The 142,500-nt window shown below is 40.4% G+C and overlaps 9 protein-coding genes and 1 long non-coding RNA gene across 18 annotated transcripts in view; 4 read left to right on the top strand and 6 right to left on the bottom strand.

Moving 5' to 3' along the window:
• Nucleotides 1-2,889: 2,889 nt before the first annotated feature.
• On the bottom strand, nucleotides 2,890-7,825 carry hmx2 (H6 family homeobox 2). Its single transcript, XM_088421721.1, has 2 exons — nucleotides 7,322-7,825; nucleotides 2,890-4,340 (listed from the first exon to the last, which is right to left on the bottom strand). Exons 1-2 carry the CDS (start codon nucleotides 7,623-7,625, stop codon nucleotides 3,799-3,801), a joined length of 846 nt encoding a protein of 281 aa, XP_088277847.1. The 5' UTR covers nucleotides 7,626-7,825; the 3' UTR covers nucleotides 2,890-3,798.
• Nucleotides 7,826-13,252: 5,427 nt separating this feature from the next.
• On the bottom strand, nucleotides 13,253-17,058 carry hmx3a (H6 family homeobox 3a). Its single transcript, XM_088421676.1, has 2 exons — nucleotides 16,531-17,058; nucleotides 13,253-15,401 (listed from the first exon to the last, which is right to left on the bottom strand). The coding sequence occupies exons 1-2, from the start codon at nucleotides 16,844-16,846 to the stop codon at nucleotides 14,722-14,724; spliced, it is 996 nt and encodes a 331-aa protein (XP_088277802.1). The 5' UTR covers nucleotides 16,847-17,058; the 3' UTR covers nucleotides 13,253-14,721.
• A 20,877-nt stretch (nucleotides 17,059-37,935) lies between these two features.
• ikzf5 (IKAROS family zinc finger 5) lies at nucleotides 37,936-43,885 on the top strand. 2 transcript variants are annotated; one of them, XM_088421473.1, is made up of 5 exons: nucleotides 37,936-38,246; nucleotides 38,558-38,718; nucleotides 38,945-39,118; nucleotides 39,757-40,531; nucleotides 43,605-43,885. In XM_088421473.1, exons 1-5 carry the CDS (start codon nucleotides 38,185-38,187, stop codon nucleotides 43,630-43,632), a joined length of 1,200 nt encoding a protein of 399 aa, XP_088277599.1. In that variant the 5' UTR covers nucleotides 37,936-38,184; the 3' UTR covers nucleotides 43,633-43,885. The 2 variants fall into 2 exon arrangements, with proteins under 2 accessions (XP_088277599.1, XP_088277598.1); XM_088421472.1 differs by lacking the exon at nucleotides 43,605-43,885 and having other exon boundaries at nucleotides 39,757-41,571.
• Nucleotides 43,499-48,983, bottom strand: LOC148419851 (scavenger receptor cysteine-rich domain-containing protein DMBT1-like). Of its 2 annotated transcripts, XM_088421468.1 has the most exons (13): nucleotides 48,535-48,983; nucleotides 48,416-48,454; nucleotides 48,233-48,331; nucleotides 48,115-48,153; nucleotides 47,932-48,030; nucleotides 47,816-47,851; nucleotides 47,598-47,742; nucleotides 46,414-46,637; nucleotides 46,101-46,276; nucleotides 45,798-46,028; nucleotides 45,554-45,717; nucleotides 43,703-43,944; nucleotides 43,499-43,628 (listed from the first exon to the last, which is right to left on the bottom strand). In XM_088421468.1, exons 3-13 carry the CDS (start codon nucleotides 48,327-48,329, stop codon nucleotides 43,582-43,584), a joined length of 1,500 nt encoding a protein of 499 aa, XP_088277594.1. In that variant the 5' UTR covers nucleotides 48,330-48,331; nucleotides 48,416-48,454; nucleotides 48,535-48,983; the 3' UTR covers nucleotides 43,499-43,581. The 2 variants fall into 2 exon arrangements, with proteins under 2 accessions (XP_088277594.1, XP_088277595.1); XM_088421469.1 differs by lacking the exons at nucleotides 48,115-48,153; nucleotides 48,233-48,331.
• Nucleotides 48,984-52,347: 3,364 nt separating this feature from the next.
• Nucleotides 52,348-56,981, top strand: agt (angiotensinogen). Its single transcript, XM_088421470.1, has 7 exons — nucleotides 52,348-52,496; nucleotides 53,471-53,903; nucleotides 53,976-54,330; nucleotides 54,727-54,851; nucleotides 54,937-55,085; nucleotides 55,230-55,386; nucleotides 56,124-56,981. Exons 2-7 carry the CDS (start codon nucleotides 53,487-53,489, stop codon nucleotides 56,304-56,306), a joined length of 1,386 nt encoding a protein of 461 aa, XP_088277596.1. The 5' UTR covers nucleotides 52,348-52,496; nucleotides 53,471-53,486; the 3' UTR covers nucleotides 56,307-56,981.
• A 337-nt stretch (nucleotides 56,982-57,318) lies between these two features.
• On the bottom strand, nucleotides 57,319-82,807 carry map3k21 (mitogen-activated protein kinase kinase kinase 21). Of its 5 annotated transcripts, none has more exons than XM_088421467.1 (11): nucleotides 80,028-82,807; nucleotides 67,000-67,180; nucleotides 66,761-66,909; nucleotides 66,508-66,683; nucleotides 64,892-65,132; nucleotides 64,601-64,723; nucleotides 63,154-63,234; nucleotides 62,711-62,888; nucleotides 62,549-62,643; nucleotides 61,259-62,026; nucleotides 57,319-60,754 (listed from the first exon to the last, which is right to left on the bottom strand). In XM_088421467.1, the coding sequence occupies exons 1-11, from the start codon at nucleotides 80,821-80,823 to the stop codon at nucleotides 60,471-60,473; spliced, it is 3,072 nt and encodes a 1,023-aa protein (XP_088277593.1). In that variant the 5' UTR covers nucleotides 80,824-82,807; the 3' UTR covers nucleotides 57,319-60,470. The 5 variants fall into 5 exon arrangements, with proteins under 5 accessions (XP_088277593.1, XP_088277589.1, XP_088277590.1 ...); XM_088421463.1 differs by having other exon boundaries at nucleotides 62,711-62,861; XM_088421464.1 differs by having other exon boundaries at nucleotides 61,259-62,023; nucleotides 62,711-62,861.
• Nucleotides 82,808-82,888: 81 nt separating this feature from the next.
• Nucleotides 82,889-103,188, top strand: pcnx2 (pecanex 2). 2 transcript variants are annotated; one of them, XM_088421462.1, is made up of 40 exons: nucleotides 82,889-83,332; nucleotides 84,581-84,786; nucleotides 84,897-85,014; nucleotides 85,628-85,664; nucleotides 85,752-86,128; nucleotides 87,026-87,238; nucleotides 87,303-87,449; nucleotides 87,844-88,027; nucleotides 89,062-89,203; nucleotides 89,605-89,741; nucleotides 89,811-89,889; nucleotides 89,970-90,105; nucleotides 90,910-91,052; nucleotides 91,127-91,280; nucleotides 91,821-91,853; nucleotides 91,925-92,096; nucleotides 92,183-92,293; nucleotides 93,015-93,106; nucleotides 93,173-93,282; nucleotides 93,720-93,828; nucleotides 93,938-94,030; nucleotides 94,169-94,319; nucleotides 95,236-95,377; nucleotides 95,445-95,622; nucleotides 95,981-96,089; nucleotides 96,174-96,303; nucleotides 96,826-96,884; nucleotides 96,963-97,178; nucleotides 97,830-98,083; nucleotides 98,150-98,383; nucleotides 98,757-98,860; nucleotides 99,412-99,556; nucleotides 99,628-99,858; nucleotides 99,956-100,113; nucleotides 100,181-100,297; nucleotides 100,770-100,951; nucleotides 101,079-101,245; nucleotides 101,320-101,394; nucleotides 102,136-102,312; nucleotides 102,873-103,188. In XM_088421462.1, the coding sequence occupies exons 1-40, from the start codon at nucleotides 83,180-83,182 to the stop codon at nucleotides 103,014-103,016; spliced, it is 5,919 nt and encodes a 1,972-aa protein (XP_088277588.1). In that variant the 5' UTR covers nucleotides 82,889-83,179; the 3' UTR covers nucleotides 103,017-103,188. The 2 variants fall into 2 exon arrangements, with proteins under 2 accessions (XP_088277588.1, XP_088277587.1); XM_088421461.1 differs by having other exon boundaries at nucleotides 87,303-87,770.
• Nucleotides 84,158-89,723, bottom strand: LOC148419848 (uncharacterized). Its single transcript, XR_015866395.1, has 4 exons — nucleotides 89,582-89,723; nucleotides 87,056-88,000; nucleotides 84,884-84,991; nucleotides 84,158-84,774 (listed from the first exon to the last, which is right to left on the bottom strand). It is a non-coding gene; the product is annotated as an uncharacterized LOC148419848 (long non-coding RNA).
• Nucleotides 103,189-107,807: 4,619 nt separating the features above from the next.
• Nucleotides 107,808-123,260, bottom strand: rgs17 (regulator of G protein signaling 17). Of its 2 annotated transcripts, none has more exons than XM_088421489.1 (6): nucleotides 123,112-123,260; nucleotides 118,668-118,985; nucleotides 115,635-115,765; nucleotides 112,615-112,689; nucleotides 112,295-112,547; nucleotides 107,808-111,415 (listed from the first exon to the last, which is right to left on the bottom strand). In XM_088421489.1, the coding sequence occupies exons 2-6, from the start codon at nucleotides 118,668-118,670 to the stop codon at nucleotides 111,227-111,229; spliced, it is 651 nt and encodes a 216-aa protein (XP_088277615.1). In that variant the 5' UTR covers nucleotides 118,671-118,985; nucleotides 123,112-123,260; the 3' UTR covers nucleotides 107,808-111,226. The 2 variants fall into 2 exon arrangements, with proteins under 2 accessions (XP_088277615.1, XP_088277616.1); XM_088421490.1 differs by having other exon boundaries at nucleotides 112,295-112,526.
• Nucleotides 123,261-141,631: 18,371 nt separating this feature from the next.
• Nucleotides 141,632-142,500, top strand: part of oprm1 (opioid receptor, mu 1) — a 22,964-nt gene continuing 22,095 nt past the window's right edge. Inside the window, exon 1 of the mRNA XM_088421816.1 lies at nucleotides 141,632-141,928. Within this exon, the coding sequence (XP_088277942.1) occupies nucleotides 141,666-141,928 (263 nt within the window). The 5' untranslated portion in view covers nucleotides 141,632-141,665. The remainder of the gene's footprint in view (nucleotides 141,929-142,500) is intronic.

Raw genomic sequence — 142,500 nt, 5'->3', positions numbered from 1 at the left:
GCATTTCTTGAACGGCCCCATTTTTAAAGTGGCCCCAGCTCGTCGGTCCAATATGCATCCGACTATTTGGAGGTGACGCTACCTGAAGAGAAGCGAGCGCTATTACTGGCCAGATAAGTCCATTAGCATTACCTTTGACACAATAATGGATGGGAGATACAATTTTAGGCTCTCCATTTTGTATTTCTAAGGATAATAGGGGGATTATCTGCAAGGCCTTCTGCCGCCGCACTCAAGAGCGAGACCGCGGCGAGGACAGAGAGCCCCGGCAACAGTTGTTTTCGCTCGCCAAGACCCTCTCGCAAGATAAAGCATGTCATTATTCTATTAAAGGCCTACAATTTTTGTAATGGCCGTGGCAGCGGTCGGCAGAAGTGCACGAGGCCTCTTCAATATCCTGGACATTATTTGCTCGTTTAGTTAAATGATCTTTCTAATTACTCCTAATGAGGCTGTCTCCCTCGCTTCTGATGCGGCCGCGTCTTAATACGCCCTGGCATTCTTCTATTTTTTTTTCTTTCGGGGGGGGGGTAATGACCTCTCAGGAGGCTCGGCAGCGCTCCGCGCACGTGGCCGATTGCCTTGTTTCCTGCCGTCTTGCCTTCCTGCAAATTGCTAAATTGAGTTGGAGGGGCCGGAGCATTAGAACGCTTAAGTTTGCTTTCTCGGCTTCTCACGATGATTGGCTCGGCTCGGCTCTTGCTTATTTGCAGAGTGAATGTGTGACGTTGTTCCTTGTGCTACCGACGTTACATGAATTCCGTCCTTGTGAAGTATTTTGACCATTTTTGGGTCATTTTCTTCCATGTGGTTTTCTTAGTATTTTAGTCAAAGGATGGAACGCAAATGGTCAAGATGTTGAATTTGGACGTGTTGTTGCCATCTGGGTGTGATTTCAGCTCCCTCGTGTCTTCTTTCGATGCTTTCCCTTTGGTGTGAAAAAGGATCAAAGGATAGGACACTTGTGCAGGATTTTGACCATTTTGGGTCATTTTCTTCCACGTGTTTTTCTCAGTATTTTAGCCAAGGGATGGAACACAAATGGTCAAGATATTGAATTTGGACATGTAGTCACCATCTGGGTGAAATTTCAGCTCCCTAGTGTCTTCTTTCGATGCTTTCTTTTTGATGTGAAAAACCTTTGATGTAAAGATCAAAGGATAGGACCCTTGTGCAGGATTTTGACCATTTTGGGTCATTTTCTTCCACATCGTTCTCATGGCATTTTAGCCAATGGCTGTCACACTCCTGATCATGTGATAAGTGATCATGCCATGTTGAACTTTGATTTGTTATCATCATCTGGGTGAAATTTCAGCTCCCTAGTGTCTTCTTTCAATGCTTTCCCTTTGATATGAAAAACCTTTGATGTAAAGATCAAAGGATAGGACCCTTGTGCAGCATTTTGACCATTTTGGGTCGTTTTCTTCCACATCATTCTCACAGCATTTTAGCCAATGGGAACAAATTACTATTTTTGCAAACGTTCTCAGAACATTATTGCGAGTGTTTCTAAATCAAAATGATGAGTATTTGATTTCTTCTTCAGACATGACAATATTGACGTTGTACACGATAGAAAATCGACGTTGCTAGAAAGCTCAAGTGTCCCTAATATTTTGACCTGAGCGCGGCAAGCCAGGCTCTCGGTCCCCGCCCACACACGCACTTCCGTTACCGATCGTAAATTACACGGCGGCGTGACTTGCACTTGAAAATAAAAAGGCACGACGCGTCATCTCGACAAATCTTCATCGGCGCGCCACGTCCGGCTGTCTCTTTGCACTTTCAACCACTTCAAATCATTTTCATGGCACCCGCTATTAAAATGTGGCACCTCCGACCGATTCATCTTTTTTGAGGGGGGGGGCACACTTTTGCAATCTGTCATCCGCGGCATCTCCACACGGGCGCGGCCGTAAATCACGCCGGCCGTGCGTGCTTCATGCAGATTTCCCCGTGAGCGTAGGTCCCGTCACGGCTGATGACATAACGAGCACTTTGGAAGCTCGTAAACAGCTTCATTCAAGCAAACCTGCGCCGCTTTTTTTCATAAGCTCACTTCCTGTGTCACAAAATCATTTCTCCTCGTCTTGTCAGCCATTGGTCGTAAATCGCCTCTGCTTTCTCGCGAGGCGCTTGCCGCTTCTATAATTGGCTCAGGTGTCATCTGCGAGGCCGATAGAGATTGGCTATTATCTTGATTGGGCTAGCTAGCCAGCTAGCTAGCGCACCTCCCAGAAAAGAGAAAACATATTGCGTCCCTCCACTCGTCTTGGTGACTATAAATAGTCATAAGTGATAAAAATTAGGTAAGAATGCCTAAAAGTGGATCCTTTTTAATATTAACAAAAGAAAAAGTGTACTTATATATAAAAAACAACTTTTAACATATGTTTACCTCTTACAGAGATTATCCGGGTTACTAGTCTGAAACTAGAAAAAAATGTCACTGTGTCACTCCTTATTTAAACTAGAAACATTTTGGACCAACTGAACCGTTAGATGTTTTTATCCAGATTGAGCTAGCTAGCTAGCTAGCTAACCCAATTGGGACAACTCGCTATCAGGATAGCTGTGAACTTTACTGCTGAAAATAACTAAATAAGTGGACTAGACCTTTAAATTGTATTCTGTCCTACCTCTACTTGATATTTATTTTTCTTCACTTATGTGTCGATGGGTGGTATCAGCAGCTTTTACGAGTACCCAATACCTTGAAATACAGCGCATATTTGATCCAATACTGTATTGGTATTTGATTTGAGAGGTTTTACCTATTAAAACCGTTTTTTTTTGTTTGTTTGTTTGTTTTATGTGTCCAAAAAATTCACAAAATATAAAAAACAAGCACAACAATTTGGACTGATATAGAAAATTTATTGAATGAGGTTTTTCCGGAGCAATAAATGACAATTAAAAAACAGTGACATTTGTGTTCCGTGAATGGAAGAATTGCGTGTTTTAATTGTTAAAAATAACATTATGAAGAGGAAATAAATAAAATTTGTTTTGTGTGGTGTGAAGGCTAAACTGGGGGGGGGGGTCAAATCAAAATAAAAGGTAGAAAATGATTATAATTAATAATACACATGGTGTATTTAATACATCTAGGGAAGCTTGGTTGCCTTCTTGTGAGACTTTATGCATATGAATGCCTCCTCATACAATCAATACACAGGTTAGAAGCAGGGGTGTCCAAACTGCGTCCCCGGGGACATTTGCATCCTTTTTTTTTTCCATTTCAACATGCTGCATACATATATTAAAAATAACATTTAACATGATCTGGATTGATATCCGTAGAAAAAAAATACAAGGTGACAACGCAAAGTGGACAAAGTCAAATCCAACTATGAATAAAATGACAAATAATGTCTTATAATATAATTTTATATTCCAGATAGTCCGATTTGGCGGACACACACACAAAAAAATTAACTGAAAGAATTATAAAAAGTTTCCTAAACAGTAAATAAAAAATAAATCCTCATTGAAATGAATGGAAACATTGAAGTCAAAAGATATAGACCAAAAACAAACGTCCACTACAGTGGACACAAATGAGTAGACAGGCTTTCTTTCAGAAGTGGGGGGGGGCAAATATAAATGAGAATCTGCGACCCAACGTCATTGATGACTTTAATCCATTTTGACGCTTTCTTCAAGCCATACAAAATGTAATAAAGTACCCGGGATTGAATGGCGAAAAACGTGAAAATACGTCTTTGGGATGAAACGAGTGCAAAGTTTGGACACCCCCGCGGGACTACGGGAACGAGAAGGCGCGCGTCCGCATCAGTAGTCGACCTTATTGTACAGGTTGTATAAAGGCAGAGCGGGCAGATTGCTCCCGGGGTAGTAGAGCGGCGTGGGGAAGGCGATGGAGCGCGGCACGGGGACGCGCAGCAAGGAGTTCTCGCGGAAAACCAGCGGCATGCCCACCAGAGTCTGCGCCGAGGCGTGCGCCATGTTGGCCGCCTCCAGCTCGGCCGAGAGCTGCCGCTTCCATTTGTTCCTGCGGTTCTGAAACCACGTCTTGACCTGGGTCTCGGTCAGCTGCAGGCTGGACGCCAGGCAGGCCCGCTCGGAGCTGCTCAGGTAGCGCTTCATGTCGAAGGTGGACTCCAGCTGGTACACCTGGCTGCGCGAGAAGACGGTGCGCGTCTTCTTCTTGGCCGACGAGCCCTGCGGGTGCTTGTCGGACGCGTCCGACTGACGCTCCTCCGACAGCGGGGACAGCGGGGCCCGCTCTTGCTCCTCCTCCTTGTTGTAGTCGTGCAGGAGGGGGGGTCGCCTCGTCAAGGCCTCGTTGGCCGACAGGAGCCCCTTGGCGGCACCTGCGGGACCACCGGCGAACGTTAGGGGTATTGACGCGACTCCTTCGGTGCCGTGGACGAGAATTCTCTTTTAAAACAGTAATAACAATAATAAATCAGAACATTCTAGTCAAATATGTTTGCTTTTTTTATGGAGAGGAGCTGACACCCTTGACTGATGCTCAATTGAGCACCGTAGTGCTAACTGTGACCATTGGATGGCAGTGTTTCCACATTTTCAACACAGCTGTTACCTAGATGCAAGTGTAACTGAAGAATGGAAGTCAATCTTTCATTTTTACATAGACGTAGCACTGCAGTGCTAACTGTGACCACTGGGTGGCAGTGTTTCCACACTTACGACACAGCTGTTACCTACATGCAAGTGTAACTGAAGAATGGAAGTCAACATTTCATTTAAAATAGTAATGATAATAATAAATCATAAAATTCTGGTTAAATACATTTTTTTATGGAGAAGAGCTGACACCCTTGACTGATGCTTAATTGAGCACCGTAGTGCTAACTGTGACCACTGGATGGCAGTGTTTCCATATTTACAACGCAGCTGTTACCTACATGCAAGTGTAACTGAAGAATGGAAGTCAATCTTTGATTTTTACATATACACACATTATTCTGTTGGTCTCGAAACGTGAGTGGGAATGCTAAAAATACTAGAGGTTTCCTTTTTCATTTATGCTCGGCATTGAAAGAGTTAAAGGAAAGTTAAGGGGAAAAAATCTTGGATCTTGAATCTTCAAACTTTGAAAATTCTGAGAGTAGGCAAAATTCTGTCTTGAAAAGAAGACTTTCAGAATTTTGACTTCATGGTCTGAACTCTGACAGTGCTCAGAATTCTGACTTTCAAGTCTGAGTTTCTAACGTTTTCTCTTTTTTTTATCTTATTTAAATCACTCAAAAGCCTTTAAAAGAGTAGTAGGCTTTGCTCAGAATTTTCTCACGTTAGTCAGACTTCTGACTTTATTCTCAACATTATGTCACACTCCTTTTTATTTTCTTTTCATTTAAAAAAGAATCAAAATTACATAAGAAACAGTATTCTCAAGATATTCAAAGCATTTCAACCTTCACAAATTGCATTTTAAATCAATTAATTCCTCCTTTCATACAGCATTACAGCATGCAAACTAATTTACTGGCATAAATGGCCCCATTTTTCTTTTTTTATTTTCTCTGACTCCCGCTTAATATTTTCCAAAGCTGCATGTTAAAGCAAAATGAAATGAAAACAAATCAACGCAATTTAAGTTAAGTTAATAGGGCGCTCGAATTGCTGTCAATAAAGTGTCTTCCGATATTTGGGAGCAAGAGCAACCCGAGCAGTGACGTCATTGGTTTCACGTACAACCCTTTTGATTTTTAAATGAACGTGGGGGGCGTTATTATGACGCATTTTACGTAGAGCATCATTAACGTCATTTTACGCCTTTTAGCACGTAATTGCTTGAACTTGCCGGAAGTGATTGGAGTGTGCTCTCTTGCGGGAAATCCAATGTGACTTTTTTTTAAATCAACAATTCTCACCCTGTCTGGATTCATCTGCCCTCACACACTCACCACACACGCACTCACTAACACACACTCACACACAGCTTGCGCGCGCCCATTTAACGCCCAATTGAGGACGCACGCAGCAAACACGTCCCATCAATTAGCCGCCTCAATTACATTTGAAATAAGAGCGACCGAGTGCAAGTCATTATTTTCACCATGCAGGCTGAGGATGAGACGAGGGCTGCACTAGTGTCACCCATAAAATTCAATTAGAGCCCAATGCAATTAAAAGCCTGACATGTTTTATTTGGATTTCATCATATATATATATATATATATATATATATATATATATATATATATATATATATATATATATATATATATATATATATATATATATATATATATACATATATATATATGTCTGTGTGTGTTTGTGCGCAACAATGTTTTTTTTTATGTCAGCACAAACATATTAAAAAGACCTTATAATAACTGTCAGCCAATAAGAAATAGGATTATTTAGTATTTTGGTTGTCTTATTAGCGTATTATTCATTCTTTAATAAGATTTTTCAAGGTATTTGTACGTAATTTTAACAATTAGATATGCTACAGTATACTGCTGTAACACACACACACACATATGTACTTTATATATATATATATATATATATATATATATATATATATATATATATATATTATATATATATATATGTATACACACACACACACACACACATACACACACGCGAGCCTGATCATCGTGTAGGCAGGATTTCTCAAAGTGTGTTGTACACAAAATCTAAAGTGAGCATCGGAATTTCCAATAAAATAAATAAAGCGACCAAAAATATCCCAGAAATAGTCACCCTTTAATTAAACACTAATAAACTAAATTAACAGGAGCATCAAAACGGAGTATTATTGTGTTTGTAAATACACCTTTTTTTTTTTACAGCTTTTGTATTGGATCGCTCGTGTCACAATGCTGTTATGATAAATATAAATACCGGTATTTATTTGTTTATTTATTTGATTGTTTATTTTACGAAATAGTATCAAAATCGAAGCATTTTATTGAGGGATTGAGCTCTCACCAAAATTCACCCAAATAATAGCCAAAATACTAATTAATTAACATCCGTGAATTAATAGCACGAGAGATAAGCGTTGTTTGTAAATGCAAATTTACCAATAAAGCTCTGGATTGTGCAGGTGTCTTTAATAAATGGCATCTTAAACGGGCTGCCCAAAAACGTCCAGTCAAAACTCGTAATGATTAAACCTGACTCCAAAATAATAACCCAAAATAATCGTTCAAACCAAAATGCTAAATTTCTTGGATGGATCATTTTTTAATCGTGCAGGTGTACCAAGTAACGCGCAGGCTCGCTTTTGTCATCAAAACAATCCAAAACACAACCGTATGGACTTCAAAAAAAAAGAAGAAGAAGAAGAACGTGAGCGTATATTCACCTAAGCAGGCGAAAGCGTTCTGTTGCCGGTGCCGTCCGCACGCGTGTCCGCGGGCCGGTTCGGAGCAGAAGCAGTCCGCCGAATCCTCCCCGCCGCTGCACTCCTCCTCGGAGGACACGGACAGCGTCCTCCTCCGCGCCGCCACTAGTCCCTTGGCCAGCTCCTTGGCGCCTTGGTGCTGGGCCGGGGGCGGATGCTGATGCTGGGGCGCCTCGGCCGGCGGCGTGCCGAGGATGGAGCGGATGGTGAAGCTGGAAACGGGCCCGCTCGAGCCCTTGCTCCCGCTGTCTTCTGCGCTACTCATGCTCGCCTCATAACACTTATGGACCGGGAGCGCTCCTCTGTCGCGTTATTCCGTCCGAATGACAACAACGGGGAGGGGAGGGGAGGGGGGGGGGCAAAAAAAAGAAATAAAATCAAACCGAAAGCACACTCTCGTGCACGCCGCTTCTTTGGTCCGCTTTTACATTTAAGTTGAGTTGGAGATGTTTTTGGCTCCGTGCGGCGTCGGGGAACGTGAGAGTGCATTGGCGGGCTCTCGTCCTCCTCCTCCTCCCTCCTCCTCTTCCTCGGAGGCGCCGAGCTCATTTGCATAAAGGTAAACTCCTCCTGGGCCAATCGCTGCAGCCGTTCCTGGCCCGCAAATTTTGAATCGGAGAGAGAGGAAATACACTTTTTTTTTTTTTTTTTGCCGGGGCAAAATGTATATTTTTTCATAATAAAACGTTCATGATAGCCCCGCCCCCATTATAACTCCGCCCCCAGTTGTAAAATCACTGAAGTAAAGAACACGTCTAGTTAAAAAAAGACGCATTTACCATCTGTAAGTAGTTCATGCAGATGTGCACTTACATTTTTAGAGATATGTGCTCACCCCCCCCCCCCCCACTCTCCTCATGCACTCCCACCCAGCCCCCACCCACTCCAACAATTATTCATACAATTTCCTGTCCATTTTTGGCTTTTAAGACAGTAGTTCTGTAATGAATCCTATCCTTACCAGCAAATCTGTAAGATGCTTTTTCACTGCTATGACGGGTTTAGTACATTTTCAAATTAAAAGCAAATCAATTGGAACGTGATTTTTTTTTTTTGTTGTTGTTGATTTTTTTTTTTTTTTTTTTTTACTAAGTTGTGTTAGGTACTGTAAAAGCAGTCCAGTTGTGCTACTAGGTCAGGTCTTGTTTTGACACAAATATGGGTTACTTTAAAGATAAAAATAGAAAAAAGTAAAACAAATCCTATCCTCACCCTAAGCAGGCGAGTGAAACTAGCACAAACGTTGCGGAAATGATCTATTTCTCATGGATTCAAATTGAACGCAAACGGTGCAGCAGCACATGTAGCCAAACACAATAACAATGCTAACCGGCATAAATATTTTAAAATTACTGTAAATTATAAATTGTTGATTTTCTTATTAGCAAAACTGTTTGATCTCTATACTTGATATTTGTATGTACTATGTAGTATATTTCACTAGCCACCTGACCTCTTGCAAAATGTATGCTACGTATGCTAGCTTGTGTCACATGACTCATTATCAGCATTTAAGAATTCATTTGCTCATTAACAAGCTAATCTGCTTTGAAGTGAAGCACGCTGGTTAATTGATTCATTGATTGGCAGAAGGGGGGGGGCCTGTGGCTGTCTTTGTTTGTGTGTGTGTGTGTGGGGGGGCACGGGACAGCTGCAGGGCAGGAGTGGTCACATGATGCCACTTTGACTTCTTTCTAAAGGAGTATCCAGACACATTACAAATGGCGCCCTTTCATCATGGTGTCAGCAAACTTTACTTGCATCAGGACCCGCTAGAGGGCGTGTGGGGGGCGGAGCCTGATGTCGCGAAAGATCGATTTTGACAGCTGCCATGATGATCTGGATTAAGACTTGACAAGCGTATGATAGCAATGCCAAAATCTGACGCCAACTCCCCCGACAATTTTGCAATTGCCAAAACATACCACAAGATGGCAGCACTGAAGATTTAAATGAAGCTCCACACAACCCAATTTGGGTCGAACTAACCCAAACATTGGCTCGGTCCTTTATGGACCCAACCGTGTCAAACTAACCCAAATATTGGGCTGGTCCTTTTTGACCTAAAATGGGATTATATTTTTAACAAAACTGTTTTAGCAGTATATAACCTGTTAATTGGGCCATGTTTGACCCAACATTTTTTATATTATAGTTTATGATAACACACTCCTAACCCTGAGTATGAATCGTTCATGCAGAGGATAAAGACTATATGTCAATGAGTTTTGTGCTATTGTCTGTCTATGCTTGTTGCCTCACCATTTGTGTTCAAATCACCGTTGTTTCAGGGGTCGCAACTAAGCTCAACAATGACATTTTCCATTATCGGTTAGCATGAAGCTAATAGGAGTATTTTTCAATTGGATTGTTTTGTAGAGATCAAGGATTTCATGCGATTGAATCGCAACCTGCGCTAATTTTAACAGCGTAAAACGAGTGCGATTTCTTGAAACGATTCTCAAACCGATTGTCACTTAGCAAAGTGAGATGAGTTCATCACGGAGATATGTGGTAAGCTCTCATGCTGGCCATGTTTCACAAGGGGTGGGGGCAAACGTTAGAGACCATGCAGAACCCCCCCCCCCCCCCCCCCCCCCACACACACACACACACACACACACGCGGCACTTTCTCTATCACGATGATGGGTGATGTTTGACTCACTTTTAGCAACCGCAACAAGCGAACAAGACTATCCTTATTTGGAGGGGGGGGGGGGGGGGGGGGGTGAAGTTATGGCTGGCTTTGATGTGGAAATCAAGCCTCGATAAATATTAAACAACACGCCTAGGATTATGATCTATGGCGTGTCCGGCGTCTAGAATAAGGAAATTACCCGAGAAAATGATATCGATAAATTTTCTAAGTATAAACGTTGATTATGTTTCGATTTTCATTCAAGAAAGAAAGGGGCCTTGCTCTTTTCCTTTTCACCTCCCCCCCTCCCTTCCCCTTATTCTTGTGTGGGTGTGAGAGAGTTGTAAATGCGCGAGGAGCCCCGGAGGTGCACCATTTATGTAATGCGAGTGTGGAAATGAACTGGGGTAATTTATTGGAAAACACAAAATCGGGAAGATTGGATCGGCACCGCCTATCCGAGGGCTCCTATCCATCAAGATCCAATTAACAAGCTAACCATTGACTTTTAATGGCTTTCCAATCTACTGCCCTGATAGACTCATCAATTCCTCGGGGAGAAATTAAGAAAATCGACCGCCAAGCGCCCCCCCCCCCCCCTCCGTCCTCCACGCCCCCCTCCCCGTGGCGCGCCTGTGTCATTCTTCACGGCAACTATATGTCAAATTAAAAACACAATTAAAATTTAAACTGTTCCAATCAGACGCGGCCTCGCAACCTATGTTTCACTTAATGGAACCTTGATGAAAATCGGATGCTCGCTCGCCTTGCCAGCACGTCATCAGTTTGTTACAAACAAACCTGCGCATGCGTGCTAGAATTTTTTGGGGGAGAGATGTCCTGTAAAATACACACTGTTTAAAATACACGACTTTTTATTTTATTTATTACTTTCTGGCGGTCTAATTTTGTTATGTTTACGACAATAATAATTAGCACAACAAAACAAGCTAGCTTTTAACTGTACAAAACAATATGCTGAGATTTTTTATAAGGGAAATCAAACCCCCAAATTTTATTTTACCATGCAAGCCTTTCAGTCAAAATTGTGTTTCTGGAATATGTACTATGATTGTTTTGGGCGGCCATTTTGCCATTTCTTTGCGACTGAAAATGACATCACAGCTGCTCAGGTATAAGGACCAATCGTGGTTCAACTTCCGATTGTCACATGACAAACTCAGAAAGCAGGTGCCAGCTAGTGGCAAAAAGTTTGCCCTAACAGATGGCTCAAAACAAGAGTATTTTGCTGCTTAATTCATATTCCACTATCACAATAATCGGAATCCTAATTTAAAACGTTATTACTATTATTATTATTATTATTATTAGCATTATGTCTGCGTTTATTTTAATGTCCTATTTTATAGAATTTGATCACATGAGTTTTCCATTGTTTGTCGCGTCATTGTGACGTCACCGAGAGACGTTTTGGTTATTAAACTTATTAGCAAAACTTCCATGAGGCAGTTCGTCTTTTTATTTATTTATTTATTTATTTATTTATTTATTTATTCATCATTTCGTTTATAGATTCATTTTCCATTTCTTTAAAACGTTGGCGATATAACGTGTAACTTTAACGCAAGCATCTCTTCAACGAAAGATTTGTGTGACCTAAAAAAAATGATCAATATGGATTTAAATCATGCCCAAATGCCTGATCATGTAATAGGATTTTTGTTTTGTTTTTTTTATATTTTTTTTTGGGGGGGGGGGGGCGCAATGGAAATTATCGAGTGGTTTAATTTAATTTCCAATCTATTAGCCCACATCAAGGTCATCATCCAACGAATTTGCGTGGATTTAACGCCCGCAATGTGCACGCATGCATGCATGCATGCATGCAGACGTGGCCCGGTCGATACAATTTGCCCCCCCCCCCCCCCCCCCCCCCCCTTTTGTGTGTGTGTGTTTGAGTGTGAGTGTGTGCGTGAAGGGAATAATGCAGGCCCTTAAATCTATTCATTTGTGGTAATGGAGTGACGCGCACGCGCGCACGTCGATGACGATGATGATGATGATGATGAGGATGATCGAAGGGAACATATTGTCTCGTGATGAGGTCATCACTGAACCGTTTCGAGCGTTATTACGGTTTCTCTTTAATAGCGGTTGCGGTCTACAGATGTCCGCGCCAAATCGACGGTACTTGAGTTGAAGTGTGACGTCATTAAAAACCGGCGAGATTTCTTAAGTCACGTCAATTCAAAACGGGATTCAGAACGAATTACCTGTGTGGTCACGTGACATTGGCCATTTCCCCAGTCAAGTTATATATATATATATATATATATATATATATATATATATATATATATATATATATATATATATATATATATATATATATATATATATATATGTATATATATATATATATATATATATATATATATATATATATATATATATATATATATATATATATATATATATATAAAACATACTGCCATTGTGATGGAAACAATATTGTGTTTCTGACACGAATTTTAAAAATAAAACCTACTCCTTCATGAATGCTAACTGTAATCAAAAACATCGTCACGTTTATTTAAATAAAATAGCCTATTTTAAATTGCAGTGGGAAAAAAAAGCTTCTCATTGTTTTTTTTTCTTTCCTTTGGTCCTGAATTCCACACGAACACACAAAAAGTTCGTTGGCTGTTCGGTGGCATCAAGTGTCCTATGACACTTGTAGGATCGTGTGTGTTACAAAGTAGCAACTCAATAATTTATTTCTGAAACCTCATACATGCACGTCAACATTTCAGCGCTTCAAATGCTATACAAAATGTGCTTATTTTTATATATATATATATATATATATATATATATATATATATATATATATATATATATATATATATATATATATATTCAAACATTAAATTGTTCATTTTTACCCGTTTTATCATTGAGAATTTTAAAAAATCACTTAATGAAATTATTCAAATAACATCCACTTCGTGAAACGACAAAGAATTACACACACACACACGCACACACACACACACACACACACACACACACACGGTAATGCCCTCTTGTGACTACATTACAGATGATTATTTTGACAAGATGGTGGCAATTACGCATCTAATTGAAGAGGTTATTTGTATGCTAAATGTAATTTCTAATGCACCTGCCCATTAAAAAAAATGGTGGAGAAATTAAATAAAACATCTCTAGTGCAGCGGAAAATACAATAATATTAAAAGTAATAAAAATAATAATAAAAAATAGGCAATAGTCTCCATTTATTTCACCACGCGATTCATCAATACAATATCAAAAGAAACGATGTTTTTTCCTGTACAAAGAAACAAAAAAAAAATCTCCTGGCTCCTTGTAGATCAACTGTATACATTTACAGAACTTTATACAGCAGTTGAGTCGAAATCGAAAGTAAAAGTGATGACACAAAAAGCAACATTATCACAGTCATGTACAGTAGAGAGTGTCTTGATTGTCACCCGAGCTCTTTGTCAACAAATCAAACGTACAACTGATTATTGTTTTGGGTGATGGATTGCACATAATGGGTAAAAAAAAAAAAAAAAAAAAAAATGCGTTTCATGCAGTGGAACTCATTTCGGATTGTAAACAAGAACTTCAAATAAATTCCAAGACTTAAAAAAATAGACACTCTTTAGGCAGTGTAAGCAGGTAGACTCCTGAGATGATAATTAATCATAATAATAATGAAAATAATAATAATAATGTGGTTGAATTGTCGGATCACATGTAAACCCTACAAGGTCCCTGCTGCAGGCCTTTAAAAAGAGTTGGGTCAAAACTAACCCAATTTGGGTCAAAAACGGACTAGTAGACTACTTGGGTCAGTTTGGCACAACTTTCTGATTTGTACAAAGAAAAAACGTTTTGGGACCGAGTATGTTATTTTGATTAAAAATGTTTTTTTAGGGTTTTTTTTTTTGCGAATCAACCCCAAAAAGTTGGGTCAGTTTGACGAATGTGGGCTGAATTTTTGCAACGAAAACAATATTACAATCGTGGATCAAATAGTACCGGCCCAATATTTGGGTCCATGCAACCCAACATTTTGGGTTGTTTTCCACAAAACATACCCCCCCCCCCCCCAAAAAAAAAAATTGATTTTGTGGAAGATTTTTTTTTTTAAATAAAATGACCCAAAAACTTGGGTTGAGTTGACCCAAATATCGGGTCGCTCCTTTTTGGCCCCATGATTGTCTTTTTTTTTTGTTGTAACCCAGCTGTTTTTAGAGTGCAGTTGCATTCAAATAAACTTTTAGAAAATTGTCGACTTTTTGCCCGTCAAAAACAACCGAAATGGACCCAAATATTGGGTCAGTCCTTCTTTGACCAATAATTGGGTTATTTTTCTACCCCCAATAGGTTTTAATGCGTAATAACAACTGGGTCTAATTTGACCCACAAATGGTTCTTTTCTATCCAACTGATGTGTAATAAGAATTGTGTTGAAAATAAATTGTTAAAAAGTTGGGTCACTAACACAAATTGGCCCATGTTGTGGACTGGTCCGTTTTTCACTCAGATTGGGTCCCCAATTTTTTTTTTTCGATTGTTGGGTCTAATTGCCCCAATTAGGGGGTCTGTCTCTTTCGCACTCGGTTCGGGTTCTTTTTGGACCCAGCAGTTTTTCGAGCGCAGCTGTTCTTCCTTGTTTCTCAGCAAATACAAAAATAGGAAGTCTTTTTTTGTTTGTTTGTTTGGTTTCAAACGGGTCTGAGCAGCGGCACGGAGGTGACGATGGGGTGCGAGTAGTAGACGCCCGCCGGGTGCGGGAAGGTGAGCAGCGGCTGGCTGGCCGGGGGCAGGCCGGGGGGGGCGGCGCCCCCGGCGCCCCCGGCCGCTCCCTCCGCCGCCGAGTTCTCGTGGTAGAGGATGGGCACCCGGACGATCCTCTGCGCGGCGGCGTGGCTGAGGTTGGCCGCCTCCAGCTCGGCGGCCAGCTGCCGCTTCCACTTGTTGCGTCGGTTCTGGAACCAGATCTTCACTTGGGTCTCGGTCAGGTGCAGCGAGGCGGCCAGGCCGGCCCGCTCCGAACTGCTCAGGTAGCGCTTCATGTCGAACGTGGACTCCAGCTGGAAGACTTGGCTGCGGGAGAACACGGTGCGGGTCTTCTTCTTGCGGCACGGCTTCTTCTGCTCGTCGTCGGTACCGGTGCCGCCGTCGCGCTTTTTCCACGCGTCGTCGTGCAGCTCGTCCTTCTTGGCCTGATCCGAGTCGCTCTCCTCCAGGATGATCTCGTCGCCGCTTTTGCTGGCCGCGCGCTCGTCGTCGTCGTCGTCGTCGTCTTTGGCGTCAGGTTCCGATTTGAGAAGCAGCTCCGGAGAGTCCCGATCCGTGCCCGACGTGGGGGACGAGTCGCGGCAGGCTGTCAGCTTTTCGGCCGCTGCCAAGGACAGTTTTTTTTTTAATTATTTTTATTTGTTTTAGTTTTCATTTGTAATGCAGCTTAATTGTCACGTGACGTAAAAAATGGGAGCCAGCGCAAGCTTTCAAAATACACAGATTGCAATAATGATTTTATTTTAACAATAATTAGTGTTAACGATTATTTTAAAGGCCTGACAAAATGCATTTGGAGACTATAACCTCAACACAGTTTCGATTTCAAATATTAGAAAAAACATTCTGTATGTCGCCCAAACAGACTCATTTTTTTCATCGTTATATATTTGTTTTGACGTCTGCTGGCCTGTCAGTCTTTCTGATATGACTATAATGAATATTTGCCATATAATAATAAGCAATGCGGATAGGTGTCCACAAATTTTCTTTACAATTCACAAATGACTTTTGCAACACGTATAAAAACAAAACAAAAAACATCCATCGCATTGAATTTACTCTTATTTCACGAGAGATACACATCTGAAACGATGTATTTTCTATAAGAAGGATATAAAATATATTTTGATCCACGTGATTGTTTTGTGTACAATCACCGGACAAAAAAAAGGAGGATTTGTTTTTTTTCATTTTGAAATCAAGTACCGCTAGTAATACGGGAAAATATGAAGAAAAATATATTACAAACAACAGCAGACCACTTGCTACTCAAATGTTACATTTAATTAATAATAGAGAGCCATTTTCCCACCTTTTCATTTTTGGTTATGTACTAAAACATTTTTGTTACAACGTACTGGAATCGTTTTAATTCAGCATGACTATTTCTTTCAGCGTTCTGTAGTGTTTACTATTTTTTATGTTATTAATCTCCCATTTATCCCCCTTGACTATTTTTTACTCCGTGTCCAGCATTTTGCATCAAATAATTGTTGATTACAACTTAAAAAAATTAATTTAATTTAATTTAAATCGGCGTTCGCGAATTTCTATCTATCTATCTATCTATCTATCTATCTATCTATCTATCTATCTATCTATCTATCTATCTATCTATCTATCTATCTATCTATCTATCTATCTATCTATCTATCTATCTATCTATCTATCTATCTATCTATCTATCTATGTATCGTACCGATATCCAATCCATCGTATCGATATCTTACCTTCGCTCGCGTGTATGTGCGCGGAGGAATTGAGCGCGTAGGGATACCACCAGGCCGAAGTGCGTTCCAAGTAGTGCGCGGGCAGAGTGAATCGCTGCGCGGGCAACTCGAAGCGCGGAAAGCCGAAGTCGGCCACCTGCGACAGGGAGAAGCCTCCGGCGGCCTCCAGGGCCGCCCGCTGGGCCGCCAGCGCCGGGAGAGCCGTCGGTACCGGCGGCTTGGGCTTGCTGGCCGTCTTGCTGTCGCAGTTGAGCAGGTTCTTGATGAAGAACGGCGAGTCCTTGGCCGGAGCCTCCTGCGTGGTGGTCTCGGGCATTTTTTTTTTTTCTCTCTTTGACTTTTTTAGCTTGCTAGGATTGAAACTAAAGAAAAAGCGGAAGGAAGTGTCGGCGAAGCGGCTGCGTACGCAAGCGTGCCAGATGGATCATCCCGGGGGCTCGAACGCCGAACCGCGAGCCGCCGTGCAGGCGCTTGATGGCTAATGAGCAAATAAAAATGTCATCCAAGTTAAATGCGGAAAGTACAGGCGATTGCGCTCGCACAATGGCAAATGGGATTAAGGCTGAGACTTTGAGGAGGGACGAGAGAGAACCAAAGAGAGAGAGAGAGAGAGAGAGAGAGGGGACATCCTCCCTCTCTTTGGCTGCGGGGCACGAGAGCGTGCGTGCACGCGCGCGCGCGTGGCCCCCTCTGTTATTGCGCTCGTAAAATCCCGTTAGGCAGCAAATGAGCAGCAGGCTGTTAACGCCAAAAGGAAGAAGCTTTGCGCCTCGACGCCACATATAACACACACACACACTCGGTGGACACTTCTTTAGGTACACTTGCACCGCAGAAAAATGAATAATAACCAGTTTGCGATGTGTTAACAGTATTTTTATTGATAAGGCGGTAGATTTGACGGAAATAGCAACAACCATAATATCAGGATTCTCTTTTTTTGTTTGTTTTTAGATTTTTGGTTATTTTAAGACGGTGGTGCTCAAATGGGAGCACATGAAATTTATTCCGTTTTTAGTAAATCTCATGCTTTTCAATCCAGTGACAGGGACAGTACATTGCTTTTCAAATTAAGAGCGAATATATAAAAATATATAAACGGGAACTCTTTCTAGCATTTTGGTTACCTTGAGAGAGTGGTTTTCAAATGGGGGTACGTGAGATTTATTCAGGTATCATCTAATTTCATATTTTTCGAACCCATGACAGGAACAGTATGTGCAGTACAGGAACAGTACATTTCTTTTCAAATTAAGAGCAATATTATAAGATTACGAACTCTTGATATCATTTTGTTTACCTTAAAACAGTTGTTTTCAAACGGGGGTACTGAGAGTTATTCAGGTGTCTGCAAACCGAATGGAATATTCTTCAAATCATGACAGGAACAGGATAGAAAGTATGGTACAGGAACATTACGTTTCTTTTCAAATTAAGAGCAATATTATAATGTATTGAGAGGTCTTGGGTTACTTTAAGACTTTTTTCTCAAATGGGGTACGTGAGATTTATTCATTAACCAGGTAATTTAATTTAATGCTTTTCAAACTAAGAGCAAATTGATTGGAAGATGAAGCAGCTCAGGGCTAAGTAGTGTTTAAGTGACTGCTACGGCTACTAGGTGTTGTAATCTTATTTTGTTAAGTTTTCTATGGATGTGCATTGTCATTAGTGCCGCAATTTTCTGGCAGATGAGCCAGAAATATAATGGTAGTTACTCTATCATCTGCAGTTGCTGTATAAAATATTCAAAATATTCATCAACAAATATACTTCCAAAGTTTAACGAATCAGACACGGAACACAGCACCCTGTTTTCAGTGGGTTTTTTTTTTTTTTTAATGCAACAATTATTGTTGACAATCAGTGTCTTCAGATGGTCAAAATCAATTAAAAACACACTCAAATGAAAAAGAGACAAAACAAAGACATTACAAAGAAATATTTCTTTGATTATCGTTATTATTATTGAGACTGGATCTTCTTAATTGAAGTGTTCCTAATATTTTGGTTGGCGAGTGGACGTATAATTCCCATCCTCATAATGGACCTTTTTTTTTCATTAACAAGTAAAACAATGAGTTACTAATAAGCTAAAAGACAATTAATTAAAACCGCTGGAAAAAAAAAAACACTTACATGTGACCACCCACTCTTTACGGCGTTGCAACAAAAGCCGATTAGATTCATATTTCTAATCCATTGATTTTTTTTTTTTTTTTTTTAAATAGAGTGAGGACCACTTCCAAGGTTACACTGTCATTTATTCCTCTTCAATCGATGTGCTTAATTCATCCGTCGGATTGGGGCTCGTGGTTGTAGATGTGTCATGAATATTCGCTCATTGATATTAATTGACTTAAAAAAAAAAAAAAAAAAGCACGAGTGGACGAGGTGGACGTGAAGAGCGGCGAGACAGCGCCCTCTGTGGGCCAAGAGGAGGAAACGTGAACTGTGAGCCTGGAGTTGGGACATGGAGTTTATAGTTTAATAATACATTTATAATAATACATTAATAATATTAATAGATGAATAGTACTGTCAATATATATATAAATTAATTATGCGAGTGTTTGAAGTGTCTGAATGCGTTTGAAAGTATTGTTAGCTTCATGCTAACTATGAGAAAGTCCACAAATGGGCTAAGCAATAGCATTGGTGTCACAGGCTTATAAAATGGGTATATAAAGGTGGCGCAACACTTGTAGACAGACAATATACCAATACTCACATGGGTGTGTTCAGAATGAGTTGTGGTTGTATAAAACGCTTAAAAGACTCAAAGTAAAAATGTTTGGTAATTTAACAACTCTACTTCAAGTATAGATAAAATGTCATTCATGTTTATTCTTGGTTTATTTGCCTTTATTTGAACATAAACCGAATTTATAAGAACAAATCATTTATGTGTATCATAAATATATGAACACAAATGGCGGCGCAACACTTGTAGACAGACAAAATAACAAGTCTCACATGAGTGTATTCTTTATCCACTGCAAAGCATGAGTTGCGGTCATGAATGCTTTAAAAGAATGCAAGGAAAATCTTTAATTAAGTTAACAGACCTAATTGAAGTGTCGATAAAATGTCTGTCATGTTATTTCATGGTTCATTCGCCTATTATTTTAACATAAACCTCATCCATAAGACCAAATCAGTTATTTATATCATAAATATGTGAAAACAAACGGTGGAGCAACACTTGAAGACAGACGATATAACGATTCTCACATGAGCGTATTCTTTATCCTCTGCAAAGAATGAGTTGTGGTAGTGAATGCTTAAATAATGCAAAGGAAAACCTTTAGTAAATTATTAAACATAATTGAAGTATAGATAAAACGTTATTTTGATTTATGGTAATCCATAAAACCAAAACATATATGAACACAAACAGTGTAGCAACACTTGTAGACAGACAATATAACCATACTCACATGTGTTTTGGGTCATGTTAGTTTGTGGTTCTTTTGCATTTTTTTTTTGCATAAACCTAATCTATAAAAGCATAATATGATATAAAAGCACACAAACGGTGGAGCAACACTTACAAACAGACATGTGATTTTCATGCTACGCTTTAAAGCAAAATTCATCAAAAATACATGAATAGAGGACCCTGAAAGAAGACCGTTAAATCGTATTTCCGAAAAAAAAAAAGCGTAATAGTTCAAATCGTTGCGCGAACGGTCTTAAATAATTCTAGCCTCTATCAAGACGCATTGATTAGCAAGGCGCTAGCCGCACGGGCGTCCAAGTGCGCGCCGGCCTCCGGCTGCAGCTCCATAAGTCTATTTTTGTTGCTCCTCGGGTAGGTTAGCGTGACTTTTGATTTTATTTATTTCAAAGCGGCCAGATATTGATTATTTCACAGAGAGGTGGGGAGGGAAAAAAAATGACAAATGGCGGCGGCGAATGACACGGTCAGCAGGTTCTATTAGAGAAATGATAGTGTTGCCGGCGCTTTGTTAAAAGCCCCAGTTTAGATACTTTATAGGTTTACATCCATCACGCTCTAATGACCTGTTTGATGAAAAACACGCGCTTGGCTGACAACGGCCGCGTGCAGCCAACTTTGCGGTGTAATTGCCCCCATATTAAATATAGATTTTTGTTTTGATATCTTGTGAGAATTCCTTCTGTGGGTGATGGGTGGGGAAAAGTTAGGAGAGCGTCAGGAGAAAGACGGGGAGTATGATGTTGGTATAAAGGAACGGGAGCGGTGCAGTGCTTTAAAATTAGAGCAGAAAGTATTCAGGTGCATAAAAAAAAATGATAAATGAATTTTGTTTGGAAGAAAATTAAAAATTGTAGTCTCCTTAGGTCTACAAAAAACATTAAGTTAAATACAACAGAATGCAGAAGGTTGAAAACGTCTGATATTGGCGTAATTTTTCATCAACGGGAAATCAGTGAAAGGTGACACCAGGGAGCTGAAATTTCACCCAGATGGTGACAACATGTTAAAATTTGAAAACTTAGCCTCCAGGAATACTTTTTTCGTTCTAAAATACTGAGAATGTTTCAGAGTTTGTCCAAAAAATGGAAACAATACTACATAAGGGCTAAAAAAAAAAAAAAAAAAAGATACCGGGTATCGATAGGGTGCCGATACCAGTCTTATTTCAAGGTATGGGTCGTTGAGACGACAGCCAAAATAAAAAAAGTGTAATATAACAGTATCAATAACATTTAAGACTTCTGATCTTGACATCAGGAAATTATCAAAGGAAGACACCAGGGAGCTGAAATTTCACCCAGATGGTGACAACATGTCAAAGTCTCTTGAGAACATCTCTTGGCTAAAATTCTGCGAGTAGACTACGAAAGACTTTGACCAAAAATGGACACAATACTGCACAAGGGTTTAATAAAAAAAAAAAAGGTTTTAATATCGGTGCCGATACCAGTGATACAGAAACAAAGTGATGTAAAACTGCAATAGATATGGTCAAAAATAAAACAAGTGTAATACTATGTATCAGATTTAAAAAGTCTGTTCTTGGCATCATTTTTCATCCAAGGGAAACCTAATCTTTAAGACCAAAACATTTATGTACGTCATAAGTATTTATGAACACAAACAGTGGAGCAACGCTTGTAGACAGACAATATAACATAACTCAAATGAGTGTATTCTTAAATGAGTGTGTCATATTAATTCATGATTCATTGGCCTATATTTTAGCATCGGTTTATGCTAAAATAAGACCAAAATACGTTATACACGCACACAAACGGTGGAGCAACACTCGCAGACAGACAATAGGTGTGCAGTGTGATTTTTATGCCACGTTTTAAAGCAAATCCCACATTCCCAAAAGACAAGCTTGTCCGTCTCCAATCAGAAAAGTTCAGCAAAATGGCCGCCTCCACGGTGGCTGCAACATCGATCGCCAAACGCCACGCGCCCCTTTGTCCTTGTTGCACTTTTAACTGGGCCACTCCTGTCGGGACGAGCCATTAAACCCGTGAAGGCCACGCGGAGATTGCTTCGATTTAAGCATTGCATTTAACTTGTAAAGGAATCGGCGGCCCTCCGCTGACCCGCCGCGCTTTAATTGGGATTTTGCGGCTATCGATCGCAGAGTGGCCGAGCGGATCTTGAATTACGGCCCGATTAGCTTCTACCGCGCCATCTCGCTCCGAGGGGCTCTCGGAGGGCGAAAATGTTTCGGCGCCACTGCGGGAAATCCCAGCGGAAACGACGAAAGGTGGATTGAAATCGTTCCGATGGATTCGTTGATCGGTATCGTCGTGACGCGGTTGAAAAATGCAGAGGCGCTTTTAATTCAATCGGCATTTAATTTCGGCGCGGCAAAATTGTTGAAATTGACCGTCGTCAAACATACGGCCCGTGGGCCGGTTCTGGGCCGTAAACGGGTTGAATCCGGCCCGCGAGACGATTTTGTAAAGAATAAAGATGAGCATTTTAATTAATGAAAGGATTTTAAGATGTGAAAATGTGTTTCTTTCATCTATACTTAACTCATTCAATCCCAAAGACGTATTTCTCCATTTTTACGCGTCCAATAAATGAATTAAGTACTAAAGTAATCAATTTGTGTGTACATTAAAAAAATATCATCACTTTTTAGTACTTATTAACTGTACTTTAGTTTAGGTACTAAAGTAATTACTTACTTTAGTACCTAAAGTAACTATTTCAGTACCTAAAGTTATTGATTACTTTAGTATTTCAGCCAGTAATGACTTGAATCTAGTAAATTTAATACTTTAGCACCTAAGGTAATCAATACTTTAGTATTTTAGCTACTACAAGTACTTAAGTAATCGATTAGTACCCAAGTTATCGATTACTTTAGCACTTTAGTGCTTGAAGTACTTGATTACTTTAGTTTAGGTACTTAAGTAAGCAAGTAATTGGTTACTTGAGTGCTTTAGTACCTACAGTAGCTATTTCACTACCTAAAGTTATTGATTACTTTAGTATTGAAGTCAGTAATTACTTGATTCTAGTAAATTTCATACTTTAGTACCTAAGGTAATCAATACTTTAGTATTTTACTGACTAAAAGTACTAAAGTAATTGATTAGTACCCAAAGTTATTAATTACTTTAGCACTTTAGTGCCTGAAATACTTGATTACTTTACCACTTTATTATCTTATTTAATTACTTAAGTACTATTGGTACCTATAGTTATATAAGTTATATAAGTTATTGATTACTTTTGTAATTAAATAACTAATTACTTAAATCTAGTAAATTTAGTGCTTTAGAACGTAGGCTAATCAATTACTCAAGTACTTTTAGTACCTAAAGTAGGAACTTTTGTACCTAAAGTAATGGATTACTACTTTTAATCCACAAAAGTAATGGATTATTTTAGGTACTTAATTCACTTATTTTTTTAAATCTTAGATCACCATCCATATTTGGCCACATACTTAAAAAAAATGGAAATCAGTTCCTGGAATTGAACATCTGGAATCTGCAAAGACGTAAAAATGCGTCTTTGGCATTGAATGAGTTCATTCATATTTGTTATTAATAGTAAACAAGAGTAGCATATGTAGATTAAAAGGAGCTGTGTAGAATCTGATTATATAAAGCAACTTTTCGGTTTCGCTTTTTTTGAAGCATCTCTCTTTCGCCGTTGTCATGACGATAAAGAAACTGCAGATGGGCGCCGGACGGAGATATCATCAACTTCCAGTCAAACGGGTGGCGCGCCATCAATAAGGCAATTTCTGGTGTCATAACTGCGCCACAGTTCCCCAAGCGAACCTTCCCCAAACTTTTCCCACTGCAAAATGCCCCCCCCCCCCCCCCTCGCCATTAGAGGCGCGCCTTGTGAATTTAATGGATTCTGTACAAATAATATTCCGCCATAATGGAAAAGGTTGAAGTCAGCCAAGACAGATGAAGCCATAAACACGTATAATTGAGAATCAAAGACCGATAAATTTTCAAGCTCTCTCTCTTTTTTTTTTAGACGATGATCTATGTCGCGGCGGCGGCGGGGAAAATGGAAGAGATTACGGGGGGAAATTATAACGATAAATTTTCTAAACATACACCTTGATTATGCTTCGATTTTTTTTTTTTCGGGGGGGGGGAAGCAAGGTAAAATGGCGCCATAAAACAAGCCGGCTGCTCTTTTTTTTTTTTGCATTCGGAGCGTCGGCACGCCTGGAGGTGCACCCCCCCCCTTTGCCTCCTAAATGGGGGGAAATGAATTGTGTAATTTATGGCAAACGTGCACACGGTGAGATTAGATCAGCATATCCCATCAGAGGAACAACAATCAATCAGCTTCTAGTTAACAGCTTGAAACGCATAAAGCAGGCCACCTAATGGCTTTCCAATTGAACAGATTGATAGACTTATCCGCTCCTAAGGGATGAATTAAGAAAATCGAGTACCCTCACGCAAGTTAATGGCACTTTTGACAGGATCTTTTCACCCTTTTTTCCGATACCTTTACCGCTTTATGCTAGGCTAATCCGAAAATTGCGTTTTACTTTTCTTTTTTTTTTTGAAGAGGCGATTTGCGATTCAGATGAGGCGCATGTGCGGCGAGAAACGGGTCGGGTTTTAATGACCTGATTATCGCGGGTCATTTGGAAAGTGTGAAATCGAGGGAGCTATTGAAAGGCACTTAACAATATCAAAATGTGAGCTGGGGTGAAGCGGCGGAGCGAAAAATAAAAAGCGGGAGCGGGGCGCGAGTGGATGAACTTGTTGGTTTAGTGTCACTTGAAACGCGGAGTTGATTTCAAACGAAACAGGCGGCTCACGATTTTGAATTTGGGTTTTTCGAAGACCGGTATTCTGTTTTGGGTTTTACGGGTACGTACGGAAGAGGGTGAAGGGGGAAGAAGGTGGATAGAACTGTGACTTGGATCTAAGAATTCTGACTTTAAAGTGAGGATTATGAGAATGAAGTCAGAATTCTGACTTTGTTCACAGAATTCTCATTTTACATTAGGAATTATGTTTTCTCAGAATTAAGGCAGAATTTTGACTATTCTCAGCATTATCAGAATCTAAATTTGTTCTGAGTTTCAAGTCAGAATTCCCACTTTGTTTTGAGTATTCTGACTAAAGTGTAAATTCTGTTAAATTCTGACTTTTTTTCTCAGAAGTCTGAATTCTGCCTTTAAGGTGCAAACTTTGACTCTTCTTTAAATGTAGTCAGTTCTTTTCTGAATTCTTACTTAAAAGTCAAAATTCTAAGTACTTGAAGAATTCTGACTTCATTCCCAGAATTCTCATTTTACTGTAGGAATTATGTTTTCTCAGAATTAAGGCAGAATTTTGACTATTCTCAGCAATATCAGAATCTAAATTTGTTCTGAGTTTCAAGTCAGAATTCCCACTTTGTTTTGAGAATTCTGACTAAAGTGTAAATTCTGTTAAATTCTGACTTTTTTTCTCAAAAGTCTGAATTCTGCCTTTGACTCTTCTTTAAATGTAGTCAGTTATGTTCTGAATTCTTACTTTAAAGTCAAAATTCTAAGTACTCGAAGAATTCTGACTTCATTCCCAGACTGTATTTTTTGGTGAAGTCTTATTTTACACTAAAAATTCTGACCTTAGTGAAATTTTAAATTTATTATATGAGTAAAGTCAGTGATTCCTGCTTGTAATTTAAAGGCAGAATTCTGAATTTGTTCACAGAATTCTCATTTTTAAGTCCAAATTATGTTTTTATTCTCAGAATTCTGGAACAATTTTGACTATTCTCAGAATCTAAATTTATTCTGACTTTAAAGTCAGAATTCCCATTTTGTTCTGAGAATTCTGACTGTAAATAATAGAATAGCTTTTTTTCTCAGAAGTCAGAATTTTGCCTTTAAAGTGAAGTTTCATTATTCTTTAGCCAGTTATTTTCTGAATTCTTACTTTAGTCAAAATTCTGACTACTCAAATAATTCTGACTTCATTCCCAGGCTTTTTTTTAACAGAATTCTGACTTTACTCCCAAAATTCTGACCTTAAAGTGAAAATCTTGACTTTATTCTAACATTCTTTCACTTTCAAGTCCTGAATGTGAATTTCTGCCTTATTCTCACAAGTCAGAATTCTGACTTTTAAGTGAAAATCCTGACTTTTAAGTCATATTTCTTAGAATAAAGTTTTTAGTCAGAATCCTTACTTTCTTCTCAGAAGTCAGAACTCTGACTTTATTCTAATTCTTATAATTAACGCGATTATTCTTCAGCATATTAGCAGGCTTAGCTATTATTTCTGCATATCTTCTCAACAAAGATTTTTTTCTGGAATAACAACAAAACCTTCAAATCAACGAGAGTCCCACCTTGTCAATGACGCCACAGATCCACTTTCCATCCAACGCGAATGTCTTCCTTGCGAGCCGATTGCTTTGGTCGGCAGGTGTCAAGCGTCTTCACCGCGACAGCCAGTAATTGGCGTTTGTTTACCGCGTTATCTCCATCTGTTTGGTCGCGGTACGGCGCGTCTCCCGACCCCGGCAGCTGTCAGAGGCAAACTGGGCCTCGGGCAATAGAGACCAAAGCACGCACTCAATTACGCAGATGTAAATATGACAATAAGCTAGCTAGCTAGCTTGCGTGCTTGTTTATTCTTTTGTTGAATGTGTCTTTAAATTTTGGGGCGTTTTTTAAAAGCTATTTTAGTAATTCTGTTATGTGAAACATTGCAGTTTTCGCCTAACTTATCTATTTTTATCAATAAGAAACCTGCTAATCTTTAAGCTAGCACTATGGAGTTTCCTCATTTACGCTTACATTCTATTGAAGTTTATGCGGTGCTTTCCAATTCAAAATTCAAATTAGTTTGTGAAACAACACTGAGAGCGAAAGAACCGAGTTGGGAAATGTTTAAAAAACAAATTAGGGATAGCAGTATTTGGGCTAAAATCGAAAGGGTTCTCGCAAAACTGCTTTTCTAATAAATCAAGCCTGGCTCGCCTAGCCGTGACAATTCTATCTTCCTCATGTCGTAATGTCCTCAAAGACCCGGAGGGCATGCAGGAAAATTAACCATTTAATAGCAATAAATAACCGATTCCGACCCAAGGGGACTTTACATCAGTCTGAGGCGCTCGTATAAATAATCAAACAGCAGATGTAACACCAAAGGACCCAATCAAATGTTATATGACATTTTAGACGTTTTCCATCTATTAGTTCAACAAACAACTTTAAACATAAAAAAAGGAGACTCTTGGACAGCATTATCATTTTTAGCTAGTTTGCTCAATGTATGTATGTATTTTTTTTTTATTATTTAGTGCTGTCAAAGATTTAAAAATGCTTCAATAATCAGAAAATAACATTAAAATAAAACATCATCCCTCATGTTAGTTGCAGGGTGTTTGTAAGTTTAGTTTGGCAAAGGACTATTCTGTTGCTGGCTACATTAGCATCTTTGTTGCTAAGCTAAACTTGAGTTGCTTATGTGGTAAGCAACCTCCTTACAAAGAAAGCAGCCATTTACATGTTTTTTGTTGGCGCATATTCAGGTTTTTTTTTTTCCAGACTTGAGCAGTGCCTTCTGTTTGGGGCATGGCTAAAGACTCTTTTTTTTTCTCCTCCATCACACTCCCATATTACCTTATCTCTACTAAGATCTCAGAGGGTGCGGTGTTCGCGAATTTCTATCTATCTATCTATCTATCTATCTATCTATCTATCTATCTATCTATCTATCTATCTATCTATCTATCTATCTATCTATCTATCTATCTGCTAGCTAGCTAAGCATCTAGCTAAGCAACTAGCTAGCTAGCTAAGCATCTATTTAGCTAAACTTCTATCTGTCTCTTGTGCAATTGAGGAGTTGTTAAAAAAATTAAATTCACCATTCATCGTACTTACAAAGCTCACATGCTCTTCCATTTTCCCGTCTTCCTTCTGCCCGCCCACTCACAACAGGAGCCTATCAGGTTGTGCCAAGCACAATTACAGCCAATCAACCCTCAGCAACTCGAGAAAAAGGACGCAAATACATAAAAATAGTTCTTGTCAGCGTACAAAAGTTAGAGATTAAAAATTAGTTAAACGCATTAACTATGTGATTAATTGATGGCAATTAATCTGTCATTTTGACTCAAATTTTTGGTGTATATGTGATTTTTACTTTTCTATCATGCTATCATGTAAGCGCCAATGTTCAATACTATCAATTGTCCCTTTAATACTAAAACCCAGAATCTTGTCCGTTCTACCTTACCTCCTACGATTGATCTTTTCCATCAATGCCACTCTCATTAACGCCTCTCACTTCATTCCTCTTTTTCCAACGACATATTCGATAGCTTGTATTCATCAAAAAGCAGCATTGATTATTTGCAGAAACATAAGTGCAAATCAAACCAATTCTGCTCGCCGACGGATGTGCTACTACCTGTACGCGCGAAAGGAACGGGGGCAATTATTGACCAATCGACTTGAAGCGAAGAAGGGGCATACTTCTCGGTAAAGACCGGCAACGCTAGGCTAGCAATCACCCAGCTACGCTAGCTCTAATACCCACCTCTATCACCGCTCAACCGACCGGCGCGCCGAAGTCTTCCGTCAGCACCGTATTTTCTATTTTCCTCGGGTAGGGGCGAAACCCGTAACATACGCCTTTACGCGCCCCCCGGCACCATTAGAAAGCCTGCTGTCATGTGGCTTATTTATGAAAAACTATTTCCCGCTTACTGGCGTCGGCTCCTTATTTCTTCCCCCGTGACCCGCCGCTGTAGATCCATTCCCGAAAGCCTTAAAGCTAAAGACGTATTCTCAGCGTCCACAGGTCAGCCTTCGCAATTGAGCCTAGATTGAATGCCAGTCTGGAGCGGGAAATGCATGCTTTGGCCTTTATTGCGTTGGGAGAGGAGGCGCGTAGGAAGAGGTGCTCGGAAAGCCCGCTAGAAAGGTTCATTTCAGGGTGATAAAGACTCCCGCCGATATAAGAAGTGATGCCGGCTGTTAAGAACTGAGGTCCGGCCAAGAATGAGTCAGCAAATTGGCCCCGAAAGCAACAACACAGAACCTGAGGTATCTCAAATAGTTCATATTTGTTCCACAAACATGTCAAATACAATTGCCTGTAGGCTTTAGCGCCAGGCTTTCCTGGGTGTTATATCGTGGGGATACTTCGACGTAGTCCGAAGAATCCATACAATCCGTTTTTTGTCAGGACAATTTTTCTAAAAAGAAACTTGATAGTGCCTACACCAATTTTGGGTTATCATTATCAACCGTAGCCGGGTAGTCGGATTCAGACCTGTATCAAACTAGTATTGTAGTTTTTAAGATCGATCTTGGACTCAAGACCGCTAAGAGCGTCGCTTTTGTCTCTGAATCGAAGGCATTTTTACACAGACTCGTCTTGGCCTTGGACGGTGCGGATTTTGATTTTCTTTTTTCAAGACCAGTCAAGACTACTACAATTACTAAAAAAGATACTGGTCATTCTGTTCATTTTTTTCTGAGGTTGGTCTCAATCTCCAAAAGTCTTGGATTTGTGTCTGTCTCCACCTCCAAAAGTCTAGATCTTGTCTTGGTCTAGGTCTTGGCTTGAGCTTGGACTTCAAAAGTCCTAGTATTATCTCAGTCTCAACCTCTAAAAGTCATGGTCTTGTCTCGGTCTCAAGCTCCACAAGTCTTGGTATTGTCTCGGTCTCAACCTCCAAAAGACTAGGTCTTTTCTTGATCTCGAGCCCAAAAGTCTTGATTCTGTCTCAGTCATAACCTCCAAAAGTCTTGTTTTGCTCTTGAGCTCCAAGTCTTTGCCTTTTCTTGATCTTGAGCTCCAAAAGTCATGGTCTTGTCTCGGTCTCAACCCCCAAAAGTCTAGGACTTTTCTCTATTTCGAGCCCAAAAAGTCTTGGTTCTGTTCAGTCTTAACCTCCAAAAGTCTTTGTCTCGAGTTCCAAGTCTTTGCCTTTTCTTGATCTTGAGCTCCAAAAGTCTTGGTCATGTCTCTGTCTCATCCTTCAAAAGTCTTTGTCTTGTCTTGATCTCGAGCCCAAAAAAGTCTTTATATTGTCTCCATCTCAACCTCCAATATCTTCGTCTTGTCTTGGTCTGGAGCTCCAAGTCTTGGCCTTGTCTTTTGTCTCAACTTCCAAACGTGTAGGTCTTGTCTCGGACTTTAAAAGTCTTAGTACTGTCTCAATCTCAACCTCCAAAAGTCTAGGTCTTGTCTCGGTCTCAACCCCCAAAAGTCTAGGTCTTGTCTTAATCTCAAGCCCAAGAAGTCTTGATCTTGTCTCGATCCCAACGCTGTTATGTCGTTTTTTTCTCACCCCAGAAATTGGAAGCTATGGATTTTTAGAAGCAGTTTTGATCCAGGACTTGTACAAAGAGCCTAATAAAGTACGGCGTGGCCAAGCAAGTTTGTCACTGTCACAGGTAAATGATGTAATTAATGAGTGTGTAGCCGTCTGGACGTGCAACGGGGCGTTCGCTCTTAAACACCTCTCCAGCTGACTGGCTTTGCGGAGGCCCAGCTGGACACGGCCAGCGGATCGATGGTGGGAGGTCAAGGGTCAGTCAAGCCTTCCATTATGCCCCAAGTAGCTCCCATCATCATCTGCTAACGATGCCTGCAGGAGGACCAGACGCGGAGCCGGGAACCGCGGCTAGTTTGAGGTTATTAATTGGCTGTAAGCAAGCTTATTTGATGTCGCTGAGGAAATGTATGTTTTCCTCTTGAAAAAAAATGATTTTACTTTCAATTTAAGATGAGAACCTAAACAAGACCTCCAAAGCATCTCAGGAACGACCCAAGTGACTCGTCAATTTGATGCCACGGACTCAATAACTGCTTAAACAGAAGCACACAGAGAACAAAGCTCATTTTCCAGCCTTACACCGTGATTGCTCCAAGGACATGGGAGCATTTTTGTCTCATGATGTTGATGCATTGCTAATATTACGGCAGGGGAAGCCTGGGAAATCATTCCCGCTCAGATTGTGTTTGATCAATAATCTCGGGAGAACGGAGGCCTCATTAATCTCAAACTTTAACTCACATTAGCCCCACTGTGGATTTTTGTTCGATACGTTCAAAATCTTTGCGCGGTAATTAGGGGCATTCATCTCATATGAAATGAAATACTCAACGGAGTATGTGAAATATTTGAATTTAATCAAATGCTAAGCACTGTATGTGATATCAAATGTGCTGGTGCTGTGTTGTGGTGCACAACACTTAAATTGACTGAATGCATTTCTAGCCGGGGTAAATGTCAGACTGGCTCAAACGCGGGGTGTTTTCGAGTTGCGTTTGGCTGAGAGTTTGTTATGGCGTGCTACGTTAGTATCTTTGTTGCTACAGTAGCATTTGCTGTGGCTGCATTTGCAGCTGGGTGCTTTGCATTTATGTGGTAGGCTAAACTTCAGTTGCTTCTGTCGTAACCAAAGTCCTTGCTATCGTTAGCTCTTGCTGTGATCACAGCTTGGAGCTTTGCATTGATGCGGTAGGGTAAATTTAAACCGCCTCTGTCGTAAGTAAGCTCCTTGCTATTGTTAGCTGTTTTGCTCATAGCTTGGTGCTTTGCATTTATGCGGTAGGCTGAATTTAAATTGCTTCTGTAGTAAGCACGCTCTTTCCTATAGCTGTTGCATTCACAGCTTGGTGCTTTGCATTTATGCAGTAGGCTAAATTTAAACTGCTTCTGTAGTAAGCAAGCTCTTTGCTATCGTTAGCTGTTGCAATCACAGCTTGGTGCTTTGCATTTATGCGGTAGGCTGAATTTGAAAGCTCCTGACAAACAACGCACGTCTCTCTACTTTGATCAAAGATGTCGTCGGGGAGTTTTTTTAAAGTTAAATTTGGCATTCATCGGACCAAATCTACTTTTCTTTATTATGCATTTAAATGCCTTATATTCTTCAGTTTTTTTTTATCTTATGTATTTTAACAATGTGAAGCACATAGAGTTATGTTGTGTAAAAAATATTTGATATCCTCCTGCGATTGGACCTATCCATTGGTGTCCACAGCAGTGGACATTTGGTTTTGGTCTATATATCGTTTGACTCATTGGAGCTACGCTTTTAAGTCCTAGTGTGCTCATTCAAGGACATCCCGGCCTTCCCAGTCACGTCTCATGTGCTTCGGTGGGATGCAAATAACTCAAGACAAAATGGACACAACAGTGGACACAAATAGGAGAGGATATAAATAACACTGACTTGCCTCGATGCTTAAATATTCAAAGGCCAAAAATCACATAGTAAGTAATCACCGATGACTCAAACGGGAAACAATGTCCATTTTTGTTTGCTTTGGTGGAAAAGAAGACGAAGTGACCCACGTGACCGCAAGCCACTGGCGTGTGAACACGGGTTAGTGGACGCCGTATATTATCATCAGGACGGCAGGCTCATCCATTTGGGGCCCTGTTGAGGGTACGAGCGAAACGCCGGTATTAGGGCAACTGTGCGTTCACATGCATCAGTCAGGACAATGAGCTACGGCTACAGAGTGACAAGCGTTAAGAGGGCCGGTAGTGTGTGGTGAGGGGCCAGCGAAAAATGACGCCACTTTTGCGGCCGTACAAATGACATTTGACCGCGATAACTCACCGCCGGACACTTCATTTCGAGTCGCTGAGCGGTCAATAGCGACGATGCCATCTTCTTTATTTGTAGCCGCCGCTTTTGCTTGCCGGGGCATCGAATAAATACTCCTAAAATGCCATCTAGGTAAAAAACATCAGCCAATTTTTTTTTTTTTTTTTTTTTTCGGGGGGAGGTATGACTGCCTCCGGATGGCAACCAGCTTCCACAGTCAGGCAGTCACAAAAAGGACATATCAGTCAATCCTTGTGCAGCGAGTGCAGTGTATACCGTATTTTACGCACTATAAGGCGCACCTAAAAGCCTTAATTTTTTTTAAAAAGCTGATGGTGCGCCTTATAATCAGGTGCGCCTTATATATGGATGAATATTGAGATTGGGATTCGTAGATGGGGAATGAACCAATGAAGTAAGCTTTACTTTTTCTTTTGTGTTAACAGTTGAACAAGGTTGCTCATATTGACATTGAGTTAGTTATGCTATTGAGAGTTTGGAGTTATTATTTGAGTTATTATTGTTATTACTTTGAGTATTACTTACTAAATATGTCATTACTTGAGGGTGTGCCTTATAATCTGGTGCGCCTTATATATGGAAATTTTTTTAAAATGTCATTAATTGAGGGAAAATACGGTATATATATATATATATATATATATATATATATATATATATATATATATATATATATATATATATATATATATATATATATATATATATATATATATATATATATATATGTGTGTGTGTGTGTGTGTGTGTGTGTGTGTGCGTGTGGCGATGTTTAGCAGATTTGCTTCACAGTTCAGGGACCCGATTTCAAATCCACTTGGCTCCTACCTTACTATTTGGAGTTTGCATGTTCTCCCCGTGCCTGTGTGTGTTCTCTCCAGGCACTCCGACTTCCCGCCACACTCCAAAAATATGTGGTAGGTGTATTGGACATAGTAAATTGTCCTTAGGTGTGATTGCGTGCGTGATTGGTTGTTTGTCTCTGTGTGTCCTGCAATTGGCTGGCGACCAGTTTCTAATGCCCAAAGACTGCTGGGATAGGCACCAGCAAGCCTGCGAAACTTGTGAGGATAAGCGGCTATAGAAAATGGATAATTTTGCAGCCATGGCTCCAGCTTGTGTGTGTGTTTGTTTGTCTAGAAAATGGATAATTTTGCAGCCATGGCTCCAGCTTGTGTGAGTGTTTGTTTGTCAAGTGGTGCTTGAAAAGTGGAATAAGGCAGCGAGAAGAAGAGTTCCCGGTTGACGGCGGTTTTATCGCGCAATGCCTCATAAAGTCCCATCATATCTATTCACCGCCGCCATAATCAAATGGCTGTTTAGCGCTCTTATGTCTTTGTGTTCGCCAGTCACTCAGTCAACGTCGCGGCGCAGAGGAAACGCAGAGAGTCGCCGTTCGTCCTCGATTTTGTCCGAGGAAAAATACGCCCGTCGCTTTGCTCAAGTGGAACATTTCTCTCCCGGCCGTCTTCGGGACCGGACCGCTGTGGTCAAACTAAGGTCAATAAAATGTCCATCTGTCCATTCAGTCGCCGCATCCGTCAAGAGATAAAAGTTTGCCTTTCAGGGAAAGGGGAGGGGGGTGTCCTCCTCTGCGAGACACTCAGGAAATTAATCAAGGAAATTGGGTTTTTGCTGCGCCGAGATCACATCTAATCTGTCCCTTTGTCCACGCGTGGCAGGCTCCGAGGCCCGCCAATCAAGAGAGACACGCCGGCTTTATGAAAAGCCACTTGTTCCCTGCATAATTGGCGAAGACGAGAGGTTGGGGGGGGGGGGGGGGCGGAGTTAAATGAGAGGTGGAGGTGGACGGAGGGGGCAGTCTTGTTTGCCCATGTAAAGTGCGATCCGGATAATAGCCTGCTCATCAAAGGCGGCAATTACATTCATGACAAAGCGGCCAGGCGCGCCCGCGAGGAAATTAAGTGGTGAGAGGAAAGAAAAGCTTGGTATATACCGCCTTTATGATGGCGCGCGCACACATTCGGTTCTTTTTCAAACGCTCCACGTGGAGACTCCCGAGAAGAAACAGTCTCCCGTGTAATCCCCTCTTCACCTTTTGCGCCTGTCCGCCGTTACTATGGCTGCACTTGTGTGGGATTAAAAAGCTTTTACGCGTGGATAATCTTCCAATGGGCCCGACAACAAAAAAAAAGACGCCGAGCTTTAAGGAGGCCGCTTCTACAAATTTAATTCCAATTTGAGGTGTAAATCAAGGAGGCGCAGTTAAAACAAATGGACGTCGTATTGGTTGTTTATCGTATTACACGTTAGTTTTGTGTTTGTATTTGGTAAAAAAAAATAATAAATTGGACCTTGAAAAAATAATTGCATATTAGATCACAATCTTATGAACTGTGGAGGTGCCAATTTGGAGCAAAGGCGGAGCTAAGTGGTAGACGGGGTGGCACGCTTGGCCACGCCCACATCTAAGGGAACATTTTTGATGTGTGATTTTCCTGTCATTTTTACATTCGTAATATTCTTAGACCTTTTGATACTTGCTATTTTATTTTTAAATAAGGCCCGAACACAACAGTCCCAGCTCCATTTTAAATTTTCATTTTTTTATTATATTTTCATTTATCATAAATGTATTTTTTATTTTATTAAAATTCATATTTAGATATATACGTTTTTATTGTATTTATTATTTATTATTAGATTTTAACATAAATGTTCATTTTTAAAACATTTTCATTTACTCTTAGGCCTCTTGATACTAGCCAGCTAATTATATTAACTGCATATTTACTTTTTTACTCACATCAGTTTCAGCTTCATTTTAAATGTTCATTTTGTTTTATATTTTTATTTATTTTCAGTTTATTTTTTATTTGATGATATTCATAATTATATATTTAGAATTTTTCATATATATTTTCATTCATTATTTTATTTTATATTTTTTTTCTAATTTGTAAGGACTCTAAAATTACACACATACCGTGTAAAACAATATTCATGTGTACTGTACACATCATGGCAACATAGTTCAAAACAGCGGGAGTAAACACAGCCAGTAGCGGAATATAGAAATGTTTTAGGCTGCTTGGTTTAAACCATTGCTTGTTTCACTAGCCATATAAAAGGTGCTGTATTTTTCTTTTAATAAAAAATAAATAACAAATTAATTTCAATCCACTTATTCTGTCCTCCATACATTGCCGAGATATCAAATGTTGTCTTAAAAATAACCCAATTGTCGGTCATAAAAGGGCAGACACATTATTTGTGTCGATATCACTCAATTTTCTAGGTTGTTCTTAGCTTTTCTTGTACAAAACTAGAGTTTTTTAGTTTGTTTTTGTTTTTTGTTTTTTTGTTTTTTTTACAAAGAACCTTTAAAGTTGGGTCTATTTAACCCAACTATCCGCTTTTTCCTTTTTTGACCCAAAATTGGGTTGTTTTTAACCCAACTGTCTTTAGAGTGTATTTGCAAGTTTGTTCAAATGTGTTTGCAATATTTTTTAAACGTACTTGTAGCCATAATGCTAAAAATATAGCATTTCTTCAATTATGGCATTGTGTATTTCAACATACTCTGTTGCATAATGGGAAAAAAATGCAGGGACTGGCTTAATAAAATCATATAAAATGACTAATAAAGATTGTTTACTGACTAAATTTCCTAACGTATTTGTATCATGTAGGCCAAATGCTAAAGAAAAAGTGTGTGTTTTTTTCTTTTTTTTTTTCTTGCGCAAGCACAAGTTAATAAATTCTTAACTTGCAATACAGCATGCAGCAGTACAGCATAGATTGCATATTGAACCAAATTAGAGCATGTTCCTTCTCTTCTCTCTAACAACTCATTTTGTCTGCGTGTAAATTATTCAACAGGATCCGGCACCCGCTGGAAAGCCGTGCATAATTAAATCGCAATAAAATAACATAAGTGCGGACAGGCTGTTGGGAGCTGATGCTAATTGTCTGCTAAGATGTCTCCCACGAGCACGCGAATGTGCATGCTGGCGCAGATTGTAATATCACTGATCAATATTGATCATGTTGAGCTACCTTTTGCTCATCAGGGACGGGTCCGCTTTTTCAGATTTTACTATTGAGACATGAGCACCATCTTGTGTTCACTTGTTGGAACTACAAGTAGAGAAGACGCTTTTTTAAATCGTCTACAAGTAGAGAAGACGCTTTTTTTTAAATCGTAAGACATGATGTACTATGCGTTCTCTACTCATGTTACACAGTTGATTGGTGGCAGTTTTGCATTACCGTAATGTACTGCTGTTGTACCACAGTAAATGGATCCAGTGCTCTTACTGCACTTGTGTCCATTTGTCATCTTCTTTTCGACATGTTTTCCTCTAACTTTGACATTAACAGAGCAACGCGATCTTCTTCTTATTCTTCTGCGTCTAAATTATTGACGGCGATGAAACATGGATGAGGCGATAGCTGTTTTGAAAGTGTTGCGCCTCATTTGCCACTTGCGCCTAATTACAAGCGATATGTGTCCAAAGTGTCTCGTGTCATGGTGGATGTCAATGGGTCACTTAGCTAATTAGGCGGAAGCAGGTTTCACATAGGAAGTAGGTTGAAATCAACAGTAAGTAAAAGATTTCTAATAATAGATCGGGTCTTGTTGAAGTTACATAAAAATATTAAAATTTCTCTTATTGGTCATTTAAAAACATAAACACCATCTCTGATGTGACGATTTTTGCTCACGTGTGCTTTGGGAAGCATACAATTAAAAAAAAACGTTCAAAATGCCAAAAGTGTCGTTTTTAAAGCAATTGGGTATTTGCAATTTTGCGCCCTAATCGTTTAGTCGTATCTGCTCCAACGACAAAAAAGTATTTATGGAAAGCACACCAGCATCATTTGTTCTTTGAAAGTGATTTTTTTTCCAAATCAGAAGAACTCATGCGCAAAACAAAAAAAATGGAATTGATTTGCCGAATGTGTCGAAAAAGAGCTTTAAATGTTTCTCTTCCTACATAACACAATTCTTATATAACTACATTCAAACTTTGACTTTTTTTATTTTAACCTGAACGATTGAGTATGTGTACCTCGTAAATATTTTAAAGCGAACGTTTACAATTCACTGTTGCCGTAGCATTTGCCAGCAGAGGTCGCTGTAAGCGATGCTTCGATAAAAGGTCACTTTTCAAAACAATCGGTCCAAATGGCTACTTTTCCACATGATTTTTCCTCTTAACAAAAACGTGTCGGCACTTTTATGTATTTCCAAGATAAGCGTGAATAGTATTTGTGGATTGAGATTTTAATAAGCGTGTCTGTTTTCGTAGACGGAACCTTTCTTCAATCACCCTTTGTGTGTTGGTCGGAGGGTTTTCTCCATAGCACATTTCGGTGACATTTAACCCGTGCAACCTGCCTTATTGTTTTGATTTAGCATCGCAGACTTTTTTTCTCTGTGGGACCAGACGCAAATACACTCGACAGCGGGAATATTTTCACAGAATTCCCCAGTACGCGAGAATGAAGGGCAACAATTTGTTACCGGAAAGAAACCGGCGCTCCGGCTGACAAAAAGACGCTTGATTTAGTAGCCTGATGCTAACGTTAGCCTTCAGCGTAGTTTATTTACCTGAGCGGTCAACATGACACAAATTGCATGTCTTCACATTTTGTTTTTATCACTGGCCTGGATTTCCCAAACAAGAAAATAAAACTGATGTAAGTATATAAAACATTCACGAGCTTTATCAAGCATTCTTTATAAATGATTCAATGTAATTGTTTATAATAATCTGCCTAGGTGCAAGTGACAACAGATATTTTTTTTATATATTTATAGGGAGCAATGAGGTAGGATTAGATACTAGAAAATATTATGTTTTTTGGTTAGTGGATGGAATTTGTGTTTACATGTTCAACAATGAATAAACGTTGTTTTGTCCACATTTTCAGCCACTTACTTTCCTGCCAACTGGAAGTAAACTACTGTTGATGAACAAAAACTGATTTATCCTTTTGAAATATTGCAGTGTTGGATATTTCCGTTCCTTGCTTTCAATGGGCGAAGAAAAGCCCGACACGCTGGACTTCGTAAAGGATTTCCAGGAGTATTTGAGCCAGCAAACCCAGCATGTCAACATGATATCGGGCTCGGTCAGCGGCGTCAAGGTGGCAGATGAACTACCTGCTGGTAATGTTTTTTCTTTTCCTACTTCATGATTGTGATGAGTTATCATTTAACAGTAAGCACTTGTAATTCTTTAGGGTTTAGGTCCAAAAACAGTGAATATTAGCACAGAATACTGCCACTGTTTTGCTACATTGTGTCAGAGCTATAAGTATTATCAGTGAGTAGTAAGAAGTCATAATTAATAAGGTCATCTTGTGAATTGTTGACTGTCTCCATCCGCGCGCAGACTGCAGTCAGAACGGGCTGGACCACCCTGCGGTGGACATGTCCATGGAGGACAACTCGGGGATGTTGGTGGACGGTTTTGAGCGAACCTTCGATGGCAAACTCAAGTGCCTGTACTGTAACTACGCCACCCGAGGCACGGCCAGGCTTGTTGAGCACATTCGAATGCATACAGGTATAGCGTTACAATTTAATTACATGCCGTATTATATTTAGGTTACGAAGAATTATAAGTGCCATTTTGCCACTTGGTTTTGACTGAAAATGACCATGTGCTAAGTGCTTAGATAACAACCAATCACAGCTCAGCTCATGATTGTCACATGACCAAAAGAGGAGCCATGACTCCACTTGTGCTTTTAATGGACTGAAAAAAAAAGTTATCAAAACCCTTCTAAATAGATGACGTTGAATAGAATAGAGAAGAATAGAATGTTTTTATCATTGTACAACAGGTATACCTGCTCCGATTGGTGCACATTAAATAAGTATGAACAATTAATAGAGTACAATAGAAATAATAGTTTCACAGGAGTGAATGCAATCAATAATGATATTTTCACAATTTTCTTGTTTTGTTGTTATTTAGAGCCTTAATTGCTCTTTGGAAAAAGCTATCCCTAAGTCTGTTTGTCCCAATTTTATGAGCACTGTAGCGCCGACTGGAGGGCAATACTTTGAAAGCTTGACGGACTTGAAATGTTTGCGCTCATTCGCTGCCATTGACGCTTCTAGACGTCAAAGATCCATTTTAAGTGAACGTCACGTTACTCTTGTTACTCATTGTGATCCTGCGGTCCGTCCGCCCTTCAGGAGAGAAACCCCACCGCTGCCACCTGTGCCCATTCGCCTCAGCCTACGAGCGCCATCTGGAGGCCCACATGCGCTCTCACACGGGCGAGAAACCGTACAAGTGCGAGCTGTGCTCCTTCCGCTGCAGCGACCGCAGCAACCTGTCGCATCACCGCCGCCGGCGCCATAAACTGGTCCCCAAGAAAGACGCCCGCACTCTGTCGCACAAGAAGATGCTAAGCGCGCTCCAGAAGAAAAGCGGCTCGCTCAGCTACGGCCGCCGCCTCCTCATATCCTCGTGTTCAACCTCCGCGACGACGCCCAGGCCTCCCGATGCGGACGGCCGCTCCCATGAGATCGGCGAGGACGAGACCCAAACCCGCCTTGGTTCCAACCTGATCATGGAGAACCCCCTGAACCAGCTCTCTGCCCTGGCAGGCCAGCGCGCCGGTCTCCCAGCCTCGTCCCCCGGGGCCGAAACCGCCGCCGACGAGAAACCCCTCCTGGTCCAGCGCCCGAACACGCCCTCCTTACCGAACACCCCCGAGCCCCGAGCCCCGCCCCAGTTGAGCGACTGCAGCCCGGCGGGGGGATCCTGCAGCGGGCGCACCAGCGCCACCGACAGCCGGCCCGGCACGCCGGCGCCCCCCCAGCGGTCCCCGCAACACACGCTGCACCGCTGCCAGCACTGCGACGTCTACTTCCCCGACAACGTCCTCTACACCATCCACATGGGTTGCCACGGCTACGAGAACCCGTTCCAGTGCAACATCTGCGGCCACAAGTGCCGGAGCAAGTACGACTTTGCCTGCCACTTCGCTCGCGGCCAGCACAAGTGAACAGGTTCTCATTCGCGACTCCGCGGGAGTTTTATTTCTTGATTGCGGCCTTGATGTAGCATTTAGCCTTCCGGGATGATTCCAGCATTGTAACGGATCCCTTGTCTACGATGAAAAGAATCGGAGAAGTCCTAATTCAATGAGGGAGTCATCAGGGCGGATTTTTTGGGGGAACACACTTATAAGTATTTGTAGTGATGGTGGAAATGCTAGCCTCATGAAGCGTTTACTCGATCGAGGTTCTCGAACTTTTTGGAGTCAGGGACCCCTTTTAAGAAGCAAAACAAAACCAGAAATCATTTAAGCAGAACATCAGTGCCCTTTGTATTCATCAACAGATTCAATTTGATGACAAGTTTGTTACTTTTTAGCCATTCTGAAGGTTACAACATAAAAAAATCGGGTCAATCATTTAGTCAAAAACAGCATTATAAAATAAAATGGAGATTTAGCTTTGCAGGCTTCATCGCCAGCAATTGTAGACACAAAACACATTGTGAAAAAAATTCTAAATTATCATTGTATTTTTTACTATTTTAGAGTTTATTATTTTATTTTTTAATATATTAAACTGGTTGAATTGATGCCTTTTTTGAAAAGTCATGAATATTTTCACAATTTAATGTAAAATAAAACAACAATTGTTTTACGGACCCCCTGCATTCAAACCACGGACCCCCGGAGGTCCACGGACCCCACTTTGAGAACCACTGCTCTAGATGTTGACCTTGACTTAAAGAAAAAGGCAAGTGCACTGGGAATTTATTACATCTTGCATCTTTAAAGCAAGTGTGCCACCTAGAGGAGTTCAAAAGTATCGCAAGTTGTTCACGAGGCTTCATTTTCCCATCACTCATGGTTTGTCATGTGTTTTCAAAATTTCATAAGAGTAACGCTGTCGTTTTATTCGGGAAAAAATAGCTGCAATATTACGACTTTCAGCACAGAAATATTAATTTTGCATATATATATATATATATATGTATATGTGTGTGTGTGTGTGTGTGTGTATATATATATATATATATATATATATATATATATATATATATATATATATATATATATATATATATATATATATATATATATATTCTCAAGCCCTCGGAAACTAAACTTTTCAGGTTACCTGGCTAGCACGTTTAACACATTCCCTGCCAGCCCAGTTGAAATGGTTTTTTTTATTGTCAGTATTTACAGTGCCTCCGAGAAAGTTGACTTTTGAGAGTGTCATATCAAAGAATTTAAAGTATCTCCTTAATTTTTTCGCCAAAATCCTTCTTCATGAATGCTGCTATGACCTTTTAGAGTCAGTTCCAGCCGCACCGCCAGACGATAAACACAGACCACTGTGACGATTTTTATTGCCGGCCGCTCAGGTGTAAACTGGATTTCAATCAACTGTGTTGACATTTTGCGTACGGTCGTTCTCAAACGCCTCACCGGGGACCAGCAGGAACCTGAACTTCCTTTTAGTAACATAACACACGGAGCTTCTTTATTATTATTATTATCTGAAGTCACTTTAAGAACTGTATCCCCATGGCCTTACAACCTTGGTGATAAGAGTCCCAAAATGTATTTGGGCTTTTTTTTTTTTCTTGAATGGTTACTACATATTGTATTCGAAGTGGTTGATATGTTTGGTGTATTCAAAAAAATATTTAAAATGATAATTAGCGCGGGGTGGATACATACCGACTTCTAACATCGCAACTGATTTTTAAAAATATAACCTGCTAGTGTATTTTTTTTTCAATGGAATCAGTTATAAAATGTAGGCAACTGGGCCTTTCTGGTTTGTTGATGTTTCTTTCGACTCGAATCCAGTTCTACACTTTTTTCCTCTATTTAAGCCTCCATTGGATATTACCTGTTGTTAGCAACACCTAGCAAGAAATCAAACTAAATTTAGAAAAAAAGAATCACTTTCTATGAAAGGTGTATTGTCTTTAACAGCAAAGAAGACTCCAGTTGCCTACATTCAACTTTTACAGAGTAGAAGTCAAAACAGGAAATAGAAACTAACTTAGCTAGTTTAGTTATCAGCTTGTCAGCTAATTACTTTTTCATAGTAAACACTCGTTTTGTTTTTTTGTTCAGTCGTTTTTGCGAAATTTGTGAAATCTATAAATAAATAATTGTTTAGTTTAGTTAATAATAGTATCTAATTAATTAAATCGAAGAAACCGAGTCAGCTGCCAGCGTGTTAGTTATTGTCTGTTTGGGCTAACTACTTTGTGGTAGCAAACACTTTGTCTTTCCACAGTTGTAATGTGGAAAAAAAAAAAAAACTCGTTGCCTCCATTCAACTTTTGAGAAATAGAAGTCAAAAGAGAAGAAACTAAGCTAGCTAGTCAGCTAACTACATTGCCATAGCAGCTACCTATTTTTTCTCTTCCAAAGGCGTAACGTCAATTACAGCAAAAAAAAATAGTTGTTTCAATTCAGCATTTGTGGAGTAAAAGTCAAGAAAAAAAGCTAGCTTTTAGCTTGTTAGTATCTTTTCAGCTAACTACTTTACCCTTGCTAGCAAGTGTTTTTTTTTTTTTTTTTTCCAGAAATGATGCGTGCGACATCACAATTATTTGTTGCGTTACAATCGACGACTACAGAAGTTTTCGGTACGGATTTACCCCGCTGAAGGGTCCTACATTAGCAAGTTTGTCCAGTGTGTCGGGTACTGTTGTATGTTGCTAAGCAACGCGTGTCCAGTCGTGTCTTGCCTCTGTGCCAAGTTGTACAAGGACGGAATGATGCCTTATGTCGTCGCAGTGTTGTCACCTTTTTTTCCTCCCCGAGAGCCCTTTCATCCTTCCGGATGCTAACTTGTTGAGATTATTTATGAGTAAAAGTGTTTTTTTTCTAAACGAGGTCTCATTTTATGAGCGCAAATGTAGCGGGAAAAAAAACAAAAACAGGTGGTCTTTCTTGCTGCTTTTAATTAAAGGTGAGTAAATTCCAGTTGCATTAATAATCATGGCGAAGCAAAACGGAGATGATCTCGTTAAACTGCATCCTCTTTTGCAGATCCGTTTTGTTGTTTCTCAGCTTCTAAGGACAAGAAGGACAAGCATGGATTATGTCAAGACATTAATCATGATGTATCAACTTCAAAAGCTACGCACCGATAAGCTGGATAGGACCCAAGACTAGAGTCCGGCTCTGGTGTTTGTCGCCAACATCTCTGGTCCTGCGCTTGAGGCAGCCGCGGCGGCACCGCGAGTTGTACCTGTCCTCACAAATGAGGATTTTGCACCGGATGTACACCTGCTCAGCGCGCCTCAGAAACTGGAAGGCCTTGAAGGAAAACCGAGCGTAGCGGTTGCTGCCGCTGGTGTACGACTGGTAGGTGTTATCGACAGGACACCTGTGCGGGGACGCAGATCATGTGACAACTGAATCCAATGACAAAAGTGTTACATTTATCAATGTTCATCCTGCGGACGCACTGATGCAGAAGGTATGATGGCCTCAACCCTTCGAAATCTTAACATTACTGTAAAATTTTCTCGGGATCCTTTGCCCGATTCTTTTGTCTTTACAGCTCCAGGGGTCGATAATCTAAAATTTTGAAAGCGCCTCAATAAAATAAAATAAAAATAATTCAAAATTAAATAATTATAATTACATTAATTACATAAAAAAAAAAAAAAAATCTGTCTGGAGCAGTCCAAAAAAAATGAAAGCCTAATGTAAGCCTTATAATGAAGGCAAGACAACGGTTTTAATAATCGAGTTATCGTTTAGACCAGGAGTTGACAATTAAATTAAATTAAAAATAAATAAAAATCTGTCTGGAGCAGCCCAAAAAAAAACAAAGCCTAATATAAGCCTTTTAATGATGCGACACAACGATTTCAATAATCGAGTTATCGTTTAGACAAGGAGTCGACAACCCAAAAATGTTGAACGTGCTGCAAAAATCAATAAATGCATCTGGAAAAAAAATAGAAGCCTTACAATGAAGGAAACACGTCATAAGCATTGTTATGAAATCGTATATAATCGTTTAAACCAGGTGTCGGCAACCTAAAATGTTGAGTCATTTTAAAACAAACAAAAAAAGCCATAGAGACATATAAATACAAAAAAATATCTAGAGCCATATAAAAAAAATACAGTATACGCCTTATAATGAAGGAAACACGTCATAAGTATGAAATCGTATAAAATCGTTTAAACCAGGTGTCAGCAACCCAAAATATTGAGTCTTTAAAAAAAGCCTTAAAAGAGCCATAAAAAAGTACAGTATACACCTTATAATTAAGCCAACACATCCTGTATATGTTTTAATGAGCTATATTGAACTACACAACGATTTTAATAATCGAGTTATCGTTTAGACCAGGAGTCAATAACCCCAAAATGTTGAAAGTACTGCAAAAATAATGCAAAACCTCTGCAAAACCGCATAGGTATCAGAGGAAAAAAACAAAAAGAAACCAAAAAACAGATTTTTTTCATTACATTTGCAACTAAAGCGAATTTATTATGTAGTTTTTCAAACAGCACAATGAAATCAATCTTAAATCTAAGTAAACATCCGATTGTTGTCGTACTGACCTGGTCTTGACTGATATTGATCAACTATCGCTTTTCCACCTTGTTTGATACAGAGGCAAGTCTTGAGTAAAATCCTGCGATTCTGAGACCGAGACTCTTAAAAAAATTGTCTCAGGACCAAGACAGGTTCCACTAACTCCAACACTCGGTCTTTTCACCTTATCCAACCCAAACCCCAACCCTCCCTAATTCTACCACTTCCTATCCCCGTCGTCACATCCAAAATTCTGATTCTAATCTTGAATTCATCTAAAAATGTTATTGAAGTTTTTATAACCGAGCTCTAAAGCAATCAGTCTCTTTCCTCCATCTTGGAAGCAGTAGGATGGAAGTTTTGATTTTTAGTCTCGACTAAACATGGGACCCGTGCTCTCAAGTTTCTACGTGGTTGAGCCTAAGGGGGCCGGTCTTACCCATTGCGACTCAGATAGTAGATTGTTGAGTGGAAATCGTTTGGGGACGGCGAGGCAACACAGGTATCAATGAAAATATCCAGATAGTTTCCACTGCTGCTCATCAGGTTGGCCTGGACGTAGAGGTCCTGGTTGAGGGACACTTTGTATGGGGACTCAGTCACCTGGTGTTGGAGAACGGAAAGAAAACATGGTGATAGCCTGCGTATAATCAAAGTCCCGTTAAAGTCCGAGGTCTTTTTACCTTGTAGTAGAAGCTGCTGCTGGTGTAGAAGTCCATGGAGGTGTTGAAGGTTCCTGTGCCCGTGATGCTGCTGTTATCGTGATTCTGTGCCAGGTACATAATCTGCGCCACCGAGTATTGATCCATTCGGCATACCACGTTGATTTTTAAGTTAGCCTTGCGAGTGATGTCGCCGTAGCTGGACGTGTAGCCCCGCACCGCGTTGGTGTACACCAGTCTGCCGTTCTCAAACTGAGACGGGAATTTGTGTGTTTTAAAATGCGGATTTTTCATGCTCGCTCAACTCCCAGGTCTGCCGTTTACCTTTTGACTGGTGCCGCAGCTGTTGACGTGGAAATTGAATACCACCTCTTTGTTATAAACTTCGGGTCTGCAGTACTGGCTGTTGAGGTTGAGATCGTGGCCGTCGTAGCCCAGAGAGTTCAGGTACTCCCGTCCGATTACAATGTTCATGTGATCCGAGGAGCAGTTGACTTGACCTGATGAGACCGTGTGGTTGATTAGGTTACGGGATAGATATCAAAATTTCCAAAAACATGGACAAAAATGTTTTCAGAACTACTCCATTATCGCCCCCCCCAAATTCCAGGTGTACATCATCTACTCTTATTTTTACCTGAGTCTTGCCGTAGGGCGCTTGTGAACTCCGCACGGAATCCACCCGCCACCACTGAGCTGTCGCTCCGAAAAACCACGGTCATTTGGTCGGAGGTGGAATAGAAGAATGTCAAAGTGTCGTTGCTGTTGTAGTTGTCTTGGCACACTTTTGCCAATAATCGTGAGTTCTCGGATGGCCCGTCGTAGACTAAAATGTAGTCGCAGTTGCAGCAGCGCTCCAATCTGCTCACAAGCAACTCAATCAGTCCCAGCAATATTTTCTTGAGGTGTTTATCAAACAAGTCAGAGCTGAGACTCTACTGCTTATGATTTTTCATTTTTGCATCTTTCAACTTTGATTGGTCGATCTCGAGCAAGATCCATTTGATATTGAGCTTGTGCCCTCTTCAAGTCATTGACCTCTTTCCAAGCATGGACTTCAAAGTTTTAATGATAGCCACTACTACAGTAATAAGCAAATAAGTTGAGAAATGTGAACGTGTCATCTGTACCAATTAGGTCTCATATTTCAGTGATTGAGCCCCTATGTAAACCCTAATCCTAAAGCCTAACCCCCAAACCCCCTGAATCCCAACACAAACCCAAAGCTAAACCTCCATAAACCCTCATGCTCTACATTCCTAACCTCAACTACAAAAAAGTAACCCTCTGAACCTCTAAACCTATCCAAAATGTCGCCATACCGCCTAACCCCGCTTCCTCCAGAGTTGTGTATCTCCTGTTTTTTGATATCTCCCACTTGCAAACTACCTGATTCAAATACTCGGCCAATCCTGATGATTTGAATGAGGCTTTCAATGCACTGTAGTTTGCTAACCCTGCCCTAACCCAAACCCAACCATCCTTAAGTCTATCTAATGCAACTCAACTCCTTATAGTCCTTGTGCTACTCACAACCCTGAGCAATATTAAAACCTACTAAGTCTTTCAAATAATGACAGTTACAGTTTCTGAAACTCCACCTAAATCCGAACTCTACCCTCAAACACGATCCCTAACCCTACTCGAATACAAACCACACGTTGCCTCTAAATGTCATTTTATTGCTTTGTGTTAGACAATAACCATGTCATTTTTGGATACATCTGACCCATGTAGCTTGCTAGCAAACCTCGAAGGCTTTTCAACTGACTTTCGTCTAGTTTAGCCATAAATCAAACCATAATCCAAATATTCACTCACTGCAGGAATGAGAACTCCAGCAAGACTCTTTGGCCATGCAAAGATCTGAGGTGCCACACACAGTAGGCCTTGTTGGTGTAGTTGCCAGGGTGATTGGGACTGGAGAAGGCACCAGACCCAAACATGGAATCTCCGCAAGGCTCCACTGAAAGTCAACACGTTTATATCCATCCCTCTTGTTAGGTTAACAATGTTGACATTCATAACGCAGAACCTACCCGTGGTTGGCTTGTAAGTTGTAGAGTAGCAGTAATCTGAAAGAAAGGATGGTTTTACCAGTTTTTCCCTGGAATGGCACCACTGAAGATGTCCCTAAGCGTTGTCTGGTACTCACGGCTGTAGTCGCGGCAACAGTTGCCATAGTACCGGCACGAGCTGGAGCAGGAACAGCTTCCCATGTGACTTCCGCAGTTGTAGCGACATGAAGGCATTTCTGTACAATTGGACGAATGCCGCAAAATGACAAAAAGTATCTTGGTTTAACGGGTGATTTGGTATAAATATGTCAGCGGAGTACCTGTGGTCCATGGTTGTTGAGTGGCCCTATCGCAGTAATCTAAAGAAAGGATGGTTTTACCCGTTTTCCCCAGGAATGGCACCACTGAAGATGTCCCTAAGCGTTGTCTGGTACTCACAGTGGTAGTCGCGGCAACAGTTGCCATAGTACCGGCACGAGCTGGAGCAGGAACAGCTTCCCATGTGACTACCGCAGTTGTAGCGACATGAAGGCATTTCTGTACAATTGGACAAATGCCGCAAAATTACAAAGAATATCTTGGTTTAACAGATGATTTGTTTTAAACATGTCAACAGAGTACCTGTGATCCATGGTTGTTGAGTGGTCCTATCGCAGTAATCTAAAAGAAAGGATGGTTTTACCCGTTTTTCCCAGGAATGGTACCACTGAAGATGCCCCTAAGCGTTGTCTGGTACTCACAGTTGTAGTCGCGGCAACAGTTGCCATAGTACCGGCACGAGCTGGAGCAGGAACAGCTTCCCAAGTGACCGCCGCAGTTGTAGCGACACGAGGGCTGAGCTGGAAGAATCCCAGCTTGTTAGATCCTAATTTTTTTTGAAAACCTAGATTTTGATTAGGCATGGGCTGATAACTGGTTTGATGTCTTACCGTGGTGTGTTAAAAAGTCAATGGTTCAATAACCGCAAATACGGTCCACCGCCGGTAATGAGCACTTTTATTTTATCAGCTGAAGCAAAATTTTCTTTAGGTATTTGTCAAAAAAGTCAGAGACCTCAAGACCTCCTTGATCTTGATCTTGTACCCTTTTCAAGTCATTAACCTCTTTCCAAGCAAGAACTCATACCCGTTGCTACAGGAATAGGCAAATCAGGTGAGAAATGAAAAAATGTCATCTGTACCAATCAGGTCTCAAGTCTACCCAAACTATAACCCAAAAACCCAACCCCTACACCCCATGAATCCTAACACAAAACCAAAGCTAAACCGAATCTTGATGATGTCAAAAATTCCGGGAAATGATTGCATGAAACTTTACCAGTCAAAATCAAGTCACGACGCTTAGTACGCCCTCCGCTTTTTTGATCTTACGAGATGGCTCTCAAAACATGACTACAAAAAAGCTTATGTGCTCCTTTTTGATCAAAAACACATTATGCTCATGGTAGTCAAAACAAACTTATTTTCTCACCATTATTTTACAGGATTTTTTCAAAGTCTGCTTTTCCTCAAAGTAGAAATTAGTGGAAATGTGACATAGTTTGGCAATAATAGGACTAGTGATACGGTATCAATAGTGCTTGCAGAGTGGAAAAATTTTCAGCTTTTTTTGTACATTTTTGGTATGCAAATTCCCAATGGCCACTGTCTTGAAACGTCACTAGAAAGTCAAATAATTGTAACTTTTGTGTAAGGTTATTTACCTGTAGTTCTGTACAACCGAGAATCATTGAGATCGCCATCACCTGGTTATGATTTAAGAAATGTAATAAGAAATCCATCAGCTCAAATTTAGCACAAAACACTTTCAAAAGAACAAACAATACCTTGCACCCCGAGCAGAATACCGAGGACACAAACCAAGAAGGTCCACATGGTTTCTTGGTTAGTTCACTCTTCCAACGTGCCTCAGCGGAACCACAAGACGGTTTATATATAATAATGGAAGCGCCTCCTTTTGCCAACCATAAATTAGTTTGATTATTAGCTTGATTGTTCCGTGAGAAACACACACTTGTGCCGGTCATAAAATGGCAGCACCAGTTTGTTTTAAGCTATTTGCTTATCCGCTTTAACAACGTGAGATTTTTTGGGAAGTGCAATTAATCATATTAACTCTGACACGCCGAAGATTACAACACACACCCAAACGGAAAATTGTTACTATAGCATTCAAACATTTTCCCATGTGTGTTTGGGATATTATTATTTTTTTCCGTAATCAATATGCTAAAGCGACAGTTAAGTAGAGTATGGGTAGAATTTTTGTCGCATACTTGAAAATCTGAATTGGATTTTGGGGTAACTAAAGGCAATTTACTCGTGAACCTTATTTATTTATTTTTATTTATATGATACTCTAGATTATGGGTGTCATACTCGTTTTCGCTTGTGCATAAAGGAAAATCTTTTCCCAAGTGGGCCGGGCCAAAAAAATCACGGTCATGGTATATATTTATATGACTTTAAAACATCAACTTCAGATGTATTATTCTTTTTTAATACTGTCAAAAATAGTACAAGCACAACATGACTTGATCATATAACTTTAATATTCATCATAAAACATCTTAAGTTTTTCATTTATTGAAAAAAAACAGCTAATTTTTATACTTTATACTCCTCTCGCCGGCAGTCTCGGTCGTGTCACAAGTGAGGCTTCACGAGGCTTCGTTTTCCCATCGGTAATGGCAGGCGTCCTATTTAAGGTGAATTTAAACGTGTTTGGTTATTTCTCAACACACAGCCAAATGCCAAAAAGGATGTGTCCGCATTGGCAACCACATTATATATTTTTTTAAATTGAGTTATGTAAAAAGTTGGCAAAATATTTTCTGTTTCAATGTATAACTTATATATAAATATTACTAATTAAACTTTATGAAGGGTATTAATTTAGGCTGTTCCAGCTGCTGCTGTCAAATCTTGACTCAGCCCATAAAAATATGATATGTTCAATTTATGATAAGAGTAAAAGTATAATGAGTGGGTTGTGTGAAGGATTTACCTTACGGATGTCTGCCGTTTCATATTTGATGCGAAAGAGTGATACAGTAAAGCAACACGTGTTCATCATTTGCTCTTTTCTCAAGACAATTGATGTGTCAATATTTCTTCATATTTTTTATGGACTCTTTGCAATCTCGAATGAACTTTGTTTCGCTCGGTTAGGTTTGGCGGATGTGCGGGGACTCTTTCTGCTGACTCGGCCACATGCGGCGTGCGCCCGGGACTGGTCGCCACTCAATCACAGGGTACAAACAACTTTTCACATACGAATACAAAATATGCGCTTACAAAAAATTGTATTGCCGTCTTCATAAGACTTAGATTTTTTTTCGGCTCCCGGTTGATTAGTTTGTTTGTTTTTTGCTTCAATATGACCCTTTCGACATTCTGAGTCGTCGATTCCTGGTTGAAATTATAACTGGATTGTTAAAATCTTTGTGTGGTTCGATACAGCTAATTGAAACACGTACAGCATGTGTTGCCTTAATGTGTTTACTGTATTTTTTTTTATGGCTCCTGACAGATTTTTTTGTTTTTGTATGTCTCAATATGACTTTTTTTATTGTTTTAAAACGACTCAACATTTCGGGTTGCTGACACCTGGTTTAAACGATTATATACGATTTCATAACAATACTTATGACAGGTGTTCTCTTCATTACAAGGCTTATACATATTTTTTTTCAGATGTATTTATTTATTTTTGCAGCACTTTCAACATTTTTGGGTTGTCGACTCCTGGTCCAAACGATAACTCGATTATTAAAATCGTTGTGTTGCCTTCATTATGAGGCTTATATTAGGCTTTCAGTTTTTTTGGGCTGCTCCAGACAGATTATTTATTTATTTATTTATTCTTAATGTAATTTATTTGTTTATTTATTTATTTATACTTAATATAATTAATTTAATGTAGTTATAAATATTCAATTTTCAATTTAATTATTTGTAATTTTTATCGAGGCGCTTTCAAAATTTCAGGTTATCGACCCCCGGTCAAAACGATGACTTGATTATTAAAATATTCGTATACTTCTATATAGGTGCAGTAATATAAACACGACATGCATTGCTTTCATTTTAAGGCTTATATTAGGCTTTCATTTTTCTTTTTTCACGGTTCTTTCAAACCCTAACCCTGGGATAGATATTACTTGATTATTACTCCATTAGTAAAATATGCACCGTAGACACAACATTTTAAATATTGTATTCTTTTGGGGGGGGGGGGGGCAGTGTCGGCCTTGGACTTCCTGTCAAAACGACGTCAATCATCCAATCCGGAAAAGAACAACAAACACGGAGAGAATACGGCGTTTTGCTAGCATTTAACGGGTACTTTTCCATTTCCTCCCACGCTAGTGATTCATGTTTGTTTTGGAATCTTGTTTACCCGTTTGGGGAAGGCTTTTCCCACGTCACCACTGGACGCGTGTGCTCCATATTGCTGAATGGACCCTTCTTCTTATTGTGCAGCGGGACGCTCTTACATCATCAAGTCAACAAGTCCGGGTGAAGGGGGAGGCAACGCGGGGAGGGCCTCTTGTCTGTCCCGGCCGTAATTGATCGCCGCGGGGTTGTGAGTCAGCCGGGGGGGGCGGGGGTTAATCAGTAATGGACCGGGCGGTCGGCTTTTAAAGTCGGGGGGCAGAGCAGCTGCGGATTCATTCGCCGGCGGCCCCAACACACGCACGGTAAGAGGCGCTTTCGCTGCCTTTTTTTCTTTGTGCAAAGGATGGGAAAAGATAAGCGTCTTTGTGTCATTTTATGCCTGGGGAATATTTGTAGTTTTTTTGTGCTGAAGACACGGGCGGGCGTCAAAGTGCATCGATCGGGGACCAAGGCCATGTCCTGCGCCCCGTCCCCCAGAGGATTGTTTGCTCAGCTCACACACTCAGTGGGGGTAAAGTCCCGCTCGTACGTGCACTGAATAGCGTGCCTCCATTCCTTTTTGCAGATTCACCCCCCCAAAAAAACAGCGCTCGGTCGGTGAGGTTTATTTTATTATTGTATTGTTTTTTTTTAATGGGGGCTTTTGTTGTCGGATGAGCGGGCTAGAAATATAATATAGAGCTGTGCCGTTTTTTGGTGTTTTGATGATCATCGGCATCGGGCTTTTAAAAAAAAATCTGATGGCTGATAATAAATCTATTTTAAAATGTCAACTTCACGTCAACGTTTTATTCAATTTTTCTGTCCAAAGGAGGGAAGTTTTATTTTGAAATTTTGCTAAAACTGAAATGTATGTACCAATTTACTGCAAAAAAAACCTTTTCACCTGTTCAAGTTGTCAATGAAACAAACACACGTATATATATATATATATATATATATATATATATATATATATATATATATATATATATATATAAAGCATTAATTTAAGTTTTAAAAAGAGTTTTAAAAGTTTTCAAGTTTTAAAAATGATCTCAGTTGTGTTTAGATTGTGACGATCTAACATGGCAACCAAACTTAAAGGAGACGCTGACAGACCAACATGTTTATACTGAAAAAGTTGTGCAGTGACTCATTTAGAAATTAAAAAAAAAACAATGCACACACTGCAAAGCCAAGTTCAAACACACAAATTACCAGTTTTTGAAAAAAAATGTATACAGTGTATATAATATATAAAAAAACAAAGTTTTGCTGCCTTCTCTCCGCCAAGGATTCTTACCGGAAAAATGTCAAGTCTCCGCCCACCCCTCGCGGTCCTGCTGCTGTGGTGCTGCCTCCCGGGAGGCGGAGCCAACCGCGTGTACATCCACCCCTTCCACCTGTTCGCCGCCGACAACGTGAGCTGCGAGACCCTGCAGCCCCAGCCCGACGCGTCCCTGCAGACCCTTCCCGTGGAGCGGCTGGACATGGCGGTCCTGACGCCGGACGCGCGGGACCCGTCGGAGCGGGACGCCCCCTGGCGGAACGCCACGCAGAGGACGGCCGTGCTGGCCGAGCTGCTCAACTCCTTGGGCCTGAGGATGTACCAGGCGCTGAGCGCCAAGAGCGCCGGCGCCAACGCCGTCCTGTCGCCCGTCGGCACCTACGGATCGCTGGTCACCTTCTACCTGGGGGCCTCCAAGAAGACCGCCGGCTCCTTCCAGGTCGGGACCGCCGCCGTCCTGTCGCCGGGAGGAAGGAAAAAGACCGAATAAGGAGGTTTGCCTTCTTTCCAGCTTCTGCTGGGTCTGAGCAGCGGGACGGACCGGGACGACTGCGTGTCCCTGGTGGACGGCCACAAAGTCCTGAAGACCCTGCGCGCCATCAACTCCCTGCTGGACGACGGCCCCGAAGACGAGAGCAGCACGCGGGTGTGGCTCTTCACCCCACCGCACGTCTTGCTGTCGGCCGACGTGGTCCAAGGAACCCGCGACTTCTCCGACTCGTCCTACATCCGCGGCGCCGACTTCTCCCGGCCGGACCTGATCAACGCCTTCGTGGAGAAGACGTCCGGCGGGAAAGTCAAGGACGCCTTCGCCGACGTGGACGCCAACTCCGACCTTCTCTTTCTTACTTTCTTCCACTTCCAAGGTTTGTGGCCGCGGTGCCTTCGCTTGACCTGAAAAAAATCGGATTTTATCCAAGCAGATTTCTGACTTGAAAGTTTGCTCTTTTGACTTTAGAATATATTCTTTTAGTTTGTTTTGACTTTTGACTTCATTCTCAGAATTGACTCGTTCGATCCCAAAGACATATTTTTACGTTTTTAAGAGTTCAATCAATCCCAGCTACGTATTTAAATCTTTTACTATATTTTTTTAGCTCAAGAAGTGTGTAAACCCACTAACAGTACTACCAAAGTGCTAAAGTAATCGATTACTTTGGTAGTAAGGTACTAAAGTCAACAACCACTTTATCCACGAAAGTAAATGGATCACTTTGAATACTTAACTAACCGATTCCTTTTTTCTTCGTCGCTTTGTCCAGGCAACTGGAAGACGTCTTTCCAAGCGGACACGACGTCCTTGCAGGAGTTTTACGTGAACGAGAGCACCGCGGTGATGGCGCCGCTGATGACCCGCACGGCTCTCTTCCACTACTTCAACGACAAAGTACGAAAAAAAACTCGCGCCGTACATGCAACACGAGCCAAAAAATGTCCTCCCCGGAAGTCATCAACGTGTGTCCTTTGCGTAGATGAGAAAGTGCACGGTGGTGAAACTGCCGCTCAGCAAGCGCTCCTACATGTTACTGGTGCTGCCGCACGAGGGCGCCAGATTGCAGGACATCGAATCCAAGCTACGCACTGACGTCATGTCCTCGTGGTGCCGCAGCCTCCAGGAGGGGTCCGTCCATTTTTATGTGATGTTCAATAGATAAATTCGATGAATCATAGATTATTTAATTATTCTGAAGGACAAGTGTCTTGAAATGATGTTTTGTCCTCCTAAAAATGAAACGATGGTATAAATTGGTATTCTCGCACGCAGGTTGCTGGAGCTGTCGCTGCCAAAATTTTCGTTGTCCTCCGCCAACGATCTGCGAGAACTTCTGCGCAACATGGACCCGGAAGTTGAGGCCAAACTGTTGGGGTCCCAGGCCCAATTCAGCCGACTGGGCAACACCGACCAGTTCACAATTAACAAGGTAAGACCAAAGCGTAAGTGCACCCATTGGCCACCAGGGGGCTCCCCAGGCTCAGTTAACACTCAAACGGACGATGACTTTTTTTTTTTTTCCTCCACATTATTTTGTCATTCAACTGATTCAAACCATTCGAATTTCCACTTGTTCCAAAAAATTCCCACTTCCCAAGCTATTGTTTTTCTCATTTGTAACTTTCACAGTTTTCCCACAATTCAACAATTTTCAACCCAAAAGTGTTCATTTAAGGCGAATTAAAAAATGTGCCCCCATTTGGAATTACCGATGGTGAGGTTGGACCTTGTGTGGTCAAATTTTCAGCATTTGTAGCCACTTATGTAGCCAAAATTCCATCATATTTGCACATTTTTCACAATATCATTTTTATCGATTTTTGTCCTTCCACTACGTATACAATTTTTGTCGTATTCAAACCGTTCCAACTTCAAAATGTTGCAAAAAATCACGCTTCGCATGCTATTATTTTTCTCATTTGTAACCATTTTTCTTACTCTAACTTTTAAGTTTTTCAAGCGATTCCAACTTTAAACCCTTCAGCTAACTCCCTACCACAATTTTTCCTAATTTCAAGATAAAATTATATATTATCTGCACATATCTATAATATAATAATAGATATTACACACACAAGTGTTATATTATAGTCCATAATTTTTTATTCAGCTTTCAGCATTCACACGCAATTTTCCCATAATCCCGTGTGGTTTTCTCGTGGGCAGGCCATCAACAAAGTTTCGTTGGAGATGTCGGAGGAAGACGCGGCGACGATCCAGGACAAGGCGGAGGAGGAGGCGGGCGTGGCCCTGAAGGTGGCGCTCAACCGGCCCTTTTTCTTCTCGGTGGTGGAGGGAGAGTCCAACGCCATCCTCATGCTGGGCAAAATCAGCAACCCCACGCTGTGAAACGTGACCCATCCTCCTGACAACTATTTATCTCAATGTGATTGTTCACTTTCATCTTTTTTTTTCTTTATGTTACAACAAATACCTAGAGAGTATTTTACATTTGTTACAATTCCTTGTTTGATACTAAAGACTTTATTTTAACTAAAGACTTTATTTTTGTTCGATAGCCGGAATAAAACGTTTGTTTAATCAGTCAAATTGAATCGTGTTTATTTCGCTATTTGTTTTGTTTCGTTTTTTTAAATTGGATGTTGAGACCTCAAGCCACGATCAGTGTTTAGTTGCTATAATTTTGCAAAAAAAAAAAAAATAGCCTTTTATGTAAAGTTTTTAATTAAAAATTAAAAAAAAGCCTCACTATAATGTTTTTGTTTTTTTTGCAAAAAAAAAAGCCTTACTATGGCCCATTTTGTGCAAAAAAAGAGAAAGCCTTCTCATTCATGATCTTGTTTTTGTGAAAAAAAACACCTTATTAAATATGGTTGTTTTTCATGATTTAAAAAAACAAAAACAAAACAAAAACCTTACTATTCATCGTGTTTTTTGGAGGGGGGAGCCTTACTTTACATGATCTTTTTTGTGCGTGAAAAAAAGCTTTACTATACATTTGAAAAAAAATAAAACTTATTAAACAGTTGTTTTTCACAAATAAAAGCCTTACTATACATGGTCCATTTTGTGCAAAAATGTGTTTTTTTTTTGTGAAAAAACTTATTAAACATGGTCGTTTTCTTGATAAAAACAAACCTTACTATACATAGTGTTTTTGTTTTTTGGGAAAAAAAGGCTTACTATACATGGTCTTTTTGTGTGTGGAAAAAAAAGCCTTACTAAACATTTTTTTTGCAAAAAAAAAAGAAAAAGGCTGCTTTTTGCAAATTTTTTTTTTAAAACCCTTACTATACATGGTCTTTTTTGTGTGTGAAAAAAAAGCCTTACCATACATGTTAGAAGCCTTATTATAGATGGTCGGCGATTCGAATTTCGAAAAAGAAACAGAAAGCAGTCATCAAGTCTTGAATTTCCACTTTATTGAAAAATGTTCTTGATCAATTAGGCAAAGAAATACTGTAATAACAATAATAATAATAACAATAAGAATGATTAAAAAAAAAAATAAAAAGAAAGGTCACTGAAAGGCACAGCGGGCAGCGCGCGGTACTCGGTGCAGTTTGTCTCGTCCAATCAGAGGCGGCGATAGCCCCACGTCACTCGGAGTCTTTTTCCACTACACGGAAAGTACGCAAAGTAACAAAGAGCAGCGGCGTCCGCCGCAAAAACGTCCTTCGATGATGTCCTTTCTATTCGCCTTCATTTTGGTCCACTTGGCAGAAGCGCTGACCAATCAAAAACAACGGAATGTATCGGATGGCCCCGCCCACACACACGCACAATTCATACGTTTGGGGGATTGGTGGCATTTATTAGAGAAAGGGGAGGGGTTTGTGTCAACCAATTAAAATGGGGTTTGAGGTTAGGTGCTGCTGTTTTGGTTAGCAAATGCGCACGGTTACAACAGCGTCCGAACGGAAGACGTTACCGTCGTTTATTTGAGGAAGGCCATCATCTTAAGCGGCACTTTGAAAACTAGTCGGTGCTGCTGTTTTGGCTAGCGACATGGTTCAAATGGGCTTCTGAATAACAGCATCTTCAAATAGTCGACTTCATTTGCATTTTCAAGGAGAGTTTTTTTCCTCCGTTTCCCAGTAATTTATTCGAGAAATGGCTTTCTTTTAGGGCAATGAATTCCGTCACAGTTGGTGCTGCCGTTTCGGTTAGCAAAATACAAATGGCTATTTTTTTTAATTTTTTTTGTGAGAGCGGGTATTTATTGCATTGACAACTAGGGCTGGGCAACATGGGCAAGAAACTAAAATCTCGATTTTCACCAGTTGTTCCGGAAAAACGACTGGAATTTCTCGGGTACGGTTTTGACTGAAATACTGCACAAAAAAATGTCATTAAATGTTTGATGACCCCAGGAAAAAGGCTTTGTTTTCGTCATATAAAGCGTAATTGAAATAAAATAAGAATTTATCACTTTTTTTTTCTTCAGGCACTTTGATGTGATGCTTTTTTTCAGTTTTAGACTAAGCTGTAACCCTTTGTAAAAAATAACAGTTGAAAGTAGATTTTTATTGATTTTTTGTTAATATTAAAAAGCATACTGATCATAGATAATAATCTTATTTAAAATCAGCGCTTCGAGTGTGTGTGAGGGAAGGGGGGTGCACGAAAAGTTCTCTCTTTCCTGGGGGGCCTTGGCAAAATATAATAGAAGCACTAATTTCGAGGGACTGCCTGGATTTGAAAACATTTCCAGCCAAGTCAGTCTTACGGCAGTGTGTTGCTGGGAGGGGCTTCATATTTTTCAATCCATCAGGTCAAAGTGATTTCCATATAAAAAATTACATTGACACATTTTCAAAGCATAGTCTGTCATTGTGAGGGTGTGGGGGCATCGGAAAATAGAAAAGCCCTTTAGGAGATCCTGACAAAGCTGCTACGATCGATTCCATGTTAAAAAGCAAAAAAAAAAAGCCCTCATCTGGGCTTGTTTGTGTGTTGAAAGGCAAAAATGGAGAGCAGGTCACATGATGCGCCGCACCGTGACGCCACAAAATCATCGGGACCGCGTGGGAAAAGTCCTCATCATCTTTCCAAAGAAAGATTCAAAAAACGGACACTGGCTTTCCTCGGGTTTCCTTCATTGGACTGGTGCTACTTTTTTTTTTTTTTTCAACCTGCGCTTCCTTTAAGGGCCTGCAGATGGCGCCAGAGATGCCACCCGGCAGGCTGTCCTCAACACCAGGAAGCCCCACCCAAATAAAGACGTCAGCTCTGTACAGTACGTTTTTTTGTTCCGCTATTAAATTACTGACAACCAATAAGATATATAAATACAAAGATGTGTTATGAACGCTGCAGCGGCGGTCAACGTTTCGCTGCACCCACCAACCTTCGGAATTATTATTAAAAAAAAAAAAAGAATAGAAAAGCTTTCCAGAGCACAGGTGTCAAAGTGGTCAAGTGCAAGTTTCCTTCACATGTGGCTCAAAATAGTTAGCGTAAAATATGGTGATAATTCAATGTCAGGGCAGTTATGGAAATAACTAGCTAACTAGCTAGCTAGCAGAGTATAGTCAAAGGCAACAAGGTCTCATTTGATAGGCAAGTTTGATTGAAGGATGAGAAGCAACATTTTTTTTCAATGTTTACATTTTTTTTATATGCTTACAAAACCCACAAAGCCAAAAAGCTGCTCAATTCAGGGCTGTCACTATCAAATGTTTTTATAATCAATTATGGCATTGATAAATCAAATATTTTATTTTGCATAATTTTTTTATACCTGTTTATTTACCAACTATTGGCGCACGTTTGATACTGTTTTGTGTTTAAAAAAAATATATAATTGCAACGTGACCTTTTTCGAATGATTCAGTTCCTGGTTCAGACATCCATTTCAAAATAAAAGCATGTTTGCAAACGTCTTATTTTGATTGAACAAAAGAGAATTGATCTGTTTTTATGGAAGACTGTTGAAAGTCTGAAATGGGAGGGTAATGTTTTTGTTAGTTTACTGTTAGTTTACAGCAAGTTCGACTCCAAATTTGAAAATGTTCCAATCTTCTCGCAAGAGTCCCGAGCGCTTTGATAGTTCTTCTATTGATGTAAGATGGAGGCCATCTTCTCATTTTTTTAAGCATAATACACAGATTTACAAAAATCTTTAAAAGGCCTAGACGTCTTTTTAGGCGTTTTGTGCATTAAAAAAGGACATTTTATCGCCAAGTGAAGTATTTTTCACCAACATATTTTTCCACTTGCCGTCAACCGAAAGTGACGTCAACCGCGCCGACCAATCGCAGCTCAGCTAGTGAACGGCGCATGACCAAGAGGCGAGCCGCGATTGGCGGTAAGCCGGGAGCGCAGGTGACGTCACATTCAGTCGACGGCTGATAGAAAATGTTTTTCAAGGTACGAAACGTATTCAAGACGAAATATGAACTCTTTAACGATTGAAAATAGCTAAAACTAAAATGATTTGTTTTTGAATTTTGAGCCCTGTCTTTCGCACGCTGAACTACAACACCACAGTTTGGTCCACGATGACAAATTTGACACCCGCGTTCCGGACTAACCTGTTCTAACGCGGCGCTAGGAGAGGAACTCTTTCTCCAGCTCGTAGACGCTGGGCCGGGCCGGCGAGCTCTGGATGCGGCAAAGCGGCACGGTGCAGTCGCGGTTCTGGCCCTCGGCGTCCATGTCCAGCAGCGAGCAGGCCTGCGCCGTTTTCTCGCCCGAGTAGTGGCCCAGCGAGTAGCTCTTGCCCAGGCGGGCCACCAGGCTCCGAGCGTGCGGCCTGGCCCAGAAGGAGACGGGCCGCGTGTCCCTGGTCTTCTTGGGCGCGGCCGGGGGCGGCGGGCTTGGGAGGCCGTTGGCTGAGCACACAGAGAAGGGATCCATTACATTGTGGCTACCTTGGAAGCAGACATGGGGAAATGAAGCTTCGTGAAGCCCCTGTGCTATTTTTTTTATTCCTCTACATGGGTGGTTCTCATTTATTCATAAATAGTTGTCCACAAAAAATGATCAACGTAAAGAGTCAGGCCCGTTCTCAAAAAGAAACAATTTATAAATAATTATTTGTCCGCAGAAAAATATTCAACTTTTGGGATCAAAGTAGACACGCGTTCACAAAAACTTGACAGGTAACGAGTGGTGGCACATGACAAGTTGGGTCCAAACATTCCCATATGGGGGAGAATCTTGCTTTTTACAATGATGGAATTGAATAACCTACTGAACATAAAATTTGTTTGAGGAACTTATATTGTCCTGAAATATTATTTCAATATTTTTTTTTTAAACACTTATGAAAAGGAAATGTAATGGGGGGGCAAAGTCGGCAATCCCCCATTTTGTGTCGAGGTTGTTTTACTCACCATCGTGGTTGTTGTATTTTTTCCTGCGGAGGCGCGTCCCCGTGTTGTGGTTCATGACCTCCGGCGGTTGACTTTGGGTTAGCGGCGGCGGCAGCGGCGTGTGTTTTTTCTCAGCAGGCGGAGGCAGCGACGGAGCGTAGCGAGGAGCGTCGGCGAGGTCGGCCTTGGCGGGGGCGCAGCTCGCCACCTCCGCCTCCGACTGCAGCAGACACCTGGTGGACTGGCACTCGGCGATGGCCGACATGGAGACCAGGTTGGCGTGCGGGTTGGGGGCGTGGCTCGGCGAGACCTCGTCCTTGCGGGGGCGGCCGCCGGGCGGGGAGGTGCTGCGGCGGAAGCGCGTGGCGCGCTGGAACAGGCCCTCTTTCTTCTTCTTCTCCTCCCGCGGCGGCTCGCCGTCCTCTTGGGCGTTCTTGAGCGCCTCGCGGATGTCGTAGCCGAGCGCCACGGAGGCCAGCAGCGAGCCGCAGCCGTACAGCGCCGAATCCGTCTTGCGGCGGGCCGACGTCCTTTTCAAGCTGTTGGTGGGCGTGAGCTGCGGGGTGGTGGAGGCGGAGGAGGTGGACGTGGTGGTGTAGGGGTCCTCCGAAGTCTCGGCCGGGGCGCCCTGAGCGGCGGGTCCGGCCCCGCCCTCCCCGCAGACGCACGGAGGCTGCTGGTCGTCCCGCCACAGAGGTAGATCCAGGTACACCTGGTTGGGGAACTTGAGCTGCTTTGGTTTGGAGCTGCTGTCCGGACACTCCTGAGGGTCGTCTTTACCGCCTCCTGCTGGACGTAAGGAGGAATACAACCAAAAGGTCCATCATTTAAAGCTGCTTTGACCAGTCTCCCCTTGCTTGTGGTTTGGTCATTGCGGCTTCACTCTATCGTGGATTTTTATTTATGACGCTAACTTTTTCTACTGTAGGTTTATGCCGCTATTTTTCTTGCAATTTCTCTTCCTTTTATTTTCGGGTTAAAAAGAAGTCATACGGAGACATCTTTTCGGTGGAAGGTACACAACAGCATCCCCTGTCAAAGCTCCCAGAAGGGAAAAACTCAAAAACCCCAATTTGGGGAAAATCAGAAACCTTCAGAAGGGACCACAGGTGGGAGGAGCCCCCTTCCAGGCCCACAGGTTCAAGTGGATGCTGCATGTACTTAAGTTAACTGAAAACCTAAATAATTATTCCCTGGGATTAGCACAATTTTAAAGTGATTCTTTAAACGATCTGATGCCACTATACACCAAAATGGAAAATAGGGTCTTTATTAGATAGCTTTCGCGAATGATAGAAAGAAAAAAAGCACCTTGTTCAGCAAAGAGTGCGGCGAGGGGGACTGGCTTTTGTGACTTCATCAGACTGGTGGACCAAGGATTACTGCCGTCTGAGAGGGGGCGTACTCTGCAAGAGAATACACACACCTGTAAGGAACCCCCCCGAAAAATGAAGACCGGCTAAAAGATTTGACCTCTCTGTGGCGGCGGGTCTCTCCTTGCTTTGCACAGAACTGGGGCCCCAGGTTCTCCCCTTCTTCTTGTAGCCTCTCTTAACGTCGTCAAAATCCTCCGGCCTTGAGGGGGCGCTGCGACCCCATGTGCGGTTGCTCTCGTCCTGCGTGACTGAGTTCACACGCCACATATTAAACCCTGGAAAACCGAGCGCTCCCAACAAGTAGATTGTTATTGGTTGGTTAATCCCGCTTTGTTGTGAGCTGCGCCCGTCAAAGAAAAAGCCAGAAAAGTCGCCATTAATTAAAGCCTCCGGCGTTACGCGTCCTTCGGGCCGATGAATCGAATGAACGAATCACATTAGTGCAAGCGATGGCACCGTTTTGAAGTTAAAGCCACCCCAGAAAGCCAAGTCCCGATTGAGCGTTTAGTTAGCTTCCGCCGCACGCGGTTTTGCCCTCACCGGCGAATACCGAGCACTCGCTGGTCAGATCCACATCCTGCTGGTAAACAAACAAACTGTGCCTCCGCACGGAGCCCGCCACTGAGGAGGGAAACAATTCCGTTATGAAAGACTGGCAAAAGCGCTGGTCGTTTTTATTTATTTTTTTATTTTTACTTACTGTCGGTTTTGGCACTGATGCTGCCATTTTGTTGGATTTTAGTGTACAAGAGGCTTATACGGAAATTTAAAGAATAAAATGCAATCGGTCAACAGCGTCAGTCAGGGATATGCTCCGTCTCTGATGTCAACCCCAACAAAATGTGTTTATTTATAATAATTTCTTTTTGAGAACAGGTCTGACACTTTATGTTGGCTATGTTTTGTGGAGGAATACTTATTAATAATTAAGTTAATGACTTTTTGCGAAAAGATCTCAAATGTAAGCTCAAAATAGATTTATGTTTCGAATTTTTCTGTGGAATATTTATTCGTGATTATTTCTTTTTGAGAACAGGTCTGACACTGTATGTTGATTATTTTTTGTGGACAAATACTTAATAATAATTAGGTTCATGTTTGGTTTTTGTAAACAGATCTCTACTGTAATCCAGAAAGATGACGCTTTATATTTAATATTTTTCTGTGGACAAATATTTATATTATTGCTTTTTGATGATTATTTTTTGTGGACAAATATTTATTAATAATTAGGTTTAGGATTTATTTTTGTAAACAGATCTCTCCTGTAATCCCAAAAGATGACGCTTTATTGTTTAATATTTTTTAATATTTTATTTATTCATAATTATTTCTTTTTGATGACGGATCTCTTCTATGATCTAAAAGAGGACACTTTATGTTGATCATTTTTTGTGGACAATTACAATAAAAGTTTGGAGTTCTATAGTTGAATGACAATCACTGATGGCATGTTCTTTTTGTTTGTTTGTTTGTTTTTTATCCCAAAACCCCAAAAGTCATTTCGCTGCTTGCATCCATCCTGGGTCTGTTTTGCATCGGTGCATCTTAACAGCAGCCGATCACATGAAATAACACGGCGCTTTAAAAATCTTAAAAGCGCTCGCCGATTGGTCTAACACGAACAGGCGGGTACAGTTGGCGCTGCGCTGTTTTGCTGAACGGCGATCCAAATCTGGCCACGTCCACCAAAGGATAATCTGGACGCTCTGTGCGCACGTCAGAGCCGATAAGTAGCGGTCAAGCGGAATTTGTTCCAGTTGTTGCACGACTGTTGGTGCGTGACTAACAACGTTAGCAAACTGTTCAAACAACTGGCCCGGCCCGCTTTTGTTCACATGCGCCTTGTCACCGCCAATGTTCCCCTCTTGCGTTTCCCCTTGGCTGCCAGTTGACGGGCGGCCGCGCACTACGTGCGGGTAGGACGCTCGCTCTGATTTAGACCTGGCTGGGAAAAGGGAAGAAAAAAAACGGAGGAAAAACTCACGCTGAATAGCTCGTAGGCGGGGGATGAGTGTGGGACTGCTGGGAGGGGAGGAGCTGGTGCTGTGAAGGCTCCGCCTCTTGTCCATGGAGGGCGACGCCTGCACCGTGATCTTATGCTGGAAGTCTACCAGGAATGCGCGGAGGAGGAGAGGGGGGGGGGGGGGGGGGGGGGGGGCGCTCGTTACAATGTCAAGAGGTCCGCAAAGTCAAGTTACACATTAACGTTGGTCAAGCAACTCTTGAAAGAGCTCCGATGAACGCGGGCGGTGGAAAAGTTTGCGTTTAGCCCAACCTGAAGGCAAGCTGATGCGGTTGCCGTCCTTGAGCTTGAGACGGGAGCGCTTGAACTTGCCCTTGCGCTTCTTGACGTTGGGCTTGTCCTTGTTGAGCTGGAAGATGAGGATGTTGAGCTCCCGCTCCAGCACGTTGATCTCCCGCTCGGCCAGCTCCTGCTCGCGCCGCTTCAGGTGCTCCTCCTGGGACTTCTGCTGCAGGGCGGCCCGGGTCAGCTCCTCTTCGCGGGAACGTAGCTCCTGCAAGCAAAATGCTCCCGTAAATCGTTGAGGCCTACTACATTTATGTTTGAACATTGGTGTTACTGTCGGTTGAAATCCAGAGTCATTTTGCCCATAGTTATGGTACAGATTTGATGTAGTGATACTTGTATGCAGCTGCAAAAGTTAAAAACAGTCAGCAAATATCAGCCAATTATTTTTGGACAGTGTTTAAAGGGTCATAATCCACCAATTTAATCAGCCGTTCATTTAATCGTCAGACCTTTGTCATTTTATTGGAGTGTTTTATTGATGCTCTTTTCCATATGTCCATTTTCCCCTGAATGGCTCCACGATGAGTAATAATTATAATCCTTCCCGGATGACTCGTAGAAAGCTGCTTAGTGGAAAAGCCCTTGTAGCCCTCTACCAACTACAGCCCAGATTACTTGAGGATGCATGTGGGGAAAGCGCTGATGTTGCAGCTAATTCGGGCAATCATCCGACTGACTTACCACCAGAACGTGTTCGTGCACCAATTTGATGACGTAATGACATACAGTTGTACTTCTACTTCCGAAATTATTTTGTTCCGCAAGTAGTTTTGTAACATGAATCTTTCATAAGTAGAGCTGCTTTTTACATGTAAAGAGCCTAATCTGTTCCAAGCCCCCGAAAATGCTCCTTTAAATGAATATTATTTAATTAGAAAAACGCATCAAAAATGGTAACAAACGCATATTATAATTATATTAGTGAGTAATAATCCAAATAAATCATGTAAAGAAAACTAAAAAATGCTCCTAAATCCTTTTAAATTAATCATATTAATTGTAGCATTTGACAATTTGAATGCAGTTCACTTGTTTGCCTTGAGATGGTGCTGGTGCGTTTGTAGGACCCCTTTGTAGGACGTGCACGTTTTTATTTTACATTTCCAGTGATCCAGGTATCATTTATAAGACCACAGGTGCAATAATACTTATTTTTTTGTTTACTTAGGTTAGTTTGGAGTCATGCAAAGTGTTTCCTGTGTGATTTCATTGTTAAAGTGCTAACGACGTGGTAACAACGCAACCGTCAGACGCGACAGCCCGAAGTGGTATGTTACATATGTGTTTTTATGTGAATATGTACAATGTTAGCTGTAGCTAATGTCAATTTTATGTTTGTTAACACTACGGTGTATATTCTTGGTGGGAAGTGTGGATGAAATGAGTAAAAATGAAAAGTGGAAGACCGTAGTAAACACCAATGAAAAAAACTATTGTCTCGTTTGTGGACAAGTCGGCCACTGAATCAATTAAAAAAATGCATCACAAACTGTATCAAATAGGGTAAACATCACGGTTGGCAAGAGGCGTTTGCAAGTAGAGGTACCACTGTACGAGATATTCTGTGATTTTCTCCATACCTTCTCTTTGGTCCTGAGCTCATCAAACATCTCCTGGATCTCCACGCGCCAGTCGTCCTGCATGATGTGGAAAGAGTCCTGCGGCATGGTGGCCATCACCGCCTCCTCGATGGCCGACAGCTGCTCCAAGATGCAGGAGAAGGAGGGGCGAACATGAGGGTTCTGGTCCCAACACTCTGCAGAATAATAGACAAACGGATGTAGTTAATAATCCCGCTGAATGAGCATAAATCCCTTTGGATTTGTAATTGACCTTCCATGAGCCTGGCGAAGGGTTCGGGGCAGGTGGATGGGATCGGTAGTGTTAATTTATTGACAGCCACACCATAAGCGACAGCCAGGCCGTCAATTCCTCTGTAAGGCACCTCTCCTGTTAACAACTCCCACAGCAAGATTCCATAGCTGGGGAAACAAGAATCGCGTTCAAGAAAGGAGAACATGCTTCAAACCGGTTGAAATCAAAGATTAATATAGCAGCGAAAAAAGTCCTACCTCCAAACATCGCTGCCTTTGGAAAATAGAGACATCCTGATGACTTCGGGGGCCATCCAGGAGTAGGTTCCCGCCGCCGACATCTTGGTGGTCTTGTGCCATTCCCGGGCCAGGCCGAAGTCCGTGATCTTCAACGTCTTCCTACCGATGTCGTCGTTCTCGATCGTTTCAAGTAATAGAACTAAAAGCGGAGGGACAGAATAAAGAGCTTCATTCACAAATTCATTTCTTTTGTTTCTTGTGCAGTATGCCACTAAAAATGTAACAAATCAAACTAAACCATAGCTGCTGAAATATAGTAGTAATGTGGTACAGTAAGATTTTTGGGACTGTGACGATTATTCGAATAAACAGAGCAATTCATTACCTCAAATTTAAAACGCTCATTATTACTTGACGTTGAACCCAAAGTGTCTTGGTGAAAGACATGTGCGTGTTTGCAATGTTGGCGAGAGTAAAAAGACGCGGCGCGGGTAAGGAAATGATAGGTGATATTCGACGTGGCCAAGAGCGCTGTGCGGGTCATTTGTTACCGTAAAAGCAGAGACCTGACAGCGCCACAATACATCTGTCCCCGGGCCCGAAAACTGTTAAAACACATTAAAGTCGGAGGGAACCCTGAAAACCCGGCTGGAACTCGACACCTGGCCTTGCGTGAGAAGGACAGACTAGGACGACGCGACCAACACAGGCAACTTGAGGGGACAAGTTTCCCTTTGTCAGTCCAGGACTCAAAAGTTAAAAAAAAAAAAAAAAAAAGACATGCCAAGCTGAACTATGAGTGGCTGTTCGATGTATTCCTGGTCACCATAGATGAGCACTGGATAGTTCGTAATTAACTTATTGCCAAGACAATATTTCACCGGAAAAATGAATTCAGGAGTGATTACGAACCAAAAATGAACAGTTTACCTCAGGGGTGCTCAATGTGTTCCTCACGGTTGACAAAAACACCCAAAAAAACAACAACAAAATACAGGCACAAACAATGGGGCTGCTAACTCAAATGCAAATATGTAACACGTGTTTTCTATTCATTTAATTAAAAGTGTTTAAGATTTGGATTAGGAATCTTTCTTGTGTGTTATTTATACCTGATATGGTGTGAGTATTAGATTAGAACAGTGTGTCGCTATTGTCATGTGAGCTGTAATTGCAATAAAATAAGAGATTTCAGGGTTTTTTTATTTCAGGCACTTTAATGCACTTTTTTCTGCTTTAGACTAGGCTGTAACCCATACAAACGCTCTAACAAATAATAAACAGTTGTTCAAGGTTGTTTTTTCTTTTGTTAATGTTAAAAAGGATACAGGTTTAGGTATACAATTATTAGAGATAATAATCTTATTTATAGTCAGCACTTCAAGTCGGGGGGGGGGGGGGGGGGGGGGACTTTTCTCTTTCCAAAGGGGTGAGCTTGGCAAAATAGAATTGAGGAGCACTGCATTAGACGAATGTGTGGTGACGTCCTGGTGCATTTGCATGCGTGGACGGTTCTCGCACCCGATATGGCCAAGATAAGATGTTTACGTTGCTCTTCCTGTAATCTCAATGATTAAAGCTGTCAACACTCAATGACGGTAATTGGTTGGTGCAATATTAATGGATCCGTTGTAAAGATATCTTGCGTAGGTTGTGGGCTCGTAACTAGACGTCGAAAGATGTAATATTGATTTACACAGATTAGCATGCGTTCGGTTTACTTGTAGTGTTGAATTGCGTCGGAAGTCCGACACGCAGACAAAAAAAAGGTCGAGCGAAGGAAGGGAGTTAAGTGCTTGTAAAGTAGATCTTGGGTCACTCCCGGTTTACACAAATAACCACACAATCACATGGCCCGTGTGTGTATCAAAGAATTCTTGGGAAGAAGGAAGTCCAAGATGAGTCAGTGCAAGATAACGCTGAAAAACGTGCCCACGCACACACCTTTCTACCGTTGGAAAAAAAAAATCCCGCACAACCAGGGTTGTACAAATAAAAAGGTAAACAAAAAGACATTTTAGAACCCCCCCCCCAAAAAAAAACACTATCATTTTCACAATTGAATTTCACAATTTGTCAGTATGACACTGCAAGCGTTAGCCGTGTGTTCTTTCTGCGTCTGGCTACAAACTGAAAGACGCACTGACAACAACCGCTACCGAGGGTTTGCTTTTGTTATCACTGCAAACTTTAAGGGCGCGGATATGATGCTGAAATTGCCAGGTCAGGTGTTACTCAACACGTACGAGCGAGCGTGTCAACAAGCTCGTGATTATGTCAAAGGTGAGGCTTGTGCAAAGACAATTCTATTGCTTCCGAGGGCCAGTAAAATGTAGCAATCGTGCAACTTGTGCGGAAATGCTTACTTGATCGATTACGACACGAATACTATGTGAGCTCAGTTCACGCCAAATCTGTAGAGTACCGCATTTCCCGCACTATAAGGCGCACCTAAAAGCCTTATATTTTTTAAAAAGCTGATGGTGCGCCTTATAATCCGGTGCGCCTTATATATGGATCAATATTGAGATTCGTAGATGGGGAATGAAGTGATAAAGTAAGCTTTACCTGTTTCTTTTGTGTGTTTACATTTGAACAAGGTTGCTCATATTGACATTGAGTTATCATGCTATTGAGAGTTTAGAGTTATTATTTGAGTTATTATTGTATTACTTTGAGTATTAATATATTGTGATTGAAAACTTTTTAAAATATGTCATTAATTGAGGGTGCGCCTTATATATGAAAAAGTTTTAAAAAATATCATTAATTGAGGGTGCGCCTTATAATGCGGAAAATACGGTATTTTTTTATTGCCATGCATTTTTTTTTGATAGAAAAACTTTGGAAATGATTGGTTAGAACTGGAAGGTGTCAGTATATTTCCACGATCGGGATTTTGGGGCCGAACACGATCGCCAGTATGTAAGCTTAAAAAAGTGCGATTCAAGCCGATCAGGTGGGCGCAAAGCCTGGATGCCGCCAAGCTGCAAACAATCAATGTTGGAGAGGTGTTTTGGTGCTTTTTCTTTTGGATCTAACGAGGGTATTGGTACCATTACCTGCCTGGGGCACGGTAAGGATTCTCTCCCCACACGGCCAACAAAGGGAATTTCATTACAAACTGGTTTCACTGGAGCCATGCTGTATAGCTACTTCCTGTTTTCAAGTTCCCATCCATCCGACAGGTTGTGTAGGTCCAAATGACTTATGACGGCTTAGTTACACAAGCAAGGAAAGGAGCCTATAGAATACTTCCTTTGTCACATGTCAGGTCTCCTTGCTAGTACACATATCTTAATACTGACGTTAACCTTGAACTGGAAGTCCATATAGCAACGTTTCTGTGGAATAAACAGAAACTTGCGACTAGCCAAGGCTCGGGCTGAAAAACTAGTGCAAAGTGTCCCCACTGGCAGAGCTAACTGTGTCAGGATCCTCTAATTGCTATTTATAATGGTGTGGGCCTCTGACACTCCAAAAAGCCTCGAAAACACTCACTGAGATGTTAATAAACCAATGCTGATACAGTGCAAGTAGATAAATGAATACATAAAATAATCATAATAATAAATTCGCCACAGGTTTTTTCCTCTCACTACTGGCCAGCTGAGCCACCCTTGATTTTTATGTATCCAAGCAACCGGATGTAAACGCAGAGTGAGGGAAAAGCAAATACACGTTAGCTCTTGACTAGTAGTCAATTTGCCAACCACCATAAAACATTTTAAAAAGCAGAAAACAAAACAGAGCAAAGTTCAGATGTCCGATGGACCAAACAGCAGTTGCCTCAGTGACTTTATATGCATTGACAACACACCAAAAACGTGTTTTAATTACTCTATAAAAGTAGTCCTGGTAAGCTTCCAAGTTCCCCTGACAATGGTACGCAAAAGCCTTTACACCCGCTAAAATATTTTAACGAAGAAAACAAGTTCCAAGTCAATATTTTCTCAGCCTTTTGGATTTTTTTTTTTTTTTGGAAGCAGACAAGGGTGAAGGCAACTGGAGATGGACATGCCTCGGAGGCGAACCCCACCCTCTGACCCACACCTCCGTATAATTCCCCCTTCCAACGGGGATCTTCAGGCACGGCAATCTTTCATGGTGGGATAGTGGAAGGATCAGAAGCAAGAGATGCTGCCTTCAAAGGAGCTCCCACGCTTCTTCCTATTGCTTCACCCCCTCAAGGTAAAAAACAAAAAAAGGGGGGTGTGCTCTTTTGGGCTAAACATGGACAGTTCTTCTAAGAAAACATCATTTGCACCTTCCTTTTACGTTATTAGCAACTTTAAGAAACCATCAATAAGTTCATCTATTTCTTTAGGGCTGCGACTAATGGTTAAATAGTCGATTCATCTGTCAATTACTTTAACTCTCTAAATATAAGTCACACTTTTTTTTATGAAAAATGAAGGCCACCCTATGAACGGTAACTTTTTCTTTTATTCGACACCATTCACAGAAGATTGATGGGTCAGCCACATACGCAGTTTTGACACACAGATTTGCAGGCGGAAATCTCATGTTAGCTGAGGTTGTTACGGAATTATTTTCAACAAAAGAAGCGAGCGGCCTGAACCAACGTCTGAGTCCATTCTTGTTCACACACAGGAATATTACAGAAACGAAGAGGATCATGTAAAGGTTATGATGTCACCGATTGATTTATTTAAGTGTGGCCAAGTATGGACCCTGTGTGCACAGGTAAGAACACGAAAAGGTATTCCATTTGACTCGTTTATTTATTAAAAATGTTAAATGTTCGTCTTACATTTGGGGAATCACGGTAATCAATTAATCTGATTTTTTTTTTTTTAAACAACTGAATTTCCGTTTGTTGTTCGTGCTTCAGAAAGTAAATTTAATAGCAGCTAGCTGGTTGTAATCTTTTCTTGGTTTTCAGCAAACGTTCACCTCCGATTGACCCGTAGCCATTTACTTACGTTTTCAATCCCATGACAAGCACGTTTCTCATGTTGTCATAAGTAGAACAATAAAAAAAAATATTCTATTCGGGCACGACCATCTCTTAGCGCCCAGCACGACCCGCAAAGGCTTCTTGTGTTTTTAGCGACATTGCCGAGCACTGAGGCAACGCGGGCCCTGTAAAAACTCAGACTGCCGCCCGCTAACTTGCCGCGGCGGTATTTTGCTAACTGCGCCAACAGACTTCAGCTTGAGTGCACGGGGCTTCCTGTGGTAAGCAGAGATAAGTTCTGCTGAACATTCCCCGACCGGACGTTCCGGCCGCCTAAATCCATCCCATCACGGTCACTTGCGATTCTTCCGACATCTCGAGCCCCAACCGGCTCGCTTGCGTTATCAATCGCAAAGGAACCTGTAATTGGGCTAAATATAGCCTAACGAACCTAAGGGGTGCTATGAGGCTGGTACCTTTTGGATTTATATCTGTTTGTCTGGAAAGGGGGTGTGTGTGCGGTGGTGATTGGTTGTTTGGGAGGGCAGGCCATGTCAGCTGTGGGCCCTTTTCCTTTTCACCCTGCACGGCAACAATAGGTGCAGTCAGGGAGAGGTCGTAAAAGACAGAGTGAAAGCATCTCCACTCCTCCTCTCTCCCCTCTGCCCCATTCTCTTGTCACAGAAAAGACAGACAGTAACTGTGTCACCGGGGGAGTTGTGGGAAAAATTGCCCTTCAACACCTAGCACCCCCTTCCCTAACTTTCCCACTGAGGCTGTGTCCACGCCGCACGTATGCAGGTATTTGAAAGAAGGAAAAATAAAGCAATAAATGAACCTTTCCGTTTGTGGAGTTATGCCTGAATATCAATCACATAAAAACATGAGTTTAAAAAAAAATAATAAATAAAAAATACAACGCTCTGGTTGGAGTGAGCCTTTTTCCAAATGCTTCTTTTACACTGTTAAAAAAAGCCAAAATATTCTCAAATATGAGAATACATGATTTTTTAATATTTCCATGACAACGCACGTAACCACCAGGGGGAAATCGAGCACATCATTCTCAAATGAAGCAGTTTCACAATTGAGAGACTGTTAATACTAGGAATTTGAGCTGTTTTTCTCTGAAGATAATAGATGCCGGATAATTGCTATATTGTATGTCTACATGTGATGCTGCACCATTTGTTCAATTATCAACAGCTTAGAGCAGAGGTCCTCAGTTACCGGTGTGATCAATTGGTACTGGGAATAAATAATGAACTATTTCCGTTTTATGTATTATTCGAGTCTAAAAGCCATTTTATTTTGAAAAACCTTTTATTTTGAAAACTGGCCGGGTTCTCTTGGATTCATTTTGATCTTTTAGGCTCGGGCGGAAAAGGCCCTGACAAGAGACAGGTGACGAGCCTACAACTTTGAGGAAAAAGAACACTTTTAATAGGCAACACCAGGAGGCCTACTTGAAATAATGACTTATTGAGGAAAAGACTTTGAAGGCTACTTTGTCCAGAATGAACCCACAATATAAAAATTAATATAAACTATAACTATAAAATTAGCATGTTTTTACCTGGGGTTTTGCACGCGTTAGGTTTCTATTGCCCGCCATACGCCAACTCTGGAACAGATTAATTTCATATGGCAGGAGTCCCCTGTACAGCTAAAAAGGAACTCCCAAAGATAAAGTTTCCATGAATCTAACAAGCACCTTTTGATGGAGATAAAATGCTATAAGGGATGCACTGATCTGAACTTCCACGCTTATTATCTTCAAAACATACCCGCATTCATATTTTGCTTCCTCATACCCCACCTCTTAAAACATATGTACATCTCGCTACAAGGAAAACATTCCATCGATCCCATCAGATTCAAGCGGGCGGCAATCTGAATTCCGAACTGTCGTCGTCCGACTGATTTATTATCATTTCATCTCGGTTCATAACAAAATAAAGTTGAGTGACACCAATCAAGATGCTCGACTCCAAAGTGAAACTAACCCTTCTGCGCCATGGCTCTTGGCCAAGTTTCAGCCTTTAATTTGTGATTCTTATCTTTCACAACTCAAATACCGGCACTCCTTGCTTGCCACTGATGAGCACGCAGGCATGCGGAAGGTAAGAAACACCTGCAGAGTTCTGGATCATGCTGGAGCTCAGCTCAGCGAGCATCAAGGGATTATCTCTGGTTTTCTTGCCTGTATTGGTCACTCTTGTTCCGATTTAAAAAAAAAGCCTGCCATATCAGTCCCATTTTGCGTACTAAAACACATTTTTTTACATGTTTAACTCATTTGCACGTTTTCATGAGTCGTGTGTAAATGTACTTGTCGCCGCTTCTTATGTAATTAAAATGCTGGCAGGCTGTTCAGCTGCCAATCATTTTTTCCTATAGGCAGACACGAAAGGCATGCGTCGAAAACGAAAGGGAATGTATTTTCTCTACGGCGTTATGAAATGGCTGACGAAGTCAATTGACGCTGTTTTAGAAAGTTTTAACACACACTAAATGTGCATGTTTGTGATTATTTATTCTGTTTTGGTTGTTCTGTAACATAGGATTTGAGAGGAACAATTGATGGGTGATTAAATTGATTAATTGATTAATCTTTTCGAGTCCTAAAACTGCACAAATCATCATAATTTCAGCTTTGACAGTCAATATTCTTTTTATGGTTTTAAAAAGGACACTTTCTAACACTCGTGTTCAATCAAAATGAGATTAACCATTGGGGGAGGTCAAATATTATATTTAGAGATGGTCGAGTATTGATAACAGTATCAGTATCGGGCTGATATCTGGCTTTATTTCAAGGAATCGGTGATCGCAATGGCAGACGACATTAGTTCTGGCCATTTTCTTAGAGCAGTTTTAAGATCGTGACTTAGAAATTTGTTACTGAAGAAAAGTGTCATTATTTTCCTGCTTTTTTGAGCGCATAAACAAGGGGCGGAGCTACGGGGCGGCAAATACTTGAGTACGGAGATTATGTAAAAAGGGAACATACAAAAAAATCAACTGTCCATTTTCTAGTTTAAAATCCAATTTTCCCCTAATAACAGCAAAAGTAGAAATGAAACATCTTTTATGATGATGACAGTTAGGTGTGAAACTTAATCCCCAACATTCTCATTTACTGGCGGACATTTTACACTCAAATATGCAAATTCTTCCAATTTCACATTCAATGGCATCTTTGCAAGCAAATCAGTTTCAAGATTGCGTTGGGAGCACATTTTATTCTGCAGAAAGCAAGAGAAAAGTTTCAACGTCTTAATCAAGAGCCAGAAAACAGACCAAGGAAAATACTAAAGAGTGTAAAGGGGAAGGGAGGAATGGCGAGGGAAGGAGAAAATCAGCAAAGGAGGCTAACCCCCTCGAGTTTGCCGCAATAAAAGAGTAGCGCTGCTCTCTGGGAGATTAAATATGAACGGAACAAAACAAAACGAGGGCTTTGGGACCCTCCGAGTCCTCGCCATTCTTTGGGCCGCAGTAGCCTAGCAACCGCTGCTTGACCAGTCCATTGTGCAAACGTATGTTAAGCTTTTATCCCTCATTAGCAACATTCCTCCCAGCGGGCCGGGATTTTACAGATTAGCTGGGAAAACACAAAAGGAGATTGGGCAAATCTCGCTGACTTCCAACATATTACTTTACAGGCTAATCATTGATCAAATAGTGGCATGTTTGTCCGGCGTGCAGATGTATACACTGCCAGTTGATCAAATGACGGGCCGAGCGGAGGGGTGGAGGCGGGTCTTTCCAAGCGGCCCGTCCGCACTCAAAATAAGAGCAAACAATGCGGCCCAGGAACTTGTCCAAGTCCAACTATTCCCGCTTTTTTTTTTTTTTTTGCTGGGAAAATCACCCGTCGCACCGCAGGGGTGCGCTTGTGTGGCTAGAAGACAACCTTGCTTTGAACTCCGCTCGGCCTCAAAACAAAACACAATTTTGAAGTCATATAGTGACTACAAAAATGTTTTGGGGGGGGCTACAAGTCAATGGAAGTTTAAAATGACAAAACAGGGATGTTCCATACCATTTTTCTCAGACTGGTACCAGTATGAGTGAGTACTCAACTCTTGAGTACTCACCAGTACCGACAGCACTGAATAGCGTTGCACAATTATGGCCACAAACAGAATCACAATTTTTTTGGTCAATATTGAAATCCCAATTATTAATCGCGATTATTCATCATGTTTGGGTCAAACGTGTCTATTTATTGCCTTTTTTTTTTTAAACAAGCAGTATGTAAACAAGGCTTCAAGGATTGATAGTTACAAATAATAATAATGAACTACAATAATTAAAGTAAATAATAATTAAAACATTCACGCAAGACATGGCAAAAACTTGGCACACAGGTAACACAGCGAACTCACTTGCTGAGTGTAAACAAATGAAATAAAATGAAGGTTACTTTGAACCAGGCACAATATTTATTTTTAAGCAACTTTTAATCAATTACCAGTCAAAACGTCATTTTCTGTCATTTCAAACTGAATTTATTCCTGATTTTTCAAAATGGGCTTTAATCGACAGCTAGCACTTTATATATTAGGAATCGGGTGAGAAACTCAATGCCCTTTCATACTGGTAAATAATATATTATGGTGAGCAAAGTAGAAGCTTTTGTCATGCAAACATGTGGGAAAAATTTCCCCGTGGTGGTAGGATGACAGTACTTGATTTGACATCTAGGGTTAGGGTTAAATCAGGCATTTTAAATTTTAATATTGTCGAGGATCATTTCAATTAATGGTGGCAGCCAATATTGTGATCACGATTCAAATTCATGTGGCCTTACCACTTTTGATTGAGAACACAAGACCCACAGGATATTATTATTATGTTCTCAAAAGTGGTCTAATTTTATAAAGTCATTTAATTCAACGGTCAGAAATGGCTTTGGATTGCATTCCAGCTTGGTTCTTTTAATTTAATGGTCTTTCACTCGATTTTTTTTTTTTTTTTTTGCTGAAAGGTTAACCCCAGAATACACCTGTTATGTGTCGTTACAGGATATAAAACCTTGCAAGGCTCGCAGATCCAAGGACTGAAGTCAGTTAGTTCCGGCCAAAGTCCATACTAAACATGGCGAGGCAGCATTTGAGATGTTATGCTGCAAAAATGGTAGAACAAACTGCCAATTCATCTAGACTGTTTGCTTTTAATCATCTTCATCTAACTACATGATGATATGATTTTTGCCATTTCTTTTTCCGAAACGATTTTAGTGTTAAATAATGCACTGAGTTGTTTAGTGGATAACGTGTGCCATACAATCAAATTTGCCTTGTCTTGTCTTTATTTTAATCACACAATGATACAAGCGGAGTTTCTCAAACCTAAAACAAATTAATCCATTGCAAAATATTTTTTAAAATGTAACAAAGCCGTGTTCACTTTCCACACGCAAACTCGAATGCGTGCAGCTGTTAGTTTGAGCGCGCCGGGCGTGTCTTGGTGGAGGTCGCGCTGAAGTGGCAGGACAAACACATTGACTTGTGTGTTTGCAGCCTGGCGTCCACTCGAGGGGGCGGGGGTTTGTTTATATTCGCCAAACACCCGATTAGCCGCCACAGTTGAAGTCTTTTCAATCCACCTGGCCTCTAATTAACTCACGTCTTTGCCATTTTCAAAAAAAGCTGAACCGAACTGACAATTACATAGTTTGTACATTTATTTGATTTGGACTGCCATAATGCCCACAGGGGTAAAAACAAGTGTATTTATATCATATATGTCAAACAGAGTTGCCTTGAATTTAACTTTAGCTGTCAACTTTAGCTACTTTGATACTTCTGCCCGATTCCTGAGGGAACACATTATTCCTACAAGGGAGAACTGATAACACTGAGTGAAAGAATGTGGGTCACATTGCCCCGGCACTGGCGAGTTATCTTCAAGACAAGACTTTTTCCATGCATACCAAGAAGTTAAAAAGAAAAGAAAAAATCTGCAAGTACCATCTAATTATTCAGCACTTTGTTGAGTCGACTCTGCAAGCATTAGTGATACCGTATCACTAGTCCTATTATCGTCAAACTGCACCACGTTCTCACGAATGTCCTCTGTGAGGCGCACTGTGCTTTGGAAAAAAATTGACTAGCATGAACATAAATACGCGTTTCTGATCAAAAATTAGCACTTAGGTTTCCCCCTTTGAAGTTGCATTTTGAGAGCCATCTTGTAAGAGACAAAAACGCACGGAAAGCATGCTAAGCATGAATGGTTTTAATTTCTCCGATCCTTTCCCAGGCGTGGCAACATCATCGAAATTCATCGGCTTAGACTTGCAAACCTATCATGTCCTGAGACAAAGGAAAAAAAAAAAGAATTGCCATCTAATTATTTTCAAAGACACAGCTTGTTGGGTCAACTCTACAAGCAGCCAATCATATTCCGCCCTGTTTAAACACCTCCTTTATTAGATTAGGCAAAAAGAAAAACGCTCATTTTCACAATGATAGACGGTATTAGTGGTTATCATTATGATCAATCTGAAAGGTGAGTGAAAAACTGAGACCAAATACAAACACATCCAGACTATAAATTGAATTAAAAATGACAAAATGGCGCTCGTATGAAATCACCATTTAGAGTACGAGACCATCATTCATGATACACACGCGCTCAATCTTAATTAATGCTTAAAAATCGAACATTTCTTCAAGAACTTGCGCTACCCGCTTTTCTCATGTGGCACAAACACACGCGTGTTTACATTTGTCCAATCACTGCCTCTATTTGAACAACATTTTCAAGTCGGACTGGGTGGTGGGGGGGGTCTGGGAAGGTGTGCTCGACTGAGTGTGTGTGTTAAGGGATAAGGGTGGGGGGAGCATCCCAGCTGTGCAAACTAACTTCATTTCACATCCTCTCGAGGGCGCACACACAGATTTCAAGTGCATCCACACAAGCGCCTTCCTAATTGGGGAAAGAATGTATATTTTCAAAAGGCCTTTTTCTTTTTTTAATTTTCAATTGGTTTCTCAGACTTCAGATTTCAAAATATGTACATTTTCCATTTGTTGTGTGTATGTAATAATGTGATGATTGAAAGTCACATATACGCAACAGTTAAGTTGAAAATGAGCCACAAGGAGATTTGCAAAGGAGTGGTAAATTCCTGGGAATGCTATAAAGTTTTTTCTATATTTTTGAGAAGGAATTTGCAATGAGGAATTTTGGAAATTTCTAATTTTAAAATTTCAAACAGGGGTTATGATCAGTTAACCCTTGTGCACACACTTTGCAAGCTATACACATTGCATTTTTTTCCTAATTTTGTAAATGCTTTTAAAGGTATAAAGTTGTTTCTATTCAATTCTATTCATAAATATGTAGGTTATATGTATTAATACCCACAAAAAAATTGAAAAATGTAAGGTCTGTCTTTGTAGTGTGTGACGTGACGATGACACTTTTAAGACAAATCCATTAATTGATCCCTACCGCCACCTACTGTCTTGAGGTGAAACACAAGTCAACAAAGAATTTTCTCTGTGCTTCCGTTGACCACCGCTCAACGGAATGTTGCAAAAATCGCAGAAAAATCAATGTCGTAAATCTTATTAATATGCATCTCAAAAATTGTAATTATAATGGTTTTATATGGTCCAAAATTTGGACAATTAATATTTTTGTACACAAAATCTAGCACGTCCAATCGCATAGAACTGTCAGAATCATTGTATTTTGAAATTCGACATGTTTTAAAGTAATCAATCGCCATAGTTACCTGAGGTAATCAATTACTTTAGTACTGTATTACATAAAGTACATTAGTAAATGTACTTCGTAATTAATTACCTGAAGAGGTACAAAAACGAAACATTTTAAGAGTCTTTCAGCCCCCAAACAAATATTTAAAAAAATATTAATACAATAATAGAAATAAATCAAATATGATGGATTAGTTTGCAGATTAATCGATCGTTGCACCTTGCACCAAAAGGTTATTTTTCCCCCAGATACATTTGAGCTCCTACTTGCAAATTCCAGGAGGTTTTCACGCATCACCATGAGACTTTTCATAATGCAAAACATCTGCCTTGACTCCACCAGGGTTGTGAAAGCCTTCACTGACCTTTATGTGCATGTTCTTACTTACTGTTGCTGGACTTGAGGTCTCGATGGATGACCACGGCCTCCTCGTGCAGGTAGTGCATCCCTCGGGCGATCTGCACGGCCCAGTTGACGAGGATGTGCGGCGGGATTCGCCTTCCAGTCAGCGCCCGGTTCAGCGTGCCCCCTCGGGCGTACTCCATGACCAGGCACAGGTTGGGCTCGTCCAAGCACACCCCCTCCAGCTTGATGATGTTGGGGTGCTGCAGCATGGAGAAGAGTTTGGCCTCCTGCTTGACGCTGGCCGCCGTGGCGGTAATGTCCTCGTCTGGGTCCTGCCGGGCCGCCTTCACCGCCACCTCTTGGCCTTTCCATGTGCCGCGGTAGACTTTGCCGAAACCCCCCACGCCGATGATCTCCTCCAGCACCAGCTCGGAGAAGGGGATCTGCACCGGTGAAGCCGGAACCCGCTCCCGCACGCTGGAGACGGGGAGACGATATATGGCTGGCTGGTAGGTGACATAGTTGGAGGGGAAGATCCCGACCCGGTGGTTGATCTTGCCCGTCCACCAGCCCTCGTCGCCGGAGATGGCCGCGTCCTTGGACAGGACCTCCACCACGTCACCTCGGCACAGGCTGAGCTCGTCCTCGCCGCTCGCCTCGTAGTCGTACGCGGCGGTCCACAGCGATCGGGTCGGGCACAGCGGGGCCGAGTGAGCCCACGCGTGCGTGGGGCAATCTGTCCAGGCGTGCTCCCTTCTTCTTCTCCCCCCTCCGCCATCACCGTTGCCGCCGCCCGGCCGCCCTTCACCGTTTGGGAAAGCGGCCTGCGAGACATCCATTTCTCGGTGGCCGTAATGGCACCATAGGGTGCGGGGCTTAAGAGGCTAAATTAGAAAAGCAAAGGGTGACTTTTGCAGCTTTGCATCTTGTTGCGTGTAGCGCTTGAAAAGCTGGGGAATTCCCCGCTTGAGATCTTGACACCGGCCAAAGTCCCTCGGCGAGGAGCGTCCCACACGGGACTGTAACTTTATCCCACTCCGGTCCGTCGACACCCGGCTACAAGCGGCTGGCTTAACGCTCACTTAAAATCGACCGAATGCACCTTACTCTGGTTTTAAAACGTAACAAAGTGCATTCCTTGCGTGAAAAAGTCCAAACGTCGAAGGTGGGGAGGGGGATTTAACTAAGTCCCCCACTTGTGTTCGATGCTAAGCTAAAGTTAGCAGCGCCGACACCGCCGAGTCTTCGTCACAGGTGCCGCGGGGAGGAGGTGCACCTGCCCCCGGGAATGAAGCTGCGGCCGCCGAGCGACGGCTTCCTCTCTCAAAGTCGACGTTTAATGTCACCCAGTCGTCGTCCGGCCATGCTTCGTGGAGGGCTTGCTCTTCTCTTAGTTGGCGAAGTTGCGACGAACTTTCCGCCGCATTCCACTCACACACGCGCGCGCGGCTAACGGGTTAGCACGGTTAGCTTGAGCGGTCAGGAGAGAGGCGGTCGCTGGTCAAAAGTTGCTCCTCTCGGCTTTACTTCTCCCGTTAAGCCCTCCTCGGTGAGCGGTGAGTGGGCTCTCAAAATCCCATTGAACATCCTCGGCGTCACGGTAACAGAAAAAAAATATGGAGAAAACTAAACAAAACTGAAAAAATCGTGAAAGAGGGGGAGTATCAAAACAACCCCCCTGCGGGGAGGTTCGTCACTTGTCGGAGTTTTGTGGACGAAGTGCCGTGGCGTCACGGCGGACCCGAGAGGGACGCCGGAGGGCGGAGCCGACCTGCTTGCAAGCTTCCGATTGGTGGATTTACTACCACCTGATCACCGCAAAAAAGGGGGAGGAGGGGTTGAGCAGCCACAGGAATGTGAGTGAAGCGCGCCGAATTCAGAGAAGCCATGGGAAGAATGGGCCGCATATTTATGTACATTTTCAATGAATTCGCAATTTTTCTGAAACACACGTTCCGAGGACCACGCGTTTGATCCATTATAAACAACTCATCCGTTATAAAAATGAAAATAAATAAATAACATACTAAATAATGTACTCGTCCAGTAACCAAAGAACTATGTAAACAAACACAGTGCGGCAAAGGTTCTGGGTAGCATCGTGTTGGGTGCATTTTAAAATAATTAAAAAAAAGCGGCATACATGCATATTTCTGCAGGATTTACACAAAAATCTATTGATGTTGCCCCCCTCCAAAAAAAAGATTAACTCATTCAATCCTAAATACACATTTTTATGTCGTTTTAAGAGTGCAGACATGAATTCCCTGATACTTATTACATTTCTTTTTTTTTTTTTTTCTTAAATTTTTGGCTAATTGAGGATCTAAAAATGGCTAGTACTAAATGGAGTCCTACAGTAATAAATTATTTTAGGTAATTAAGTACTAAAATAAATGATTACTTTATGTAATTAAGTACTACTGAAATTGATTATTTGAGGTTCTAAAGTCCCAAAGTAATTGGTTATTTGAGGTATTAAATGAGTTGATTACTTGAAGTACTATAATACAAATGTAATTAATTATTTTATTATTTCATGTACTAATTCTAAAGTCATTGATGACTCAGATTTACTAATTTTGTAATTTGCGAATTTGGCTGTTGCGCTGCCACTCTGTATTCCTTGGAATTACATTCATTAGATTTTAGGTATTTCAAAAAAAAACAAAAATGTGAGCGGTTTTGTAAAACAAAGACAGGCTAGCTCGTCCTTCTATATTAAAATATGATATTTTGTATACTGTAAGTGTGCGATATGCAAATAGCTCCATGCAAGCTATTCAGCGCAGATCAACATTGAAGGTGGGAATCACATAATGGGAGAGCGAGGGCGGCGGGGGCGAGAGGGGGGGGGGGGGGGGAGGAAACAAGGGGGGAGGAGGCGGTCAAATCTGCGCATCTGTCGATCCAGCGAGGAAGAGGAGCCAGCGAGGGAGAGAGCGAGGAAGGCGAGGCGGCAGGATGAGGACGTCGGCGCCGATTTACCCGTCGACGCCGGGATGGGAGAGGCCAGGACCGCCGCGAGCCGCAGCCGGCAGCCGTGAGGGAGGAGGCGCGTAGCGCCCGCCGAGGGAGCCAGCCTCTCCGTCGTAGCCGAGCGGCATCATCAGCACCATTCGTCCGACCGACCTGAGCGGGGGGGAAGGGGTGGAGGAGGAGGAGGACGAGGAGGAGGAGGAGGAGGAGGCAGAGATGGGCTCCCACGTCGCCCAGACTCTGCGTCAGGGCGTTTGGGCGTCTCTGACCGGGGGCTGGTACCATGACCCGGAGCAGAAGAAATTCAACAACTCCTGCCACCTCTATTTGTGGATCTTCCTGCTCATGCTGCCCTTGGCTCTCCATCTGGTGAGTCGGGGCCTTTTGGATACATTCCCCACATCCTCCATTGTTGTGCTTTGCATTGTCGCAGTGTGTTGACGCCTGGGCGGATGCGGCGGCGTCTGTCGAGCGCCGCCGTCGCCGCGCGCGCGTGCTCGTTGTGTGCGAGCCGTGTTAATCCTGAGCGGGGATTCGCAATCCGATAGAGCCTGTTTAGAAATTGCAAAATTAATTACCGTACTGTGTTTCTTCAAATAAATGCCTTTCTGAAAGACAGCAAATCTTGCACTGGATTTTCCGCACTATAATGCACACCGGATTATAAGGCGCACCCGTAATGAATGGCCTATTTTAAAACTGTTTTCATGTACAGGGCGTATTATAAGGCGCATAGAATAGAAGCTACAGTAGGGAATGGCGTTATGCATCCACTAGATGGAGCTGCGCTAAAGGGAATGTCAACAAAACAATCAGATGAATCAGTCAAACTTCATTATTAGATAATCAGAAATTAAGAATAAAGATGATTTGTGGACATAAGAATGGCAAAATAAAACTCTTGAGTATGTTAAAAAACGGTTTGGATCAATGTCAGAACAAATTGAGAGTTTAAAAGAATAAAAATTATAATTCCTAAAAACATACTTTTTTTTAATCCAACTGAAACCAAAAACCTGAAAATATATCATTTTGTTAATTGAATACGTTTTATTTTGTATATGCTTTCTTTTACAAAAACTTTTGTTTTGCGCCTTATTCCCATATAAATTGCTTCAATTTTGCAGTATATACAGTATAGCATATAACGTTTAACATATACATTTTAAACAGTATTACAAAAAAACTGATGGAAAAAACTAAATTTATAACTGAAATGCAGAAGTAAAAATTGAAAACTTTACATGATGATGAAGTCATTTTATTTTTTCATGTCCCAAAAAATGAAAACTTGGATTTACGCACTGTTTAAGATGCACCGGATTACAAGGCTTAATGCACTGCCAGCTTTTGAGAAAATTGAAATCTTATAATACAGTATTTGCCTGACAGCTAAAAAAAAAAAAAAAAAAAATCAGTAAATGTAATGATTGCAGATTATTAATCCAATTGTTGACACACCCTTTAACGTCTTTTGCTAACCAAATCAGCATCACCTACAGAAGCATGGCACTACCAACGTGGTGTTAACCTATTTGAACACACTAACAAAAACGTTTGAAAATACTTCACCCATGTGCAGTATTTTGATCATCTTTGGGTCATATTCTTCCAAAGGCCCTGCCTCCGACCACCATGGCCCTGAGCATCTACTGCGCCTCGGTCACCGTCTTCTTCGTGCTGGTCAAGACCGCCAACTACCGGCTGCACGTGCTGTTCGACGAGGGCGAGGCGGTGGTCCGCAGCAGCCTCTCCGACCTCAGCAGGGCCGCCGACAAGAAGAGCAACGCCGCCTCCGACGCCTGCCTCCCCTCCAAAATCAGGTGAGCGTCAACAGAGGTCAAATATACAAACCCTAACCCTAACCCCTAACCCTATATATATATATATATATATATATATATATATATATATATTCACCTTTATCCAATAGGAAGAGCAGCACAGTCCCAGACAGCGTTGCCATGACGATGCTGGCCCGCAAGCGTCCCAGTCAGGTGATCCAGGTGACCGTCAAGCAGACTGAAACTGACGCAGGACTGATTGGGGTGGTAAGAGCGGTCGCCGCACATTCAATGGACGAACACTTGAATTGGTATTGCTGCGATACCGATACTGGGAGCCGATACCGTGTTAAAATGGTGGTATTGGTATCTGCAAGTACTAACAAATGATTTGGCGATGCCGTATCCCCATGCTAATGTATCGAAACTCTCAGATTTTACGAATTCGATTACCCTGTGTTAGTCATTTACACCAAGTAGTCAATAAAAAGCTTCCACTGGACTCACTAAGTTTTTTGTTTTTTTTTCCATTGTGGAGGTTTTTGACCATTTTTGAGTCATTTTCTTCCACATCATTTTTGCAGTATTTTAGCTAAGGCATAGTACACTCCTGGTAGTGTGATAACTAAGTGGTTGTGCCATGTTGAACTTGTCACCATCTTGGTGAATTTTCAGCTCCCTGGTGTTTACTTTAAATAATATGCCTTTGATGTAAAGATCAAAGAATTGGTTAAAATACTGAACAAATTAGAGTTCCTAACCATATCCAAGTGCATATGCAGCTGTTTGGTGTTGCTGCGGTATCAGCACGGTATCGGCCGATACTGCACATGGTATCGGAACAACACCAGTTTTAATGAGGTGTTTCTCCTCCATGCAGGCATGCTCCAAATCAGATGAGGGGAAGACAGTAGAAGGTAACGTTTGGCTGAAGCTCATTTGGAGGATTCACGCTCTAATCTGATCTAAAATGTCCTTCTTCTGCACGATTCCCATAATTTCAGTGGCCTGCAATGCCGAATCCACCACAGACGAGAAGCCAGGCCCGAACCTGAACCCGGAAACCCCCGAAAAGGATGCACCTCTGCTGCAGGTTCAGCAGATACCCCCGTCCCCAAATAAAAGACAGGAGACAGAGTTTGTGGATGTTGACAACAAGGAGGTGCCGGATGTGGAGGGACAAGAGGAGAAAGCCAGTGAGAATGAGGAAGCATGCAGAGAAACCTCTGAAGTTCTTCCTCCCCAAAAAGTAAATGAAGATGGCGGTGTTGAGGAGGAGAGTGAGGCCCACAAGGAGCCATCAGATGCCAACAACAATTCACTGGAGACACCCCGGGAGTGCCCTCACGAACACATTAACATGCCAGACCCAGCTACACAGGTGTAGTCCTGTAACACTCAAAACCAAACCAAAAAAGAGACATGAGTTTTAACTTTTATGGAAATGACCGGCCGACTCACTGACCGACTGATTGACAGGCTAACTTATTTGAACAGCTAATTAACAAACTGAATGAATGACCGACTAACTGGCTACCTGACGGATTAAGCGACTTATTGACCAACTAATAGCTAACTGTCTAGCAAACAGATATATTGACTGATTTATGGACTGCCTAGCTAACTGCTTAGCTAACTGTCTAACTAACCAACAAACTAAATAACTAGGTATAACTCTCCAGACACCGCACTGAATACTAAGTAACAGTAACATCAGTCTTGAGAATTATGCCTAGTTAGTTAACTAAATAACTAGGTATTAATCTCCAGTCACCGCACTGAATACTAAGTAACAGTAACATCTGTCTGGAGAATTATGCCTAGTTAGTCAGTTAGTTTGTTCGCATTGATGAGGTGGAAAAAAAAGAAAGTCTATATATATATTAAAAAAAAAAATCCAAAGTAACCTCATCGAGCATTGTAAACTATCAATCCGTCTTGAAACAATTGACTCTGAAACTAAACCCATAGAAGGAAATTTTACTCAGACTTTCAACTAACTAACTAACTAACTAACTAACTAACTAACTAACTAACTAACTAACTAACTAACTAACTAACTAACCAGGTCAGCTAGTTAGCCAGTCAGCTAACTAAATAACTAACTGGGGGACTAGCTGGCTATTTGACAGTCAGATTCTTTAGCTAACTAGCGAGATAATAATCTAACAGTGTGACTAGCTAGCTAGCTAACCTACCGACTGAATAAACCCAGATATCTTTGTCCGTTTGGGAGATTAGCAGTGTTACTAATAAGTAGCTGTATTTTTGTATCTAGTGTCAGGACGGACAAGGGGAGGAGACGTACTGCTCGGATGAAATCGAAGTGGTCCTCACGGACAGTTCCGCTCCGGCGACTTCGTCTCCTCCTCCTCATCAGCCGGACGGGGACGGCGACGCAGTCAAGATCGTCATCACCATGAGCTGCGACCCTCGCACCGCAGCCCAATTGGAGGAGAGCGTCAAGCACAGCCTGATGGAGAACGCGCAGGTGAGAGAATTGGCGGCGGCCTTGCTCAATTTCCTGGCTGTTGGACGCGCCACATGTGTCTCAGGCCCAAAAGGAAGCTGGCGAATGTCACATCAAGATCCCGGTCATCACTTTCGACTTGCCCGAGGACGACAAGCAGGAAGTAGCAGAAGAAGCGCAGGAAGGAGACGAAGCGGACCCGTCAAAGGACGAGACCTCCCTGGGGGAGATGGTGAGCCAGAGCCAAGAATTCTACTTATGCAGGGACACCGTCGGGTCACACTCGCCCACCTCGGGGTGTCCCCGCCTGGGCGGAGAGCCGGACCGGGCCAGCCCGCCGCAGACCTCCAACACCTCATCCGGAGTGGACGTCCACTCCCACTTCCACCCCGATGACACGGACGCTCCAGTTTCCAGCGCGGACACTCAAGGTTTCCTGCGTCTTCCGCCCGCTTTGGGCCGTTACGGCCCCGGGGGGAGGACGCACTTACGAGGGCTCAGCATGGACAGCGGGAAAGACGCCGTCCTGCTCTCGGACCGCTCCCAAAATATAGTATGTTGTCACTTTGTTTTCTACCTTCACTTTTTTTATACATGCATACATTTTTCTTTCATCTCAATGCCAGACCACCATGACCACCTCCAAGTCAGACCTGGAGGCGAAAGAGGGTCAGATTCCCAACGAGTCCAACTTCTTAGAGTTTGTCTCCTTGTTGGAGTCGCTCAGTGCCCGGGGGAACGCCAAGGAAGAAGAAGCAAAGATCCAGCCGGAAGTAGGAACATCTGTGGACATGGAGAAGCAACGCGGAGGTTTGTTAGCTCTCATACACAAATATGGTCGTCACCAAAAATGCGACCAAATGAGAAAGCTGCTGGGGTGTAGAGTCCTGTCTTTTTCTTTACCCCCAATCTTTTTTTTTTTGAGCACTAAACTGTATTTAGCTATCTTGCTCATTAGAGAACCTGTCGAAGTAAAAGACTTGGGTACTAAACGTGTACTAACTAACTAACTAACTAACTAACTAGTCATGAGTTTTCAGTCAGTAAATCAGTCATTAGTTTTCAAATTTTCCACTTATGTGTCCAGTTTTTTTTTCCTGAGTCCAGTTAGTACTAGTTAACTAGTTAGTTAGTTAGTTTAGTTTTCTACTTTTCCACTTCTGTGTCCAGTTTTTTCCTTGGTCTAGTTAGTACTAACTAACTAACTAACTAACTAACTAACTAGAGTTATTTGCTTGGACAGAAAAACCTAACTAACTAACTAATTTGAGCGACGTACTTGCATAGATTCAGTGACTGGACAGAAAAACAAACAAAACAGAAGAACTAACTAACTAACTAACTAACTAACTAACTAGAGTTATTTGCTTGGACAGAAAAACCTAACTAACTAACTAACTAATTTGAGCGATGTACTTGCATAGATTCAGTGACTGGACAGAAAAACAAACAAAACAGAAGAACTAACTAACTAGAGTTATTAGCTTGAACAGAAAAACCTAATTAACCAACTAACGAACTAACTAACTAATTTGAGCGACGTACTTGCATAGATTCAGTGACTGGACAGAAAAACAAACAAAACAGAAGAACTAACCAACTAACAACCTGACTAACTAAGGAGAAAACAGGACATGGAAGCGGAAAAGTGCAAAGTCTTTATCCATAAAAATCCAAAATAACCTCAGCGAGCATTGGAAAACATTAACTTGTTTTAGAACACTTGACTCGGAAACTAAACCCGCAGAAGGAAATTTAACGCAGATTCGGGAACTAAACTAGCGACTCACTATCTACCCTTTGCTGAGGAAGTACTGGCACCAAAACAGCAAATTGCATTGCAGAGAACGCAAGCGCATCCCCCAGAGCAGATGACCCCAAAGAGAGCCTCACGCACAGCAAAGCGGAGCGACCCAAACCGCCCAGCAGTCTGGCGCCGGACAAGTCCCTTCTGCCTATACACATTCCCATCGTTTCACCAGACAGGTACCAACAAACACCGTTCGTGAAGCTACCAAGCTACATTTTGGGGAGTGGGATTTTTGTTCACACTGCAGAGCTTATTGCTCACTTCCGATTTTTTGGGGTGAAATCGGATTTTTATTCCCCTGGCCCGTTATTTTTGTTTGGGTTTTTTCAACCCGAGGCGGAATCGAAACGTTTCCCTGTCTGTTCCGCGCAAGTCGGATGAATCCGACCTGACCGTTCTGACTGAAGTCTCGTGTCAAAATCGGATACGTATCGGATTTCGTACCACATACCCAAGTGGGTCGCATTTGAAAAAAGGGGCAAAAAGCCTTAAATTCCGATAAGCGATTCATCGTCCGATTATTCAAACAATTATACGTAAAGAAGAATGAGTACCTGTGATTGCGTTTGGCCTCCAGTCCGCAGACGGAAAAAGATCCCGACTACGACTCGCTGCCTTCCCAAACGTCCCAATCGGAAAGCTCCATGCTGCAGGTCATCTGTCGGCCGGAGGCTACGAACAAGGAGGAAGCGTACACCTTTCACACCGTTCACCGTAAGCCAATCGCAGATTGCCATATGCGAATTCTCATTTTTTGTTGACCTTCTAGGTTTGTTATTCCAGGAGAAAGGCCACGGAAGCTGTATGCGGAGCGGGCCCTCAACCTCCCGCTGGGAGCAGAACTGATCACAGGCAACATGTGGTTTGTGATGTTTTGTGAAAAACGCGTCAAATCGAGTCCGTGATGGCTTTTGCGGGTGAACGTTGCTCGTGTGTGCACAGCGACCTGCTGTCCACTTCTTCCAACTCGGAGTGCCAGGACAGCATGGCGGGCGCTCACGTCGACTGCCCTTTCCAGCGCCGCATCGTTCCTTCGCACCGACTTCGTCCCCGCCGGACACACCCCGAGATCTTCCAGGTGCTTGTTTATCAAATCCATCTAAAGTTGCTAGCTTTCACTATACAATGCTATATATATATATATATATATATATATATATATATATATATATATATATATATATATATATATATATATATATATATATATATATATATATATATATATATATATATATAGAGAGAGAGAGAGAGAGAGAGATAATTATCATTATTATTTTTTTTTTTAATGTTCGGTCACATTTTGTTTAATGGCATCGTTTTTTAAGTTTATACAATTTTCCTTCTATGCGTGTGACTGTTTTTTTCTTTTTTTTAAAAATCCATTTTAATCATTGGCCAATTTATCGTGTTGGAAATCGTTTGCTAACTTTCAAAATGCAATGCTAATGACATTTTGGATCGCTGGCCTAGGTCAAACACTCATTGGTCACGAATTTCTTTTTTTTAAATTCTTCTTCTTGTTATTATACTATTGTCAGTCCACATTTAAGTATTTTCTTAAAAAAGATTGACCAGTCTCAAAGTGTGAAAAATCGCTTGCTAAATTTCACAATGCAATGCTATTTTTGGAGTCACGTGAGATAAGTGATGATAAAATAGGAAAAAAAAAACTTTAATAAAAAACGAAATTATATTGTACTTGGCATACCGTAATTTACATTACAAATGTTTCAAATTAAATGTTTTAGAACAAAGTTCTTAAATGCAGCCATATTGTATATTATGGTAAGTTAAATACAACAGAACTGCACTTAACTACCATAATTGATTTAAAAAAAAAAATGTACTTTTGTACGTTGAATTCCAACTTAATGTTCAGGAGGAGGACTCTTTAGACGACTCCTCGGAGACGTCCACTCAGGAGAAGCCCACCCGAAAGATTTACTACAAGCTAAAACTGTTTCCCGGCAAGTGGGTGGACATTTTATACGACCGGCTCACCTTGCTCGCCCTTCTGGACAGGTTAAGTGCGGCTTGATGTCCAATGTCCAAAATATGATGTCATGAGAGTAATCTGAAGGTTTGGGATTGTGTAGGAACCAAGATGTTCTGGAGAACATGGTGGCGGTTTTCATGGCGTTCCTGGTTTCCTTCCTGGGCTTTGTGCTACTAAACGACGGCTGCTTCAAAGACTTTTGGGTTTTCCAGTTCTGTCTGGTCATCGCCAGCTGCCAGTACTCCTTACTGAAGGTACAAAAAGTCATTTTGACCCACAAAGTAGATAAAACTTTCAATGAAATTTTGCTTCTAAAAAGTTGAATAATTTTTTTTCACTAGTGTTTGGAAGATAAATTGCCAGAAATTGGACACCACTGATATATATGTACTAGTGATTACAAAATGAAGCTTCATGAAGCATCTGTGTTCTTATTTCACTACTTTAGATGGCGATCTTGGTTTCAAAATAAACACTAGTGTGGGTTTATGCTGCGCGACACTGAAAATGACTAGCGGGCCGAAAATGGCCCCCGGGCCACAGATTGGACACCGTGATTTATGTTATTTACTACTGATCGAAAAATGAAAAGCTTAATGAAGCACCTGTGATATTTTGTACTCCTCTAGATGGTGGTCATGGTTTAAAAATAAAGATCGTACTAGTACAGTGAAAATATATTAAATTTTCCCCCCGTTTTTGAAGCAAAAGTGACATCTAAAGGAGTCAAACGATACAAGTGTTTCATGAAGCTTCGTGTACAAATGTTCATTTGTCTCCTTGTGCTCTTACAGAGTGTTCAACCAGATGCAGCTTCACCAACACACGTAAGTTAGAGGATTTTATCGTTTTGTTGATCTCGTAGCATACCATGAACTTTTGGGTTGATTATGTGCAGGGTCACAACCAGCTGGTGGCCTACAGCCGCGCGGCCTACTTCTGCATCTTCTGCTCGCTCATCTGGACGCTGGAGCAGCTGCTGCGTCGGAAGGACCTCCCTGTGTCCACCTTGTACGGCGTCACCATCGTGTGTCGCGACGCGCTGTGCGTCGTGCGCAACCTGCTCGTGGGTGCGGACCAAAAATAAGGCCGTATGCTTGAACCTCAAGTCGCTGGTCTTTTGATGGAGATGTCTGGTGATTGATTTCCATCACAGGTTTCACTCACTGCTTCCCCATCACGTTCTTGGTGGGCCTTTTCCCGCAAATCAACACCTTCACCATCTACCTGTTGGAGCAGATTGACATTCATTTTTTCGGCGGGACAGGTCAGTCAGAAAACACACACAAACATATATATATATATATATATATATATATATATATATATATATATATATATATATATATATATATTCCTTTTTTTAATTGGATGGATAGGTAGCTACTTAACTACCCGCTAGTTACTTAAAAAGAAATCAGTTAACTAGTTACTTAGCTAGCTATGTAGCTAGTTACATAGATAGATAATTAGCTAACTACTTAGGCTAACTAAAGATAGCTACTATAAGTAGCTTCTGCTTAGCTCGCTAGTTATGTAGCTTGCTAGTTACATAGATAGATACTTGGCTAAATACTTAGGCTAACTAAAGATAGCTAAATAGCCGCTGCTTAGTTAGCCAGCTACTGTTTGTAGCTTGCTAGTTACATAGATTAATAGGTACTTCTAAGGATTCATTCTATGTGAAAAATTACGTAGTTATTAAATGACCTCATTCAATCCCAAAGGCGTAATTTTACGTTTTTTAGAGTCAGGATATTCAATCTCAGGGATTTATTTAGATTGTTCTTCAAATATTTTCAAGATTTATTGTAAAGGAGTATCTAAAATTGTCTGGCGCTAAAAAAACTTATTTATAGACAAAATATTAACTTGTTTTTACAGCTTTTTTCATGTTAAAATGAAACCTGAAGATGCAGCCTGACAAAAAATAGAAATTTTTGGGAAAACTCTGAAATTTACTTGGGAGTGTTTCCTTGCGTTTCCAGCCGCCACCAGTCTGATCTCGGCGGTGTACAGTATCGTCCGCAGCCTGGCCGCTCTGTCCCTGCTCTACGGCTTCTGCTTCGGCGCCCTCAAGGTAAGCGCATCAAACGTACCTGGAGATGCTTGAAAACGTTTTAACGTGCGTATTTGTTTGGCGCAGGAGCCGTGGGACGAGCAGCACACGCCGGCCTTGTTCTCCGGTTTTTGCGGCCTCCTGGTGGTCTTCTCCTATCACCTCAGTCGGCAGAGCAGCGACCCCTCCGTCGTGATGTGAGCAATATTTAATTGCAAACAAAGGTTATAAAAGTTAGATCTGACATCAAATCAAACCGGAACTTTTATCGCTTTTTATTTATTTAACGTTGTACATTTTTACTGAGCTAAGATGAATTCAAATAAGTGTAACACATTAGCATTTTGTCTTTCCTTTTTTTTTTTTTAAATTGGAATTGCAATTTTTTTATTTCAACTTTGAAATTAATTTAATTTCATAATAAAATGTGTTCATTTTTTAAATGTATTGGTTATTTGTTGTGTTTTATTTAATAATAAAATGTTTGTATTTAATAAATAAATACATTAAGAATTATATACACCCGGGCTTTTATGTCACAAATTTTGATTATTAAATGATATGTAGAAATATGTCTTTGGGTTTGAATGAGTTCAAAAAAAAAAGTATGTTTACTCCTGTGTTTTCCCCGCAGATCGTTAATCAAGTCAAAAGTGATGCCCACGTTGGCCGAGGGTGACGAAAAGGAGAGCCAGGACGCCGACATCGAAGACCCTTTGCCCAAAAAGCTGCAAAATTCGATGGTGAGCAACAACAATTCATTTACCCCCACTGAGCAATTTCTATCATCAAACTGGCCTAATTGCGCTCCCGGCAATCTATGGATTCAAAATGCGGTTAATAATCCCGCAGAAGGAGATTCTTCTTTCGGACGTGATCGTGTGCTCGCTCGCCTACATCCTGACCTTTGCCCTCACCGCCAGCACCGTCTTCCTTTCGCTCAAGGTGAGACAATTCAATGAAGCAAACGCCGTCGCCGCAAAAAGCTCGGGATTCAAACCCGGATCTTCCGACTGCGAGGCGGACACGTTAACCGCTAATTTATATTTTTGCTGTTTTATTTTTTTTCCTGGCTGGCGTCAGCCCTTCGTCACCATCGTGCTGTACGCTCTGGCCGGGACGGTGGGTTTGGTGACACACTACATCATCCCCCAGCTGAGGAAGCATCACCCCTGGCTGTGGATCTCGCACCCGCTGCTCAAGACCAAAGAGTACCACCAGTTTGAGCCCAGAGGTCAGAAATCATCTCAGCCCACTCCGGACAAGAGCTGCTTCAGTTGATTTTTTTTTTTTTTTTATGGGAAATGAAATTTTAATGAAATAATTATTTTATTTAAAATGAATAGTAAAACTAATGGATTATTGCATATTTATTTTAAATGTATTATTATGTAACTAAAATAAAAAATATATGTATTTATCCACACAAAGTGTACAAATATAATTATACATTATATTTATATACTATATATATATATATATATATATATATATATATATAATATATATTTATGGCATATTTATTTTAAATGTATTATTATGTAACTAAAATTTTTTTAATTTAAAATAAAAAAATATGCGTATTTATCCATACTAATTTTACAAATATAATTACATATTATATTTATATAATATACATAATATATATTTATAGCATATTTATTTTAAATGTATTATTATGTAACTAAAATAAAATGTAATTTAAAATGTAAAAAATATATGTATTTATCCATACTAATTTTACAAATATAATGATGTATCTATAATAAATTAAATAACAAATAATTTCCAAAAATTATTGTTTTAGTTTCTGTCATTTTGCTTATATTTTATATTTTTAAAAATGCACTTGAAACCACTGAATATTATTTTGAAACCTTAAAGTTAACAGAAACCCTTTTTCTTTGCATGCAGATTCTTTTTTTCCGATATTATTGTAATTTACATTAATTCTCATTTCAAAACACCAAAAAAGTTTGGAAAAGGCTCCTATTAAAGGCTTAAACATTCTATTTATTTCAGTTTATTTAGTTGGAGGACTTTCATCCTCAACAATTCAGGGCTTCGCACAGGCAACTAATAGCCACAATTATTATTTTTGTTGACAAAAGGCAAACATTTAACATGTGCGTTTTTGTGGCGCCTGAAAGAGGACGCAGTGCTGATGTGGTTCGAGCGTCTGTACGTGTGCCTGCTGTGCCTGGAGAAGTACGTGGTGTACCCCGCCATCGTCCTGAGCGCGCTCACCAACGACGGTTTCGCCCTCAGCCACCGCAAGAGACTGGGCATCCAGTAAGAGCCGCCTTACCTTTGTAGGCCCACAGAGGGCGCTAAATTTAACACTTTTTTTTCCCCCTAGCTGCGACGTCCTGCTGACCACGGTGGCCGGGATGAAGCTCCTGCGCTCGTCCTTCTGCGATCCCAGCTTCCAGTTTGTCACTTTGCTCTTCACGCTGCTCTTCTTCCACTTTGACTGCCCGCGAGCCTCCGAGAGCTTCCTGCTGGACTTCTTTCTCGTCTCCATCCTCTTCCACAAGGTGAGCGCTGTATAATTAAATGATAAATACATGTCGTTTTGTCCAAAAAATAGATAAGCAGCCAAATAAGAGAAGTAATATTAGCAGGGGCGGAGCCACATGGCGGCCAGGGGTGGCCATGACCACCCTATTGGCCCCTCCCACACCTAGGGGAATTGTTGATATTTGATTTTCCTGACATTTTTTTTACATGTATGCAGTATATTTACACCTCTTGACAACTGCCAGTTATTTATATGAATTGCATATTTACATTTTTAGAATAAAATACACATTTAGCCCACCCATTTAAAGTCCGTAGCTGCCGATGTCATTTTTGATCTTGTGTAGCTTATAACGTGTCTTGTTTTGGTTGGAGATGCGCGAGCTCCTGCTGAAGCTTCACTTCATCCTGGTCTACATCGCGCCCTGGCAGATCGCCTGGGGCAGCGCCTTCCACGCCTTCGCCCAACCCTTCGCCGTACCTCGTATCCTTATGCTAGCTTACGCGCGTGTGCGATAACTCACCGTGACAAGCGTAGATTATTTTTTTTTGACTGGTTCCCGATCAGACTCGGCCATGTTGCTGCTGCAGACGCTGATCACCACAGTCTTTTACACCCCGCTGGCTCCCTTCCTGGGAAGCGCCATCTTCATTTCTTCGTACCCGCGACCAATCAAGTTCTGGGAGAGAAACTACAAGTAAGGCAAATAGAGGTTATACACTTCATAATGTAAACTTCACATACTGTGCTTCTCAGTTATATTTTGCAACCCACCCCACTAGCCTCATTGAATATAAATCAGATAAAACTATCATTTTCAACATTGCAAACTACTTTTTTACAGTGTTCATACATGTTACAGGTTAGTCTAAAACTGAAAAAAATAACCAAATTCATCAAACTGCCTGAAATTTAAAAAAAACATAGTAGCCAATCCTTATTTTATTGCAATTACACTTCACATGGCAAAAACAAAGCATTTTCTTTGATGTTCTTAACAAATTAGTGCATTTAGTACCAGCCATTTTAAAATCTTCCTTTAGCCAAATATCCAAACTTTTTAAAAAAATATATAATTACCTTGGGATTGAATGGTTTGTATGTTCCAATACTTCTAAGAATCCAAATATCTAACAAAAATAGAATATACCCTTACAGTCAATACTATGTTGGTCACCTGAAGATGAGATGGTAGTCACGAAAAACTTCTCATCTCCAGCACAAAGCGCATTGACAACTCCAATAGCCGCCTGGTGTCTCAAGTCGATAAAGAGACGGGTGAGTTAAATCTCTTGTAAACAATGTTCCCAAATGACTTTTCCTTTGTCCGCACCGACTGTGCTCGTCTTCCGACAGGTTGCGATGACAACAACCTCAACTCCATCTTCTACGAGTACCTAACACGCTCGCTGCAGCACTCGCTCTGCGGCGACCTCATGTTGGGTCGCTGGGGCAACTACAGCGCCGGAGACTGCTTTATTTTGGCTTCGGATTATCTCAACGCCCTGGTGCACCTTATTGAGATCGGTAACGGCTTGGTTACCTTCCAGCTCCGTGGGTTGGAGTTCAGAGGTACGGAGTTCCCTTGCTATATTGTGATGCTCCAGGATAGAGCCATGGTGTACACCAGTGAACTTGGGGGGCAAGTGATAAGAAACCTGAAAAAATGATGAAATAAGCAGTGAAGGAAAGTGATGGGTTTTTGACCGTCACTGTCTGAACCGACCAATGAGTGACCTGCGAAAAATTTGTCAAAATGCCCCCCTCTGGTGGTTACAGACTGTGGGTAAATTATAACGATAAACAGTCGATGACAGCTGGGTTCCCAGGGTGCGGACAAATTATGATTGAGGGCCAGCAAAAATTTGTAAGATTCCCACACAAGATTCCATGAAAAACAAACTTAATCAAAGATGATGCCAAAGTTAGAACGTTGATAAGAATAGGAGCCTCGCTACACAGCTCTGTGGTACGCCACTAAAAACAGGGAATAAATGAGAACTGGATTATATGTTAATGAAGTGAGTGCTGCTTTGTTTAAACTGGTGTACCACAAGGCTCTATTCAGGGGTCCTTAAATCTTCTATCTACTGTACAATGTAAGAGTGGCCTCAATTTTAAGACCCTATATTTATGGGGATAGCATACTGCTATCTCTTACAGGCCAACTCTTTACAGTAATAACGTCTGATTGACTGAAGTGGTTGTTTTCTTCCTTGCCAGGAACCTACTGCCAACAGCGAGAGGTGGAGGCCATCACAGAGGGCGTGGAGGAGGATGATGCCTGTTGCTGCTGCGAGCCTGGCCACCTACCCCACATGCTGTCCTGCAATGCCGCCTTTAACCTGCGCTGGCTGGCATGGGAGGTGACGGCCACCAAGTACCTGCTGGAGGGTTACAGCATCAGCGAGAACAATGCTGCCACCATGCTGCAGGTCTACGACCTCCGCAAGCTGCTCATCACCTACTACCTGAAGGTACTTGTCCAAATAAGAAGATTGATCTCCTGGAAAATCTTCTCATCGATCCCTTCTTCTTTTCAGAGTGTTATTTACTACCTGGTGCACTCCCCCAAGCTGACAACCTGGCTCAAGGATGCCACCATCCATGAGGCGTTGCAGTCCTACACCAAGTGGCACCACATCGAGCGAGACCCTCAGGTTTTTAGCGTCAAGATAGACGAGGACTACGTGCACTGCCTGCAGGGGGTGACGCGAGCCAGCTTCTGTAACGTGTACCTGGAGTGGATCCAGTACTGCGCTGGCAAGATGGAGACGGTATGGAAGACTTGCGGAGCTCAGAGGGGTTCGCGTTGTAGTAGGTTCAGGTTGAGATGGTAGGCAATGGATTCTTGCTTGTAGAGCACAATTCATACACCAGGCAATCCGCACCAGTTAACAACAGACCCTAAAAGGTGTGTCTTAGGGTTTTGAGTCTTTAGCTCCTTCAGTGTTCGATAAAAGCAATTCAAAAGACACAGGGTCATACCTAGTCTTTCATTAGAGTGACATCGCCAACGACAGCCCTGGGGTGTGCTTTCAGATGTTTTGACATCTGTACACAACACCTTGGAAGATAAATATATTTTTCTTGGGACGATAGTTTGATCAATCATGGCTTTGAAACAGGTTCTTCATCCTGTTTGTCCAGCCTGTCGAAAGCGATGAAGATTCTCCTCTGGTGACTTTATCGTACGCTCTGTCGGTCCTGGGAAGACGATCGCTCGGAACGGCCTCGCACAACATGTCCAACAGGTGGGTAACGTCAATTTTTCTTTCTAAACCTTCGGATGGGGTTATCTGCTCAGTCATCCAGATCATAGGGATCCTGAAAGTAAACTGGGTTGTAGAGAAGGTTTCACCTTAATCCAAAAGTTGTTTTCAGTTCTGAAGAATTAAATCTTGAAGACGTGGAGGGTGTCCCGGTACTGAGTTTGTCGGAGTGCCATTTGCATGCTCTCCCCATGCCTGCATGGGTTTTCTCCAAGTACTCTGGTTTCCTCTCATGTTCCCAAAAAACATGCATGGTAGCTATATTGGACACTCTAAGTTGCCCTTAGGTGTGTGTTGGTATTTGTGTCTCCTGCAATTGTCCGTCAACCATTTCAAGGTTTACCCCGCCTATTGGGACCTTTGAGATAGGCTCCAGCATGCCCACTACTCTTGTGGGGGGATGCGGCTAGGAAAATCGATGTATGAACCTCGAAAGATAACGTGAAGTTCGAAAGCTCCACCACAAGGGGGCATCAGAGACAGCTTGAATTTCATACTTTCTTTTGTCTGTCTTCATTTCCTACCTTGTAAAGCCTGGAATCTTTCCTGTACGGTTTCAACACGCTATTCAAAGGCGACTTCCGCATCGCTACCAAGGACGAATGGGTCTTCGCTGATCTCGACCTCCTGCAGAAGGTTGTGGCTCCTGCCGTCAGAATGAGCCTGAAGCTGCATCAGGTATGCCACCCACAATGCATTGCGGCACGTCCTTCAAGAGAGTAACAGTGAGCTGCTCGTGACCCTCACAGGACCACTTTACGTGTCTGGAGGAAACGGAGGAGGCATCCATCTTATATGAGGCCATCACAAACTACCGCAGCAGCCTGGTCATCTGCCACGAGAGCGACCCCGCTTGGCGCAAGGCGGTACTGTCCAGCCGCGACACGCTACTCACCCTGCGTCACATGGTGGACGACGGCACGGACGAGTACAAGATCATTATGCTCTACAAGCGCCACCTCAGCTTTAAAGTCATCAAGGTAGCAGCTTTAAGAAACCTTCCATGGGATGTTTGTGGACTGTTCCTGTATACCACAAATTTTCACTTATTTGAGTCTTCCTTGATTTTCTTGGTAGATCAACAAGGAGTGCGTGCGAGGTTTGTGGGCGGGCCAGCAGCAAGAACTGATCTTCTTACGAAACCGCAACCCGGAGCGCGGCAGCATCCAGAACTCCAAGCAGGCGCTGAGGAACATGGTCAACTCGTCTTGCGACCAGCCGCTGGGCTATCCCATGTACGCGGGGCCCGAATAAAGCCGAGATGTTCTGGAATCTGGACTTTTGATGCCCGTTTCTTTCCAGGTATGTGTCGCCGCTAACGACGTCATACGCGGGAACGCACAGGACACTTCGTAGCATCGGGGGAGGGGCTTCCAGCTTGGATGCCATTCGTTCCTGGCTGTGCTCCAAATGGCTCAGGTTGGACAGAACTTCCCTCAACCAAAAACATTCACAGGGTGCCCTTGTTTCTTGCGGGGGTTATGTTTTAAAAAAATACCTGGTTGATTTTTTTTTTGTTTAATACAAATCTTTTTCTGTTCATATATATATATATATATATATATATATATATATATATATATATATATATATATATATATTTCTTTTTTTTTTTTTTTGACTAAGTGCACACAGTAATTAATTTTCTAAGACAGGCATGAACGTTTTATCAGATTGTTTTGTTTAATTACTCTTAAATTTAAACCTTGCCGAAAAGAATCAGCGAAACAGCAAGAATGCAAAAAGTGAACAGCGTTAAGGCGAGGGAACACTGTACATCATTAAAAAAGGTTGAGAACCACTGGTCCACATGAACAAATCTGATGTTAGGATTGAGCCAAAACCTACCAGCGAACAACTCATTTCGGTATATTTTGACATGCGGCGATAGAGTACGCAAGGACAACCTGAACAGCTGCAACAGTGGCGTCAACATGGACGACGGCGACTGCGGCGCAGGCGGGTCGTTATCTCTGAGCCACAATCGGCCGTCGTCGGTCACCTCCAACAGTCTGAGCGGTTACCAGCAGAGAGCCCCCCGGACCACGCGAAGCCACCGGCATCATAGCTCCGGTAGGACAAAAACAACAAATGGAAGGGGACTTAGTACAGCACCCAGGAAACGCCTACATTTTTTTTAACTCGATTTACCTGCCAAAAGTTTCATTTTCCTTGTTTTTATTATTTCTATTGTGTGCAGCCAGGAGGGAGTATCGTAGCAGGTCCGTGCAGCCTCAGACCCAGCGGCCTCCGGTAAACAGCCAATCAGGCCCCATCGTGGACTCGGCCTCTAACCACGGCCTGGTCCAGCGTCTGTCCAACAGCCAGCTGTCCTTCAACACTTCCATAGCATCCATTTTTTCACAGGTGAACACAAGCGTGACACGGATTGCTAGCTGTTAGCATTAGCGTTTCGGAAAACCAAGCACCTTCTTCCTCAGGTCCCACGTCTTTCGGGAACCGGCGGGATCAGCTCGCAGCTCCAGGCGGCGCAGAATCAGCAGCGTTCCAGCCAGGTCTGATATTTACCTACAGACTCTTTAATATCGAAGGGATTTTTTTTTCAACTTTAAACACAAACGTTTATGACATAAAGATGAGATTCAATAATTAAACTTCATTCAACACAGCGGTCCCCGGTTTATTATGGAGATAACGTTCCAAAAAAATACATGCGATCCGTGAAGTAGTAGTTGTTTTATTATACTTTTTTTTTTATTTACCCTATATTTTTAGGATTTATTACATGTTTTGTTGATTTAGTATTTTTTGTTTATTGATAGCATATTTTTCATGTTTTTTACGATTTTGTTTATTCTTTATCTTTTTTTCATTTTTGATGCATTTTCACAAAAGCAGGCCTATGTCATGAAGGTATTTTTGATTTTAGATTTCATCGAGGCAAATTTCAAATTGCTATAACTGCAAAAATATTTGACCATTTATTATACATCGTTGTAAAGGGAAATAGGTACAGAATTAGAATATATCAACATATCAATATTCTTTTTCAGTTTGTAATTTTCTCGGACAGGCATTACAATTTTGTCAAGATTTTTCCCGTTTAGTTACGCTCTCAAAATTCAAACCTTAATGCAAAAAAAATCTGCAAAAGTGCGAGACAGCGAAAAGTGAACCATGTTATAGTGGGGGTATACTGTAATGTAAAAACGCCACAAATTATACCTGTAAATCAGCCTTGAAATTTCCTTATGCTCCTTACATGACATCATTAGCGTTTCCGTGCATCTCATTAGGTGTCGTCGTCGTCGTCCACCCTGAGTCTGCTGTTCGGCAAGCGCAGTTTTTCCAGCGGCCTGGTGATCTCGGGACTCTCTGCCGCAGAGGGGGGCAACACCACCGACACTCAGTCGTCCTCCAGCGTCAACATCGCCATGGGACCTTCGCATCGCTCGGGAAGCAGGGCCACGCAGGTACGCCACGAAGGACGCTACAGGATGACAAAAGCGGGGCTTTGCTACCATCTTGTGGCATCTCAGTGCCAGGAAATTAGGTTTAAGTGAGTTGAGGATTTTCGGCTGGACAAAAATAGGTCTTTGTCGCTAAGGAGTTTTATTTTAGCGCAAATAGGATCTTATTTTTTGTTCAAGTAGGTGAAATGAAATGGGTTGAAAAGTTTTAAAGACAAAAATTGAGCTTTACTATCTAAATTATGAGGAACTATGTTGAAGTAATTTGAGGGGTTTGTGTGAGTTTTAGCGCCAAGTACATTGGACCAGTTTTCTTTTTAACTTTATTTTTGAATAATTATTATAACATGTTTTTATTCTCAAACCTTTTCTCGTGTTCACTGTAGTGGACCTTAGTTTCTGGTTTATAAGTTTCATTCTTGAAGCTAGTGGTCTCAGTTTAGGACATCCTGGGTTGAGGGGAGGAGCAAACCGTTAGCTAATGCTACATAAATCTTTTTTGCTAAGCTACACTCACCGCCTAAGTGTGCAGTAATAATTTCCCATCTCTTGCCTTCCATCAGTGGACGTCCGAGCCATACGAGAGCATCGACGAGACCATTCCCGCCGTCGAGCAATCACATGACCGGGGCGACGGCCAGGGACTGGACAAAACCCCCTCGGAGGACTCAACGGCTCCCGATGCGACGGATCAAAAGACTGCGTGAGAAACGCACACGTTGACATTTCCAGAGAGGACAGTGGGATGTATTCACGTCCGATTGCAGAGCGACCTGCCTCCGCCTCACTCAGCATGTGCTCTCACCTTGTTCTCTGAATGTACTGTCAACACCATCATGGATACTGTCAACGGAATTAAAAAAAAAAACATGTTTTTAACACCTTTTTCTGCTGTCGTTACAAAAAGGCAAACAAAAAAAAATATATCATTGATTTTGCTTTAACCATTAGTTTTTTTTTATATGAACATATACACAAATATATCATTGTGTTGCTTTTATATCAACATTATTCTCATTTTATTTTCTGAAACACAAAGATTCACTTTGAGTCATTTTTGAATCGAAAAAAAAAGCAAAAAAAACAAACAAAAAAACAACAACAAAAAAAACGGCACATCAAAAACAATCAAATCTAGCTAGCGCTACATACACACAATCATTGATTATTTCCCAGTCCAAACCCAAGAAAGACACGTTGACATTTGTGAAAAAAATCTAATAAGTATTTATTGTAAGTTGTTACACTCTCTAGCAGCACTATGCAAATGACAAGATATTCAAGGGCAGTTACAACAGATTGGCCTTTTGTCGTAACGCAAAGATGGTGTGTGGTTTTTCGTGTAAACAAAGACAAGACCGAGAAACCGCAGCTCAAAACGAACCGCAGCTTTCACACAGCAGGCGAGGCTCAGAGTGGCCTCTCACCCCCTTTTCAGAGAAATGAGAGAAGCCCCATTTGAAGAATAATTAACAGAATAATAATGAACTTTTTTTTTTGCGGGCGACAAAAATGACAATTTCAGTAGTGACATAATAGCTCTTATTTGTCCGCAATCAACCAACGTTACACATTATCGCCTCTACAAAATCTTCACGAGTGTCGGGTATTACGTGGTGTACTTTAATGCAGACGAACTATAAAAAAAAATCATGACAATTACACATTTTTTGGCACATACAGTAGTTTTTCATTTTTAAATGTGTTGGAATTTTGAAACGATAAAAAAAAAATAAAAAAATCTACATTTCGAAATGGACAGGTCGATGCAAAAGTACCGTTGTTTTGTTACATCCGATTTGAACCGTCATGCAAAGATTTGCCGAAAGCAACACCACTGATTTATCAAAAGTCGATCACAACGTACACGTTTGCCAACGATTTCGTGAGGTACGAACTTACACAGCGAGATGAGGCCGCGGGTCCGCGACAATGTTGGGACGCGCTAGATGCTACACTTGAGGGCTTCCTACATTTTACGGCGCTTTTCGGCCATCGGTCCGATTCCTTACGATAATAACGACGAGACAGCAAGGTTGTTATACCAAACGTTAGTTAACTGGCTGATCTTTCGCTTCCCGAAATCCACAAAACTAGAACGGGACGAAAGAATGACATTATCGACGTCAATAATGTGTCGACTTTAAGAAATTTGTGATAGGGAAGAAGTCTGCGATTACGATAAAAGATCGTTCCGTTAGAGAAGTCGTTTAGTAGTTGGTCTCGCGTTGTCGCCCGTATTCCGACAAAGTCAGAGTTTGTGCGACTTTGTTACAGTCGTCATCGTTAAAGGTGAGGTCTGCCACTTTTCCCTCAGAAATAAACGACGGACGTATACTAGATGAATCGTATTTTCAGCCGCCGATGATTTCAAGTTTCCTTTTTCAGCCTAAAGTCAATTAAACTGACACAAAATGTCCGAAAAAGGATGTTGTGTGAATGCGAAATGTGACGATGCTAGCAAGCGTCTGAGAGGTGCGTTGCTTAGTATGTAACTACTGTAAAGCATTTAATCGGGTCAAGAAAAAAGTTCTGCCTAGCTTTTACTACTTTCCTGGGATTACAGTCGAGACAAAAAGACTTAAAGAGGAAAGAAAATAACGTCACACACCAACTGTGTGTTGCAATGGCCAACTTCAAAATAAACACATCATATAACACATGGAGGACAATGAAATAGCTATAGCAGGCTTTTATTTTGAAGTCGACCCCCGTGGCTATGAAGAGTCCTTGCGGGTGGACACCATCATACCTAAAATATAAATAAATAAATAATTTAATGGCTGATTAAGGACGCTAAGAAATAGCTAATCAATTATGCTCTCATTGTACCAAATCTCCTGTGTTAGCGCTAGCTAATAACTTTAGATGTAGTGCACATGGTGCATTCAAACATAGTCAGACGCTTTTTACTAATCTACAAAAAATCCTTCAAATTATTTTGTTAAAACACTAAATAAGAATAAGATTTAGAATCATAGTAGTAGACGAAGATGAGCGATGACGAAACGGGATGCCCGATGGGAGGAGTTTATTTCTGAATGTTGTGTTTTACGAACATTTCTGAGGAAAAAGGGAGAGACCCATCCTTTGCAGATCTTATTTTCTAATCATTAAGAAGTCGTTGTTGCCGCCGTTCAGACTTCGTCAAAAAAGTCGTGTCATAAAATTATGTATATTCGGCTCTGTCGTCATCAGTAAAAACGTATTTTGTCGTTGTTAACTGTTAAGAAAGTTGTCGTTGGCAAGAATAAAGAATTCGTTGTTGTCGGTAAGAAATCGTTTTGTGCCCGAAAGTCGACGTTAAGAATGATGATTCTTCGAGATCTGTTACATGGTTAAAGTAGTTTTTTCTGTCCAAAGAATTTGTTGTTTGAATTGGTTTTGGCTTGTCGTTAATCCTTCAACCAGTGCACAAACTCATGCTAATGGACCAATCACGTTCGCATAAAGAGGCGCATTGTTATCATGTGACACTCAAGAATCATGTATGCTTCAGAAAAATACGAAGCCCTCAAAAGTTTTTTTTTTTTTAAATTGTCTGCATACTGCAGTACTTAAATACATACTCATACAGTATCGTTTGTAGCAAATAACTGAATTATTTCATTTATTTCGCAAAAAGCATGCTCAATAGAAAAAAAGACATTTCCCCATCAGGTAAATGTTGAAATTTCCGATTTCCGTCTGCGCTTTTTCCGTCATCTCTTGACTTTGAGGCTTAGGCATCGAAATCAATAAAGAGAAAAGTGATCGCCTAAAATCCGTTTATCGCACACCGGCCAAGCGAGGGCGTCAAAACTGTTAACGGCGGAGGAATGTCACCGCCCTGCCCGCGAATGGTGGCATTGCACGTCAATGAGAGAGGAAGCCAGAGCACGAGAAATAAAAGTGACGGATTTTGATGGTTTCAGGAGAAAACAAAAACCGGGCACCGTATACCAACATCAAGAAATCCAATTTATCGCTATAGCCCCAAATTGAGCCTCGTCACAAAAAACGTTTTAAAAAATGGCTCAAACTAGCTATGTGAACGATTCACGTCATTGACAATTTTTAGAGATTTATTGGAATCAAAAAGGGAAGAAAAAACAAAAAAGAAGCCCACTTCCGATGTATGTGCTCCCTCAGCAACGCTACTGCATCGGCACAGTGATTGTGAATGCGGCTACAAAGACGAGACGTTTGAAGGTCGTAAATCTAAGATGACATATTCTTAGTTGAAAGGAAAAAAAAAAAGGCATCACAAGAACTTGACTTTACAAGCTATTTGTTAACACGTTTCAGCCCTTCGAACCTTCCGTGGATGTAATTGTGACTGGGGATGGTTACAAAAAAACTTAATTTTGTTTTTACGAATAAAATCCCTCTGTTAGTAAACCGTACACAAGGCTAGCTATTTTTCTTCGCAAGACGCCAGCGCACTACCACATGTCAGACAACAAACATTTAAACGTTTTTGTAGCATTTGCTTTCCCGATATATTACTTGTCGTGTGTGTGTGCATATATATATATATATATATATATATATATATATATATATATATATATATATATATATATATATATATATATATATATATATATGTATATATATTAGGGTTTCCTCATATATATATGAATATATATATATATATATATATATATATATATATATATATATATATATATATATATATATATATATATATATATATTAGGGTTTCCTCATATATATATATATATATATATATATATATATATATATATATATATAATATATGTGTGTGTGTGTGTGTGTGTGTGTGTGTATAGGAATGTGCCCACCCCCCCAAAAAAACACATAAGAATCAGGATTTTCATTTCAACAATTCAGATTATGATGAAAAAAATAATACCTTAAGCTACATGCGTGTATTCTTAGACAGTAAATGAGACATGTTTTTCAAATCTTTCTAAACCGCTAGAGTCCGAAAGCTGAGAAGTATGAGGTTGGGGGCGGCATGGCTCGGCGGTAGAGTGGTCGTCTTCCAGCCGAGAGGCTGCGGGTTCGACTCCCCGACCATCAAGACCATGTCGAAGTGTCCTTGAGCAAGACACTGAACCCCCAGTTGCTCCTGACGCTGCGTCATCAGTAGCTAAATGACTAATTAGCATAAAGCACCTTGAGTACCCAAGGTAGAAACGCGCTATATAAGTAAAAGTCCATTTACCAGAAGCGCAGCTTTGTTTTGATACCACATATATTACGCTAGCTAGTGTGTGGGGGAGGGGGGTGCGTCGTAGTAACGTCGGGTGACGCAAAGAGGAAATGACGCATTGTTTGCGACATTAACGCAACTCGTGAAATGTTTACGCTAGCTAAACTAATCGTAAAACCAATCGGAATCAAATTATGAGTCAAAGAATTCCGACCCTAATATATATATATATATATATATATATATATATATATATATATATATATATATATATATATATATATATATATATATATATATATATATATAGATATATATATAGATATATAGATATAGATATAGATAGATATATATGTGTATATGTAGAACAAAAAGTAAATATACATTTTTGCTGAGTGAGATTGAAGAACTTCAGCAAAGGGCAATGTAAACCATGGTCCATCTTTTAACGGGAGCGGGCAGAACCTCGCCCTTTCCCAGCAACGCATTTGCATAGGCAAAAATGGGATTAGCCCTTAGACAGTGGTTTCCTGAATTATTTATAGAGATGCAAAAAATTCTAGTTCAAAATCAAAACAGACAAATCAACAACAACAGCAAAAGAATGTCTAGGCTAAGCTCTCTCGCGAACGCACCCCTTTCCCCGCACGCCGGCGCTCTTATACATTTTTATCTGTGCACATTTTGTCGTTTACAGTGTTAGGCTTCAAGTAGATCTACAAAAAACCGAGACGAAACGAAAGAACCCGACAACTAGATGCGAAATAAATTAACCGACATGAGAGGTAGTGAAAAGCCTACAGAGACGCTTGTTTTGTTTTCGTCAAAGGAAAAAATGATCATCGTAATAATAATACACGTGTAAAGTAAGGCCAAAGCTTTGCAAATCTCCTCCTTCTCGTCAAGACACTTCAGCTCGTAAAAAAACTGAAAATGAAGTGAAAATGGCTGAGCGCCGCCCCGCATTGCTTTACATGCTCATTGCTTGTAGAATCCACAGTTATTCAACACAAAACAAGCGCCTTGGCCGCGTAAAAGTCACAATAAGTTAAACGGGGGGCGGGGGGGGGGGGGACGCCGGTTTTCAAAAACTCTCCCAAGTCTTGAACCAAGCAGCCCGGCTCCCGAATGCTTTGAACGCGGCACCGAGCGCAGAAACTCACTTTATTTCAAATGTAAACTTGATTTTAATTGCACCATGTTTTTTTTTTTTTGTCTTTTTTGATCTGCTAAGTGGTGAAACATTCCCGCGCTAAATTGCGTTTCAAAGAAACGGACAAAATCTGTTTTCCTGAACGCAGATTTTTTTTTTTTTAATTCATTTGCATGCACAGCGAAGCGATAACCGACACTAATGTGTCCGCTTGCTTGAATTGTCAAAGGTTAAATATGTTCGAGTTTAGAGAAACCCGGGTGATAAAGAAGATGTTTACATTTGATTCTTGAGAAAAAAAAAGTTTTCTTTTCAATCTCAAAAACCATGTTTTTATTCTATTTGAATATCCAGCGGAACCTCCAAAGGCAAACTCTAATTTTCCAAATCACGCCATTTCTTCCGTGCCCCAAATAATTTTCCGGCTGTGATTTCAGGAACTAGTTGAAATTCCCGCAAAGGGAAGTTAGAACCGCTGTAAAAGACAGCAAAAATAAAGTAAAACTACTCACCCTTTGAAGGCTGACACAGCAGGAAGTTATCTGTAGAGCGCTATCGTCACCTAGGTGTCATGACCTCAAATTTAACAATGTGGTTAATACACACACACACATAAATATATATATATATATATATATATATATATATATATATATATATATATATATATTAGGGTTTCCTCATATATATATATTTCTTCATTTTAGGGAAAAAAAAGTCTCATATTAGGGGAATTACGGTACTTTGACTTAATAGGCAAAATTTGTCATATTTTTGGAAACTCCAATTTGATCCGCTTTTGGAGGTTCCACTTCAATTCACTAAAAAAATTATTTGTAGTCGGGTGAGGCTGGTGCGAAATTAAAAAATCATGTTCAATTCTACTCGCAGCAAGTTTGCCGTGTCGAGAAAGTGAACAACGACGACGTGACGTCAGCTACAAGCACTCAGATCTCCGCTCAATACGACACATGTCACGGAAGCGGGAGTTCACACATTCTCCCGTCCCATGACTGAATATTTTCAAAAGTTAATAAATTTTCAAAGACATTCCCTAATTTGGAATCCTTTCGGCAGTTTAAAATCTAACGTAGCAAGATAGCGACACAGTTGCTAGCTAGGCTAACTACAGTCCATCCAAATGCACTTTTTTTTTTTTTTTTTTTTTTTTGCTAGCCTGCCTTACAACGGCTCTCGACCAAAAATTGGCACGTCAACGTCAGGTAATAATATACACAGGTGGCAACAACGAGTCCTCCCACTTATCAACAAGTAATATCAGTTTTTGCTAACATTTTAGGACCTGATAGGTACGTCATCATCTATCTAGGTGTCAATATAATCAGTTAATTTGACAATAAACAAAAAAATCAATAGCATAATACTTCAGTCATGCACTTTCTACTGCATATCAACAGGCCGGGCAGGCCGAAAAAATTAGTTAGCGGGACGTTTGGCAAGAATCCGCCTCCCCATTTTGTCCCCTAAATTCTTTAGACACATGATCATGCATTTAAAGTTTGATTTTTTTCTTTTTCTTCTCCTTTTTTTTTTTTTTAAGAAAAGTAGACCAAAGAGAGTTACTAGCAAGCGGCTCTAGCGCCCACTGGGGGAGTCTTAGCATTGTTGCCTACTCGAAGTTTGCTGGCTAAAATGAGTTCTCTCCTTCTTAGGCCGTTGACATCATGTTTGGCACCACTTCACCTCACAAACAAACAAAAAAATTAAAGGCCGGAGGGGGCTCTAATCCCAGCGAGTCGGCGCCTGAATGTATGCTGCGTTACTATCACTTTTTATTTTTGACCTGTGCTTGTCAAGCTATGAGTGTACGAGGGGGGGGAAGAAGGCGATGACGGGGATTAACTATGGTTGCTTTTTGAGGGGGGTCGACAGCAGCGCCGCTTGCGCTGCCATTTTGTTTTCTCGTCTTTTCAAAATACGCGTGAAGGCATTGTTGAGTTACATGTAGCTGCCCAACCGCAATTCTAGCCCTTACTTCTCCCACGTAAAGAAGGAAAGTGCTCGGATGGACGGATGGATTGAAAAACGGACGGCTGTTGCTTCTTCCACGTGGACGCCTCCCCGCCAATAAAACTACTTGTTTTCCTTTCTCGGAAAAAAAAACAAAACAAAACAAAAATGGTTGCAGTCGTTGGCATGAGACGGCCTTCTCATTAGCTCAGTGTGATACCGGGGAGGAAAAAAATAGGTTAGGAATTAAAAGTGAGGTGTCAATATTACAGTACAGGGATAGTTGGCGTTTCCATTCGCTTTCTTACTTCCTTGTCCTGAGGAGTCCACAGTCTAACGTGACCATCGAGACATCTGCGCTCGCGAAAACAATCAGCGGCCGGCAAAGGCGGCCTCGTCAAATTTGACCTAAAAGCAAGCGGCGAACTCATGTCGCCGGCTAGAAATTGCTTGAAAAATATAAATAAGAACAAGAACCAGCTATCTCGGATGTCATTCAGTCTTTTTGCGATAAAGGAAAGAGTTTGTTTTTTCCAAACCGGACTTCTGGCACCATAGTTGACGTAGTCGTCTCGATGGAGGGCTTCGAGGGCAAGGTGGGGCGCGGGTCTTTAGGTGTCGAGGCAGGTGCGCCTCCTGTTGGCGAGGAGGTCTCTGTAAACGGTGGAGTTGAGGAAGCGGGGGAAGGAGTCTCGGTGCATCAGCGTGTAGATTTGGAGCTGCGCCTCCTCGTACATCAGGCTGCTGGGCTCGGCCAGGCTCTGGTTGATGCCCTCGCGCACTCGTGAGTCCAAGCTCACCTGCGGCGCAGGAGAAGAAGAAAATGGTTGACCGTGGTTGGGCAAGAAACGTTTAGGGACAGTGAGTGTCTTACTAGCGTCATACGTGGGCTCCCTCTAGTGGTATGCGGAAGAACTACTGCCAGAGTGTTATTACATTACATACATTGTAAGCTTTATTTGGGCCAAAGAAAACATTTGCAAGCGTCTGCTTTTACTTTGATGAGCAATAATCAAGATTTTTGCAGAATTTTTTGACTTGTTACAGACCAAAACAGCAAACGTTTCATAGATAAATAAAAAATTGCAGTGTCAATTTGAAAATGTGTGACTTTTTGATATAGGGATGGAAATTATTAAATGTCTATTACAAAATCAGATTCAGTGATTAATCAACAAAAATGATAGATGAATCGATTATTGAAATAGTAGTTACTTGCAGCCCTATAAATTATGATTTAGAATTGTCCAATATCACTTTTTTCGTATTGATACTAGTACGAGAACCACAAGTACAGATACCACAAGCACTTTTGATTCAGCCCCCCCACACACAAAATTTAAAGATAAGTTTAAAATACTTATTTATTCCAATTTCCAATAAATCATTTTTTCTTAACATTGCATGGAATTAATTACACTTTGTTTTCTTATAATTTGTCATTCCTCATTTGTGATTGTAAAAGTGAACCAAGACAGCAGTTGATACTAGAATCGGCTTCCAAAGTGAGTATTGATACCTTGAAAACCTTTTGGGGGGGCCATATTGCACACCCGTGTGTAATCTGCTGTTTGGTAATCCTAATGCTTATGTATAAAATATAACGAACAAATAAACATTTTCAGGTCAGAGTTCAACCGAATGAGCACCCTTTAACACAGAAATACCAAAGTCCAAACCTCTTTCGGCGACAGTATGGAGACGTAGTCCTCATATATGATCCTGGCCTTCTCGTCCACAACCGAGGGTTCCGTCTCCTTCTTCAGCTCGTCGCAGGCCAACCAAAAGAGGAGGTTGTCCTCGCTGTACTCCGACCTCAGGAATTCCCGGAAGATCTCCCGGCCCTCCAGCGATCGCAGCATCATCTCGAAGCTCCGGGACCACGACAGCACCTCGTCCAGGCTGGGGTGTCTGCGGCGGCGGAGGGACACGCTCCAGATCAAGACAACGCGGCGACGGTGAAGACCCAGAGTCATGGCTGACGTGCCGGAGGACTTACTGTTCTTCTGCAGCTTCAATACTGTCCATCTTGGTGCAGGTCTGGCGTTCGCTTCTCTCCAACCTGTCTTCACTCCTGGACGGGAGGCAAGAGGAAGATTCTTACTCACAGAAATGTTTGAAATTTGGATATGCTCTATATGTTTCAATTTTGAATGGAGTTTTATATAAGTTTAATATTTAGTTGAATCATAGTTCTTTTCTGGGGCGGCTTGGTGGAGCAGTGGTAAGCACGTCCGCCCCACAGGAACCCGAGTTCAAATCTGTCTCGATCCGGCCGTCCTGTGTGGAGTTTGGATGGTCTCCCCAAGCCCATGTGGGTTCTCTCCGGGAAATCTGGAGCCAGCCACTACTGTAGCTTCTATTCTATGAGCCTTATAATGCGGTGCGCTTTATATATGAAAATAGTTTTAAAATAGGCCATTCATTGAAGTTGCACCTCATCATCCGGTGTGTGGTATTGTGTGGAAAATATGGTACGTGAACTAAACGTTTCATAACAAGCAACCTTTGGCAACCTTTCTTTTTGTTTACTCTTGCTTTCTGATTATGTAACAGTTTCTTTCTTATAGGTCTGAGCCATAAATCAAATGAGAAAAATTAGGAAAAAAAAAAAAAAAAAAAAAGAAACACTGAATTGCGCATGCTATGCATAAAGACCAAAGTAATTTAAAACAGTAGATATTTTTGTTTGAACATTTTAATATGATGTGATGGATAAGTTAATAATAAATACATTGTGTTTAGTGCAACAGTTAAAATAATAAACACCCAGGATGTAGCTTTTTGGCCATATCACTCAGCCATAAGTTGTCAGTAATATGTCAACATTAATATGTTTTCTGTCTGAATTTTAATAAGTGGCCTTATTATGGCCTGCTGTCACTAAGAGAAGTACTGCAAATGTTTGACTGAACATATAGTTGTGCAAATGTGCTGAGCCAAGTCAGTCCGTTAGCTTGTGATCAAGGAAAAACAACGCTTGTATTATTTGTTGCCTGCCATTAATGCTAGCGTACAATGCAAGCATTCAGACTTACATTTCATGCTAGTTGAACAAAAAAAAAAGTGAAAAGACAAAGAACTAACCTACTAGCTTGTGTGTGCATTTTGGAGCATTGTGCATGTATTTAACGAAAGAGGTTAGGGTTAGGGGTTAGGGTTTTCTCATTTCATCCTGGTCTTACATTTTTGTTTGGTGATTTTTTTATTTTTTATTTTGGTGTCCATGTGGTGAACTTTTGCATGACATGAATGAAGAGAGGCAGGCTGCACTTCAAATGGTAGGGTTGCGTGTCTATTTTTCTTTTCATAATCTAAGAAAGGAAATACTGTCCAAAGGCTGCCAAAAGTTTTCCCCGCGACACGGAAAAAAAAAAAAACAACGAAAAAAAGCATACTATAATTCTTGGTTTGTATCGTGCGGCTATTAATCAAGCCGGGTGAGATGCGTGTGAGCCTCAAGTGAGCGAGACAATCTCCAGTAAACATTGCCACACATCCAATGAACAATGAGCTCCTGTCAAGGCGCTAAACACACATGCTTGCCTCCCTCCGTCCAGCGCGGCTGTCACACTCGCCCTGGTCCATAATGCAACAGACACTGCGCCGTCTATTTTTGTCCCACCATGGAGGATCTCTGCTTCCTCTCGCCGGCTCTTGTCAAAGTCCCCATTGTGCTGCCTCTAATAGGGTAAGCGGGCCGCAGCCCCCGGGCGCCCTCACAATACGGCTAAATATACAGCCTGTTCTTCACAGCTGTTTTGCATGTGATGAGAGGATGGAAATAGAAGAGGATTGTATGATGGCGAGTGAGGACCCGGTTAGCGAGGAGGGGGCAAGCGAGATGGGGAGGTTTGATAGACAAGGGGGGAAAAAAAAAAGGTGACCATCGGCACAGGGGGAGGAAAAAAAAGATTCACATGGAAGTGGTTGAAATGTCGGCTTGCAGGGAGACTCCTTCCGGGCCTGACTAGCTGCCAGCCTGCCAGCACTTCAGATGGAGTGCCGCGACAGAGGCCGCGCATTCACCATTCACTGGCCCACAACGGACATTCATTCATCGCCGTCTTGGCCAAACGTGCGGCCCTAGTGAGGAAGCTGCAGGAGCCTGCGTGCCGCTGATTGACACGCTTGCTGCCTTGCTAAGGGGAAACCCGATGAGGCGGGTCTTCGTGCTTGCAGGGCTGGGTTTCAATTGATTTTCGGAGGGGTGAGGCTAGGAATGAAATGAGTTCTCGAGTGATGTGAGTACCTTGGTAAAAAAAAAAAACAATGAAAAAAAAAATGTCCGCAAGTGCACTGTCGGGAAGAAACCTTTTGTAAACACCACCCAAAACAATTTTTTTTTTCTCCATTTTTCTACCTACATTCAAAATGAATCTAATGTCTGTATGCTGTGTTGCCCCGTGTGCCAAGTTTTTGCCAGGTCTTGGGTGATTTTTAAAAAAATTATCTTTCTTTTTTTGAGTTTATTATTAATACTTGTAACTATCAAGCCTTGAAGCCTTGTTTATATACTGCTTGTTTAAAAAAAGGGCGACAAATAGACATCACCAAACATGATGAATAATCGTGATCTCAATATTGACCAAAATAATCGTGATTATTATTTTGGCCATAATCGTGCAGCCCTAGTATAGTATATTTGTTACTTTTCAGCAAAAAGTTTAAACAATAAAAATTGCAAATTCATGCCTCATTATAAGAAACGGGTCAATTTCCCCCAAACAGGTTGCTGCCAATTTTTTTAAGAAAAGAGGTTTATATGAGAAAAAAGTTGGGCTGAAACTTGGCCCTACATTGGCGGTGTTTCTTTAGCGGAAGGCTTGTGATTGTCCGCACTTAAGCCTTCGGCAATTTGATGATGTCCTTTCTAACAGCTGCCATTAAAAAGAAACCCCCATCCAAAAGCTTAAATTAGATGCTTGTCTATCTTTCAGGGGGCATGTTGATTTCCACCCAGACAAATGCATTTGTTGTGGGAGGGGACAACCTTGGATGGAGAAGCAAAGGACCTACCATAGACACTTGCAGCAGCCGCACCAGCAGAGGCAGCAGGTGTTGGGTCGGGGCTGTCCGGGGACCTGTGGTGGGGCCTCGATGTGCGCCGCCTGCCTTTTTCTCATCTCCACTCCACTCACACTCCGGGGCTTTGGAGCAAAAGGAAAACACAAAACACACGTTACTCGAGAAAAGTTCAAAATTTGTCATCGATCACTGTAATGCGCCAAATATAAAATGCACCCTTAATTTTGGGGTCAAATTCTGATATTTTCTACGTTATCGTGTACTGTATAAGACGCACCGACACTTTGGCAACAATGTAAAAACTATAGCAAAACGGAACAAATCTCACAATAGATATGACAATAAATCTCTTGAATCTTGAACGGACTCGGCCGTTGGTTCAGTCCGCTCGCTTCTTTTATCAAAAATAATGTCATAACAACCTCAGCTAACACGAGCTGCTGTTAGCTGCAACAGGAACTGATTTATTATTGACCGTCATATTTTTTGTGGGCGAAACAAAAAGAACTGTTGATATTCATGAAAATGTTGAATATCTGCATCAAAAATGGGGTTGATTCTCAGAAATCTAAGGTCTTAATCCAACTCAGATCTGTGAGTTCCGCCATCACTACGTACTTAAGTCAGCCGACCAGATGCTAGTAGCGTTATTCTATGGACTATGCGGAGGCTCGGGAAGTACAACTTAACAACCCTCTGTAGTTAATAAAAGTTGCATGACGGCAACAGCCGAAGCCGCTAACACATTAATGCACTTGACTTGAAAAAAAAAAAAAAAATCACTCGAGTTCAAGCAGAGTTGTCTCTATTTAACGTCCAAGGATGATTTGGGCGCACGCTGTGTTCCACCTTGTAGACGCCTCAGAGCCCTGACCACGGTCGCCTGGGGGTTTCCCCTGACATTTCACATGCTTGGAAAGTGGACGTGAGCGAGGCCTTGGGTTAGAAGTGGGGGCGGGGGGGTAGAGAGACCCACTTGAACATCACACTGCAGCCTTTCTTTCTAGGCCGGATTGCAGCGAGCACTGCGGGCTAATCTAAACAAAATACCTCTCTCTAAGAAGTCATTTCAAGTGCTTCGGACAATAACGCACAGTGCCGATTTGTGATTTCATTTCCGAAGCGCCCGGCGAGCGAGGCGGCCAAGTGGCGGGTTGGCTGCGAGCTAAAGGGACCTGGGAAAGCCTCCTCGAGCTGTTGAGCGAACGGCGCTCTCACAGATCCGGGTTGTTACATCACAATTCCTGCCATTAATCTCACAAAGAAGGTGAAATCTAGCTGAATTTCATCATAATTGCAGCTGATGGGGAAAAAAAAAGAAATAAAGTGCCTACCTGCTAATATTAAACCCGTCATTAACGCTTCAGATATGAAAAAGAGCCTCGCAAATCTATTCTTCGCGGAGCATCTCGTCTCCTTCGTCCCGCTCCAGCTGGTCTGCATCTGGACAACAGACGGACGGGAACCTAAAGCCAAGAGCCGTCTGATATGTAAATGGAATCGCCTTGGAAAGTGCATCGGTTATTCGGCAACCAGGCAACCGGCCCATGTATGTAAAAAAATAAACCCCTGCAAAATAAAACGGCCCGGCTGGATGCAAATGACAGCTTTGTTGTGAGGGTGAAGAGGGGAGGCCGCATTGACGGCACTTGCAAATTCTGCCATGAAAATAAAAACGCCGCAGCAGGAGCATAAAAGCGTCACTTGTGGGAGGTTTCTGCCGCTTCAGGAAGTGCCACTAGCAAGCCACTTGGCCGGAACGATTTCCGGAAAAGATTGAATTCTGGTTTTCCTGGCTTTCGTCGTGTGATATTCGCAAGCCGAACTTAGATTTGTTGTTATCTGGGTAAATGTGATTGCGCTTTCAGTTGACGGTATTTGGCAAAATGTATTCTAAAGGTATTCATTAGGGCCTGAACAATCAATCAGCGGGCTGTTAAAAATCGGTCAATTATGGCCATCCAAACATGGGCAAAAAAATAATTGCACAAATGGCTAATATTTGATTTGACCTTACTGTACTCTCATAATTTCCAGCAGTTGTATACAAGTTATGCTGGTGTCGTTATTTACAACACATAAACCCATATCACATACCGTATTTTCCGCACTATAAGGCACGCCCTCAATTAATGACATATTTTAAAACGTTTTCCACATATAAGGCGCACCGGATTATAAGGCGCACTCTCAATTAATGACATATTTTAAAACTTTTTCAATCACAACATAGTTATACTCAAAGTAATAACGATAATAACTCAAAAAATAACTCTAAACTCTCAATAGCAGAATAAGACAATGTCAATATGAACAACCTTGTTCAACTGTAAACACACAAAAGAAACAGGTAAAGCTTACTTTATCACTTCATTCCCCATCTACCAATCCCAATCTCAATATTGATCCACATATGAGGCGCACCTGATTATAAGGCGCACCATCATCTTTTTTTTAAAAAAAATAAGGCTTTTAGGTGCGCCTTATAGTGTGTAAAATACGGTACTTTTATCATTAAGTATAAATCATGTCCATAACAAAACAACAAACAAACATTTTTATCAAACAATGGCAATATGACTTTAGTAGCAATTACTATTAATGTTAATGTTACTTTATTATTAGATAGATGAGACATCCAGCTGCATTCGAACACATCATATGCCTCATTCCAAGTTAGCAGCTAGCGGAGACTTGTAACATCACTCACTCATTAATTGACTGCAGCCTATAATCAACAGCTCAGTACTTATTCTTTGGCGTTTTAAAAAATAAATCCACAGCATTATATAAAAAAAAAAAATCTTAGCATTTAATACTTGCGCGGTATTTTGGTCATTTTAGTGAAGTGGTTGTGCCATGTTGAGATTTGACATGTCAGTGTTTGGATAAAATTTCAGCTGCCAAAGGTTTTCAATCAATGCTTTCCCTTTGTTGTAAAATACCATCGGTGCGTCAAAATATGACTTCACAACAGCAAAAACCAAAACAAAAACAACATCTGGGTTCACGGCACCACCTTACCATGAATTAGTGAGTTCTTGAAAGCAGGTCAGACAGAATGGTCATGGCGTGAGGTAATCAGTTGCTGGAGCGTCTGATATGGGCTAACGGACCGCCTTTGTCGCTGGTGGGAGGCTCGAGGCAAGGCGAGCTGGTCGTTTTTTTTGTTTTTTTTACCAAGAGCAGCAGCAATAAGTGATTTCACCATCCCTGACCTGAAACGGTCAGCAAAAGCTTCCTGGAGTCACAAGCGCTCCTTGGGATTCCCTGGCCGGCTCGCCCTCTGGGCTCGCTCCGATCTCAGCCAATGGGTCCTTTGTGGACTCGGAAGTACAGCATCTGAGGAGGGGGAAAGGAAAACATGAGCCAGAGCGCATTTGATAACCAATGCTGGCTTATCGGCCGGAGCAATCAAATACGGAATAATCGAGAGACTTGTAACTAGATTTAGGCCAATCTGTTGCACAACCAACGCGGCTCTTTTTGTCATCTGCTTGTTTGTTTAAAAGCAAAAACTCCTCAAGAAATTTCCACAAAATCTTCACTCGCTCTTGATCGCTTTGGTAAGGTGATTTTATACTGATTTCTAAGTTACAAAGTGGTTTAGCGCCGGTCCAATCAGAAAGAAATAAGTGCATTTTTTTCATTTTTAAATGATATTTTCCTTTTATACCATCTCATTTTCGAAGAAACAGAACGTAATTTCATGTTTGGGTGGCGGTAGCCACATAATTGTGACACCAAATTTTCATTGCCTGCAGTTAACCGCTCTGGTCTTTGACCAGTGAAACTAATTACACAGTGTGAATGGAGCGTTGTAAACGCTAACCTTCTGGCAAGTTCATAACGTTTTTTTTTTTCCCATCTTCACAAACTTTCTTCTATTCATAAGTTTTTTTTTAAACCAAGTGGGAGATGGCATTAAAAAAAAACAAAACAAAACTGAGAATGACAGGTGATTTTCGCCAGGACAAACATCAGAATCCACCAAACAAAATTAAGGAGTAAGTCCGGTTTCTTTTCTTTTTTGTTTTGCAAGATATGCTGAAAAATAGCCCGGGCCGCCTTTCGCTGCTTCAGCCGAACACCCAAGCGTGCAGTCAGTAACGACGCCATTTTGCTGCATTTCCTCCCAGGAAAGGAAACTGACCAAGTGTGAAACAGCTACCCCGATGTCTGGATTTCAGAAAATGTGCTTTTCAATGAAATCTGACACAGACTGACAAAGTGAAAAAGATAGATGATTAATCATTTGGGCCCTAATTAATTGTAGATGGACAGATGTTTTTTTTCAGCGACCAAGTCAAGGAGACCGATATTAATTTTGTGTAAGTCGGAAAATATTGGCATGAGAGGAAAAAAAAATCAACGGCAGTTAACTTTTTCGACAAATTTGGACGGTTTTAAATAACCGTGACTTTAGGCATCTCTCGGCTCAAGGGGGTGAATTAGCCGCCGAAATCCACTGCCTTCCACCGTCAAAAATGTCTTCAAGTCAAGCGCGAGCTACACACCAAAATCCTGTGTTATTTTGAAAGCTCTCTCACTTGATAGGTCCAGTGGCCATGCAAAAACATTTTTCTAAACTGGACAACCAAAATGTTGCCACACAGATGATTTCAAAGTAATCTGAGCATCGTGCATTTCTCCTCTTCAAATAATAGCGAATTGCAAACAAAGTTTAGGTGCATACCGCCACCTACTGTATGAGAGTTAGCACTCACTCCTATCCATCAATCTCGATGCACTCCATTACAATTCTGGCTCAAGAAACAGTACCCTCCAAAAAATTGAAAAGAAAATACATCTCGAAATGAATCTTGTGGCATTTGATCTCGTTTGATCTCGTGAGATCTCGTCCCATCCCTAATATATATATATATATATATATATATATATATATATTACACTCACACTCGTGGAAAACACATATTGAGTGTATTTTTGAGCATAATTTTTGTGGAAATGGTCCCGTGACTGTCAGTATATGTGTATTTTTGCTATTATCGTGAATAGTGCGTGTCCACTGCACTTATTTGGCATCATTCATCATTCTGTTCAGTGTGCTTATTTTGCCTTGAAGATGTTTTACGATCCGACCTCGAGGCTCACGAGGCCTTCTACCGTACACACAGATTTGAGTGTGACTTTTAGCGCCACGGGCGTGTGAGCGTTATGCTATTCTTTTCAGGGCGATTGTTTTGATGACGCGAACGTAATTGCTCGCATACTGTAGTAACCTTGAAACAACGGAGTCGAATCATTATGAAACGAAAACGGACGAATAGTAAATACAATTGAAAATCACAACACGCAAAACTTTATGCGAAATTAACCCCTGAGTGTCCATAGGCATTAGGTCAAACTTTGCTATGAAATACAGTAAATCCCATTTGCAAGTATTTGGGAATAAACACATTTGGACCTCTACCTGTTTTGACAATCTATAGTAATTTTTAGCCTCCCTCGATTATGTTTTTTAATGCTTTTCGTGAGATGTATCAATGGCTCAAATCAGGTCAAAATTGACACCAAGGGGATAAAAAAGTTCTCATTTCATGCATTGACTTTCAAATCTTAGCATAGTCATCTTCGTCAAGTCCTTATTTCTGGAGGAGGGCGCGGAGGGCGGCTGCCGTCATATGACACAACATGCCGGCCCGATAATATTCCGACAATACAAGCGCTCCTCAAATATATCCACTGGCTCCAGATTAAACCCAAAAAACACAAGTCTTCCTTGTATGGTAAAACAGGCCATGAAGAAGGATTTTGCACAGCCCGCGTGCAAAGATAAGCTTCTTCTTTTTGTGCGTGGCAAAAGTTCCCAAGAGGAAGACGGGCCACCGAGAGGCTTTAGCGACATGCTTCCTCAAATTAAAAAAAAAAAAAAGGCTGAATGACAGACAGGAACTAAGAAGTTTCACACTGTCAAGTATGGCTTCCCAAATTTAGTGGGTGATTTGGTATGAAGTAATCATACAAGTTCACTTGGATTAAAAAAAGAAAATCCACATAAAAAAAAGCTTTTGTGCCTCCTTTTTTTAGTTTGTTTCTTTTGTCAAAAAAAAAAAGAAAAGACATCAAATTTGAATTTTTTTGTGAGGTCTAACTCAAAAGGAGGAAAAATTGAAAGGTAAACCTTCAACTAACTCATAGCCATAAATACAAATCCACAAAAAGTTTTAATTTGTTTTTTAATTGCTTTTATTCCCTTTTTTTAATTTGTTTCTTTTGTCAAAATAAATAAATACAGAAAATGTATACTTTGTCAGGAAAAATATCGAGAAAAATTGCAAGGTAAACGTGCAACAAAGCTATAGTCATAAATGAAAATTCATAATAAAAAAGTTTTAATTTTAAAATTATTTTTACCTTTTAGTTTGTTTCTTTTGTGAAATTAATACTTTTTTGACAGATCCAACTTAAAAGGAAGAAAAATACAAAAAAAAATATTGTGGGGTAAACCTGGAATAAAGTCATGGTCATAAATGAAAATCCACAAAAAAAAAAAAGATTTTATTTGCTTTTGTTACCGTTTTATGGTTTGTTTCTTTTACCCCAAAATTATATATACAGGAAATTGATATTTTTTTGGTCGGGTCCAACTTAAAAGGAGAAAAAAATATAAAAAAATATTGCAAGGTAAACTTGCAATAAAGTCATGGTCATAAATGAAACTCCAAAAAAGTATTTTTAATTGCTTTTGTTACCTTTTTTTTAGTTTGTTTCTTTTGTAAAAAAAAAAAAAAAAAAACATACAGAATATGTATTATATTTTTTCGTCTGGTCCAACTTAAAATGAGGAAAAATATTAAGAAAAATTGTAAGCTAAACCTGCAATGAAGTTATAAATGAAAATCGACCCCAAAAAATGTTTAAATTATTTTTTTTAATTGCCTTTATTACCGTAGTTTCTCTTGTAAAAATAATAATAAAAAATACAGAAAATGTACACATACAGTAAATATATTTTTTACTGTATCTGTAACCCCCAAGGAAATTGAAAATGAGTGAGTGGAACCAGGAAGTGTGATAAGAACCTGAACCATGGAATAAGGACTCTATTCTGGCCACCCAATTGTGTTAAATAAAAAAAAAAACATGGAGGTTCATTAGGTGCTTTCGGTGGATATGTTCCTTCAACCTCAAGGCCCCCGTTCGCCCCCGGGAAACTCCAACTATTCCGACCACCGTTAGCTCCGCCGGCTAGCCGCCGCCGCGAAGCCATCGGAGCGGAGCCGCCGTCGGAGCCCAAAAGCTGTCAAGCTAGCCGGCGACGGCGCCGTCGTTATCGCTCGCTAGCCGCCCGAGAGCCGCTATCTCGGCGAGGAGGCGGAGGGAGATGAGCGTCGCGAGCTAGCTAGCTATGCTAACCGCCGAAGCTAGCTCCCCCTCCGCCGCCGCCGTCGCCGGTGCGTGTGCCCCCGGATTCGGAGCGCGTCCGAATAAAGCGTCGTCTTACCGCTCGGCGTCCGCGTGTCAGTGTCCCGGGGTGGTGGGTGCGCACACGACGGTGTCCCGACGCCCGTCGGAGGGCATCGTTAATGGGGATTTGGCCGCGGAACGTCCATCGCCGCCGTTTTTGCGTCCATCCGCCCCACTTCAGCATCGAACGCCGCCGAGCCCCTGGATGCACTGCGCATGCGCGCTGCTCTCTGGCTCCGCAGCCCATCATCGTCCCAGATGTTTGGGGCCCGGTACCCCCTGCGCGAAAATAGGACCGAGCTTGGATTGTCCTTGACATTCGTATGTCGAGGCGATACAGTGAACCCCCGCGCACTCGCGGTTAGGCATCCGCGGATTCATCCATTGTCATGTTTTTTTTTTGGTGTAGTACCAGTCAAAAGTTTAGAAACAACCGTTATACCCCCCCTCATTATTTACAACGTGTATTTGTTTGTTTATTTGGTTGTATGGATCTCCATTGGTTGATACCAAGGTAGCAACTTGTCTTCCTGCGTTCAACTACTTCAACATTCGAATACACATGAGTTTATACAATAAAAAGAGAAACTAAAAATCAAACACAACCAGATTAAACAATAGTTGATACCAAGGAAGCAACTAGTCTTCCTAGGGTAAAAATTTAAAAAATATATATACATATTATATATATTTAATATTTATAAATTATAAAAGTAAAAATAAAACCTAAAAATAAAGACACACATGACGGTAAACATAAAAAGTCAAATTAAAAATAAGACGATGAGATTAAACAATAAAGACACAAGAGAATATTGTAGTTTAATAATTAAGCCATCACCCTTATGAATAATATTGATGGTGTTATTTGATTCTTAAAAAAATCAAAATAGTATTTTATTATTTTGATTCTTCAAAACCGGCTCGTTTCACCTTTTGACTCCTTTTGTACATACATTTAAACCGCAAATAAAAATGCACATCACATCAAAATTGTATGTTTTGTTTTCTTAATCATACTGTTCTTCGGTTTCATGCCAGAAATTGACAGAAAAAAGGTTGTCCTCGTTGAACGTCTGTTTAATACTTTGAAATAAATATAAAGTTCCAGTCAAAAGTTTGCAAACACCTTCAAATACAAACGGTCTCACTCAGTGCTCATTGTTATTCTCTACATGACCACAAGAGGGCAATAAAGCCCTGCTTTGTCTATTGCTCTTTTTGAAACACGAAATTAATGCGCACGCTATAAACACAATTGCCATCTCTGATTCGAATGTGCAGTAATCGCCACTTTTACGACCAAAAAAACCCACCTCAAAAAAAGACCTCGCTGATTTCTTTAACTAAATAGTAGATTGACAAAAATGACCTCCAAATCAACATGCACGAGGCCTAGATTTATTTAGCTATTATTTATTCAAGCACAAACGAGAAAAAATAATTTCATGTGGAAAACAAATATTAAAAAAAACGTATCAAAATGATTACAGTATGATACAATATTAACTTTTTACTGGTGAAAAGTTAAAACCTTTAAAACAAACTTTGCCACTTGCTGTCGACTAAAAATGACATCACGTGCTGAAGACTAGGAAACAAGCAATCACAAGTCAGTTTGTCACATGACCACCAGGTGAGGCGTGATTGGTCGCTACCCCAGCCTTGAAAAATAAGGCAAAATATTCACCTTTTATTCCTTAAAATGGCTTAAGTAGTAGTCTATCCCTTTTAAATGACAAAAATTGATTTAAATGAAATGTAATACATCAGTTATCAAAGATTTTCAAATTAAAAAAAACATATAAGTCAGGCTCTGCTTTTAAAACATGTTTCCCTACTGTTATCACACAAGTAACATTTCGCATACATCAAAATCATACACCCTTGAAAATGTTGCAGCAATTTGCACCTCTGGCTACCAAGTCTACTTTTCAAGCCCAGAATAAAAATATATACTGTGCACATTGAATGATCCTTCAGGTCGCCGTAATCGAAAATGTAAATTGAAGCTGAGTAAGCCTTCGGGGATTTATTCGTTCTGACATGCACGTGCGCGGACAAGTAGTTCTTGTTTTTTTTGTTTTTTTCCATGAGTGGCTTTTTCCATCATCATAACACATTCTATGTCTGGCGCCAAGGTGCGTGCGATTGATGCTGATGGCATCAGAGAGGTGAACGACAAATACGACTGACGAATGGACCGGATGGAGCCACTAGTCATCCTTAATGGCGGAGCCGGCGAGATCGCACCGGCGTGAGAACATTCAAGAGGACGTGGCGATCAATAACCATGTGTGGTACGGTTTCTATTCTACAGGTAGTGACAAAAATAAACGATTGATTCATATTGCTGGTGTCCACACCTTGACAGTCTAATAGGCGGGACTAGCGTACGTTAATATTGTTATTTTTATGAATTCTGCCTAGCAACAAGTTATAGAGCCGTTATTTTTTTTTCCAGTTACATTTTTTCCCCTTGACAGGCTTTTAGAAATTATGTTGACCAATTCTTTGATGTTAACATCAAAGGGAAAGCTTTGAAAGAAGATAGTAGAAAAAAAAACCCTTATAAATACGTCTTTGGGATTGAATGAGTCATTTATACTTGTAAATACGTTCAAATTTACTTTGTAATTCATTTAAATGTGCTTGTAAATCAAATTACCTAAAGAAATTAATTACTTAGTACTTTAATACTAAAGTAGCTTAGTACTAAAGTAATTGATTCTTTAGTATTTAGTTACCTAAAGTAAGAGATTATTTTTGATACTTAATTACTTAAAGTAATCAAGTACTTAGTACTTTAATACTAAAGTAGTTTAGTACTAAAGTAATTGATTCTTTAGTATTTAGTTACCTAAAGTAAGAGATCATTTTTGATACTTAATTACTTAAAGTAATCAAGTACTTAGTACTTTAATACCAAAGTAGTTTAGTACTAAAGTAATTGATTCTTTAGTATTTAGTTACCTAAAGTAAGAGATTATTTTTGATACTTAATTACTTAAAGTAATCAAGTACTTAGTGCATTTAGTACCAACCATTGTAGTCAAACGTTTGAATTTTGGGTTAAAAAAAACTAAAAAGAAACATATATATATATATATATACATATATATATATATATATATATATATATATATATATATATATATATATATATATATATATATATATATATATATATTAAAAAAAAAATATATATATAAATTTAAAAAAAAAAATATATATATATATATAAATTAAAAAATATATATATATTTTTTTTTAAATTTATATATATATATATATATATATATATATATATATATATATATATATATATATATATATATATATATATATAAATTAAAAAATGTATAAAAATTTTTTTTTTAATTTAAAAAACGTAAAAATACATCTTTGGTATTGAATGAGTTAAATAGATTTGAATGTATTTACGAGTACAGTACAGGTACATTCAAACATTTTCATATACATTCAAACATACTTGTAAATACGTTCAAACATACTTAGTACTACATTTGAATGCAAGCCAAATGCTAACAAGATAGCATTTTTCCCATAATGCTATGAGGTATCTTTGGCCAAAAGTATTTGCAAATACAGTACGTTGAACTTCTACACTGTTTTGCTTATACAGAGTAAAAGAGTAGAGTAAAAAGTAAAAGATTCAGCCATTCAATCATCAGCAGAATCTACTGAGTGACCAGTGTTCATCGAGCGCTGCAGGTCTCCACAGCAACCGCGTTTGAACCTGGAACGTCCAATCAGAAGCCTCTGGCACAACTTTATTTGAAAAAAAAATAATAAAAATGCTCTGTAAGTGTCACTTAGCTCTTGACTTGGCCTTTGAGATCTTTTCCATGGAAATAGAATGCAATGGTTGGATTCGGATTTTTTTCCGAAGCGAAAGGCTCACACTGTTCGCCGCCAACGCATCACATCACATCCGTGGGAGCGGGGCAGTTTGCATTTATGCAAAGTCTGGGGGCAATTTCAATGTTAACAATACCTGAAGCTCTGGTACATTTTAATGATGTGCCTTTGTTGCGTCTGTGTAAATGCGAGTTATTATTTATGAGCCCAATTATGGATAATTGTGCAATTATGCACTGTTCGAGCTGTGCTGTTTATTTCACAGCGTCACAATAAACTGGTGCACTTACGTCATTTGCATGCATATATATATAAAGACGTACAAAGAAATAAAGAACTGTACTGTCAGAAAAAAAAAACAAAAACACAATGCCTTTACGTTCAGATTCAAGTAAGGACTAGCAAATTGTATTCACGTAAAAATATGAGACACACTTTTGTATTTCATTTGAGTTCTTCTTTTCCCGGAGGACAAGGTGTTCTCAAGATGTGACCACATAATATTCCCCCCTCCCATCCTCATGTTTGTGCGAGATATGTTATTATGTCCTTTCTGTTGCCGCATGTGCAGGGATTTTTTTCCCCAAACTTTAGCCTTCATTTCGGGGCATGGACGAAGACTCGCTTCGGACGTTGGTTCAGTCTGCTCGATTCTTTTATTGAAAATCATGTGGTAACAACCTAAGCTAACCTAAGCTGCAGTTAGCTGCAATAGGCTCTGAATGCTAACAACCAACTGACATCTTTCCCTCGCTTGTCCGTTACGGTAATTTTTGTAAGTAAAAATGCGGCCGATATAAAAATATGTAGACTAGGGCCATCTATGAGTCAAAACTCAGTTTATGTTCGTGATTGGCGTGGGTTGTTAATGTTAAAATGTGCTCCCTTTTGTGTCTCTCAGCACTCATGTGAGTTTGTTGTGCTACTGCTTAGCGCAGGTAAAATCTTTCAATCACGTTGGAAAAATTCATAATGGGAGTCAGTCGACTTTGGTCATGTATGATTATAAACATACAGTGTTGTATTTATTTTTTAATTTAATTACGGCTCTGCACTAAGCACACAACGCTTTATTATTCCCGTGCCACCCAGTGTCTAAAAGGAGACACTGCAGCGCTATTTTACCCTTTCATTTTTTTTTTTTTGCACTTCACTTTACTCCTTGAAAAGTAGTTGTACAACCACATTTTTTTGACTACGGCCTTTTCCTTCCACTGGATATTTGTGTTTCATCGTATTAATTTATTTGTTATATTTTTTTATTTGTTCTTTTATTTTTTTGTTGTTCATTTTATGTGTTGTTTATGTATTTTCTGAACAAATGGAAAACATGATAAAATTTTCATTCATTTCATGCAATTTAAGGACAAATCTTACATTGAAATATCAAGAGGATGAAAAGGAAGTTTTTTTGTTTTTTTTTTTACTTTATCAGTCTGTATTTTTGTAGATACATACTTTTCAACAACATATTTACAGTTGACCGATGCCATTTTCTGGGATTTGGGACCAGGCCGACTCGCATACCAAAAATCCAGATATACTTGACACTAATTGTTACTAAGTTGAATACCACGATTTTTCTCCATGCGTTAACACGCGTTTACACACTGTATTACCTGCATTGTTATTTGTCTACAAAGCACGTACAAATCAGAAATGAAAAGTGAGCACACGTTCACCTTTTCCTTTTTTTTTTCTGCATGTGGAAGAAGGCTATAATGAAATGCGGCGAGAGGTCGTAATGATGTAAGTGGCCCACTGGGTATATTTGTAGAAAAGAAATGCTTTCGAAGGGGGGATGAACAAGAACATGGGATGATAAAACATCCCCGATGTCACATCCCGCAGCTTCTTCGGGGGATTATTGGCTCTCGAACAAAGAGCGCGGGTGATATTTAGAGGCTGAGGTTACCCCGATGACAAAAGAGTCAGGCTCCAAAGGCAAACCTTTGCCGAGTTGGTGTAACGCGAGCGAATGAGTCAACTGTGCGTACGGCAACCTGAGTGGGCGGCCAGTAGGATCATTAACTTACAAGTAAACAAATGCATTTAGCGCATGATGGCTCAACAGCAGAAAGAGGAAAAAAAAAACACAATGGAAGCTAAAATTTTTGGTGCAATGTTTTCCGTGTACGTTCCAAGAAGGGTTCGATGTGACGTGTTGAAACTGAGACGAATGCGAAAAAATGTTCAGGTTTGTCCGTTAAAGGTGGAATAAGTGTACAGTCTTAATACAAATACACAATTCAAAAAGGAAAAGAAAAATGGGAAAGAGATGAAAAATAATTATATGATCAACAATTCATGACAAACATAAATGGAAAGGTGTGGTATAGTAATTGAAAAAAAAACATGAAGACACACATCAAATAATAAACATATAATATAATGAACACGACAACAGTAAACTAAAACAAAAAAACAATACACTGAAGACAATGATAAAAATCAATAAAAAAACAATAAAAAATGCCAAACAATTGAGAAGATACAGTATAATAAATGAAAAACAAACATAAAAAAAGGAAGAAACGAAAAACAAACAAGGCTCAAATTTGGTAAAAAGAAAAACACCAAAAAAAAATGAAAAAATAAGTCAAACAAAACATAAAATACAAACAAAAAAAACACACAATGAACGAAACAAAATCAAGATCGACTTCACATATTTCTGTTATTACGACTAATTTGAAATAATTGCAGCAATAAATTCGCTAATTTTATCATTCATATTTTTATTCCTTTGATTTTCTGTAAGGAAGATATTAAGGTGACCCAACTCATCTTTTATTGGCCTGCTGCCATTGTTTCAATAAAACTTTTTACCGTTTTTTATTGGTAGTTTGTTGACTAACCGTATGTATGTAACCACTATACATATCTATCTATCTATCTATCTATCTATCTATCTATCTATCTATCTATCTATCTATCTATCTATCTATCTATCTATCTATCTATCTATCTATCTATCCATCTATCTATGTTTACTGTTTGCTGTCATGCAATGTGCTTCCTGTGTGATGGTTTTACCATCTGCAGAGGTACCACTGTAAATACTGCATATATATATATATATATATATATATATATATATATATATATATATATATATATATATATATATATATATATATATGGGTGGTATGGCTGTGGAAGCATGGATACGAAATTGTGGCTGGCTTTTTGTGATAAAACTGCTGCTATGGCAACAAAGGTAATCTCCTGAAGATCTGCCATTGTTTACAAACTTGCCTCCCTGCTCAGCGAGTCCCAACCGCGCAGCTCGACGGGAATTGATTGACTGTACGAGATTACACACACCTGCCTGAGGAAGGTGAGCATTCTGGCAAAACCACCTCGTTAAATTCGAGGAGTTTTAAGCCGCTTTGATGAGCAATCAGGAGTGGAGATAGCCGACGCAAACTGCCGCGCTTATCTCGCGCTCCGCTTGAATGCTGCTGTAATTTTGACATTTTACAGACTATTGACGTATGACAAGTCCGGAAAACACAAAAGAAGAAATGTTGTCTCGTTAAAGCAAAACTTTCCCGGCTGCTAAATGTCAACTTGTCAAGAACTCGCAAGTGAGAGACAGAACATCGGGAAAACACGCAATTAATTGTCAGAAGGAACAAAAGTCTTGGGTTTTGTGCACGCAGCCTGCATTTGAAGTCCCCCAAGAAGTCATTTATATATACGTATATATATATTATATATATATATATATATATATATATATATATATATATATATATATATATATATATATATATATATATATATATATATATATATATATATATATATATATATATATATGTGTGGGTGAAAACAAGCAATTGTGTGGCAAATCAATCATAGACATTGAATAAATGTGAGTCATCTTTTTGTTCCAAAACCTTGATGGGACATGTCTGTGTCTTTGATTACAATGAATTGTACCGACCGCACAATTGGTGAAAAAAAAAAAGTCATTGTGAATCAGAGCTGAAATGACAAGTCAACTGGAGCCATTCAGCAAAGATTGACTGTCATTTGAATTCAAAATTGAATTCAAATGGACCAGAGAGAGAGAGAGAGAGAGAGAGAGAGAGAGAGAGAGAGAGAGAGAGAGAGAGATGTATAATATATATATTATTAACCCTATATATATATATATATATATATATATATATATATATATATATATATATATATATATATATATATATATATATATATATATATATATATATATATATATATATAATAAAACCCTCACCCATACATCATTTTTTCATTTGAATCCAGTGTAGTGCCCCCTGGTGGCTATAAAAAAAACTGCAGCTACATCCCATTGCACTTTAAACCACAGGGCTTAAACCGTGGGAAAAAAAAGTTGTGGTTTATCCTCTGAAATTTACGGAAATTGTGAAGCGGAGAAAATAAGGGAAGTCGTTGTCACTGCTGGAAGTTTAGTCAAGGTTTTGGGAGGAATTGACCTCACCGTTTTGCAAGGAAATTTACTATACGAGTCTTCAGAGTTTGACAAGGACACCGGAAGGATTTTGCTTTGCGGTCTAGTGGAAGCTTGATGAGGCAAATCACGCCCCCCCCCCCCCCCCCCCCCCAGGGGCATCGTTGACTTCCATGCGGCCGCTTGTCAAAACCATTGTTTGTAATATTCATGGTTTTCCGTTCGGGGAGTCGCGTCTACCGAGACGCCGCCGCTAAATAATTCAGCGTGGCCGTCGAGCTTGAAATTCATCGTCTGCCGACACGACGCTCGCCAGTCAATCGGGTTTCCGGGTTAATGGGGCCTCCTGACTGTACCTGACATTTTAGATGAAAACGCGCCCTCATTGGAAAAAAATGGGTCATTTTGGAATGCAAATTTGAGGGAAAACCGGCAATATTTGGGATGTGGAAAATACAAGCCCCCGTGGCGTGAAATTTTGGGATGGTGTGTGAAAAAAGTGTGTGAAATGAAAACTAGAAATGGCTTTCATCATTCAAACTAATTAGTCTGTGAAAATAATTGAATAAACTGAATGATTTATATTTCGAATGGGTTATGTGCCATTAGCATGAATAATAACCTCTGATGGAAACTCCATCTCATTGGGAATAAATAGGTCATTTTTCGTAAAAAATACAAAAATTTAGGAAAAGTGAAAATTTGGAATGAGAGAAGTAGTAGCCCCCATGCTGTGATTATTTTCGATAAGTTTAAAATGAAATGATGTAAATCCGATGATCTATGTGAAGCAAGAAGCGTGTCAAAAAAAGGAACAGGAATGGCTTTCAAACTATTATCTTGCAATACCCCTCTAAAAATATTGCAGAGCATTTTTCAACTGCAGTGGTAATCCGAAACACAAATTCTTGTTTTTACAACTCTGATTTCATGCCAATTACACAAAATCACACACATGGTCTCAAAAAGTATCATAACTTTGAAAACACACATTTTCTCTCGGCTTCACAATTTTCACCGTATGACAAGTACCGTTATATTGCAGTGTAATTCATATTCATCATATTCACGGTCTGGTTCCGCGTGATTTTGATAGAACCGCTGTTTTATTCAGCCGTTCCTCTTCATTCTTGCTCGTTTTTCTTTCATTTAAGCTTTCTTCTTGGCAATTTGTCCCTTCCTTCCCCATTCATCTGCAAAAGCTGATAATGCGAGCCTTGACCTTGACTTTTAATTTGATTGAGCCAATTACGCAATACAAATGGGAGCATTTCTGCTTTGGCTCATGAATATATTAAACGCGGTCATAGCTGCGCTTTTGTCATCCCACGATTGGCTTTGATTTTCTGTCTGAAGTTGCCGCTTGAAACCGCTGGCAGACATCTCGTGGATTTTGAGCTCCAACTTTGGAGGGCTTTTTTTCCCCATCTTCTCATGATTGCTATGTCGACCAAATTTCATGCTGCTAGGGCAACCTGGGTTCGGGGGGCCGAATATTCTAAGCCTGGGGAATGCTATAAAAAAAAAATATATATATATATATATATATATATATATATATATATATATATATATATCTATATATATATATATATATATATATATATATATATATATATATATATATATATATATATATATATATATATATATATTTTTTTTTTTTTTTTTTTATTCTATAAATATACATATACACACACACACACATATATATATATATATATATATATATATATATATATATATATATATATTTTTATATATATATATATATATATTTTTTTTTTTCTATAAATATACATATACACACATATATTATATATATATATATATATATATATATATATATATATATATATATATATATATATATATATTTTTTTTTTTTTTTTTTTTTCTATAAATATACATATACACACACACACACATATATATATATATATATATATATATATATATATATATATATATATATTTTTATATATATATATATATATATTTTTTTTTTCTATAAATATACATATACACACATATATTATATATATATATATATATATATATATATATATATATATATATATATATATATATATATATATATATATATATATAGTGTAAGATTTGAGGCGTTCTTCATTATGGACAGCAGGAGGTGCTGCAGGTGCTGCATTTATCATTGTCCGTCGCTATAACAAACATGGCCGCCTCCAGAGAAGTGCCACGCCCCATGTAATATCATTTAATGATAACTAGACCTATGATTATATTTAAAACATACTGGTGGTCATTAAGACCACATTCATTTTTTACGTTTTTATTCCTTTTGAATGGAAAAACGCTCTAAGTCTTACGCACTGTCCCTTTAAGTGATATTCCACAATTGCGAAATTAATCAGAATATCGTGTTTCAATTAGAAGGGGTGCATAGAACATGTGATTGTAAAGACATTTGTTCTTTAAAAAGTAAATATTTCCTAAGAAAAATCTGATCCTGTTTTAATTTCCGTTCACATTATTCCACCTTATGTTACGGCCAATCGACTTTACATTTGCCGCCTGACCGAGATCCTTTGTCAATGTATTTACTTTGGAACCTGATGCATCTCATTATGTCGTAAATGAAACGACAGGAGCGGAATGCGCCGATATTAATTATGAGTGTCCTTCCTGCACAAAGCTCCGTCAAGAAAAGCCATTACACCAACTCAACAGGATGCAGGCGAAGGAGACGTCTTTGTGCGTGTGCGGGAACAGGACGTTAAAAAAAAAAACAAACATCCGAAACGGGTAAATTTGACGCTCGACAGATTTTCCATTTCAAAGGCTATAAAAAGATATTGGAGATTAAAGACGACAATAATTGCGCGTCTTCCTGGAGGGGAATAATGAAAAGCAGACTTTGCACGGGAGGACATGACAGTGTAATTACTCTAAAAAAGCTCTCGTGCTCTTGCATAAAGCGTCATCATTATCATCAGTCATCCTCATATGTGATATTTTACTTGCATAGTCCTGATTAATGTCAAGGGTTGGGTTGTGTTTATGGAAACTAAAGAAGAAGATACCGTCGTGCTCATAAGTTTATTTACCCTCGGACTAGGGCAGGGCTTCTCAATTATATTTTTCCCTGGGGACACTCGCGCACCCACTCAAAAAGGATTGAAACTTTAGAACTGCATTTGTAGTGGTCTCTCTAGTCGTATTTTTTTGAGCAAGTCCGGAAGGTAGATTGTGTCATATCATTTGTTTTATTTCTGGCTCAGCGAAATTGCGTAGCGTAATGTTAATCACAATTTGGTGATAAGTTGCTTCGTGTTTCGATTGATTTGCTCTTAATTTGAAAACGTTCTGTTCCCGTCACACTAGTAAAAAACATTACAGAGAATTTTTCTCATCTTTTGATACAATACCGACTGTTTCAGGCTAGAGTGCTGTTTGATACCGATATCGATCCAATACAATATCAGCAGGAATGAACAGGAATTTTACCAATTTTCTGACAGGATTCTTTTCCAAGTCAGACTTACCAAAGATGAATTTAATCATGACTAGAATTTGTACAAGCATTTATAATAGAATTAAACGTTAGTATGTGTAGTCTTTAGGAATTAACATCTATCTATCTATCTATCTATCTATCTATCTATCTATCTATCTATCTATCTATCTATCTATCTATCTATCTATCTATCTATCTATCTATCTATCTATCTATCTATCTATCTATCTATCTATCTATCTATCTATCTATCCATCTATCTATCTATCTATCTATCTATCTATCTATCTATCTATCTATCTATCTATCTATCTATCTATCTATCTATCTATCTATCTATCTATCCATCTATCTATCTATCTATCTATCTATCTATCTATCTATACTAAAGTTTATTTTGCTGTCATGCGATGTGCCTCCTGTGTGATGGTTTTACCATCTGTAGAGGTATCACTGTAATTACTGTATTTATAGTATATATATTTAGGGGAGCATGTGTAGTCCTTAGGAATTAATATCTATCTATCTATCTATCTATCTATCTATCTATCTATCTATCTATCTAATTTCTGGGGAAATGTATGGCTCCGCCCCTTTTCCAGGTCAGTGCAGTCGAGCCACCTGCCGGTTAACTCACGTCCGCCGGCGATTGTCAAACGGTTTTGTCTGCTCGTCCTTGAGCGGAGGCGTTATCAATCACCGCTGACGTTGTCACTTTATCCGACCCAACACGCACACGCTGTTGTTTGTGTCCGTCATGAACATCAAACCGTGTCGTCACGCACTCTTTGTCCTGCCTTGACCGTGCCCCCTTGCGCACTACAGCTATCTATTGTTGCGGGCTGCCTGCGTGATTACCCAAGAAAAAGGGGCGAGGGCGGGTGTGTTTTAAACCCTCCTCCTTATTTGAAAGTGACGCTTGAAAATCTCATTTGAAACAGTAACATTTGTCCCGTTTAAAACCCCAACTGTTGCCATCATTTGAAAGCAAAATTCTTATTTGAAACACTCTTAAAACACTCATTTGAAGCCCGAACTTGACACCACTACACAAAAATACACACACAAAAATCCACACACACACACACTCGCACTTCCCGGCCGAGGAGTTCATTCATCAAACTGAACCAATATAAACATCTTCTTTTGTGTACTCGCGAACGACTTTGACAAAATGCTGCAAGGCAATCAGCGGAATTGCAAGTGATGCATGCCTGCGTGTGTGTGTGTGCGTGGGTTTGCGTGTGCGTGCGAGTGCTATCAGCGCGGAACATGTGGCTCGGAATTTTTTCCGAGGCTTTGTGTCATCCGTCACAAACTGCTAGTCTGTCTTTTTTCCTCACGCATAACATGCCGTGTTGCTGTCACAGGAATATATTGTTGCTGATAGTATTATTTTTTTACTACAATTAGAATGTATATATACTTATTTATAGGTATATATGTACCTATATATAAGTATATAAAAATTTTAAATGTAGTAGAAAAAAAAAAAAAAAAAATATATATATATATATATATATATATATATATATATATATATGCATACATGTGAATAAACCTGTGCGAGGGTGATAAAGCGGGATGAAATGAATAAGTGTTCTTTTCTGACGTGAGTGAGTTGGGATGTGATGGAGTATGTGCGGGGAATGTAAACGTACAGTCTGCTGGAATTGCTGCGAGACCATGCTGCTACAAATGCGGGCGATGGGGTTCGTTCAAGAGCCGCCTGAGATCTCAAAATAAATATATCAATCAAAATATTGGAGTTAAGAGTCGTGGCTACAGGCACATTTTTTTTTGTATGATTTAGCTCGTGACTAGCCATATAATATATATATATATATATATATATATATATATATATATATATATATATATATATATATATATATATATATATATATATATATTATTTAGTGTGCGCGTGTGTGAGTAAATGAGTAAAACAGGGAGTTCGTAAACCGGGGGCCCACTGTATATATATATATATATATATATATATATATATATATATATATATATATATATATACACTCTCTCTCTTTCACACACACACGCACACACACACACACACACCGACTAACCAAGTGTGACAAAGTGAAAACGCCAATCAGCTGATTAGGCATGGCTAGCATTCTCGCACTTAATTAGACAAACTGAAATTCATTTACTCCTGATTGCGAGTTTAATTATAACGGGCCTGCAAACAGCAAGGGGCGACAAGTGAAAGGTTAACCACGGCGCTACACGACACGCACGTTGGGCCGATTACCCGCCGAGCCCGCGTCGCTAGCGTTGGAGTCGCCGTCGCCACGGCAACAAGACCAAGCGACCCGACTTGATCTGAATCGCATTGCTGTGTTTTCTCCGTTCGATTCCAAACCAAAAGCTCTTCATAATGACTGGAATTGGTCATAAATTAGCGTACGGTACGGCCGGTGGCGACGCCCTGTCGTAATAGTGCCTTCTCTTTGATTAAAAGCCCTAAATCTGGCCCGAATCACCGGCCATGACAGTACGGGAGCTCATCCGTCCCGCTAAGTGGAAACTCTCGCGCCGGCGGGCTTTAATAAATCAAGCGGCCGGCTTCCAAAAGCTATTTATTCGCCCAAATCCCACAAGACAAGGTCGTTTTTTTTTTAAAAAAAGGAACGTCAAAATCTATAGCCATGAAAAGGTCATCCGTTCTTGTTCATCAGGCAAAGAGCGGCGGCAAATAGACTGAGCGTGACATCCGGTACAAATGTGAAGAAAATTGCCAACTAAGTGCTTCTGCTCCATTTTCAAGATACTCTGGAGAAGTTTCAGTCACATCAGGTTTCAAAAACTGCCAAATGACATGTAGGTAAACATGAAAACATTTCCATTGTGCATCAGTATGTTTTCAACTCTTTTCTTTCTTTTGTTTGTTTGTTTTGTTTATTATGACTATTGAATGCTTTGTATATTTTCATCGTAGTGTATATTTTTTATGTTTTTCTGTTCAGTTTGTTTGGGCTACAGTATGACGGTGTTGGATATATTTTGTAAAGACATCGAAGATATTTTCCATTTTTCATCAGTATTTTTGCAATTCTTTTTTAAATCTTTGTTTTTTAATTTTCTTGAATAGGACTGAAAATATTAAATATCTCATCAGAGGGTATATTTGTATAGTTTCTGTTCAGTATGTTCGGACTATCGTCTGATGTTCGTTAGTTATATTTTGTAAATAATATACACAATGTATTCTTACATTATACTGTAGGGTTAGGGTTATATAAATTGTATATATATATATATATATATATATATATATATATATATATATATATATATATATATATATATATATATATATATGTATACAAGATTTTTTTAAGCATTTTTAAAATAACAACAAATGTTTGAATCCTTATATAAAATCCCCACAAGTATTGATATAAGAATTAAATTAAATTAAATAATAATTAAAAATACGAAATAAAAAAATAATACAATTCTTCAAATATAACAAAATAAAATGTAATTTTATTTAATTTTTTTCATCTTAATGAGCTAGAAAAGTACAAATATTGCCACAAGTAAAAATATGATAAATATATTAAAATATATAATTTCACATTTGACAACACATTCTTATTTTTATCGCTTAGTTTTTTGTCATTTTTTTTAAGTATTTTGCAAAATAACAACAAAAGTTTGAATCCTTATATAAAATCCCCACAAGTATTGATATAAGAATTAAATTAATTAAATTAAATAATAATTAAAAATACGAAATAAAAAATAATACAATTCTTCAAATATAACAAAATAAAATGTAATTTTATTTTTTTTCATCTTAATGAGCTAGAAAAGTACAAATATTGCCACAAGTAAAAATATGATAAATATCTAAAAATATATAATTTCACATTTGACAACACATTCTTATTTTTACTGCTTAGTTTTTTGTCATTTTTTTTAAGTATTTTGCAAAATAACAACAAAAGTTTGAATCCTTATATAAAATCCCCACAAGTATTGATATAAGAATTAAATTAATAAAATTAAATAATAATTAAAAATACGAAATAATAAAATAATAACAATTCTTCAAATATAACAAAATAAAATGTAATTTTATTTAATTTTTTTCATCTTAATGGGCTAGAAAAGTACAAATATTGCCACAAGTAAAAATATAATAAATATATAAAAATATATAATTTCACATTTGACAACACATTCTTATTTTTACTGCTTAGTTTTTTGTCATTTTTTTAAGTATTTTGCTGTTTAAGTATCGCAGTAAATCTCCCTAATATTTCCGTTTCCCCATGAACACCCTCTGAGAATTATTTTCCGATGCGCTGCTTTTTCCTTCAATATTTTGAGCCTTGTTAATTGACTTCAGCGGGTGGCGCGTGCAAGTGTAACCAATGTTTTGTTTCATTTGCAATCTACCTCCTTAGAATTCCTTCCGTCAAGTACAGTTGCGTCGCTGGTTACTAATTCGAGCGATGTTGTCTGAGAGAAAAGCCTCCTGAGAGGGACACACAGCGTGGACCATTCAAATCCATGCCGCTGCATTGATTCTGACCTGAAAAAAAGAAAAAAAAAATCGATGGATTTCGCTGTTTTGCTTGTCGGATTTGCTTGATTAGACGAAGCGCGGACGGGCGCCGATGTCGGCGACGACGGGCGCCGCTCGTCGGTTTGAGCGCGGACATGCCTCTGGCACTTTTAATAAACCATCTTTTTATCCTTTCGGGACGCTCGAGGCCCGGAATGAGACAAGGAGAAACATTATCATGATTAAAATCGATCTTGATTGGATTACGCTATGGGCTGCATTCCCTCACTTGCTGCTTGTGGGTCATGGCATCGAAAGCAATTAACCTACAAGATACCGACAAGTGGCCATACATCGCACCAACTTAAGAACAACAAATGAATCAATGTGTTTGACCGTGCTAAATGGGACTTTTCTTCGTTGTGTTTAAAAATGCGGGCAAATGCAAATTATGGATCGGATCCAGATCAAACTGGTGTAAACACAGGTAATTAGTTTTTTGTTCTTTTTATATAACATCAATATGTAATATAAAATATATATTTTCTGTCGCTACTTATCCTTTTTAGGGTCGCATGCCTGGTGGTGCCTATCCCTGCTGCCTATGGGCAGTAATCCAAATAAAATCTGGAACTGATCTGGATTCATCTTTGCTTGAATAGTTTGTGATTTTAAAGATACTTTCAGCAATTTTGGTTCAAAACAGTGTAAACAATATTGCTGCGTTATGAGAATAACGTGTAGTGTATGTAAAGAGAACCTATTCAGACTTGGAGATCCAGTTTGCAGCCAAATGTAATCTGGATCTGATCAGAATTTAGTTTTTTTGTTACAGTTTCTAAATACAGAGACATGTTAAGATATTTAAATTTTTATTCAAGAGTGTTAGATTATGAGGGTGATGTGTAAATGAAGAAACCTCTTTAGAATCGGAGATCCAAATTGCAGTCAAATGCAATCAGTGTGATTTGGATTCATTTTTGTTTTAAAGTTTCTGAATTTAAAGACACTTGATTAAACTTTGGCTTGATACAACTGTGTAAACAATATCATTGAATTATGAGAATGGTGTGCGGATAAAAAGAACCTCTTTGAAATTGGGGATTTAATTTGCTGCCAAATGCAATTTTGGATTTGATCCGGATTCATCTTGGTCTTACAGTTTCTTTATGCGATTTTGGTTTGATACAACACAGTAAACAATATTGTTGAATTCTGACAATGATGTGCAAATAAAGAGAATCCCTTTGGAATTGGGGATCCAGTTTGCCGCCAAATGCAATCTGGATCTGATTCGGATTCATCTCTGTTATGCAGTTTTTGAATTTAAATACACTTCTATAAAAACAATATCAATAAATTATGAGAATTATATGCAGATAAAGAGAACCTCTTTGGAATTGGAGATCCAATTTGCCACCAAATGCAATTCGGATCTGATTCGGATTCATCATGGTCTTAGTTTCTTCATGCAATTTTGGTTTGATACAACAATGTAAACAATATCGTTGAATTAAGAGAATGATGAGCAGATAAAGAGATCCTCTCATTTGCCGCAATGCAATCTGGATCTGATCCGGATTATTTTTGATAGATTATTATAGACATCTATAGCTCATTTGGTTATTTTTGCTTATATTCCGAACTACAAAAATCTATGAGAATGATGTGTGGATAAGAAGAACCTCTTCAGGACCCGAGATCCAATTTGCAACCAAATGTAATCTGAATCCGATCCACTTGAAGCGATTTTGGTGCTTTTGATGAGCACAGGTTGACAGATCCTGACAGTTCTTTTTTTTTGGCGTGACATCGAGCGAGATCTCAGTGGAGCAAGCATCAACCTGTTTTACTTTTCTTTGGCTTTCTTTTGTCACTTTTTTGTATCTAAAAGCGGCTTTTGTTCAAGTGTGATTCCTCCACTGTTTTTTTTTTTTGGTGCGGAAAAAACATCACTCCTGGTTGCTGCGCTTCGGTGGAGGTGAGAAAAAAGCAGAAATTGTGCAAAAGAATTAAGATGCACAGGAATTGCGAAGGTGAGGGAGAATCGTAGGATGGGAGGGGAGGAGGAAAAAGGAGGGAGGGAGCAAAATGGAGGGGGGGGGGCAACTTTTTTTTCCCCCCTTGTCCCGCACCCGCCTCATTTTCAACTCAACCTCCTCCTCGCTTTAGTCTCTCGCAGCTTCCCCGTCTATTTTCTTGAGAACCATGGAGAGCGCAGAAGGCAACCTCTCGGAGGCGGATTACCCCGGCCAGATGGCGTTTTTTTCCAACGGCAGCGGGGGCTTGTGTCAACGCAACCTGAGCTCCAACGGCAGCGGGTGCCACGGCGAGCGCGCCCCGGGACTCGGACTCGACGATTACGGCGACGCCAACCCGGTCATCATCGCCATCGTCATCACGGCGGTTTACTCCATCGTGAGCGTGGTGGGGCTGGTGGGCAACGTGCTCGTCATGTACATCATCGTCAGGTAAGCGCGTGCCCCCCCCCCAAAAAAAAAGTGCGCTGTTGCCACTGTTTGTTCGCGTTTGTGTGCGTGGAAACTTAGTAGGAAGTAGGAAAAGGATGTTTTTCCTTTCCAATTAAGAGCTAATTAACTGGAACATAATACAAATTGTTAAATTGTGTTTTTGTATTATGAGCGAATTAACTCATAACAGTTCATTAAAGCCCAAATACATGTATTTATGTTTTTTTGTTGTTGTTTTTTTGTTTTTTTAGGCATCGAGATGTTCGATTCCAGGTTTTTTTTTTTAAGTGCTTGGTCTAAAAGGTCTAAAAATGACTTGTACTATGTGAAAAAAATAATTACTGTAATGGATTACATTAGTACTTAAGTAATTATAGCCTTCCATAATTTTAAGTACTTGAGGTGCTAAAAGAATATTTTTTTTGTACTTTAGTATCTAAAGTAATTGATTATTTTTAACACTCTAGGACCTAATGGCTTACTTTCAGTGTTTTAATACCCAAATTAATCCATTACTAACCCTGAAGTAATCGATTACTTTCGTACTTGATTGCCTTCAGGTATGTTTTCTT

This window comes from Hippichthys cyanospilos, chromosome 8 (genome assembly GCF_059441005.1).
Source record: "Hippichthys cyanospilos isolate Australia breed blue-spotted pipefish chromosome 8, RoL_Hcya_1.0, whole genome shotgun sequence".
NCBI classification, from domain to species: domain Eukaryota; kingdom Metazoa; phylum Chordata; class Actinopteri; order Syngnathiformes; family Syngnathidae; genus Hippichthys; species Hippichthys cyanospilos.
Note: the sequence above shows the minus strand (reverse complement) of the source record. Positions and strands in the feature narration are given on the sequence as shown.

Bases quoted from the DNA above. Each gene is read 5' to 3' on its own strand.
- hmx2 (XM_088421721.1), bottom strand. From the start codon at position 7,625: ATGAGTAGCGCAGAAGACAGCGGGAGCAAGGGCTCGAGCGGGCCCGTT. The intron at 4,341-7,321 runs GTGAATATACGC...GTGGTCCCGCAG, and splicing joins GAACGCTTTCGCCTGCTTAG to GTGCCGCCAAGGGGCTCCTG.
- hmx3a (XM_088421676.1), bottom strand. From the start codon at position 16,846: ATGCCCGAGACCACCACGCAGGAGGCTCCGGCCAAGGACTCGCCGTTC. The intron at 15,402-16,530 runs GTAAGATATCGA...TGTCCTTGGCAG, and splicing joins GCACATACACGCGAGCGAAG to CGGCCGAAAAGCTGACAGCC.
- ikzf5 (XM_088421472.1), top strand. From the start codon at position 38,185: ATGTCTTCACATTTTGTTTTTATCACTGGCCTGGATTTCCCAAACAAG. The intron at 38,247-38,557 runs GTAAGTATATAA...GAAATATTGCAG, and splicing joins AACAAGAAAATAAAACTGAT to TGTTGGATATTTCCGTTCCT. The intron at 39,119-39,756 runs GTATAGCGTTAC...TCCGCCCTTCAG, and splicing joins GCACATTCGAATGCATACAG to GAGAGAAACCCCACCGCTGC.
- LOC148419851 (XM_088421468.1), bottom strand. From the start codon at position 48,329: ATGCCTTCATGTCGCTACAACTGCGGTAGTCACATGGGAAGCTGTTCC. The intron at 48,154-48,232 runs GTGAGTACCAGA...TCCTTTCTTTAG, and splicing joins CTGTTGCCGCGACTACCACT to ATTACTGCGATAGGGCCACT. The intron at 43,945-45,553 runs GTAAGACCGGCC...GTCCCCGCACAG, and splicing joins TACTATCTGAGTCGCAATGG to GTGTCCTGTCGATAACACCT.
- agt (XM_088421470.1), top strand. From the start codon at position 53,487: ATGTCAAGTCTCCGCCCACCCCTCGCGGTCCTGCTGCTGTGGTGCTGC. The intron at 54,331-54,726 runs GTTTGTGGCCGC...CGCTTTGTCCAG, and splicing joins TACTTTCTTCCACTTCCAAG to GCAACTGGAAGACGTCTTTC. The intron at 55,086-55,229 runs GTCCGTCCATTT...TCTCGCACGCAG, and splicing joins TGCCGCAGCCTCCAGGAGGG to GTTGCTGGAGCTGTCGCTGC.
- map3k21 (XM_088421467.1), bottom strand. From the start codon at position 80,823: ATGGATGTCTCGCAGGCCGCTTTCCCAAACGGTGAAGGGCGGCCGGGC. The intron at 67,181-80,027 runs GTAAGTAAGAAC...CTCCGCTTTTAG, and splicing joins AGACCTCAAGTCCAGCAACA to TTCTATTACTTGAAACGATC. The intron at 66,910-66,999 runs GTAGGACTTTTT...TTGTTTCCCCAG, and splicing joins AAAGGCAGCGATGTTTGGAG to CTATGGAATCTTGCTGTGGG.
- pcnx2 (XM_088421461.1), top strand. From the start codon at position 83,180: ATGGGCTCCCACGTCGCCCAGACTCTGCGTCAGGGCGTTTGGGCGTCT. The intron at 99,557-99,627 runs GTATGCCACCCA...TGACCCTCACAG, and splicing joins TGAGCCTGAAGCTGCATCAG to GACCACTTTACGTGTCTGGA. The intron at 100,298-100,769 runs GTTGGACAGAAC...ATGCGGCGATAG, and splicing joins CTGTGCTCCAAATGGCTCAG to AGTACGCAAGGACAACCTGA.
- rgs17 (XM_088421489.1), bottom strand. The intron at 112,548-112,614 runs GTAAGTCCTCCG...CTTGATCTGGAG, and splicing joins ATTGAAGCTGCAGAAGAACA to CGTGTCCCTCCGCCGCCGCA. The intron at 111,416-112,294 runs GTTTGGACTTTG...CCTGCGCCGCAG, and splicing joins CCATACTGTCGCCGAAAGAG to GTGAGCTTGGACTCACGAGT.